The sequence below is a fragment of the Aulonocara stuartgranti genome, assembly GCF_965226115.1.
Source record: "Aulonocara stuartgranti genome assembly, chromosome: 20".
In the NCBI taxonomy this organism is placed as follows: Eukaryota; Metazoa; Chordata; class Actinopteri; order Cichliformes; family Cichlidae; genus Aulonocara; species Aulonocara stuartgranti.
In genome coordinates, this window is record NC_138956.1 from 29,528,449 (window position 1) to 29,651,125 (window position 122,677).

Consider the following 122,677-nt stretch of genomic DNA (forward strand, 5'->3'; position numbering starts at 1 on the left):
TCAAGACTTTGTGGACTGGTGCCAGCTGAACTACCTCCAGATCAACGCCAGTAAAACCAAGGAGCTGGTGGTAGACTTCCGCAGGCACAAGCATTCTCCACTGCAACCACTGAACATCCAGGGTATGGACATTGAGGCTGTGGACAGCTACAGGTACCTTGGTGTTCATCTGAACAACAGACTGGACTGGACTCATAACTCAGACGCCCTCTACAGGAAAGGGCAGAGCAGGTTGTACCTGCTGCGGAGACTCAGGTCGTTTGGGGTGGAGGGCCCACTCCTGAAGACCTTCTATGACTCTGTGGTGGCTTCTGCTATCTTTTATGGTGTGGTCTGCTGGGGCGGCAGCATCTCTGCTGGGGACAGGAAGAGACTGAACAGGGTGATCCGAAGGGCCAGCTCTGTTCTAGGATGCCCTCTGGACCCAGTGGAGGTGGTGAGTGACAGGAGAATGGCGGCTAAGCTGTCATCCCTGTTGGACAACGTCTCCCACCCCATGCAGCAGACTGTGACAGCACTGAGCAGCTCCTTCAGTGGGAGACTGCGGCACCCACGGTGTGGGACGGAGAGATTTCGCAGGTCTTTCCTCCCCACTGCTGTCAGACTCCACAACAAAGACTTTAACTGAACAAACACACACATCCACACATGTGCAATAACACTAAGTGCAATAATCTTTTCTGGCATCGTTGTATTTTTACTCAGTTGTATATAGCATTCGTATTCTATTTTTATCTTATTGTATATTTTTATTCTATTTTATTCTACTGTATATAGTATATTATTTTATTCTATTCTGTACAGCTGTGTACTGTATTTATTCTTATTGTATTCTAATTTTTGCGTCATAACTTTTGCACTGTCCACTTCCTGCTGTGACAAAACAAATTTCCCACGTGTGGGACTAATAAAGGTTATCTTATCTTATCTTATCTTAACCAGATTCTTACTCTGGATGGCATTACCTTGGCCTCCAGTAATGCTGTGAGGAACCTTGGAGTCATTTTTGACCAGGACATGTCCTTCAACGCACATATTAAACAAATATGTAAGACTGCGTTCTTCCATATGCGCAACATCTCTAAAGTTAGAAATATCCTGTCTCAGAGTGACGCTGAAAAACTAGTTCATGCATTTATTACTTCCAGGTTGGACTACTGCAATTCATTATTATCAGGATGTCCTGAAAATTCCCTGAAAAGCCTTCAGTTAATCCAAAATGCTGCAGCAAGAGTACTGACAGGGACTAGAAAGAGAGAGCATATTTTTCTTGTCTTCATTGGCTCCCTGTTAATTTGAATCAAGAAAATCCTACTTATTACATGTGAGTGCTCAAATGATCAGGCCCCATTTTATAATAAAGACCTATTAGTACTGCATAGAGATGGACCGATCCGATATTACGTATCGGTATCGGTCCGATACTGACCTAAATTACTGGATCAGATATCGGAGAAAAATAAAAAATGTAATCCGATCCATTAAATATCACGAAAGCACCTCACAAAACTTGCAACATGCCGTAACTCACCTCAGAACGTTAGCACGTCGGAGCAGTATGCATCACGTGACAGAGCGGCTGTGGCATGTCGGTCTGGATAGCATGTGGAGCTTCGCTAGCAACCCGGCATTTCATCTCCGACAAAGTTACCCCCGAGAGAAGTAAAGCAATTGTGTAAGTCCATCTCTGAATGTTTGTAAAGCATTCCTGCGTTAAGCTTACCAAACGATATATGGAGCGACTGCCTCTTCTGGCTGCTACTTCAATCATGAAACTGCTTAATGATCAGCTGATCGGCTTTTCTGTCGCTAGTCCGTGTCTCTGGTTTGTTTTTGGCCCACTTTGCACCAGAAAGAGGAAACCAGCGGCTGAACAACAGCAGCACGTTTAAGCTTGATCAGCTGTTGTTAGAATGTATTTAATATTACTTTCTACTCAAGGATCTTTTTCTACGTAGCTGACGGCTGGTAACTGTGCAGGGGCGGATCTAGCAAAGTTGAGCCAGGGGGGCCGATAGGGCATTAACAGGGAAAAGGGGGCACAAAGACATACTTTTCTTTCTTATTCTCATTTAAAATGTCTAGCTTTTAATAAATAATTATCCGAATCTTACACCCAAAGTTTTAATTTGATGTAAAATGAATAGAAGTCAATTACTGTATATAGTAACTATTAAGTCTAATATATATACCCTAGTAAGCTATAGTACTTTTTCCTTTGGGAAGGTACCATCTGTGCAGTCTGCAATTTTGTTGAAGAAAGATGTTGAATCTATTTAATATTTCTTGAAAAATAATTGATTTCTGTGCATTTTTTTTCCACACTGCATCAAATTAAGGTTGATTACGTTGATTAAGCATCATGAGGTGGAGCGTGAGGGGTGGTTCCCTATTTTTTATTTATTTATTTTTGTTGTTGCTGGGAGTTGGAACCCTATTAGTTAGGTTGCTTAATATTTACGCTAAGTACTCTTTAAAATACCAGAATAGGGAGGATGGTGTAGGTTTAAGTTTATTAGATTGATCAGTATTGCTGAACTATGAAATATTTTTTTTTTGCATATAGGTATAACAGAATAGCTTTAGTGTAGTTGTTGTTTTATACTTGAGTATGAACTTATACAAAATGCAGCAAGATATTTAAAAAAAAAACAGTTTTGTTGATTAAAAAACACTATATCGGATTCATATCGGTATCGGCAGATATCCAAATTTATGATATCGGTATCGGACATAAAAAAGTGGTATCGTGCCATCTCTAGTACTGCATCAGCCCAACAGAGAACTTTGCTCTCACACTGCTGGATTACTTGTGGTGATAGGGTATTTAGAAGTAGAATGGGAGGCAGAGCCTTCAGCTTTCAGACACCCCTCTACTTTTACAATTGGTCTTAAAATAGTTAGGGCTGGATCAGCTTTCTGGGAATCCTCCTTTACTTATGTTGCATTAGGCTGCTTGGGGCTTCCATGATGCACTGAGTGTTTTTTTTTTTCACTAACCCATTTTACTCGCTATGTGTTTAGATACCATGCTGCATTTAATCATTAGTTATTATTAGTCTCTGTCTCTCTTCCACTGTGTCTTTTGTCCTGTCTTCCTCCCATCACTTCCAACCAGTACCTCCCTGAGACTAGTTCTGCCAGAGATTTCTTCCTGATAAAACAGAGTTTTTCCTTTTTCTCCTTCATCTGATTGTTGGTGTTTTCTCTGTATTATAGTGGAGTCTTTACCTTATAACATAAAGGGTCTTGAGGTGGCAGTTGTTGTGATTTGGAGCTATATGGATAATATAGAATTGAACCAAAATGAACGAGAACTCCAACCATGGTGTGTTGTTCAGCAGTTTGTCCACCAGATGGCTCTCTGCAACCTCCCAGCAGACATCCATACTTTCCAACTCTACAACAGGTTTTTGGGACGCCACAGACATAACAAGCAGCTGATGAGAGCACAACTACATCCAACAAATGTTAGTGGGTGGCTGTAGCTCAGGTGGTGGAGCAGGTCACCTACTAACCAGAAGGTTGGTGGTTTGATCCCAGTCTGCATGTCAAATATCCTTGGGTAACAGAATGAATGTGTGTGAGTGTTAGACAGAAAGCACTTAGTAACAACCTAGAGAAAAGTGCTTTAAATGTGTGAATTAGGCAAGTTGTGTAGAGTGCTCAGAGTACAAATGCACTAAATAAGAACCAGTCCATTTAAGGAAAGTTATTTAATATTTGTTTTTGTATGTAGAAGAAAAGAAAATCAGTTAATATTTCACAGATTGTAGTAAAACATTAACATGTGTTAATAGACCTCTCTGCATTGAATCGTACTTGTTATTAACCTCTGTCTCTCTTCCACAGCATGTCTTTATCCTGTTTTCCTTCTCTCACCCCAACCGGTCACAGCAGATGGCCCCGCCCCTCCCTGAACCTGGTTCTGCCGGAGGTTTCTTCCTGTTAAAAGGGAGTTTTTCCTTCCCACTGTCGCCAAAGTGCTTGCTGATAGGGGGTCATATGGTTGTTGGGTTTTTTCTCAGAATGTATTATAGTAGGATCTTCCTTACAATATAAAGCGCCTTGAGGCGACTGTTGTTGTAATTTGGCACTGTATAAGTAAAATTGAATTGAATTGAATTGATTTTTAGTATATGCACATAATCAGTCAAAAGCCAAGCTGAGGCAGTAAGTTTTAAGTTTGTTTAAACATTTCAGCACTTCTGGCTGCTCTCAGGGCCTCCAGCAGACAGTTCTAGAAGCTCAGGATAAAAGCTTAAAGCTGCCTCTAAGGCTTTTTCTTCTTTATGTTGGAATGTGGAGCAGATTTGTGCTAGAGCCAAACAGGTTCAGATGTGAGCAAAATGTATTTTGGTGATAGACCCCACATAACAGGTTTAACGGTTGATCGGTCAAGTCCAAAACAAAGTTAACGATATGAATTTAAGAAGAAGAATAGAGAGCGACAAACACGTCAGTTGTTTGCTCTCTTTTTTAACCTTGACAGTATGTTGTGTCCAGGTGTGGATGACTTTTGAGGACATCATGGCGATCGGGGCGGGGCGATCGTGGCTCAAGAGTTGGGAGTTCGCCTTGTAATTGGAAGGTTGCCGGTTCGAGCCCCGGCTTGGACAGTCTCGGTCGTTGTGTCCTTGGGCAAGACACTTCACCCATTGCCTACTGGTGGTGGTCAGAGGGCCCGGTGGCGCCAGTGTCCAGCAGCCTCGCCTCTGTCAGTGCGCCCCAGGTTGGCTGTGGCTACAATGTAGCTTACCATCACCAGTGTGTGAATGGGTAGATGACTGGATGTGTAAAGTGCTTTGGGGTCCTTAGGGACTAGTAAAGCACTATACAAATACAGGCCATTTACCATTCAGAGACCCGATCATCTCGGCTCCAAAAGCTGGAGCTGCAGTGAGTTTGAGCGTTATGATGACCCGTGTGACTGTGAGGCTGCTCCTCCAACCCACAGCAGCAGCAAGATAAGTCATTACAAAAAAACTATCAATATGCTTACTCTGAAAACCGCATGTGAAGTCATTTAAAAAGTCTTCACTAAAGAAATAAAGTAGATTTAATATATTTTGGATCACAGAAGGCGCTGTAAAAACAGCATTCATGTTTTATTGTGGTTGGAGTTAAGAATATTTTACAAGTGCAAAATGATGAACTGAAAGAGAGAAACTGCAGAGTTGGTCATAATTCTCTTTATTTTTTTCATTATAGGCAGATTCAACCTTTGTGGAAAAAGTCCAGCAGTGTCAGGATTAGCTTTAAACGATTCATAGTTTTTCAGCCCAAAAATCACTTTGCTAAGGAATAACTACATCTGTTTTAAACTTCTGTGTGAATCAACCCGAGAATGATGAAAAGAGGAAGTGATTTATTTCTGGCAGTCCCTCACCATGTCAGCACTTCTGTCTTCTGCTTTTGTCACCATGTGCTGTAACTTGCTGTTGGACTTTCGCCGCTCAGTGTTTTGAAAAGGGTAAAATGTAACTTGAGTAATTTGACTTGGTTAGTGGGGAGAATTTGTAAAGTTCGGAATATTGAATAAGGAGTTCATCAGCTGGGTCAACACAACACGGAATCTCTTTACTTTGGATAAATAAAGTGGTTTGTGTGAACAGAAGGTAGGTGTCTTAAAACTATATACAAAGGAAATATGAACAATTGCTAGAGACAGATATTATGATTAACTTTCTCTTAGAGAATATATGCAACAATAAATCTTAATGTTATGCTTTTTTATTAGATTTGTCAGTCCATGTTTTAAGATGTTAAAGTTCATGTGTGTCTGTAGTTTCTTGCCAAGCCAAGTTTAGATCTCAGTTTCACATACATTTCCTTCATTGTAAATGTGTTTCTTTAGAGTGATGGCCCTCTACCCTCACATTAAAGTCACTTTCATTTAGTTAGATATAACAGTTTCCCACATGAACCACAGTCATTTATCTGCCAAATGGAAGGTTTGTGATTTGATCCCTAAAACAAAGTGTTGAAAACATACAAAATAATGCATCATCACTGTGTGTGTGATCCATCGACTGTCTGAATGTGGCTTCTAATATTAAAGAAAATCCCAAATAAATTCAAACTTGTACATTCGCTCAGGATGAATGTATGTAAACTTCTGACAACTACTGTATGTGCAGAAGTATTGATCAGATGTGTATAAAACTTTGCAAAAACATCAATATTGTTAAGTTTATTTAACAAAGACCTAGGCAGCGGTTCATTTTCTGGGTATGTGGGAAACCTACTAACATGTGTCTTTAACTGAACTTCTTGTCGTATTGTGTTGTGTTTATTGATATGAGTTGTCAGGCGTGTCAAAGTTAAACTAATGCTGTGTCTCTGCCTCCTGATGTTCAACTGTCAGCTGCCTGCAGATGTGCCGGGGCTCAAAGACCTTTGTGCTGTCACCAGGAGAGAGCTGGCTTTGTGTATCAGTATGCCTCTTTTTGCCCACATCAGACAGACCTGTGACACTAAGGTAGTGCTAGTCACTTCAGCTGTTTGTCTCTTCCATCTTTGAACAAACTACTTTTTACTCTGACTGTTAATCAGATAATCTTAAATGACTTCAGATAGATATGGTTTTATTTTGCTTTTGCCAGAAATGAAATAAACCCCAATAGTATTTTGATACAATACAAGTGGTTTAATTTTTTCAGATTTGAATTTGAAGTAACCATGGTTACACATCTGTTCTTGTATTCCAGGTTCAGTAATTGATGAAAGCAGCAAGAAACGGTACCAAGGAGGGTTTAGGAAGGAGAAAGTTAGCAATGATTCGCAAAGTGTCATTCCTACAGAGAAAAGACTCTACAGGTATAGAATTGGAGCTGGGATTAATCCTTAAATAATTCATTAATAATTAAAAATGAAAATTATAACGTTCTTTAAAAAGTTTTTGGCCTGAGTTGCAAGTTTTCCAAGATTCAAGTCTATGATGTTCATTTTGTAAATAATGGGCCTATTTGAGTCATGATTTAGAGTGTTGCTACCTTGTAACTGATAACTTGCTACCTTATGTACAAACGTCCTCTGTCACAGCCAGCCCATTACCAGTCACTTTTGGATCCAACACCAAGGGTGCCAAACCGAGGGTGCAAACAATAGTTAAAAAAACAGCTGATGTCACCATTACTATTTTTACTTTTGTACAGGGTACGGCAGAAACCTGTCAACATTCTTTTTAACATTTAGCATATAAAATAATAAAAATTATAATTACATGCCTTTGGAAATTCATGTCCGGGGTTCAATTCCCAACCAGGGCTTCTGCATCCGGTAAGGATTCCTAGGCTAGACCCCTCATGCTAATGTACCCTATCTCAGATATGAGTGGGAAAGAGATAGCTGAAGCCAGACAAGAAGCTGACTGCACTCCATGAGCCTCTGACAGCACCAACGAACCAGGTGCTGAAAGGTGAGAGACACCCGGATTGGCTTACTGAAGGTTGGACAGTCCTGATCCCCAGAAGGAACAGCTCCCATCAAATTACCGGCAGAAAACCTGCCTCAATACCACATGGAACCATTGTGGAAGAACAGGCCACTGCACGGTATGTACCCCTGGCAGGAGGTGGCTGACATCCAGAAATCCTACCAGTGGCTGAACAAAGCTGGACTGAAAGACAGCACAGAGGCACTAATCATGGCAGCGCAGGAACAAGCTCTGAGCACAAGATCCATAGAGGTTGGGGTCTATCACACCAGGCAAGACCCCAGGTGCAGGCTGTGTAAAGATGCGCCTGACACAATCCAGCACATAACAGCAGGGTGCAAGATACAAGCAGGCAGGGCTAGTGGCCGGCATACCAAGTGCTAGCAACATCAGAACGGAGGAACATGAAAAGCTGGGGAGGTACCAAGGACTCAGAGAAGAACTTAAGATTTGAAGGATGAAGGCAACAGTGATCCCAGTGGTAATTGGAGCACTTTGTGCAGTGACCAAGTGCAAGTGGCTCCAGCAGATCCCAGGAACAGCATCTGAGATCTCTGTCCAGAGCGCAGTCCTAGGAACAGCTAAGATACTGAGCAGGACCCTCCAGCTTCCAGGCCTCTCGTTAAAGATCCGAGTTTGAAGGATAAAGACCGCCTGCAGGGGCGAGGGGGGAATTTAGAAAAGTGACTACACATGTGTGTATGTAAGTGTGTGAGATTTATAATAATAAAATGCTCTTTATATGAATAACATATTCAGTTACAGTGATGGAAAAGAAGACAGTAGTTAATAAATGAGCCAGGAAAGGCAGTAAATGACTTGTGATGCAAACACTCTCTGGTTGTTTGATTTTGCAGGTGATGGAAAAGATGATGCCGGTTACATAGATGTGTTTTTGTGTGAGGTAAAACACCCTCCACCACAACTCTGCCCCATGCCAGAGGGACTCAGCAGTCAGCAGGTGTGCATGTCAGCATATGTTCACTAATCTGTATTTCTGCTGACTTATTAAAGGCTGCACTGATGAAATTGGATTTTCCTGTGATGCTCTGATGTCAGTTCTCCATATATTGATCACTTTATTAGTTGAATGAACACAACCTAAAATCACCCACATAGGAACATTGTTACTGTTTTCTGTCTTTCACATGAAGTCTGTATTTGATCTTATGGTGGCTGACTATTGTCTACAGCTGAGGACAGAATTAAAACACAACAAGGATTTTTTTGGGGAAAATTCCTATGTATTGTGTAGGGGCATTTCTTCACCAGGAGTGATGTATGTTTTAGGCTGCTGTCCATGACACCAACCTAAAACAACTTGGAAGACAAAGCGATGAAACAGTTTTGCTGCTGACTGGTTGATGTTTTCTCTCAAAATCTTCACGTACCCTTCTTTCTTCACGATTCCTTTCACCTTGATGAGATTCATGTCCAGATGCACCAAAACATCTCCACAAATACCCATCACTGTGCTTCATCTTTCCCCAAACATAAGCAGCATCTTTGTGGCCAAAGAGCTCTAGTTCTGTCTTATCTGACTAAAGGATGCACTTCCAGTATGCATAATCTTTCTCCAGGTTGTCCTTGGCATACTTGAGTCTGGCTTGACAGTGTCTCTTCTGCAGAAGTAGAGTTTTTCTTGGCCTGAAATCATGCAGCCCATGTTTATGCAGAATTTAGTGTTTACCTTCTTTTCTTCTGTAAGAATACGCCTCACGTTCAGGGGTCTTTGGACACATCTCTCACTAGTTTTCTTCCCAGAGTCTTTCAAGTCTTTCGCTTCCTACCTCTACCAGGCTGGTTCTGTACTGTAGGGCTATCTTTGACATTTTTGATACTTCACACTTGGAGACGCTGAGATGATTTTGCATATCCATCTCCTGCTTTGTGAGCATCAACAATTGTTTTTCTCAAGTCTAAGCAGAGTTCTTTTGTTTTTGCCATGAGGCTTTCTCAGGTGACAGCTCAAACCCTGCTGATTTTTTTTTCTAAAATAATTGTTATTGAGTGCAAAAAAACATTTTTTGCTTTAAAAAAAACCTAGTAGATTTAGAAATGCTATGTTGAAAATCCCTTGCTCTCTTTAAACACATAGGGGTCTAGTAATTTAGTCCTCATCCTTTAGTCGTCACCCTGCCAGGTGGGATCAAGACGACGTAGGAGCTCCAAATTAATACCATAGGTGTATCTATTAAAAATCTCAGGCGAGTTTGAATGTCAATGACCTCGATCTTAAGGTCACAATAAGTTTTCTGCTAATCGTATGAATGAAATAATAAGGCATGGTAGATATCATAGATGTGTCATACATGTGTTTAGTTGGAGGCTGAGTTTCAGTGCCAGGTGCTTCTGTGTTATTCCATGACATATTCAACACATAAAAGGAATTCATGCCAAGTAGTGAACTTGTGGTAGCTACTTACAGTAAAACGTTATTATTCTATCAACAACAGATGATTATCCTCAAAAAGACTTTGAAAAAGACCTGATTTCACAACTGTGACCCTAACCTAATGGAGATTTGTGTATGGACTGGTAAATGTATGGCACTTTTCTGCTCTAACTGAGCACTTAAAGTGTTTTTTTTTTACTACAGGTCACATTCATAGTTTTCTAGTTTTCACACACACACACACACAGTTGCACAGTTACTGATTGATGCATCAGTAACTGTCACTTGCCCAAGGACATTGCAATAGTGTATTGAGGCAGCTTGGCATATAGTTACCAACTACTCTATGCTACTGAGCCACAGCCACCTACACTAACTGCAAGGTCAAAGTTATTTAAGCATTCTTAACATGATCATGTTTTCTAGGATGTTTAAAACAAATAATTTAACATGAACTACTTCAAATAAATATCAAACAACTGTGGCTGAAGTTTAAGAAATTTTGTCCTCCCTGTTGTTCCATATTTCTGCATTCGTCTTGACTCATCATCTACAACTTTTCTAAAACTGAAACTGTTTGCGCATGTTTTTATTGTTAATATTTACGGTCATTGGTTTGCTGGATCCATTTCACTTATTGGTGCTTCGTTCAGGTTGTCAGACGTCTCATCCTCAGATCCATTGTGCAAAGTGAGAGCAGCTACTTGGACTCTCTCAAACGTATCCTTCAGGTGAGACACGTTTCTCTTCAGGTGTTGTCAGTGTGGAACTCAGTCACGAATTTTATATTTTTTATATTATATCCAAATTTTGCATTTTAATATAAAGGTTAATTATAAATGTTCAGTGTTCATCTGAGCACTTTGGGGAACTCACTCTAAAACTTTAATTACTTTATACTTAAGCAGAAAAAACTTCAGCCATCAGAAATATGACATCCCAATTTCTAATATTTAACATTGTGGGTCATTATTTAGCAGATGAATTCATCATGGATATCAAAATGCAAAGTATACAGTTTAAGCACTGTTTGGGTAACCTAACAGAACCATAACCACAGATATGCAGTATACCAGACTGGTCTGTCTTTGTCCTTCAGGAGTACCAGAAGCCTTTGCTGGAGACACAGTCTGTGATTTTAAACCCAAAGAAGGTGCGTCAGATCTTTCACCGCCTGCACGAGATCTATCAGTGTCACTGCATGTTCCAGATTGCCCTTGCATCCCGCGTGGCCGAGTGGGATCAAAGTGAAAAGATAGGAGACTTGTTTGTGGCTTCGGTCAGTTGACATTTTCTTCCTAATTTCTCTTTTTAATTTCTGTCATCCTTCACCTTTAAGTGAAGTGTCCATCATCACACTACTAAAGTCTCTTTCAAGTCATTTAAACTCCACACAACCTGCTCATAACATCGTTTTTGTAAAGCTGAAGTCTCTGATTCTAAGCCGAGGTAATCTCAGTGATGTATTAGGCATAGGGGTTGTCAGACCATCATGGCTGTGCTATTTCCTGATTTTAGTGACATAATATTATTATCTGATAGATGCCTCTCTGCCTGACAGGCATACTGAAATATAGAAGGTGAAAGCATTTATGGAGCAAGATTGTGGTCAAAAGTTTAATTAATTTGAAAAAGTTATTTGAAAGTGAAATTCTACGTTTTCATGTTTTAAAAGAAAGTGAAAAAAACATAAACTGTTTTATTTTAAATAAACTATTCGTTTTAATGCAAGTATTTTTTTCCAATTTATTTTTAGCTTTAAATTCACTTTTCTTTGTTTCAAATCTCATTTGATCTCATCCAGTTTCAGACCCTTTTTTCAGTTTCCCTAATTTTGTGTTGTGAGCGTGTATCAAAAGGGAGAAGCAGAATGTAGACTAATGACTGACATCTCCTGTTGTCATGGTTAGCACTGTGTGACAGGCAGAGGTCGGACCCAAATGCAGGACGTGTAACACAAAGTGATGAATGAAAGGAGGCAGCTTTACTGCTGTAAAGTTAGAAAAATTGAACATAATGAACACAAGATGATAGACTGTCAAAATAAAACAGGAAACACTCTGAGACACAGACTAAGACACACAGGCTTGACACTGGCGACCAGGGGAGAAACAGACATGAGAAAATAGTCGACTAGGGAGACAGAAAAGGAAGACCTAACACGGACATAGCAGATAAACGAACATGAAGACAAGGGTAACTAAATGAGAAACATGGAACACAGGGGAAGCACAGTAACATACAACTACACACAAAAAAATAAATATAACACAAGGCGAAAACTAAGAGAACCAGAAATACCAGTGATTAAACTAGTAACCTAAACAATGCCAGATAAAGCCTAAGGAACATAGAAACACTGGGTCACAGACCAGGACCATGACAGCTGTGACACTAAAACTAAAAGTCAGTTTAAGGGGATCACTTTTATGCTGTCCCTGGATGCAGCAGTGAGTTTTATGTTAAGAAACTGAGGCTATGCTGTCCACTTTTACTGTCTGACTCTTTAGCAGTAAGTGGCTGTTTGCCTAACTGCACTCAAATGGGGAAAATCCACCCGTTAGCCGTAATGTTCTGTTTTGTAAAGCACTTTATAAATAAGAACAGTCATTTTCAAATAACTTTTTCAAATGAATAAAACTTTTGACCCTGACTTAGCTCCATAGTGAGTCAGTCTGTTAGAGTGGGAGCTCCGTGTTTCAGAGGGCAGTCAGAATAACCTATGATGGCTAATGGTTTGACAAAAATATTGACTCGTCAACCATTTATTTACTTTGTAGTTCCACATGTTGAATTACTGTGAATCTTATCATACAAATATTGTGGCGAAGCAGAGTCCTTATGTCACAATGTTTCCTTCACAGTTTTCAAAGTCCATGGTTCTGAACGTGTATAGTGACTACATCAATAACTTCACCAGCGCCATGGCTCTTATCAAGAAGGCCTGCTTGTCAAAACCTGCTTTCTTGGACTTTCTTAAGGTGCTCACACTGCACATTTACACCACATTGTCAAATGTGACAAATGACAAACGGAACCGATTACATGTTCCCTCCCTTCAGGGGAGAACTAAGAAGAGTAGGATTGTTAACTGGATTTAAAATCAAATTATACCAAATGATAAACAAGTGTGACCTTTTTAAAAGTGCAGTTTAAATGAAAATAATGTGAAAAGCTGTAAAGTGAAAAGGGTGGCATGGTGGTGGATGGTTGGTGCATTTGTCACCTTGCAGCTAAATGTTTCCTGGTTTGAATTCGAGATGAGGCCTTTCTGTGAGGAGTTTGAAGGTTATCCATGTGCTTGTGTGGGTTTTTGCCAGGTATTCCCATTTCCTTCCGCAGTGCAAAGACATAGACTTAAGGTTAACTGGTGATCATGAATTGGCCATGAGAGTGAGACAGATGAATAAAGTCTTACAGGAATAGCTAAAATGTGACTTGGAGTGGAATCAGCTATGAGTGAGTATAATATCAGAACAGGCTGTGCTGATATGAGGAATTATGGAAATTCTAATGTTTTGTTAAGTTCCCATATCCTGAGAATACATGGTTTATAAGGTTATGAGATTTTTTATGAACTTAGAAGTGTAAAGTTTGAGCTGTGAGCACCTGAAGCCTCTTACTCTCAGCACTGTTCCAGCCTTTTGGCAAGAAGATGGGCTCCCTTACAAGCCAGCAGCAATTTCCCCTTCTTTCTATGTTGAAAGCAAGTAGCTGAAGACCATGACCGCCCACATCCAGAAGTGTAACCCAATATTCATTTTATCCATTGACATTTTAAAAAGTACTTGCATAGTTTTAATATTTGAACCGTCGCCGGGGCTCCAGCACCCTGCCACGGTCCTGGAGGAACATACCACATTCTGGTAAGGTGTCATGCAGACCCTGGTTCTCCCCGTGGCATTGTTGGAGGCAGAGTGGGTGGAGGTTAGATGTGTTCATGGGGATATTCACAATTACCCCACTTGTGCTGCTGCTATTGGAATACAAGGGCAACATGCATAGAGTAAAGGCAGCAGTTTGCTCGCACCTGTCGCATCCCCTAATTCTGGGAACCGATTGGCTGCGATTCACCCCACGGAAGATTTTCCACTGGACTAATCTTGTGATGACACCCTACACTCAACCTTTGACCAAGTGATAGAAATTGATGGTCACTCGGCGCGCCCTGATGATGCGCGGACCGCACTTTGTATTGTTAAATGATAGGCTTTATCGAGTGAGTCGTGACACTTGTACAGAGGAGGAACACACCTAGTTGTTAGTGACTAAGAGCCACCAGGAAATGATTTTCAAGACAGCTCATTATAACTCCATGGCAGGGCATATGAGATATGACAAAACTCTGGAAAGAAGAATGGCCAAATGGCAAAAATAATAAAGGAAGTGAAAAAAGGAAAATGTGCAGATAAATAATAAATGGGAAAGGAACTACTCATTCCAAGATGGCTGCGCACACGGACATGAAAAACATGAAAAACAAACTGGACCAGAAGCTGCAGCTTACCTTTGACTGCTCCTGAGTGGGGAGCATGCTCCCTTACTGCTTGGGTGTTTGATTTGCAAAGGCCACTACTGAGAACAGGAGGGGTAACAAAAGAATCAGTGGCTGCCCTCTGCCGAGGCCATCACCAGCTCCTTCTGTCTCAGGAAATCTAGGGCACTCACAGGTGACCCCAATCCAGGGCACTCACAGGTGACCCCAATCCTGCCCACTGACCCACCAATCTGAGCCATGGTTGGAGTAACCCTCATCACTCAGGCCACACTCACACACAGACTTTACTCAGACCAAGTCCTCTTGCACTACTTCCAAACACTTTGGAACCTGTCCTCTAATGTTTGCCTTTTCTATTGAATGCCTTTCTCTTGTTTTGCATATATTTGCATATGGAGCTTGCAAAGAAAAGCGTCTGGACTTCTTTAAGTTGCTTGAAGACGTTTCACCTCTCATCCGAGAAGCTTCTTCAGTTCTAAGGTCAAATGGTGGAGAGTCCCAGATTTAAACCTAGTGGGAGTATCCCCCCACAGAGGGACAAAAGGACCCCCTGATGATCCTCTAATCGCCTGAGCCAAGGTGTGAAACTGGGTGTGGGTCCCAATCAGCCAGGGTTTCGGGTGAGCTCATTGTGAAACCTGGCCCCACCTTATCATGCGAATTCCTGAGGTCAGCTGGCCCAGGATGTGAGTGGGCATTAAGGCGTCTGGGGAGGGAACTCAAAACTGGATTATAGATGGCAGAGAGTTGGTGTCGTAAACCACCGCCTCTGTTCAAAGATGGTCGCTCACAGTCGCTCACATAGGTGGCTTCTTTCACTCCTCTTTCAAACCATCTGTCCTCTCTGTCCAAAATGTGAACATTGGCATCCTCGAAAGAGTGACCTTTGTCCTTTAGATGCAGATGGACTGCTGAGTCTTGTCCTGTGGAAGTGGCTCTTCTGTGTTGTGCCATGCGCTTGTGAAGTGGCTGTTTGGTCTCTCCAATGTAGAGGTCTGGGCATTCCTCGCTGCACTGCACAGCATACCCCACATTGTTAAGTCTGTGTTTTGGAGTTTTGTCTTTCGGGTGAACCAGTCTTTGTCTGAGCATGTTGCTGGGTCTGAAATGCACCGGGATGTCATGCTTGGAGAAAACTCTCCTGAGTTTTTCTGATACACCGGCTGGGCCATCTGACCTCAGGAATTCGCATGATAAGGTGGGGCCAGGTTTCACAATGAGCTCACCCGAAACCCTGGCTGATTGGGACCCACACCCAGTTTCACACCTTGGCTCAGGCGATTAGAGGATCATCAGGGGGTCCTTTTGTCCCTCTGTGGGGGGATACTCCCACTAGGTTTATATCTGGGACTCCTGACCATTTGAGAGGTGAAACGTCTTCAAGCAACTTAAAGAAGTCCAGACGGTTTTCTTTGCAAGCTCCTTTGACTACAATGACCTGGATGACTGAGAACCTTCACAGATATATTTGCATATATATACCTGTGTGTGTATAATATATATACTCAGGACTAGGGATGGGTATCGTTTAGGTTTTATCCGATACCAGTACCAAACTGGTACTTTTGAAACGGTGCCGGTGCTTAAACGGTGCTCAAACCGGTGCTTAAAGAATGGAGAACACAAAATTTCACGTTCAGCTGTTTTTTTTGTAAAAAGATAACAATGTTAGCCTTTTCTGCAGCTATAGGGCATATATGGTATCACTCTTGGCTGGAAGCAGTGCTTAAACAATGGAAAAAACACAAACTTTGTCCAAAAACCTCTCATGTTTGACTGTTTTACACTTTTTTTTTGTCATTTAAGCCTTTTTGGCCAGGGTGAAGGGAGTATCTGCCATCAAACAAGAAGACAGCCGCATGTAACTACGACGGTGTTTGCTAGTTCACCTTACAGGCGTTAATTTAATAACGTGTTTAGCCTTATTGGGCCGGGTTTAAAAGAGAGACATCATCCACCTGTTCGCCGCTCAGAACTGGTGCCGTTTATGTCAGAACCGGTGCCGTTTATGTCAGAACCGGTGCCATCATGGCACCGGATACCGGTACCCATCCCAACTCAGGACCTTACTGCGAAGTAACAGTGCTAGACACTTCACCACTATGCCACACTGAAAGAAAGAAAAATACATAGAAGTAAAATTCCCGAACATATAATCTGTAGTTATTTAATAGTGTTGTCAGTGTTACAGACTATAGAACACTTATGAACTTCAACTGAAACATTCAACTACAGCATCTGCATGAATACCATGACATCTTTATTGAAACACATATGCACATTATTCTCCGTCTTTTCAGACAAACAATACAAACAGTATAATGTGCCACAGCCACTGTTTGGCCACCTGTGCTATTTAACTTTAATATTTAATATGAAATCATTTTAAAATGCAGCAGCACAAAATGCAGTCAATTTGAGAGAAGAGAATCCTCTATATGCCTAAGAAACAGTCTGCTTTGATGATCAACTTTTTCTGCTTTCCTGAGGAACATCATCTGTGGTTCTTTTACCCACACCTGGAAATCTCAGAATAAGGAAGGGGGAAACTGTGAATCAGCCACTGAGATCAGCAGCAGACTTTCAATATCAAGAGTTAATACATATTTGAAAATGACTCAGCTCTGTAGTGTTGTACAGCAACCGTGGAAGACGAGGAAATCCTCCCCATTCTTCCCAGCATGCTACATACAGGCATAGGGCAATATTCCATGTGGACCATAATCAAGTGGTTGTAGGATCTCTAACTGTTAGTTACAACCATTTACCTCAAGTGATCAAGTGATCTTGGAAAATACAATACTTTGTTTTGAAACATGAAGCACTTCCTATTTTAAGCTCAGTGGAAAAAAAAACTCTTTTCTTTCGACCTTTAGAGGAAGCAGGCATCAAGCCCAGACAGAATCACCCTATATGGCTTGATGGTTAAACCTATTCAGCGCTTCCCACAATTCATTCTGCTGCTACAGGTGAGTGACTGATGACACACCAGTGACTGCATCACTCTGATCCCTTGTTAGCATGTCTCAACCTCTGCACTCGTGGGTCATGACCATGGAACGCAAGCTGAAGGTTCAGGTTACAGTTATTACTTATTTATCCAAATCTTACAAGGCAAGCGAAGCAACCAGTTGATGAAATGCAGTTTAAACAGATGACTTGCATGCTAAATAGGAAATGCTGACTTTTAGAAAAGGTGTGTGGTCAAGTGTACATGTCAATTCATACTGAAACTTACCGACTCTTCTGGAATACTGTAAGGCTGAAAAAGTTACACTGAAACTTTCTGATGAAAGGAAGTGAAAGGCAGTTCTCGCCACTGTCTACTCCAGTGCACTGTGCATTCAGCAAGTAGTACTGTACCAGAAAGCTGGTTTTTCAAAACCCCATTCAAAAAAGTGAAACGAATTGCATGAATATTTAATATTACACTCAGTTAGAGTACACGTCAGTACATAGTTAATCTGCATGACATAAAAAAGTTAGCCTATTGTTTGTGAATATAAGTGACAGTAACAGCTAAATAGGTAACAATGCAACAATTGTTGCTCTAAATAGTCTCCAGCTCCCCTATAAACTGGTCGAAATCCACTATTTTACCACTCTGTATGGATGAGGAGGATGTGGCAGATCTTGTTTCGCCCCATCACCTTCAAACAGACAATATTAGATATTTAGGTATTAAAGTTTCCTCCAAGCTGACAGAATGAATGATGAATTTCACTCCCTTGTTTAAATTTATCCCAGAGGATTTAAACCCCTGGATCAACCTACCTATATCACTTAGTGGAAGGATAGCAACAGTTAAAATCTCAGTCCTTCCAAAATTCTATTATGTATTGTCAGTGATCCCTGTATCTCCTAAAACCTCCTTGTTCAAGTCTATTAAGTCATCTCTGTCAAAATTTTGTTGGAAAAATAAAACTCCCCATATCAAATTGTGCAAAAACAAAAATCTCCAGGAGGTCTAGAAGCAGCAAATATAGAATTATATTATTTAGCTAATCAGCTAAAATATCTTATTAAATGGTTTAATCCTCAATCCAAATTGTTCTGGTTACAAACTGATCGAGCATTATGCCGAGACATACTTTTATTGAATCTCCCATTCATCAGACAAACTTTTCACAGCATATCCATAGAGTCATCTCTGTCAGCCTGGTGGGAAATATTACCAACTCCACAGCCTCACCATCTCCTTACTCTCCTATTTGGAATAACCCAGATAATCAACCAAAAAAAAAAAACCCATTAAACTTCACCTCTTCGAAAATCAGAGGAATTACACATCTTTGTCACTTTACCCAAAATAAGACTTTTATTAATTTTTACAATTTAATTCAGGTCTTTGGCAATGGCAATTCAGTTTCTTGAGTACTTTTAATTAAAATCAGGGTAACTTTAAAAAACAATGGCTTCAAGGAGGAAGTGTTACAAACCCTTGGTTCAGAGAGAGGATGAACTGAGGGGCTGCACTAAACGTGATATAAGACGAACAAAGACTATTTGTCTGTCAGTCATTCTGCTCTAGTCCAAAAATAAAATAAGGACTCAAGAGAATGGGCAGACTTTAAATGATTAAATAATATTTAATCTTTCCTTTTTTTAACCCACTCACTTAAATGTAAGGTTGTATTTGGTAAAATACTATTGTCAAGTGAAAGGTTTTCTATATTTTCTGTCTTTATAATGAGTTCTCTCTATGGACTATTAAATTCTCTGTCACCATAAGATATGTTATATGAACAGTCTCTGCTGTGTTGCATCAGGACATGTTGAAGAACACTCCAAGGTCCCACAGTGACCGGCTGCCCCTGCAGCTGGCTCTGACTGAGCTTGAGACCCTGGCCGAGAAACTCAATGAGCAGAAACGTCTGGCTGATCAGGAGGCTGAGATCCAGCACTTAGCTCACAGCACTGGGGAACGCAATCTCAACAAGGTGACAACTATGCATTTATTTATGCAAACATAAGCTGTTCATGAAACTTGCGGGTAAATTTGAGATAATGGCATGACCACATATATTCAGAAGTCACCAGAAAGTCCATTCACTTTCCTTTGTCCAATCAATCTTTAAAAGCAAAGCTCCAGTTGTATGGATGCAAAGAACAAGCTTCTCTTACATTTTTGAAAATGGTGTAAGGAGATTCCACAATCTGTGGGAGAATCTCATCTGATAGACTTTATTTGCATTACCCAGCATGAATTTGCATAGATGTTTGATTTTTGAGTCCTCTTTCATTTTTCTAGCTGGACGTTGAAAGTACATGGTTGGGTGGGTTCATCCTCCAGCATGTGTTCAGCTAAATTAATTTGTATTGCTCATGGTACCTCTGGGCAGCTGACGGAAGATCACCAAAGTTCTCTATTCAAGCTGAATTTAACACTAGTCTAGTAACCAATGGGTTACCTTAATATGGGATAAAATAAATGAGAAAATTTGTTTCTCAAGGAATTTGATATCTTCAGCTAATCAGCACCATGCCAAACTGTCTGCAGATATGAAGGTGTACTTTGTCAGCTCTTAGCTTGTGACATGAATCTTACCTGGGATAAAACTACTCTGAAACTTGATTTCAGTGAAGACATTTCTTGATTTCTGTAGTTTCAAACATTATGTAAGAATACTTTGTAATCAGTGACCTGCATTGTTTTTAGCTGCTGAACTCAGAACAGAGGCAGCTGATTCATTGTGAACTTCTTACTGAGATAGTTTTTGGGGATAAAGGTCAAGTTATCAAGTCAAAGGAGCGGAAGGTCTTTCTCATCAACGACACCCTCATTTGTGCCAATGTGAACCTGAAGTAAGTACCAAACCTCTTTAATCCCAAACTTTACTCCTAGGTGTTTCTGAATATCCTGACTGGTGCGATACGTATAGTGACCAAAGTCATCTTGTGGTGATTGTTGTTGTGAATTGGCACTATATGAATAAAATAGAATTCAATTAAAATTAACTGAATGGTTGGAGTGAATTTGCAATTACCCAGCTGTTATTATTTGGGATATTATACAAGTTCGTCTCGTAGGGTTCTCAGAGCTTGAACAGGTACTAAAAGAAAGCCATGTCAACTACAAATATTGGTGTTATTATTGGTTTTATCTCCCCATTATTATTATTATTATTAATATTATTATTATTATTATTATTAATTAATTAATTTATTATTTACCAGGGGAAACTGGACTTGTATTCTGCTTTGGCTCTGCTGCCACAGGGACAAATACTTTTTGGCCAAAGTGTATTTAAGATACTAAATATGGAATTTGCCCTGATACATCAATTGGTGTAGGACTGTGTGTGCAATAGTCCTTAGGCATCGATAAACGCTCTTTATGAGAATGCTTGTGACTGGGTGAATGAGATTTGCAGTAGAAAGTGGTTTTAGTGCAGGGTTGAGTGGAAATAATGTATGTATTGGTATCAGTCTGTTTACCTGCATACGTAGATATACTTCCAACACAACCCCTCGGTTGACTTATTGAGTTAATAACCATCTTTACATATGTTACTAAGTGTCAGTGAATCTAGATAAGAAAAACATTTCCTAGACAAGCTGCAGTTACGCCATAGCTGTTGTGTCCTGCTGAGACCCCCAGTCCCTTGTTGTAAATGTTTGCAATGTATTTGTCCACCAGGGGTCCCCCTGACATCAACACCCTGGTTCCTGTTGGTCCTAAGTACACAGTGAAGTGGAGTGCTTCTCTGCTGCAGACTCAGGTGGTGGAGGTGGGGCAAGATAGTCTGCAGGGCAAAGACGGTGTCATCACAGCCAGATGTCACAGCTCTACTGCCAGCATCACTGGTATCATATCCACATCTCATTATCTGAGCTACCACACAGATTGCTGTGCAGTATACTAAAAGCAAGCAAATATTAAGAATTTGATTGGGAATTATTCCAAGCTATCTGTTTTAAAGTACTGTGTAAAGGTCTTGAGCCAGGAGTCATAATTATGACAGAATCACAACAGTGTGCCTTTCTATAGAATACTGATATGAATATATTAGTGCTGTCCGTGTTATGGTGCTATGGTGTTAATGTCATTTTAACAAGATTAACGCTGACAGCACTAATTGAATATATGTTTGCAGAAAATATAAACACAGGCTGTGCACACTGAACAACCACACAGAAAGTGATGCTTGTGTTCTATGATTATTGCTGACTTTTATTTCTGAACATGAACGCATAAAACAATTATTTCACTGCACTGCTAATGTTCTTATATAAAATGGAAAATCGAAATTTATATGCGCTCTGAGTGCAAAGCAATATATACACTACCAGAGTGAGAGGCACCCTGAACCCAAACAACTACCACAGCATTCTGCAGCACTATGCAGTACCCTCTGGTATGAGCTTAGTTGGTCAGGGGTTCATCCTACAGCAAGATAATGACCCAAAACATAGATCCAAGCTGTGCCAGAACTACCTCAGGAACAAAGAACAAGGTGGTGAGCTTGAAAACACGGAGTGTCCAGACTTAAACCCCATCAAGCTGGTTTGGGATGAACTGGACAGAAGAGTGAAGCAAAGCAACCTACAAGGTCCACATTTATGGGAACTTCTGCTACAGATATGGGAGAATATTTGATTTCTATTGTAGAAAGAAGCCACGGCTGTGTTCAGCTGTTATATCAGGTGCTACTTTGATGAGTCAAAAGTTTAGAATACATTTTGGTCTATAAATTGATTCCATGATTTCTTTTACTCCAATTGCGTATTTGTACTATGCTTTCATTTCAGAGTGCAATGAGACATTAAACTGCATAACTTTCATGAGCCACACCCATTTTCACACCTTGGTTCATGTGATTAGGTAGAGGATCATCAGGGGGTCCTTTGTCCCTCCTTGGGGGATACCCCCATGGGGTTTAAATCTGGGACTCTCCACCATTTGACCCTAGAACTGAAGAAGCTTCTCGGATGAGAGGTGAAACGTCTTCAAGCAGCCTAAAGAAGTCCAGATGCTTTTCTTTCCAAGCTCCTTAGACTACGATGCATGTGCTTGTTGGTTCTGGGGCGTGTGGCTAGATGTTCTGGCCTCCCTCGGGGTGGTGCTCTGCAGTGGCTTGGGAATCTTTGGCATTGGAGGGGGACTTCCCCAAGCACCCACCAGAGGTCCCCTCTGATACTGAAGATGCCTGGTACAAAGCTGTCATAGATGCTAAATGTGACCACGTATGTGTTTCAGGTAAAGTATTGCTTGGCCCTCCAAGATTGTATCAGGAATTGGAAGAGCTGCAGCATGACCTGGCTGTAGTGGAGGAGGTCTCACTGTTGGTTGGCACGCTCCACGGAATCTACCAGGTAACAATATTTATTATTATTTTCACTTTGCTTTATGAATTCAATTCAATTCAGTTCAATTCAGTTTTATTTATATAGCGCCAAATCACAACAACAGTCACCTCAAGGCGCTTTATATTATAAGGTAGACCCTACAATAATACATACAGAAAAAACCCAACAATCAAATGACCCCCTATGAGCAAGCACTTTGGCAACAGTGGGAAAGAAAAACTCCCTTTTAACAGTAAGAAACCTCCGGCAGAACCAGGCTGAGGGTGGGGCGGGGCCATCTGCTGCGACCGGTTGGGGTGAGAGAAGGAAGACAGGATAAAGACATGGTGTGGAAGAGAGACAGAGATTAACCCTTTAGAGCCGATTGGAGCGGGAACGCTCTGTTATGCGTAACTATTTTTAAATCCCAGTAGCACTGCAACCACGTAAGCTAGCGCAAAAATTTTTTTTGCATATGAAACCGGAGGAGTTGTACTTACATCTTATGCCATCAGCTTGTCCTAGGTCATGGTTTCCTTCCACATAAAGCTTTGCAAAAACTGCATAAAAAGCGCTTGCAGGAACAAAAACATAATATTCCAGAAACACGCTTTACCGATCCGATCAGCTGTCCATAACACTTCCTACGTTGGAATAGACGTCAGCGCGAACTTTTGCATTTCCGCCATTACCTGCCCGAAACCGGAAGTGACGTCATTTTCGCGGAAATGTAGTCTTTTTTGCGATCAGGGCCTCAGGGCCTATACTGCTCTTTTTAAAAGTTATCTTTGACTTTATGACTTTCTGTGTCTTTTCTGGGATGCTTAGGACTCATATTGCACTGCTGGAAATAGTTTATTTTGATGCACATGCTGTTTTTTTGCAAATTTGATTATAATATTTATTTTCGTTTTTCCTGCAGTGTATAAAAATTGGTGTATTTCAAAAATAAAACTATGAAGACACTCAAAATACATTTCCTGTGGTGGGAAACTATTTTGTGCAACTTTTTTGTATTTACAGTTTTGAGGGATAAGCCTCTTAAATTTCTCTAACTACAAATATATGTTAAAAAATCAAAAACGATTTTAAATTTTTTTGTAGTTTATTGCACTTTTTTGCAATTTATGTAATTACTATGCACTTAATGAATACATATTATTAAAATCTGGGCTATAATGGTTGTATTGATGTATAGCAACTTGAAATGCTCCCAAAAATGGCTCCACAGCATGTAAAAATATAATATAAGCTCTGGCGGACTTGGTTCTATGGTAGGTCTTAAAGGGTTAATAACAAGTGTGATTCAATGCAGAGAGGTCTATTAACACATAGAGAGTGAGAAAGGTGACTGAAAAGGAAAAACTCAATGAATCAGGGGAATCCCCCAGCAGCCTACGTCTATTGCAGCATAACTAAGGGAGGATTCAGGGTCACCTGGTCCAGCCCTAACTATATGCTTTAGGAAAAAGAAAAGTTTTAAGCCTAATCTTGAAAGTAGAGATAGTGTCTGTCTCCCGAATCCAAACTGGAAGCTGGTTCCACAGAAGAGGGGCCTGAAACCTGCTGCTTTATGCAGCAGGTATGTCTTCCTAAAAGTGTTCTGAAAGCATGTGAGATATAGAGATTGGTTGATCACAGCTTTTCTGCTGTTCCATCGATAAATCGACAGATATATTGATGTGTTCCTTCTGAAATTTCACTCTTAAATTTTATGGAAACACTGTCACACTATGTAAAATCACACCTTTTAGTTTTGGTGTCATATTTGGCAAGTGTTAGCACTTTGTAAAAGAGATTTGTTCTGATTTCATTTTACAGTTTTCCTCGATTGCTTACAGATTTTCTCGATTGCTTAAACACATTTCTTGAAACTATGCCTTGTATCCCCAAAACAGTAAGCACAAATCCATAATGTCTCACCCAATTTCCCAAACATCGTATTGTCAGGTCAAAATGAAGCTCTACACTCAAAATCATTCACTCTTGCTGAAAAACCAAACTTTGCCCACAGACATCACACACAAGACCTCAAAAACACACACACGACAACATAGTTGTACACACTGGTGCAATAAATGTAAAACAAGTTACGTTGCTTTTGGTTCTTACCCTCAAAAACCTTTTCACATGATGAACACAAAAGACGCAACCAATGTATATACACGGGCATACGGTTCTCTGTCATACACTTTCCACTGCCATGCCGAAAATAACTCCTCGGGATTAGAAAGGGAGAGTATGCAGGCAGAAAGATGTTAGAAAACCTTGGGTTATTGGTAAACCAGTCTCGAACCAGAGCAGCGTGATGGAAGCTGACAACAAGAACGTAGTGAGGCTGCTCTGGCTGCTGGTTCCCCTCAGTCCCACTGGAACATATGTTGTCTCAGACCACCAAGAAAAGCAAGGAGAAGCATAGTGTTATAGTAGGGTGACCAACCATCCTCTTTTTTTGCACTTGACTTGTAAAAGCCTATGTGATATTTTTTATTTCACCATTCATTAACCGCACATAGAAGGCATCATTTAAATATGTTAACGTTTTCTTTAAGCAACCAGAATACAGTTTTTCTGAATTGCTAAAACACATTTCCTAAAATCTCATCTCTTTGTCTCAAAACACTAAACACAAACTGTAAAATTCAAACTACACACACAAAACCTTTGATTTGTCTTGCAAAACCAAACATTTGACCCCAAACTATTTAAACTTTTCTCAAAATCAAGCACTACTGTCAAAAACCACACAAAACCAGCCAACGTGCAAACACAACTTAGCAACTATTACACACTACAGAAATAAATACAAAACACTGTGAGAAAGCGGGAAAAGAATGTGTATTTATTCATTCATTTATACTTGTACTCACATTTTAACAAAAAAAAGAAAAAAGAACTGCAATAAAAAAAGTTACATATACATAAAAAAAAATATTTTACAGCATATTCAGATAATTTAATCTGCTTGAAGTAGATTTTCCTGTGTTTAAGAATTTCGGTCGTATACTTTCCATCTCCATGCTAAGAAAAACTCCTTGACAGGGTTCAAAAGGGAGAGTATGGTGGAAGAAACACATTGATAAAATGCTGCTCATTGTGAAACCAGTTGCATATTTTTGGACCTCGGTGAAAGCTCACATTGTCCCAAATGATATGGGATGCTCTGCCTGCTCGCGATGTCTCTGCTCAAGCAAAGCATCCTGTAGACCATCCAGGAATGTTGCTAGAAGTTCGGTGTTGTATGGCCCAACAGTAACATGACAGCGGAGAACCCCATAGCTGCTGATGGCAGCACAGTTACATTTCCACCACGCTGGCCAGGCAGTTCAATAATGGTACGTTGACCTATGACATTGCGACCTTTTCTTCTCCTTTTTGCTAGATTCAACATGTATGTTGTTTTCTATAATCCACTGCTGTGTTCCATGCAGTCGAATTCCATTATTCTGATTGACCATATCCACAATAAGTGTCTCCTGGTGTTGTGAGCGCATTCATGTCCTTCCACCCTCATGTGGCCATCCTTCAATTCTAAACAAAAAACAATTTAGTTATAAGTATACTTGTATACACAGCACATGTATACATCATACTATTCATTTACAGAACTAAAATTAGTTTGTTGTGTACTTGACTCAATGGTTAGGCCTCATGAATACATCTTCGTGGATGAAGCTGTATTCAATCTAGCAAAAAACAAAAGAAGAGGTTGCAACATGTGTTTTCCATTTTGAGTGGTAGAGAGTTAATGATGAAAACAGTGTGTTAGTTGTGTTTAACTTCTGTTGCCTGTGTGCACCATTCTGGATACAAGTGCACCACACTGCTAAATGTGTTTTGTGTTTGAGAATGTGTTTAGAGAGTTTTGGTAAACGGGAGATTCAGATTTGCCAACGGTCTCCTAACCACATAAATAGTGTTTAAGATTTTGGCAACTGTGAGATTGATTTGATGAAAGAGTTTTCATAGTTGACAATTTAGTTTTTACAATGGGGTTTAGTGTTTTAGCAATTCAGAAAAACTGTAAATAAAGTTTTTCATGACTGGGCCAAGTGTCCTCCTTTTGGAAATCAAAATATGGTCCCCTTATTTATAGGGTCCTAGAATGGCATGGCAGTGGTGTACCCCTCGTTGGCTGATGCCGGCACAGGGAGCAACATTCCCTCCACGCTGACCAGGGGGCATTTACAATAGCCCAATGGCCAATTATGTTCCTCCACCTCCTCCTCCCTGGTGTCCTAGACCTCCTTCTCCTCCTCCTCCTTGAAATGTCTTTGGATCCATTGTTTCAAACCTGAATGAGCTGACTTTTCCGCTTTTGTCTATCTATCAAAGTTTCTGATTGGTGTGTGATACATTTTGACTTTTAGTGTTTCCACTTCGTTAATTGTGTGCTAATTGAGCTAAAACTGTGCTGATGTGAGTTAGCATTATTGACTGCTAGTGCTTTCTAAGTGACCACATGGTGTCAGCACTGACAAATGTAGGGATTTGTGTGTAGAGTTTTGCAGTAACAGTTCACCACATCTGACTCATGTGGTAAAGCAGGGGCATAGTGTTTATAGCTCAGGGTAATGGGTGTGCTTTTTGGAAAGTGGCATTATGGTTTTGAAATTTGGGTTCACAAGATTGGTTATAGTGATTAAGCAATCAAGAAAAACTGTAATACTTCATTGTCCTCTTGATTAATAATAATTGTTTTGTTTAACCAGTTAAATATAAATATATCATAATAGCAAGCTGTTTTGGACAGACAGCTATAACTGCATTAATGCCTACTATCTCAAACCAGGCATACATATGAAGAAGAATAGTACAGGACAGATTTTTAAGAACATGGGTGATGTGCAGAGTAGTAGGTAGATGATTAAAGCTCTCACTTTCAATTCAATTCACGTTTTACAAAATTCACATCAAGGTGCTATATACTGTAGGACCCTACAGTAGTATTGAGAAAATGGTATGGCTCAACAGCTTTTAATGACCATAAAATTATATGAAAGAATTGTAGGTTAAGAAAAGGTGATCATCAGTGAGCAGCAGTATGTCTAAGCACATTATTGATTAAAACTCTGAATGTGTATGTAAAAGACTGCAACCCAACACACTGTTGTTGCGGTTGTGTTAGGGGTTCTTATTGATTTTGCACTTATATAACTCTTCCCAGTTCGGTACACTCTTCCTCTCCTCTTGTCTCTGATCTTATTATAAAAAGGGAAAAACCTTGTTAGATAAATTATCTCCACCCGTCTCTCCAACCTCCCTGGGACCGACCCTTGAGTTCACTGCAGCACCTGCAGTTGAGCAAGCGACCACACCTCTGCCGTATTTGTTTATAAATAAAAACAAAACAAAACACAACCCCACCCCAAGCAAGTGAGGTCCATCCTTTATTTCCCCCTTTTTTTTAATCTCCCTGCCAGAATCTGAATACCACAGTGTCTCAGGACTGGTGTCTGGCTCTGCAGAGGCTCATCCGTCTAAAGGAGGAGGAGATCCAGAACGCCAACAAGTGTCGCCTACGCCTATCTGTTCCAGGCAAACCTGACAAGTAAGTGTCAAGAGGTCCATATCCAAAGCAGACTTAGAGAAGGGGCAGTGAGGTTTTACCAGGCAGAGGTGTGTGAAAGTGTTTGAATATTATGTGGTCATATCTTCTATGCCTGACAGGTCTGGTCGTCCAGTGAGCATCGTGGTGGTCTTCAACACTCCCAACCCCTTCAGTAAGATCTCCTGGGTGAACCGTCTTCACCTCGCCAAGATAGCCCAGAGTAAGTTTAATTGTGTGTGTGGAGTGTGGAAATGGACTGCTGCGTGCATAGCATTTTGATACTCTGAGCACTCAGATTCACAATCTTTTTAGATTTGTGCTTCACCTAAAAACTACCAACCAGTTAGCAGTGCTGATAAATGCTGTAAAACAATAAAAGCCAATTTTAGGTTAAATTGAAATTTGCAGCCTATTCATGCTGAGACATGAGTTTGACATTAATTCACCAATAAATCATCAAATTAATTTTACATTTAATTTTAATCATAAGTTGTATTTGTCTTCAACTTTAAAGTTACTACATACATGCAACCGTGGTTCAGGGGGTTGGGAAGCTCATCTTGTAACCATAAGGTTGCCGATTCGATCCCCAGCGTTGTCTGTCTCGGTCATTGGGTCCTTGGGCAAGACACTTCATCTACCGCCTACTGGTGTTGGCCAGAGGGGCTGATGGTGCGATATGGCAGCCTCACTTCTGTCAGTCTGCCCCAGGGCAGCTGTGGCTACAACTGTAGCTGCCTCCACCAGTGTGTGAATGTGAGAGTGAATGAATAGTGGAATTGTAAAGTGCTTTGAGGATCTATGAGCGCTATATAAATGCAATCCATCATTATTATTATTATTATTATTATTATCATTATCATCATCATCATCATCATCATCATCATCATTATCATACAGCAAAGTCTGCATTTTGACAGTTTAAGAAAGTTGTTAGTTTTTGTCTTTAATGTTTGTGTGTGCGTGCGTGTCTGTTGTTTGGTCAGGAAAGGAAAACACATCAGGTTGGGAATGTGCTGAAGAAGATGGGAAGACGAAAGCTCTGTTAAGCTGCCCACTGCTTACCTGTAAACTTTCGGTTTTCTCCTCCAGAACACACACTCTGAAGGTGAGAGAGCTGTTGCTGATGACAAATACAGTTGTCCAAAAATGTTTCACTTAGAGTCTGTGTTTGATTAGTCTTTAATTAAATGAAGGAAATTTGTGGTGACTCAATCTCAGCTGGACTATCCTGACCTCCTGCTTTCAGCTTCACCAGCTCTTCCCCTGCGTTGCTGCATGTCCACACATTCCTCATAGCCTGAACAGTTTCCTCCCATGTAGTATTTTCACTGGCCTTCTTACAAGTGGGTAACCGCAGTCCAAAAGACACATAGCAACAAACTACTCATCAATGGTTTGTTGCTATGTGTGGACCAGGGCCGTGCAGAGATGTTTGAAGGGGTGGGTGCTCAAAGTTAAAAAGGGGCACATGCAGGGAGTGCAGAATTATTAGGCAAGTTGTATTTTTGAGGAATAATTTTATTATTGAACAACAACCATGTTCTCAATGAACCCAAAAAACTCATTAATATCAAAGCTGAATGTTTTTGGAAGTAGTTTTTAGTTTGTTTTTAGTTTTAGCTATTTTAGGGGGATATCTGTGTGTGCAGGTGACTATTACTGTGCATAATTATTAGGCAACTTAACAAAAAACAAATATATACCCATTTCAATTATTTATTTTTACCAGTGACACCAATATAACATCTCCACATTCACCAATATACATTTCTGAGATTCAAAAACAAAACAAAAACAAATCAGCGACCAATATAGCCACCTTTCTTTGCAAGGACACTCAAAAGCCTGCCATCCATGGATTCTGTCAGTGTTTTGATCTGTTCACCATCAACATTGCGTGCAGCAGCAACCACAGCCTCCCAGACACTGTTCAGAGAGGTGTACTGTTTTCCTTCCTTGTAAATCTCACATTTGATGATGGACCACAGGTTCTCAATGGGGTTCAGATCAGGTGAACAAGGAGGCCATGTCATTAGTTTTTCTTCTTTTATACCCTTTCTTGCCAGCCACGCTGTGGAGTACTTGGACGCGTGTGATGGAGCATTGTCCTGCATGAAAATCATGTTTTTCTTGAAGGATGCAGACTTCTTCCTGTACCACTGCTTGAAGAAGGTGTCTTCCAGAAACTGGTAGTAGGACTGGGAGTTGAGCTTGACTCCATCCTCAACCCGAAAAGGCCCCACAAGCTCATCTTTGATGATACCAGCCCAAACCAGTACTCCACCTCCACCTTGCTGGTGTCTGAGTCGGACTGGAGCTCTCTGCCCTTTACCAATCCAGCCACGGGCCCATCCATCTGGCCCATCAAGACTCACTCTCATTTCATCAGTCCATAAAACCTTAGAAAAATCAGTCTTGAGATATTTCTTGGCCCAGTCTTGACGTTTCAGCTTGTGTGTCTTGTTCAGTGGTGGTCGTCTTTCAGCCTTTCTTACCTTGGCCATGTCTCTGAGTATTGCACACCTTGTGCTCTTGGGCACTCCAGTGATGTTGCAGCTCTGAAATATGGCCAAACTGGTGGCAAGTGGCATCTTGGCAGCTGCACGCTTGACTTTTCTCAGTTCATGGGCAGTTATTTTGCGCCTTGGTTTTTCCACACGCTTCTTGCGACCCTGTTGACTATTTTGAATGAAACGCTTGATTGTTCAATGATCACGCTTCAGAAGCTTTGCAATTTTGAGACTGCTGCATCCCTCTGCAAGATATCTCACTATTTTTGACTTTTCTGAGCCTGTCAAGTCCTTCTTTTGACCCATTTTGCCAAAGGAAAGGAAGTTGCCTAATAATTATGCACACCTGATATAGGGTGTTGATGTCATTAGACCACACCCCTTCTCATTACAGAGATGCACATCACCTAATATGCTTAATTGGTAGTAGGCTTTCGAGCCTATACAGCTTGGAGTAAGACAACATGCATGAAGAGGATGATGTGGACAAAATACTCATTTGCCTAATAATTCTGCACTCCCTGTAGAACCAGGCTGAATAAAAACAACACACATTCATCAAGAATCTAATGTGGAAGCGCATCATACACTATCACTGTCATTAGGTGGGGACAATGCAAAGCAAACATAGTTTATGTTTTACCTGATAGGTGCAATGTTGCTGTTGAGGGGTTGCTGCTGCTCCTGCTGCTGATAGTGCTGGAGGGCACGGCTGTGTTGATCTGAGACTGTAGACATTAAAGAGTCCATAGGAGAGATTGTAGCTGATTAAACAAGTGTTATGAGATAATAAAATGCACAGATTGGTGATAGCACTTGGAACCGTAGGGCAACAGATAAAAAAAAACTGTAGGAAATAAAGCAGGCTCTGCCTACGACTCTGTCAAGTGAAGGCTGTGTGCAGGCAGGCTAGGAGAAATGATGGACTCGAAACAAACAATTATTACTAAATGAGAAAGATGGATGGATGGATGGATGGATCACACAGCACGGGATGATGAAGATCACGACACAGACAAGGGAAGACACAGGACTTAAATATACAGAGGACGCAATCAGAGAAAGGGAAACAGCAGAGAAACACAGCTGGGACAAATCAGGGCTAACAAGACAAAGGAAGCAAAACTAGACACATTAACATAAGACATGGACCTTCAAAGTAAAACGGGGAACACAGACTGAACTCACAGACACAGACTCACAAGCAGACACTTCAACAGAGTGAGCAGAGACGTGAGATGAGGGCAGACCGACTGGACACAGAACAGAGGGAGTATGGGATTAAACTTAGGAACTACAAAATCACACACAGAAGAACTGGGGAAAAGAGAAATGCAAAATGCAAAACAGAAACCAAAACCTTCACAGTAATAAAACAAAATAAGAACTGAAAACACTGGGTCAATGACCCAGGTACCCTAATAGACTCACTGTGGTAGAACTTGACTTAAGCGGTCAAAGAAGTGCAGGAGACTGATGCTGTCCAGTGTAGCAAGTGATTTATTCACCATTTTGAAAAGGTAGTTTACAAGCAATTAATGTCCTTCCTAGAAGAACAGGGTATTTTAGAAGTTTTCCAATCTGGTTTTAAAGCTTTACATAGTACCGAATCTGCCCTTTTAAGAGTTTTTAATGATGTGTTTTTGGCAAATGACTCAGGTGACTGTGTTATCATTGTGCTGTTAGATTTAACTGCTGCTTTTGATACAGTGGATGATAATATTTTAATTTCCCGTTTAGAGCAGTTGGTGGGTATGCGGAGTACCGCACTGCAGTAGCTCAGATCCTATTTGGCAGAGCGAACTTTCTCTGTGAAACTAGGGGAGTTTGTATCCTCTGCTGCTTCTCTTCAATGTGGGGTCCCACAGGGTTCAGTTTTAGGCCCGCTTCTTTTCTCTCTATATCTCCTACCCCTTGGGTCTATTTTCAGGAAACATGGGATTTCTTTCCACTGCTACGCCGATGACTCCCAGATTTATTTCCCACTTAAAAAGATAAATGGCTTCTCAGTAGACCTGCTGCTCAGATGCCTTGATGAAATAAGGGCCTGGATGGCTTTGAACTTTTTACATTTTAATGAACAGAAAACAGAAGTGATGGTTTTTGGTGGCGCTTCTGAGGCCACTATTATAGATCTTGGTTCACTGGCACAGTATGTTAAACCAGTCATCACTAATCTGGGAGTTAAAATAGAGGCAAATCTTAAACTTGAAAGCCAGGTCAGAGCTGTTGTAAGATGTAGCTTTTTTCATTTGAGGGAATTAGCCAAAATAAAGCCTATCTTATCAAAACAGCATTTTCAGACAGTAATCCATGCCTTTGTTACTTCTAGGCTGGATTATTGTAACGCACTTTATTTTGGGGTTAGTGATGCGTCCATTAGGCGCCTGCAGGTTGTGCAAAATGCTGCAGCACGTCTTTTAACTGGAACAAAAAAGTTTGAGCACATTACCCCAATTTTAATTTCACTCCACTGGCTACATGTACATTCTAGGATTGTTTTTAAAATTCTCTTATTTGCTTTTAAATCTCTTAATGGCCTGCCCCCCCACCCTACCTCTCGGAGCTACTACAACCATATACACCTGCCCGTTCCCTTAGGTCCGCCAATCAGCAGCTCCTTAAGGTACCGAAAACTAAGTATAAATTTAAAGGTGATCGTGCTTTTGCTGTAGTTGCTCCAAAGTTGTGGAATGATCTACCCTTGCATCTTAGGCAGGCCTCTTCTCTCTCTGAATTTAAAAGTCTTCTTAAAACATATTTATTCGCTGAAGCCTTTGGCATTGATTAGAGGGGTTGACTCAATTTGTTTTAACATGTTTCAATTTATTTTAGTTTTTTAGTTATTTATTTTATCTTATCTCATTTTAATTTTCTTTACTTATGCTATTAGCATGTACAGCACTTTGTGAACTCTGGTTTTTATGTTAAAGTGCTTCATAAATAAAGGTGGTATGGTATGGTATGGTATGGTATTTTGTGACCCAAAAAATATTTACAAAGAAACAAACTCAACTCCAAATTAACTCAGTTCAAATAAACATAACTGAACTTAAATCAACGGAAATTAAGGTCAAACTGCACACAGCTACACTGACCTGAACCTTTCTTCCCGAAACACCTGAGTTCTTCTGCTTAAATAGTCCACTTAACCAAACAATTTCTCCTCTGGACTATTCCATTCAGTAAGTAGGTAAGATGAACATTATTATATTCAAACCTCTACTACTCCTCCTTACTGGCAACAAACTCTGTGGTGTAATCAATACATATCACAACAATAAATCTATTTCTTTATAAACCCTCTAAAATCAACTTTATTAAATTATAAGAGTTCTTCCCCTTCTGCACTTGGTCTCTTCCTGTGACCTCAGATGAACTCAGAAGGTATAAAGCAGGAAGTAAAACTACATTTCCTCCTTTTGTTTCTAGAAGACAGGTACGTAAGGAAAGTTCTAAACAATACAAATTAACAGTTGAAATATAGAACATGTTAACTTAACAAACTTGTAGGAATTGATTTAAACCAAGATGTTATATTATATAATCTGTAAAAGTGCAAAACATAAACAAACCCGAGATAGTAGATGTTTGCCTATTGCAGATTACATGTGAAATATGGTTAAATCAAAACAAGAATGTTAACTAAGAATATAGACAAATGGTCTTCTCACCCACTTTGTCACACTCACTCTTTGCCTCTCTTCCTCCTTCCATCTCCTCATCTCATCTATCACTCTCTACTTGCTGTCTATCTAAGTACAAGGCACAATATGATGTTGTATTAAACTATTATTTAATTATTCACACTAAACAACTCTTACACCTAATCTCTAATAAAGTAATGATAGAATAAAGGTTACAGAACCAAAACATTGCAGCTGTGTTTATTATTGTTTTTATACTTGAGTAATAATTTTAAAAAATCTACACACACACACACACACACACACACACACACACACACACACGGGGACCACCGTCACCTTCACCCTCCACATCCTCTCGAGCTCTTCTTTGAGCCCTTGGTATTTCTCCAGCTTCTCGTGTTCTTTCTTCCTGATATTGCTGTCATTCGGAACCGCTACATCGATCACTACGGCCGTCTTCTTATGTTTGTCTACCACCACCACGGTTGGTTAGCCACCACCATTTTGTCCGTCAGTATCTGGAAGTCCCACAGGATCTTAGCTCGGTCATTCTCCACCACCCTTGGGGGCATCTCCCATTTTGACCTTGGGACTTCCAGGTTATACTCAGCATAGATGTTTCTGTACACTATGCCAACCACTTGGTTATGGCGTTCCATGTATGCCTTGCCTGCTAGCATCTTGCACCCTGCTGTTATGTGCTGGATTGTCTCTGGGGCATCTTTACACAGCCTGCACCTGGGGTCTTGCCTGGTGTGATAGACCCCAGCCTCTATGGATCTTGTACTCAGAGCTTGTTCTTGTGCTGCCATGATTAGCGCCTCTGTGCTGTCTTTCAGTCCAGCTTTGTCCAGCCATGTACAGGAGGTGGCTGACAACTGCTCCATTCTGTAGTCGGTATCCGTAGCCAGTCTTGTTAATGATCTCACTGAGGGGGTTCAGGCCTATGCAGAACAGCAGTGGGGACAGAGCATCTCCTTGGTAGATCCCACACTTGATGGTGACTTGTGCTATGGGCTTGGAGTTGGCCTCTAGTGTTGTACGCCACATCCCCCTTGCAGTCTCGGCTGATTGTTCTGTCTACCAGTAGCTGGTATTTTGCGCCTCTGGTATTCTTGCCAATCCCTTTCTGTGCCCCACTCATGTATTGACCCATGTGCCTGTTCATCTTAGCCGATATGATGCCTGACAGGAGCTTCCATGTAGTACTGAGGCAGGTTATTGGTCGATAGTTGGATGGGACCGGTCCCTTCTTGGGGATCAGGACCGTTCGACCTTCGGTTAGCCATTCCAGGTGTCTCTCGTTAACTAGCAGCTGGTTCATATGTGCTGCCAGATGCTCGTGGAGTGCAGTCAGCTTCTTCAGCCAGTAGGCGTGAACCATGTCGGGCCCTGGTGCTGTCCAGTTCTTCATACTGGAGACCCTTTCTTGGATATCTGCCACTGTGATGGTTACTGGACCCTGTTCAGGGAGGTTGCTATGGTCTGCCCTCACATCCACTAGCCACTGAGCATTGCCGTTATGGGTTGCTTCCTTCTCCCATATGCTCTTCCAGTATTGCTCTGTCTCCAGCCTTGGTGGTGTTGTTCTCTTATTGTTCCCTTGCCACTGAGAGTACACCTTTGCTGGTTCCGTGGAGAACAGCTGGTTTATTCTCCTGCCTTCTATCTCTCTGGTGTACCTCCTCAAGTGGCTGGCCAAGGCTGTGAGTCTTTGCTTGGCAGTTTCCAAGGCCTCAGGTAAGGACAGTTTGATGTATTTCTTATGCACCTTCTTTGCCGCACCTTTCTGCAACTCCGTTAGTTGGCTAACCTCCCTCCGTGCTACTTTGATCTTGCTCTCTAGCCTCCTTCTCCATGGAGGGTACTGCCCCTTGTGGCTGTTCAACTTGTAGCCAAGCATCTCACTGATCACTGCTGCCGTATTGTAGATCAGCTTGTTAGTGTCAGTAATCGTGGTTGTAGGTATCGTCCGTAGTGCTGCATTAACATCATCTAGCAGACCTTCTGAGGGTACTTCACGTAATCTTGGTAACCGGCTACGGGGGATCCAGGTTTCAAGCTTGGCCATGATCCTATTTTTCAGGTCAGTTCCTCTCACACTCAACGATCCTTCTCCTATCGCACTTGGGGCTATGTACCCAATCTCGGGTGGGGGTGATGATATCTCCCCCCTGACCTGGAGTCCTGACTCCTCCTTGCCGTAGCATTTATGTTGTACCTCGTCAATCTCTAGTTGTGATAGCAGTCCCTTCTTTCGAATGTTGGAACACATCCCTCATCCTATTCATGTAGCCCCTTCCGCCAGGGTTACTTGCGTAGTAGCATTCCAACAACGCCCTGTTTTCGTCTCTTGCCCACCAATGCCTTCTTGTTCCAGTAGCCCACTTGTCGTCATGGTGCCCTGGTTCCTCAACACCTGACGCGGACCTTGTTGATCCGGGCAACATCCGAGCCGGCATGCCTTCGTATTTATCTGTCTCACTCATGTCTGCGGTAGGCTCACTTAGCATAGGGGGTCTAGCCTTAGGACCCTTACTGGATACAGACGCCCCAGGCAGGAATCGAATAAGGATTGCTAAGGTATATATATATATATATATATATATATATATATATATATATATATATATATATATATATGAGTGATACTGAGTAGTTTTAGCTGTATGAGATGAGAAAGCATTTCACTAATTAAATATGTTAATTTATTAACACATTATTGTTTTAATAACTGAACTGACCTTTGAATAATTTGTTTATCTGTTCTGTTTCATTAATTAATTATTTGTTTAGAGATGATTTATAACGTTATTAATGTTTCAAACATGTCTGCTATGTTTGGCCAGCTGGAGGCAGCTCTTCACAGCCCATCTCAGTCCAGACTGCTTGGTTTCTGCACTGCCAGCACATCCTTGCCACAGGGTTACCTTTGGGTGAGTTTAAGCTTCCACTGTTCAGAAAACATCTTTTTTATTCAGTATTCACCTGCTCCTATGTGGATCTGTATGTTTGAATGCATTATTCAGTGCGGTTTCTGTTTTATGTCTGTATAACCACTACCACGGTGTTAGCTCTGCTGCTGGGGTAAGCTTGTCCCCCTGCTGTAAGAACTTATGTATAAAACCTTGGCTGTTCAAATCTGTGCTTTCGAGACACACTGTTATTGGTACATTACGGATCCATGGCATAATTGCTTTGACTGTTGGTTTTTTTTTTTGTTTTGTTTTGTGATAAGCAAAGCTACTTTTCTCCTGTCATGGTCTTCAGGTTGCTGGTGGAGGTGGCAACTCCAACCATGGGCAAGTAGAGATTTTCTCTCTGAACCGAGCCAGTGCCCGCTTGGTCAAAACCCTCCCACTGAGAGCCCCAGTCCTTTGCCTGGAGTATGTGAAGGAGCCGTGCCCCAGTACAGTGCTCCAGGAGGGGACTGAGAAAGGCCCAAGGGCAGCCAAGACAGGAAACATAATCTGTGTTGGCCTGCAGGACGGCAGGTCAGTCTTTTCCAACACAGGACATTATTTAGTTTTATAGCTGTCGGAACATTAAGTATTGTTTGGACCACAGTTTTGTTATATTTGACTAACGATTGTAAGTTTAGAAAAAAAAAAAGAAGACAATTCCTCAAAATATTGAACCATTTTTTTTAATATCATCAATTTTCTTTCACTTCATCGACCAGTTTTAAGGCCAGGATGAACCCTCTTTTGTCACTGCTGCTAAAAACAATTATTTTTGCTGCTGACATATGTTTTTGTGGGAGTTTACAGTTGCTCATTCATGCCGAGGTTTGCACCAGGCAGTTTTTACGCTGATTATGCCATTATTATTTTTTTCCCCAGAAAAAGGATGTCTAAACCCATTTTGTAATTTTATGTTGCTATAAACTGAAAGAATGTGGTACTCTGCTGTTATTTGATTTGGATTGCACAAAAAAGGCTTAAGAAAACAAGTTGATTGCAAAATACATTATTCTAAAAAATATATATATAAATAAATAATCAAAGACAACCTTAAAACTTACATGAAAAGCATGAAATCAGGTAATGACATTCAATTTTCTTATGTATCTCTTTGAGCAGATTGTACTATGAGATTTTGAAAGACTAATGTAGAGCTATGTTATTTTGTTACAGCAGCAACAGCAACAATCTGGCCCCATGTGTAATATGTGACTTTTCTGTCTGCTTGTCTTTCCAGTATCCATGTTCAGAGCAGTGTGGACACAGCTGTTCAGTGCCTGCTGACCTTGGTAAACCCTGACAACTGTCCAGTGCTCTGCCTCAAACATTTACTGTCGTTCCTTTTTGCTGGACTGGCTAATGGCAAAGTAGCTATATACCACAGAAAAACTGGAGGTGAGCTGTCACAGATACCACTCTCACATGATGCGAGTTTGCATGTCAGACTAATGAGGTCATGCACTAGCGTAGTAGGAGCTAAATCACAGAGCTCAAATTAGGTTCTAAACCACCAACTAATTCTTCCTGTCAGAGCGACTGTGGGATGTGGATTCATGCAAGCTAGTGTCTCTTGGCTCCAAGCCGGTCTACTGTCTGCTGACACTTGAAGACACTATGTGGGCCAGCTGTGAAAACCAAGTCACTGTCATACAAGGAGACAGCCTCTGCATGCAGGTATATTGACTGTTCAGTATGCACACTGAGAACACTTTTACACTTACACTTTACTTTACACTTTACACTTTCCCTTGTGCTCTGCAATGGATGTGTATACTGTTACAGTGGTGGATCCATGTCAAAATGACCCAATAATGAGGCTGGCATTTTTACAAGTGATTCCTGTGAACCAACGGCTCAAGCTTCAGAGTCCTCTAACTATTGCATTTCAGACATTTTTTATATTCTTGGATGTATAATCCACCACAAATGCAAAACTAAATTATCAGACCAGCTCAACAGTCCCACCTACCTGCTGTTCAAAGCTGCTTTTTAAGGCAAATAAGACAAAAGGGCTTGTTTCAGAGAGACAGTGAACTGACAGGCTATGTCAAGGCCCAAAGTAAGCTCAATAAGTATTACCAGTTCTACAAGAGAAGAATAAAACTGTAAGTGTTAAATGTGTTTGATGGGTCAGCATCAACAGTAAACCACATTTAGGAAAATACTGCCTGGATTGGATTCCAACTCTGATTCCCAAAAAGCTGTGATACTCTGTGAAATGTATATAAAACAGAATGAAATGATTTGTTCTCATAAATCCATATTTTATTCACAGTAGAGCATCAAATATCAAATGGTTGTCAAAGGTCTGCCCAATTTTGACCAGGGATATTATTTTTGTTTCTCTGTTTTGAATTGAAATGCAGTTTAAATGCTTCATTTTTTTCCCAAAAAATGAAAAGAGCTCGAGTTTACAATACTCACATCCATGTGTATTATTTGATTCTGTCGCCCGCTAAAACCCTTTTAAATGAAAAAAAAAATTTGCACTTTGAGGCGAGGTTTCTTGTGTGATTAAATGCAATTAATCGTAATTAATTAATTACAAAGCCTCTAATTAATTAGATTATTTTTTAATCGAGTCCCACCCCTAGTAAATATGTATTCTCAGCATACACACTTACCCGAATACTACAGATGACTACAGATGACAGTCACAACTAGGCAAGAGCTTTATTTACTGAACAACCAGCAGATTATTGTTTACATGAATTAAAATATTCTTCAGAACATTCATGTACCGTGTTTTCCTAAAAAAATATTTTCCACAAAATGAGTCATATGACACATTTTGTGAAACCAACTGACATATTTTTTTTGACAGATAAGCCACAGATTAACCCTTTCTCTCTGTGTTTCAGAGCTTCGAAGCCCACTCAGATCCAGACTTCCATGTTAGCCATATGGTCCATTCAGGTGGAGGTGTTTGGATGGCCTTCACCAAAGGATCCTCCATTCATCTGTTCCACACAGAGACCTTGCAACAACTGCAGGAAATCAACATCTCCACCCGTACCAACTATCTGTCACCAGGCAAGGCCAAAAACGATACTGTCACCGAGACAGACGGGCATACCAAGAATACAGCATAGCTGCTTTTAGACCTGTGTTTAGCATTTCTAGAATATTGTTGTCACTGCCTGAATGTTCAGATGTCATGTTGAATGGGTCTCCTTTCTGTCCCTTGCACCAACCTTATTAATACCTTTGGGGACAGAGCCTTCAGTGTGGCAGCCCCCACCCTCTGGAACTCTCTCCCATATGAGACTCACGATGGCACGACACTGGAGTCCTTCAGGAAACTTCTCAAAACTCGCCTCTTCAACAAATCCCACAACCCATAGCTATTTTAAGCTCTAGTTACTGTTGTGTAAAGCAAAGTTGGGTTTCTTGAAAGACACTATACAAATCTAAGTTATTATTATTATTGAACCCAACTGCATGGCAGGGCAACCTTGTTCCTTCAGGGAACAGAAGTTAGCAGAAGTTGTTATTAAATGATGCATTTCTGTTCTATACAACTTGCTCCCATTCTTACGAACAATATGTAATGCTGTCTATCTAACATTCAGACATTCAGTTACATAGTGTCATCACAGGTTATCTGCCTTAAAGGCATGAATAGAGATGTCTTCAGCCAAGACACACAGGGGTGTGATATCCCATACTACAATACGCTTACAGTTTACTGGAAACTTTCCCTTCCTGTTCACTTTTTCCTTAAGATCTCCACGCTGTAAATTGAACTGAGCTGCTCAGTGACAGAGCTCAGCCCGAGTTCAAATTTTGGCAGACTACACACACACACAGTGTTGTCAGGGCTGGGCAGGAATAAAACATGTACAGTTAGACTATGACCAATGTAATGGTTAAATGTTTGTTTTCCAGGTCACGTTTGTGTATCCAGCTTACTGATCTCTCAGGGTATGTTGTGGGTGGGGACTAGCCAGGGCGTCATCATCACTTTCTCTGTACCGACTCTTGAGGGTATCCCGAAGATCACAGGTCAGAACATGCATCAGCGCTCCTGCTCTCTGATGTTTTTGTGACTGAAGTTGAATGTACACACAGCATGTGCTCATTACTGGTTGAACATCTCAAGATCTCTTGTGATATACAATATATCCATGTAGCATGATGGCCTGATAATGCACACGTACTCATGAAGGCTCTGGCACTCACCAAAACAAAGTTAACTCAATAAACTGGAAACTGAACCTTGAAAGCAACAAAGAAACAGGAGATATGCTCTATTTAACAAAAAATGACATTAATTCCCTCAAAAGAAGTGTAGCCATTATTTTTTTTTTATATATAAATCTATGAAAAAATGACTATTTCAATTCTATTTGCTTCCTAATTTATACTATTTGTTCCCCTATTAATTTACTTTATTATTTAGTTTTCTATTTTAGTTTATTGATGTGCAATATATATCAAATAGTCCTGTGCATATGCTTTGCTTTGGAAACACTCTACCTCTGTGGGTCTCAGTGCAAGTTTTTTAAAACTTCTTCCCCTTTTAACTCAAACTCCACTAAAACTGTGGTCCTGAAATGTTGATGATTCTCTGCAGGGTTGCATTTAAAAACACTCTTTTTAGTTCTATTGTATACTTAATGTTTGTTCAGTTTTAGTTTTTTTTTGTCTTTTGGAACACATTTACTTCTTTCATGTGTTACTCTGGTAAAATGAGACAAAGTGAGCAGATGCACAACTTTTATATCCTCAGGTAAAGCGATGACATCTCTGAATGCTCACTGTGGTGCTGTAGATTTCCTGGTGTCAGCCTCCAGCACCCTGGCCTCTGATTTGCTTCGACGGGATTCCATCTTCAACATTAGCAAAGAGAGTGCTAATGGAGAGGGAGGAGGAGGTGGAGGTAATGTTGAAGGAGAAAGAGGAGAGCAGAAGCTGGAAAATAGCCACCATAGGGAGAACTTAGAAACTTCTCCATGGAAGCAGGACAAACCTAAGCATCTCCTATTGCAGTACCACCTCCATTCCACCTCCCAGCTTCCTGGGAAGCTGCTGACAGCTCAGCCAGAACAAGCGAACCCAAGGGCCTCCCCAGATCTCCAGATGGAGGACGGTTCCATCTATGAAGTAAATGAGGACCCCGATGTTTGGTTGAGAGGGCGGCCACTGGAGTTGGGGAAGGAGGGAGAGGCCAAACGTAACAAAGTCACTTCAACAGCCATCTTCTCTGGTGGAAGAGGATACCGCAGGATAGGACTGTCAGCATCAGAAGAAACCTGCTCAGACTCCAGTGAAAACACGCTGCTCGTGTGGCAGCTCCCTCTCACGCTTAGCCAGTGACAGCTTTCTTTGTCCTCAGTTACTCTAGTTCTAGTCACGTGTGATTACTCTTAGACCAGGCACGTTTAAACATTTAAGGTTGATTCTAAAGTCAAGGACATATCACCTTTGACAGTTGACAGTTAAAATAAAAGTAACATTACTTAAGCCTACAGATGACGACCGTCATCACAGTGGATACTAGGTGACAGCTTTATTTACTACAGTGAGCAGTAGTAATGTTGCATATCACAAAGATAGCAGCACCTGGCATCAGCAGGAAGCAATCCCCCAAAGAACCTGGCTTATATAGTATACTAATTTTAAAATCAGCAATGTGTTTCAAATGAAGCTGTACAATGTGATACTTGGTGGAACATTTCTGTATGGAAACAGGTTGTATGTGTATGTCAGATGAGTGTCAAGCCTCAGTGTCTGCATTTGGACCTTAAACGTTTTGATTTGGACACATATCTCAGTGTTAGGCTAAACAAAATAGTGGCATATTATGAAAAGAACTTAATGAAAACCTAAATCTTTACATAATAAAGGAAAAAAATGTAAGAAAATTGCATCACAATGAAAGTTTCAATGGTGTTTGTGTGTGTGTGTGTGTGTGTGTGTGTGTGTGTGTGTGTGTGTGTGTGTGTGTGTGTGAGAGAGAGAGAGAGAGCGCGTGTGTGCAGCTACACCATAAATACAACATAAATACACAGACCCAGACAGTTAATGGAATCAAGTGATGTCTTTACTGTGAGCTGTTAAGATTCACTGCTGGAAATGTTCCACCTCCTAATACTTCTATTACCACTAGGATGACGACTTCCTACATCTGCCACAGCTGTTCCTTCAGTCTCGCCACTTCTCAGATGTCTAATGCTCCATCTGTCTGATGTTACTGTCAGCTGGCATAGCCACGTCTTTCACAGCTGTGGTCTTCTGCTCCTTGTCAACTATATCTGTTTGGTTGGCCAGAGGCTGCTTTTCTATCCGGAACTTGAAAGTCCCACAGGACCTTAATCCACTGTTGTTTCAACCACCTTTAGACGCAATGGGAACTTGGTGATGTCTAATCCATATGCAGCAAAGATGTTCTACAAGAGTCAGAGGCTTTCATGTAGTGAATCCAGGTGGTGCTGAGTTTGGTCTGCCTGTTCCTCGAATCTTCATGAACTGCTCAACCAGGAGCTGGTGCTTTGTAAACTGTTATTTCTAATGTCCTTCTGTGCTGTGCTCAATGGTTGACTCACGTGTCTACTTGTAACTAGCTTGGTTGCTGTGATGCGTTATTTATGGTCGTGCAGAGAGACCGCATCATCTGTCCAGGGATTGTGTGTCTGATTGCACTGAACTCTGTTGTCAGCCAGCTGCAAAGAAGAACAAAGTTGTAACATACAAAGAGTTGAAGTAAAACCAGGTGTTAAAAACAATATCTGTGCTTTACATGCTGTATTTTTTGAGCTCCTGTCCCCAGGGAACTCACGATTACTCACTGCTCTATTCCAGCCCACTTGGACAGTGCGTCTTGTGTGATTGAAAATCCCTTTCCCCTCCTGGTCTGTACATGCACACATTTGCGGGACTATAAATCCAACTTTAGTGGAGCTTCCATGTTGTGGGGATATTTCATGATTGTGGATTTTCTGCCCTGTATTGGCAAGTCCAGACAGGTACCTGCTGTTAGCAGCCCACTTATTTATGCTACCAGGCCTTCAATTAGCTTCTTCAGCCAAATGAAGAGTAGAGCGCCTCTTCAACCTGAGCCTGAGGCTGGGAAGAGTCCCACAGCTCTGGAAAACCTCCTGTGTTGTACCAGTGCCAAAGACTTCACGCCCCAAGGACCTCAACAGCTACAGGCCGGTGGCTCTGACATCCCACCTGATGAAGACCCTGGAGCGGTTGGTCCTGGCTCAGCTTCGGCGCCTAACAAGCTCATCACTGGACCCACTTCAGTTTGCCTACCAGCCTGGCATTGGAGCGGATGATGCCGTCATTCACCTCCTACATTGTTCCCTCGCTCACCTGGAGACCGCTGGAAGCACTGTGAGAATCATGTTCTTTGATTTCTCCAGTGCCTTCAACACTATTCTTCCCTTGGTTCTGAAGGACAAGCTGGAGAACTCTGGAGTGGACCATCACCTCACTACCTGGATTTTGGACTACCTCACCGACCGACCACAGTATGTGAGAACTCAGGGCTGTGTGTCGGACAGGGTCGTCTACAGTACGGGGGCCCCACAGGGAACGGTTCTGGCTCCGTTCCTCTTCACCATCTACACTGCAGACTTCTCCCACAACTCCACCCAGTGCTTCCTGCAGAAGTTCTCTGATGACTCTGCAATAGTCGGCCTCATCACTGATGGGGACGACAAGGAGTACAGAAGACTGACTCAAGACTTTGTGGACTGGTGCCAGCTGAACTACCTCCAGATCAACGCCAGTAAAACCAAGGAGCTGGTGGTAGACTTCCGCAGGCACAAGCATCCTCCACTGCAACCACTGAACATCCAAGGTATGGACATTGAGGCTGTGGACAGCTACAGGTACCTTGGTGTTCATCTGAACAACAGACTGGACTGGACTCATAACTCAGACGCCCTCTACAGGAAAGGGCAGAGCAGGCTGTACCTGCTGCGGAGACTCAGGTCGTTTGGAGTGAAGGGCCCACTCCTGAAGACCTTCTATGACTCTGTGGTGGCTTCTGCTATCTTCTATGGTGTGGTCTGCTGGGGCGGCAGCATCTCTGCCGGGGACAGGAAGAGACCGAACAGGCTGATCCGAAGGGCCAGCTCTGTTCTAGGATGCCCTCTGGACCCAGTGGAGGTGGTGAGTGACAGGAGAATGGTGGCTAAGCTGTCATCCCTGTTGGACAACATATCCCACCCCATGCAGCAGACTGTGACAGCACTGAGCAGCTCCTTCAGTGGGAGACTGCGGCACCCACGGTGTGGGACGGAGAGATTTCGCAGGTCTTTCCTCCCCACTGCTGTCACACTCCACAATAAAGACTTTAACTGATCAAACACACACATCCACACATGTGCAATAACACTAAGTGCAATAATCTTTTCCGGCATCGTTGTATTTTTACTCAGTTGTATATAGCATTTGTATTCTATTTTTATCTTATTGTATATTTTATTCTATTTTATTCTACTGTATATAGTATTTTATTTTATTCTATTCTGTACAGTTGTGTACTATATTTATTCTTATTGTATTCTAATTTTTGATTCATAACTTTTGCACTGTCCACTTCCTGCTGTGACAAAACAAATTTCCCACGTGTGGGACTAATAAAGGTTATCTTATCTTATCTTAGATCTATGTTCACATCTGCAAGCATCTCCTCTGATTGGACTTTGCCAGTTAGCTGGAGGAGTTGTACCCTTGGTTGTGTGGATGCTGTGACAAAGTGGGTGAGAACACCATTTGTCCAGAGTTGAAGTTTGCTATTCTTAGTTAACGTTTGTGTTTTGATTTAGCCATACCTTATTTTAATTCTGTAGTTTGCAAACATTTACTATCCCGGTTTTGTTTATGTTTTGTACTTTTACAGATTATATAATATAGCATCTTGGCTTAAATCAACATTGACAAGTTTGTTAAGTTAACATTTTATTTAATTCAACTGTTAATTTGTCTAGTTTACTTGGTTTGAACTCACCTGACTTACCTGTGTTCCAGGAGCAAAAGGAGGAAGTGATGCCTCACTTCCTGTATTTATAGCTTCTTTTTTGGTTTGGATGTCACAGGAAGAGACCAGGTGAAGAGGGGGAGAATTGGTGTAATTGAATAAAGCCGATTTTAGGATTGTGTTTGTTAGAGAGATATGTATTGATGTAACATGTATTGACTACACCTTTGAGTGTTTTATTGCTAATAAAGAGTAGCATCATACGTTTATTAGAATGGTAATGTTTATTTTACCTATTGAATGGAATAGTCCAGAGGAGGATATCGTTTGGAGTATTTAAGCAGAAGAACTCAGATGTTCAAGGGGAGAGGGCCAGGTCAGTAGTGATGGGCAGATGAAGCTTCATGAAGCACTGAAGCTTTTCATCCAATTGGTTCACCCCAGCGCAAAGCGTCTTGAAGCTTCATTTGCTCTAGTAGGACACCTACTGGACGTAAAAATATTAGTTGGCATGAATTTGAAGAGTGTGGCATTTTGCACACAGCCTGTAAATGTCAACAACAAAAGGAGTGTGTAAAACATGTATATTGTAGTGATGGCAGCATACTGTGTATATTTATATTGGCAGTATGGAACATGATTATTTGGAAATGCTTAAAATGGAAATGATCATTTACTGTGAGGTGAGGTGTGGACAGTGGTTGTGCTTTTGTAATGTTGAGGTATGGACAGCTACAGACTGAGGCCTCAGTCCAGCCTGTTCACATTTTATTCAGTAAAAACTAAATTTTCACTGCTTTTATTGCCTTTTTAGTGGGGAGAACATAGCTAGGATTTAATGATTTAACAAATCTTTTAAATCCTTTGTCCTCCACAATGCTAAATGGCTGGGAGTCCTCAATCACCATGCTGACCAGGTCTTCATCTATTTGAGATTGCTCTCCTGAGGAAAGACAATAAAAGCAAAGCACAAATATAAATATCACACATGTAACTTATTACAGTTGTATAATATTGTTATATCATTTAGTAACATTACTGCATGCTATATTATCATGGCATTTGATGGCTCACCTGGTCTTGCTCCACAAACGGTGTTCTCCTTGTTCTCATGCAAAGCTCTGTAGTGCCTAAGCATGGATGAGGTGTTGTTGTTATATCCCAGCTCCCTGGCACATAGCAAACACTTCACCTTGTACAAAAGTAAAGACAGCTTAACATAAATTGTATTGCACCATCAGTATCATGACAATACATCTTCTGTAGAAATTTACATACCTTGTTGGGAGGAATAAGATCAAATGTTCCCACACAGGGGAGGACATCCTCCTCTTCGTAGCTGGCTTCATTCTCTCCTGTCTTTCTCTCCTCACTCTCATAAACCTCCAAACTCTCACTAACCGCAACTCTCCATCAAACACCCACATTTTGAATGATTATCGATTGTGATTATCGTTTCACAACCAGAGTTGGTTGCTTTAACAGATGATCACAGACGGGTATATGTCAAAGTTAATTTAGGAAGCGGTTTTTAAACTACTTCAAGTAGTGGCAGCAAATACTCACATCTGTTGTCCTTTGGGCTCAAAAATGACCCCGTCTGGTTTGAATATTTATAAAGCAATAAGTATAAAATATCATTCATCTCTGTGTTTCAAGGTTTTATTCATCTTTATTCCAACTCATTACCTGACATTTTTCTATATTTTGGCATGGTAGGACACCAGGGCATGGGTCTGAGTGAAGGCAAACTTTCATGAGGACAAAGCCGTGTCCATATTTCACACAAGTGCAGGAGGAAGCTCAGGTTTATTCCTCTGTACTGGGCCCTATTTCAGGAAGCCGGTTTAGAAAACTCAGAGTGAGAAACGATACTCAGGGTTGAGTAACCCCGAACTGTCCAACTCGGAATATTCGGTTTCAGAAAGGCTGATAACAATTAGTTCAATCAACGCGGAGTTGCTTTAACCCCAAGTTAAACGCGCGCACGAGGATACATAAAGCCCTGATTAGTGGAGCACAGATTAAGCGAGTCACCATGGAGACGGAGGGAAAGAAGGCGCGGTCAATGTATTTTACAGCACTTGAGGCCGAAATTCTGATGGCAGCATATGCCGATAACATGCAAATTTTGCGGAAAAAAAGTAACACAGCCTCAGCTGCAAAAGAAAGGGTGCATGCATGGCAAAACATAGCCGACAGAGTCAATGCGTGAGTGTTAATTTAAACATTGATCTAGGGATTTCCACCCATTTAACACGTTTTTTTATTATATTTTATTTTATTTTTTATTTTATACATTTGATTTTGTGATGTGATGTGAGCGCAGGTGCAACCCAACAGGCCCCAAACGTTCCTGGCAGCAAGTAAAAATGAAATATAAAAATATAGTCCAAACAGGTAAGGTGTAATTGTATTATGAGCCATAGTGCTTGGTCTGTTTGTCCGATGTAAATCAATTGCAGTTAGAGGCTACATTAATTTCCCCTCTGTAAGCACTTATTGAAATTATCTGAGCACATTACAAGTACATATTTGCTTACTCTGTATGCTCAAATGTGGCCCGTTATAGCCAACAGAAAAAAAAGCGGAGGCCCGAAAAACAGGTGGGGGTCCTCCACCACCACCACTCACAGAGGCTGAGCAGTTGGCTTCCATATTTGTGATAATGTTGGCAGCATCACATATGATCTTCACAGTGCAGAGAACACAAATTAGCATCCATTACTATAATGAAATAATTTGTTAGTTTGAAATGCTACAGGGAACTATGTACCTGTACATTAATGCTGTGGAAAGACTTCCTGTTCACATAGTCTCCTTCATTTACTGAAGGAGCAATGATTGGAATGTGAGTGCCATCTATACAGCCAATCACGCCTGGGAACCGTGAGAATAAATGTAAAATTTAAGTAGTAGTTCAAATATCAGCACATCATGAATTAAGTTTCGTTCATCCTGCTACCTGCAATTTTGTGGCATCCCTCTTTGATAAATCTTGTGGGTCTATGACCGGGGAACACCACAAACGAGTACAGGAGACGTTTCAGTGCAACTGTAACATTCCTGACTGCCCGACAGACGGTAGCCTTGGAAACGTGCTCAGCTTCACCAATATTATACAGAAAGCTCCCGTTTGCAAGAAACCGAAGTGCAATACAAATAATATGTACAGAACTGAGAGAATGTCCGCGATGTGTCACATGAGCAATATTAGGCCTGAGGATGTTATTCAAATAAATTATAGATTGTGCTGAGAAACGGTAACGTTCGCACAGAAAATCATCAGGAAATGATAAAATGTCCAAACGCGCTCTAATCACTCTCTCCCGGCGGAGAGCTCTGCGGAGAATTTGGGCTTCAACATCTACTGGCTCTTCAGGGAAGGGACACGCCATGTCTGACACTTCCTACAGTCAGGTTTCTGACAAAGAGGCGGAGAAGGTCAGGGTTAGTTGAAGTAAACCTGCTAGGGGGCAGGTTAGCTTCACGGAGTGTGTCGTCATAGTAACTCACTCAGAATTAATCTAAACTCGCTTTGTGAAACCGAAAACCCAGAGTTTTCGTTAACTCAGGGTATACTTACTCAGAGTTTGCACTAAACCGGCTTCCTGAAATAGGGCCCTGGTCCCATCATGGACAGCCTTCTTTTCTGCAGTTGCAGGCCAAGGGTCATATACAGTAAACAAATTGTTACTGGTGATTGTTTTCTTTTGGAAACCTTCTGCAATGTTAGGGACAACTTGCATGCCCTGACTGCAGGCCAGATGGTTTGCCATCATACACTAGCATGTTCCATGTACAGCTGGACCTGGCATCACATACTGCCCACGTTTTTATCTCAAAGTTCCCCGGTTTACTTGGGATGTTGTGTTGGAATGGACAGAGTCCTCTCCAAGTGCAAAGTCCTCCAGTGCAATGGAGGCTTGTGAGCATACTTTCTGTGTATGTATTATTGTAGGGTCTACCTTGCAATATGAAGCACCGTGATGCAACTGTTGTTGTGATTTGGCGCTGTATAAATACAATTGAACTGGATGTAGAGCACCTGCCTCCTCATTGTGCTGCCTGTTGTTGTTGTTGTTGTTATGGTTATGACCTTTGCTTGACCCCACACATCAGTGATCCAAGATCAAAGATGTTTGAAAGAAGTATGGTGTGAAAATATGTCCCTTTGCAACACTTTGTACTTTGGGGACATTTTTGGCCCCGAGGACAACAGGTGTTATAAAATCCAATAAAAAACCCCATAAATAAATCAGATTACTTAAAACTTCTTCCAATCATACATAGCATAGTACTGAATAACTTTTGTTATTTTCAGACCATTTGATGAAAATAAACACATTTTTGATAGAAAAAAAGATTTCTTTAGAAGACAAAAATGACCCAAGGACAAAACAAGGGTTTTAACAGTGACTGAAGCTGGTGAAGCTAAGCGACCGGCAGCTTTTCTTCAGGTGATTTCCACATATATATATATATTGTGGATAAATCACTGGTCTTAGTTCAGCTAAGAACTGCGCTTTGTGTGGCAACACAGCTAACGTTAGCAAGTAAACAAGTTTTAGTCATTGTAACAGATGTGTTTCATCTTGCTAACCACATCAACCAACATTATTATTGTAGGGTCTACCTTACAATATAAAGCGCCTTGAGGTGACTGTTGTTGTCATTTAGCGCTAGATAAATAAAACTGAATTCAATTGAACTGAATGTGATGTAAAAACAGAGTTTTTAAAAATTGTTAATAGCCCAAGGAAAGCTGATGATGATGGAGATGGGACGGCAACTCTCCCAAAGTTATCTGGCTTTAAAAATGAATGAAACAGGCATAACAGAAAAACTTTACGCAGTTGCCATTGTTTTTGTTCACCCAATCTAGGATGAAAACATTGCTGTTAATTTTATGAGACATTAAACTGCATAATTTTCAATAAATACCTGGAAAAACTGGGATGTTCTGAAATGTTTGACTGGTAGTGGATGATAATCAGAGAAATTTGAGTAACATATAATGCTAAAACACAGAAAATGCTTTCTACATTTTATACATCCCACAGCCAGAGTAGCTCTCTCTCCCGAGCATCCCTGTATGATACTAAACCTTTAGGCTGTTGGAACAGTCAACCATGAACTATTTTTAGTAGCCAACCACACACATACTGCATAAATCACACGTAGTATTAATATATTTTTTGCCCCGCCAAAAACCCTCCATGAGAAATAATATAAAATATATACATGTTTTAATGTTTTAATTGGCATCACATGAAACACACGAAAGCTTAATTACATGGGATTTCTTTTAGCACATTTTTGTGCTTTTTCACATAAACCTATCCAGAGAAAAAAACAAAAACAAATGCTGGATTGTGATAAGCAGCATACATTAAGCCACAGCAGAGAGAGAGCTTGTTCAACTTGAACAAGGAAACAGAAAATAGGACAGAATGTTAAATATTCTGGCAGACAAAACAGGGAAGCAGACATGGAGATGCACTGAGAGTGAGGTGTAGAAACAAAAACAAGAGAGAGAGAGAGAGAGATGCTGTAATCCTCCGAGTTTAAACCCGAGCTGCTGAGCAAAGCTGCCTCAGAGTGAAGTATGGGAGATGAAATGCTGCTGTCATCCTCCGCTCTTATAACAGATGGAGCATCCTCAGCTGTGAGCAGCAGCACCCAGCAGGATGACTGCTTCTCTTGTCCTCTGCCTCCTCCTTCTGCTTCACATTTTCAGTCTTACAACAGGTAAGTACATAGGGGTGTGCTTTGTGATTCCTTGTTGATATTATTGATTTTGCCTTTGTGTGGTCTTTTCAGTAGTCAAAAAAGTCAGTTTCTAAGAGTAGTTATAGGTAGTAGTAGCAGTTATAAGTGTTTTTTAAATCATTTGTTTCAGGGAACATGATGGTTTCACATAAACTTACTTGTGATGAAGTTAATCACCTGAGAGAGAACAATGCACTTTTTATACTGATACTCAAGAGAGTAAGTGTGTGTGTGTGTGTGTGTGTGTGTGTGTGTGTGTGTGTGTGTGTGTGTGTGTGTGTGTGTGTGTGTGTGTGTGCATAGTGAAAGGATCATGCCATCATGCCAGTATTTTTACACATTTGGAACAGTAGTTTGACAGGACACATCACTACATGACAATTGTTTTGTGTTAACTCTGCAATTAATAATTTGCTTAATTAAAGTATTTATTTTCTTCCAAATCCTTAGAAATCCATCTATTTTATTCTGCTTATCCTATTTAGAGTCACCGACAGCGCTGGGTCACAGGGCATGGCTGTCTAAGGTCGATGTCAACAGTCTTGACATCGACCTTAGTCATCAAGCGTCATAGTACTCCTTGAACAAATTGCTAAAAATCTCCATGCAAATAATGATGTTTTCTGTATTGTGAAATGATCTTCATGAGAACTTTAGGACAACATGCCAATGGTCAGCCCAGCCTTACTTTGGACTGTGTACACAGATGACTTTGCATATCATAAGTTATATGTTATATCTATTTTTTTGTATTTTGGCTGAGGTGAATTGACTGGAAACCAGAGGTTGTCTGGAAGCTATTAAATGTTTAAAAACCTCAAAAACTTTATCAGCTTTTTAAAATTTGCAGCTATGTGAGGATTATGTAAACATAGATTTAATGTTACAAATTCAGCAGCTGCAGTCTTTCTCATGGATCTTGTTGAAATCCATTTTTATGAAAGGAAATTTGGATGTTTATTAAGCCTTTTGTTAAAGCTTCAGAGTAGGAAAGCTGTCCTTTAGTAAGTTACTTAATCCTGCTCAGAGATTTTTGCCCTTAGGGATAAAAAAAGCCCATTGTCTAACCATGACCCATATTGCTCAAGGTAATCTGTACTTTAAAATGATTAAATGTTAGCAGCTGCTCAAACCACAGAGTGCATGAATGCTAATCCCAAAGCAGAAGTCAGAGATTTGCGATCTATGATCTTCAAAATGTCCGTCTAGATTTTGGTTCATGAATTATTTTCTCCGGGAGAACGAGCTCCTTCACTAACGTGATGTGGAGCCCAAAGACAACATCATGGAGGTGCAATGGGAATTACACATGACAATTCCATATGAGGGGAAAAAGGAAAGAATTCATTCATGCAATTTGAAACTTACATTTAAAGAAATTATGAAACATGAATAACATAAAATAAAATGCAAAGGAATATTTGATTTCTAATTCATAGTTTAATAGAAACAATTTAGATGCTGTCATTACATCATAGGCTTTGGAGGGGTCCTGCTCATCGCTTTCTCATTTAAACTGCAGTTTAACTCATAAATCTACATTAACCCACTTTACTTGCTCCAGTTAATTTTCAGTTCAGGATTTTAAGTGGACTATTAGGGCAACTGTGCGATGCAGGAGGGGTTTAAAATGTTCTTCTGTGAAAGACTTTTGTGATTAGTTTTTCAATTTGGCATAATTCTTACAGCAGATTGAAATTATAATTATTCCTAACGCAGTTCTCAAAACAGTTGCTAAAAATACTAAAACACACATGTCAAAACACACAAAATCAGTCAATCACTTCATCCCTGACATTACCATTTTGAGACTTAGGCACCAAATGTTTTTTTTACTTTTATCAAAACATTTTTTGATAAAAGTAAGGCCAGACAGTCCTGATCCCCAAAGATCCTCAGCAAGGATCAGCCCCATCAAACTACCAGCCAATAACCTACCTCAGCACCACATGGAAGCTCCATCATAGCAACTAAGATGAACTAGCACATGGCTCAATATCTGAGCGGGACCCAGAAAGGAATGGGCAGAAACACTGGAGGAGCAAATCACCAACTACCTGCAGACAGAGCAGTCACTTGATACTGTAAGACCAGACTGACCAACCTGTGCACTGCCTGGATTGACTACAAGAAAGCCTCATGACTCAATGCCTCACACATGGATACTAGAATGCGTAGAACTGTACAAGATGGTCCTGATTAAGGCTCTACAACTGTAGAGCCTTAATCAGGAATTCAGTGCGGATGTGGCATACAACAGCACAGCACAAGTCACCATCAAATGTGGGATCTACCAAGGAGATGCTCTGTTCCCACTGCTGTTCTGCATAGGCCTGAACCGCCTCAGTGAGATCATTGACAAGACTGGCTACAGATGCCTAATATGGACTGGAGTAAACCTTATTCACCTACTCTTCATAAATGACATCAAGCTGTATTCCAGGACACTACATGTCCACCACCACTATTAATCCCTTACATTTAACCAAATTATATGCTATATTTATAAGAATAAAAAAATATATAAGTAGACCTCATGCCCTTCAATGAGGCCAGGAGAGAGCCCATTTTAATAGCTACTACTTACACTTATTACCTGTTATTTCAACAGCAAGAAGTAAAAACCTGATAAGAGATGGAGATGTGTTACAGTTTTTCTCCATTGGTTTGGCTCATTTCTTGAAACAGAAATTACATTCTCAAAATAACATGGACAAACCTCCAAACCTCTTGGCAAATGTTCATAACAGAATGGCATTTCTCATTCATTTTATCAAATGGCAAATACCTTAGTACATGTCTCAATTGTCTCAGTGCATCTTTGCAAATGATTAAGTACACGTAGCCTACAGTTATACAGTTAGCCCACATTTAGCACATTTTCCAAATGAATAGATCTTGTAGATCTAAACTGATTAGTTGATTCTCAGTCTAATGATCATTCTCTCCAAAACATGTCAGCATGATTTCATTGTATAAGTACTCGCATGCACAACTGTCTGTTCAATTGTCAAAATTGGTCAAGAACATAATACCATGAATACCATATATGAATTTCTTTGAATATTTGATAAATTGATGACAGTCGTTGACAGTCAGGTGAAACTAGACTAACGAAGGGGTAGTGTCACACACAGGTGTGTTCCATGATTGTGTGCTGCCAAACACGGATATATAGAGCTTGACCAGAGCCAGTCTGATCTCTGAACAAGGATAGACAAGGCCAAGCAAACGGACAAGAGGAAGTTCTTCCTCAAGGAAGAGGAGGAAGAAGAAGAAGAAGAGGAGGACTGAGAATGCGTGGTGGAGGAATAAGGGGAAGAGGCCGCAAATAATGCCATCACATTGAGACAGATCCGTGATGCCATCCTTCAGGACAATCATATATTCCAGAATATAAACACATTAAGCATCTCCACAATAGACCGGGTTTTGAAGAAGCATCAGATGACAATGAAACAAATCTACAGGGTACCATTTGAGAGGAACTCTGACAGAGTGAAGGAGCTGCGCTACCAGTATATAAATGTAAGTCAGTTACTGGTTGTCTCTCATTATAACCTTACCCGTAATCACAGTAAGCAGTAGTTCACTTATTTGGTTTCAATACCTCCTTTACCTGATTTCAGAATCAGTATTTGCTTCATCTGACTTCAACAATTTCAACAGAAAACTGCAGTTTACTGTATGATACGATTCTCATTATAATCCTTATTTTATTGTCTCCCAATCAAATCTATCTAATACTGTAGGTTTTACTGTAACATCTCAGTAAGTCATCAGTATTTCCCACTCCCCTTTCTATCAAATACCCCTGCAGTACTTCCACATAGGCCTATCACTAGTTTAGAACCACTGGAGTAGTGGCCTGTAGTATATTGAACCTGTGGGGGAGAACATGTCATTGTCTAACTGTAGTATATGACTCTTCTGTATGACTGATTTTATGTTCTTTACTCTATTTTAGAGAATAATGTCATTGGAAGGACATGAGATCCCTCACATCCTGGTGTTCGTGGATGAAGCTGGCTTCAACCTGGCCAAGGGCCGAAGATGTGGCCGTAATATTATTGGCCACCGGGTCACAGTGGATGTCCCAGGTTTTTTTTTACATATGTATGAAACTTTCTTTGCGTGTGAATAAAAAATGGTTATAATTTCCTTGGTAGTGTGAGTGCAATCTGTGATGTCAAACCTTGGAAGCTACTCTTTTCTGTTGTATATTGTTGGTCCTCTGCCATAGTGACAAAACATCTAAACATTTTGTATGGCAGCACTCACACAATGCCAAAGGGACGATATATTTTGGGGGCACTGACTATTCAGATTAGAAAGAAATGTAGTTTTGACACATGAGGGAACTGTTTTAGGGGAGATATGAGCTTTTGCAGGTGGACCATGTTGTTGTGATCAACCATCCAGGTTTATTTTTGACAAAAGCACCAAGAATGATGAGAATGTCCGATCTGTGTCGAGAAATGAGCCAAAGCTATTGAGAAGGATCTTTGCCATTTTGGAGACACTGACTGTTTAAATGCGAAAGGGATTTAGATTGAAGCCTGAGTGAACAGTTTTGGAAGAGATATGAGCTTTTGCAGGTGAGCTATAGTGTTGTGCTAAACTGTAAGAGTGTTTTGCCAAATGATCTTAGAGTTTTGAGAATGTAATTTCTGTTTCAAGAAATGAGCCAAACCAATGGAGAAAAACTGTAAAAGAAATTAAATACATATTCAACACATATTCACTTAGTCATGGTGCACTTTTCAAAATTTCTGACTGTGAGGACAAGAATGGACAAAATTGTGAGAGAGAAGGCCACCGTGTCACAATCTATCAATCAGTCAAGTATCAATCAAGGACTGATACCAACCTGTTGCAGCAGATGGCTACCCCTCACGGGTTCACCAGTATCCGATATTCATTTTCAGTCTTGTCCTTTTCCAGATTCTTGGAATTTTTTGATGATACTTTCTGATAAAAGTCGTCACAATTTTATATTTAGGAATATCAATCTATTTTCTTCTGCTTATCCAATTCAGGGTGTTCTAAAACATTACTGTGAAATTGTTCCACAATTTGTAGAAATAGTTCTTTGCAGATTGGTGCACCTCTGCTCATCTTTACTTTTTAAAAGCGCTTCCTTTCCAATGCACTCTTTTTTATACCTAATCATGTTACTGATCTTTTGACAGTCAACCCAATTAGTTGCAAAATGTTCCTCCAGGTGTTACATTTCCAGCCTTTCTTGCCCTCTCCCAGCTTTTTTGTGATGAGTTATTGCCATCAAATCAAACTACAACTATTACTATTACTACAACAACAACAATTTTTCTTAAAATGATACACTATCACACTTTAAACCTTTGACAGGTTTTCTATGTTCCATTGTGAATAAAAGATTGGATAATGAGGTTTGTAAATCAGTGTTGTATGATATTAAATGAATGATACTTAGAATGAAACTGCAAGACAGAAGACAACCAGTCCCAATTAAAATCTTCAACCAGTAAAATTTCATTGGTTATTAATGGAGGTAAAATGGCTTACAAGGTACATTTCCAAATAAAGGAACACAGAGAAATAATTAAATGTGTCCATCACAGTGATATGGCCATGGTATTTGCTCTGGAAGGAACTGAACAGCTATTCGAGAAGATGAAAGATATTTCATACACCAGTTCTCTTTTTGTGAGGATTTTGGGCTCAGGTTAAGCAGCTAGATAACAGACGTGGTGGTTTTAAATAAAGATCTGAGCTCTGTGAGCAAAGAAGGGCATTAATGTGAGGTGAGTCTCATTATTTTCCATTTTAAAGCAGCTTTTGTTTTGTCTCATTAAAGTTCACCATTCCTAATGTCTAGAGAAGCAACATGAATTGCAGATTTGTAGTTGTGTTTTTTCAGTTTGGTGTTCATGTGTTTGGATGTTGGAGTCTATTTTCTGACAGGAGGGCAGACTGTCTTGCATCCTATAATGGGAGAATAGAGGGGCTTGTCCTAACTTTATCCCCCAGCAAACACAAGACATGGTCTATGTCTATGTCATGAACTTAGTTTTACAATTCACACACACTGTCCTGACAGGGAAGAATCATATCACTTCTCTATATCTCATTTGACTAACATTAATCTCATTACAAAATATGTTCTCTCTGGCTTTTTTGTTGTCTGTTTTGTTTAGGGTTTTTTTTTTTTGACATTTCAGTATTATTATTCTTTTATGTGTTAATCTCTTTGCCACATTGCGTGTGTGTGTGTGTGTGTGTGTGTGTGTGTGTGTGTGTGTGTGTGTGTGTGTGTGTGTTGGGGGAGACAGAGTTTGGCAAATGGCTGGCTCTGTGGATAAAAAGCTGCAGGGAGGATTAAAAGAGAAAACATGGGGAAAAATAATCTGAGGCAGGATGACATCATGCAGCACAGATCAGCCTCATGAAGGTGAGCCTCACTGTAATGGCAGAGGACATGATGAGTGGTCTTCAGTTCAATTCAAGCTGCCCTCGAATTGAACTGAATGTTAAATTCAAGTAAATACTATTATTATTTATTATATTATGCAGTGCTAAATCACTACAGTGATTTCCTCAATGTGCTTTATATTGTAAATTAAAAACCCTACAATAATACAGACAAAACAGAAAACAAGAACAAATCAATCAGACGAGGGACAGTGGGAGAACTCTTACAGGGAACAAACCTTCAGCAGAAGCAGCCTGTGGGAGGCACAGCAACAGGGAAAGAGAAAGAAAACGGAAAGAGAAGCTGGGAAGGGAGTTAACAGAAGGAGAGGAAAAAAATAGAGGAGAAACAATAGACTGAAAATCTGCTTGATCACCTGCTGAAAAGAAAACAACACAGTGAGGAAACCACAGCAAGAACCAACATAAGCATAAGCATCAGTAAATAATAAATATTCAGTGTTACTGAGCAGCATACAGTATTAATAGTGCATGATATGCTTAGATGTAGCAGCCAACCAAGATACTGTCTGTCTCTGAGTACCTGTTTGCACACCTTTGTGCACATCTGTGTTGTGAGCGCGCTTTTATTCATTAGGTTTCTCCATGTAAGTGTCTAACAGTGGGGGGCCAAAGCCCTCCCCCCAGGACATGAAGCAGGCATGGCAGATAGATCGATATAAATATATATGATCCCCAGAACATGAGAGCACAAGGAGGAATCGCACCACCCACCTAGAAAAGAGCTGGGAGGTTACCCAGTAGCCACAGTGCAGAAGCCACAGAGGGCAGCTGCGACAAGCCCGCAGGCTCCGCTGCCACTCAATCCAAGCCCACCGCAGAGGAGAAACAGCCAGCCCAACAATTAGTCAACTCCCAGACTACATAAGACAATAGACACCCAGGTTGAGTTTATCCTCCACGTCTGTCAGATCCCCTGCCCTCCACATCTTTACGAGCAGAGACCACATGCAAAGGATGGTAACAACCTCTTGCCAGCTAAATAGCTCCCCCCAGTTCCACTGATGCACTAGAGGCCTCCTGCCCCTAGGCAGGGCCCCCGTGCATGCACCCACTCACAATCCTGTCGACACACTAATCAGGACCCAGGCCCAACCAGAACCCCAGCCTAGAGGCAGAGCACCCCCAGAACTCCAAGTCCATAAGCCTGCCCCAGACCCACCTAGGAGCAGCATGGCTACTGGTAGATTAATATGATCTATCAGACGGTCTCTATATTGGTTAGAATTATCATTATTTTAATTTTTCCAGTTCATGAGGACGGTCTTCTTGGCAAGCATAGGGCAGTGAGAGCCTTGTGGGCTGTATTCATCTCTGTAGTGACATCATCTAAGTCGACCAACAAGCAAACTGAAGTGGAGACTGGAATGTTACATTTCAAACACTTTGATAAGTCTTCACATATCCAGCACCAGAACCTCTGAACAGGTGGACAGAACCCAAGAGCTTGGACAAAACTGGGTGTTTTCCCTTGACAGTGTGAGCAGTCCTTAGAAGACATAAAACCCATACTGAACATCCATTGACCTGTATACTGTACATTATGTAGTATTTTGCATTGTATTAACTGTAGACTGAGATTTCTAATCAATTTCAAGTCTAAGGAGCCTGGAAAGAAAAACATCTGGACTTCTTTAAGTTGCTTGAAGATGTTTCACGTCTCATCCGAGAAGCTTCTTCAGTTCTAGGGTCAAATGATGATCATTTGACCCTTCCAAGGGCCCAAAGGCTCATCCTGTCACTAGCAGCAGTAAGCTCTACTGCTGCTGCTGTTGTGGCCCACAAGCCACAATACTCACTTAAGCAGCTACTCTCCCCACTGCTTCCACATCACAGCCCGGACAATCTCGCAATGGGACCTTTCTATCACCCAAAACACATTGTAGAGCCACAGAAACATCACCCCACATCATACAATTCTTCCCCAGCATATATAACCTCAGAGAGGGGATTGCTGACTGGGTCCAGATGCCAAACGAGGCCAATGAACAGCAGGTGCGTCCTGGAGAGAGGGCAGATTGAAAGCAAGAGAGAGGGGTGGGAGGAACAAGAGAGGAGGAGGCAAAGAGAGAACACCACACCCACACAAGGGCAATTTCAAGAGGAGGCCCTGCTAGGGCTGTAACAAGCATTAATTAATGGCAGGACTTCTTTGAGCAGTTTTGTAGGAATGGGGTCTAAAAGACACGTTGATAGTTTGGAGGAAGTAATTGTTGAAGTTAACTCAGCTGCAGAGAAAGATTCTAAATGAATATCACTGGTACTTAAAGTATCTGTAGATAATGTTATGTCTGTGAGATGATTATGAGTAATTTTTTCTGTAATGGTTAAAATTTCATTTGTGAAGAAATTGATTAACTGATTGCTAGTTAACGTTAAAGGAATAGTTGGGTCAACAGAGCTCTGACTTTTTGTCAGCCTGGCTACAGTGCTGAAGAGAAACCTAGGGTTGTTCTTATTTTCTTCAGTTTTCTTCTGTTTTAGCTTTACGGTGGGCAGCAAACTATTTTCCAGCCATGGTAAAGAATGATGTTCCAAATTAATGAGCCATTTCCTCCCTAGCTTACATGTTATCTGCTTTAAGGTGCGCTCATTTAAATAAACACTTAAGTGAGCATCGAGGGAAACAGGCAAATCCTTTGTAGCTAATTATTTTTGGCTAAATTCATTATTAATATTCTGCAATAACACTCCCCGAAATGTCTTTTCAATAAAGATGGCGTCAGTGTGCACAGCAAGCTGGGTTCTATCTGCAGGATGTTGTTATTTTTCTTTTTTCATATTGCCCTGATGGCTCTGCTCCACTCATCTATGAAAGCCAAACACTTTGAGCTTTTAGCCAGTTAAACTGCCAACATTTGATCTGAGAAATCAGCCAGGAAGCCTTCCTCCACTACTGGCGGACATACTTGATTGACTATGCTGCCTACCATTCACTTTTCCTCCTTGGAAGCACTAAAAAAGATGAGTCATGTAAGTATCCAGATGTCATCGCTGGATAAATCCTTTTTGTCTTCCTGTTCCTTCAGACCTGCCAGCGAAGCCTCCAGTGGCAGTGGTTGTCGTCCTACAGAAGTGGCCCAAATTATAGACACCTTCGCCTTCTGAGATGCACTTCGGTTAGCACCAGTTTGATCATGTTTTGGATAGCGCTGTTATACACTGGCCGTGATTTATGAAAGCATTTGTTGGCCCAACTTGGCAGAAAGTTTCTGTTGGCGCAACTTGGGCCAACAGAAACTTGGCTTCAACCTGGTGAAATGGTAAATGGCCTGCATTTGTATAGCGCTTTTCTAGTCCCTAAGGACCCCAAAGCGCTTTACACTACATTCAGTCATTCACCCATTCACACACACATTCACACACTGGCAATGGCAAGCTACATTGTAGCCACAGCTGCCCTGGGGCACACTGACAGAGGCGAGGCTGCTGGACACTGGTGCCACCAGGCCCTCTGACCACCACCAGTAGGCAAACATGGGGTTAGTATCTTGCCCAGGGATATTTGGCATGCAGCCAGGAGGGATCGAACCACCGACCTTCTGATTAGTGGATGACCCGCGCTGCCACCTGAGCTACAGCCACCCACAAAGGAGTTCTTGCTTGGAATTTCTTCCCCCCCAATGTTCATTTCTCAGCTCTCCCCGGACCACTGGTAAAGGTAGAGGGCTAGCTTCTGTATTTAAATCCAAAATTCACTGTCGACAACTGTTACCCGTTTTCTACCCCAGCTTTAAAGTGCAGCTTCTGGAACTGAACTCCTTCAATTGTCTACACTGTGGTGTATGGTCCACTGAAATGGGTTAAGGATTTTTGTGTTAATTCTTTTGACTTACTTGTGCTAGGTTATGATCATGTTTTAATTGTTGATTATTTTAACATATATGTTTTTTCTGAGACTGGACCACTAGTAAAGGAACCTTATCAACTCTTATTTTCACTCAGTGGGTGAGTGATCCAACTCATGGAAATGGTCACACACTTGATCTGGTGCTGTCATGTAATGAACTTTTGTATATAAATAAATAAATACAATTTTATTTATATAGCACTTTTCTAGACAGAATCACAAAGTGCTGCACATAAGATAACAAATAATAAAAGGGTAAAACAGACAAAATAAAACGGGCAAAAAATTAACCAAAAACAGTTTTAAAAAGGTGAGTTTTGAGTTGTTTTTTAAAAACAACTACCGAGTCCACAATTCTTAATGTATGAGGGAGAGAGTTCCACAATCTTGGAGTCACAGTGGCAAAAGCTCTGTCACCCTTTGTTCTCATCTTAGTCTGTTTTATAGCAAGTAAGCCCCGATCAGATGACCTCAGGGACCTGCTGGGGACATAGGGCTGTAGCAGGTCGGAGATGTAGGATGGTTCCAGCCTATGCAAGGCTCTAAATGTCAAGACCAGGATCTTAAAATGTACTCTAAATTCAACAGGAAGCCAGTGTAGCTGAAATAGCAATGGTGTCACATGTGAATACCTGGAGAATTTTGTCAACAGCCTAGCTGCAGCATTTAGCACAACCTGCAGACAATCCAGAGAACCTTTGCTTAGACACATAAACAAAGAGTTGCAATAGTCCAAGCGTGAGGAAATAAATGCAAGTATAGCTATCTCTGTCACGGTTTGGCATGGCAGACTGTGGGGATGTGGGGAAGGAGGACTCAGGCGCGGTGCTCTGTGTATAAACAGTGCGTTTATTTACAGTGTGTGGAAACAATAACAGTAAATCCCCGTGCTCTCCCGTGTCATGTTCTCCACTCTCGTGTGTCCACACACACCCTGTGCCTGCTGCCCTCCGATGTTCCTCCTGAGGGGAAAATAACAGAGGCAGCCATCAAGACACTTAATTCCAGTAAGCATACACTCACAGACTTAACTAAGCAGAAGACTAACATGAAATCTCAAGGAATGATCCCACGTCAGTGGGAGCTCCAAGACTCTCCTAAGTAACTCCCCTGACGAGCCCTGATCAGCGGCAGCTGTGTAGCTTCGGGTGTGGCCAGTCCCCTAGCAGGGCCACACCCACCAGGCCTGAAGGCACCTGTAAACCAGTGTACATACACACCTGCACCCATACACACACACACACACACACACACACACACACAGGATTTATCTAAGCTGAAGCTTAGATAAATCCTGGAGCTTAAAAGAAATGTACAACTGAATATCATCAGCATAACAGTGATAAGAAATGTCCTAAAAGAGCCCATTATATGCTGGAGGGGGAGAAGATATATTAAGAACAATAAAGGCCCCAAAACCGAACCCTGAGGGACACCACAAGTAAGGGAGGTAGAGGATGACCTAAAATCAGAGACCACCACAGAAAAAGATTGGTTATGTAGATTAGAGATGGACCGATCCGATATTACGTATCGGTATCGGTCTGATACTGACGTAAATTACTGGATCGGATATCGGAGAGAAATAAAAAATGTAATCAGATCCATTAAATATCAAAAGAGCACCTCACAAAACTTGCGACACGGTGTAACTCGGCTCATAACCGTAGCACGTCGGAGCAGTATGCATCATGTGATAGAGCGGCTGTGTGTATTTATAGCCTCGCTACCAAACCAGCATTTCATCTCCGAGGAAGTGATCCCAGAGAGAAGTAAAGCAAGTGTGTAAGTTCATCTCTGAATGTTTGTAAAGCATTCCATCGTTAAGTTTAACAACCGATATATGGAGCAACTGCCTCTTCTCTCCCCCTCCCTCTCCTGCTGCTTCTTCAATCATGAAACTGATCAATGATCAGCTGATCGGCTTTTCTGTTGCGAGTCCGTCTCTCTTGTTTGTTTTTGGCCCACTTTGCACCAGAAAGAGGAAACCAGTGGCTGAATAACAGCAGCACGTTTAACCTCGATAAGCTGTTGTTAGAATTTATTTAATATTACTTTCTACACCAGGATCCTTTTCTACGCAGCTAACGGCTGGTAACTGTGCAGGGGCGGATCTAGCAAAGTTTAGCCAGGGGGGAGGATAGGGCATTAACAGGGAAAAGGGGGGCACAAAGACATACTTTTCTTTCTTATTCTCATTTAAAATGTCTAGCTTTTAATAAATAATTATCTGAATCTTACACCCAAAGTTTTAATCTGACATAAAATATATAGAAGTCCATTACTGTATATAGTAACTATTAAGTCTAATATACCCTAGTAAACTATAGTACTTTTTCCTTTGGGAAGATACCATCTGTGCAGTCTACAGTTCTGTTGAAGAAAGATGTTGAATGTATTTAATTATTCTTGAAAAATAATTTATTTCTGTGCATTTTTTTTCCAACCTGCATCAAATTAAAGTTGATTACGTCGATTAAGAATCATGAGGTGGAGGGTGGGTGGTTCCCTATTTTTTTTTTGCTTGCTATTAGTTAGGTTGTTTAATATTTCTGCTAAGTACTCTTTAAAATACCAGAATAGGGAGGATGGTGCAGGTTTAAGTTTATTAGATTGATCAGTATTGCTGAACTATGAACTATTTTGGGTGCAGTGTATTTTTTACATACAGGTATAACAGAATAGCTTTAGTGTTGTTGTTTATTTAAACTTGACTATGAACTTATACAAAATGCAGCAAGATATAAAAAAAAAACAGTGTTATTGATTTAAAAAAAACACTGTATCGGATTCATATCGTTATCGGCAGCTATCCAAATTTATGATATCGGTATCGGACATAAAAAAGTGGTATCGTGCCATCTCTAATGTAGATATGAGGAGAACCACTTCAAGGCAGTACCAGATACACCAACCCAATGTTTAAGCCTTTCAAGGAGGATGTGGTGGTCAACAGTGTCAAAAGCTGATGTTAGGTCCAACATAAGTAGGACCAAACATTTTCCTGCATCATTACTCATCAAAATGTCACTTGAGACCCTAAGAAGGGCTGATTCTGTGGAGTGAGCTCTGCGAAAGCCGGACTGAAACTTATCGCAAATGCTATGTTTGTCCAGAGCCGCTATAAGTTGCTTAGCCACAACCTTTTCTAGAAGCTTAGCAATTAACGGTAATTTAGAGATAGGTCTGTAGCTGCTCCAAAGAGAGGGGGTCTAACTGAGGTTTTTTTTAAAAGTGAGAGAATAGTAGAATTTTTTAAAATAAACCAGAACTATACCAGACACCAGTTCAGGGTTGATTAGAGTGAGCACAGATGGACCAATAACCTGGAAGACATTTTTTCATAATGATGCAGGTACAATGCCAAGTGGACAAGAGGATGCTTTCACTGAATTCACTAGTTTTGCTAGCTCAGGTAGTGAAACAGGAGAGAAAGTGTCCAAAATGACAGGGTGTGATGAGGTGGAGATAGACATAACAGGTGCTGAATGAGAAAAGTTCATTCTTACATTCTTCATCTTTGCAAGCATAAAAGAAAGAAAACGGGGCCTCGGGAAGAGCAGGAGTAACAAAGCCACTAATGGTGTTAAATAGCACCTTAGGATTACCTCTGCTATTTGCAACCAAGTGTAAGAAATAGGCAGCCCTCGCACCTCTGATAGCATTATTAAAAGAAGCTAAAAGGTCCTTTAGGTAGAGGAGATGAACATTTAGGTGAGTTTTCCTCCACCTGGGTTCCACTTTGCGACAATCACATTTTAGACAAATACTGTATTACTAAAGTCAAATCATGTAGAAAAAGTTTAAGCAACTTCAGACCATTTTGGATGTTGATTGTGTTTGTGAAGTGGTCTGGTTTTAAATCCCATGACAGTACTGAGAGTTTTTAATTATCTTTTAACTGTTGACTCAGGATGTTCTGCTGTTTTAGCTCTTATAGATTTAGCCGCTGCCTTTGACACGGTCCATCACTACATGTTGGTCGGAAAGACACCATTTTATGGTAATTTAAATAATATTTGTGAAAGAGGTCTTTTTCTGTTGCCAGTAGTGAATATTCTTCTTGTTCTGCCCTGTGTGGTATACCACAGGGGCCTGTTTTGGGTTCTGCTCTGTTCTCATTATACATGCTACCTTTGGGATTCATTATCAAGAAATATAATATTTTCTTACACTTTTGTATTGATGACATCCCAGTTTACTTCCCATTGAAATTGGATGTCTCTGTCCCACTGCAGCCTCTTGCTGTCAAAGACTGGTTAACACTCAATTTTCGTATTTATTTTATTATCACCTCTTGATGGGACTACTGCAATTTTCCCTATTTGCGTTGCTGTGTTCCTCTCATAGTCCATGAGTTTGAATAATTCACTACTCAGTCTTTGTTCTCCTCATTTTAGACAATGCATGATCAACCACACAATCTGGAGAGGTCCAGATTTATTGTAAATATCAGAATTATCTAGAAATTAAATGTTGCATTTGAGATTTTAGCATAAACTTTTAGCATAAACCTAAGCATGATATAAACAAACTGATTAAAACTGTTTTACATCCATCTACAGAAAAATTAGCAGCCTGGTAACATGGTGAGAGAAAACTGTACATGAAATGTTAGATTTTAAAAAATACACCAGTAAAAGGTTTTACAGAAGTGTAATTTGTTCTTTTCAGAGTCCAGGGCACTGGCTCTGCCCAGGCAGTGACAGCAGGGTGCAGTCCTCAGCTGGCCGAATGAGCTCACTCGAGCTTCCAGCAGAGGACTGAGGCAGCTGAGTTAACTCACCCATGCTCTCAGCAGAGAGTGATTGCTGAGACGGCCCAGTAGAGCTCCGAGGTGAAACAGGTTGCGCTGTCTCCAGGGGTCCAGAGTAAGCTGATTCAACACACGAATGGCCTGAGGATAAAAACTCCTCTTGAGCCTCTCTGTTTTTGTTCAGATGGTGCGGAACCTTCTGCCTGATTTCAGAAGCTGGAACAGTTCGTTGCTGGGATGGGACAGGTCCTTCAAAATCTGAGTTGCTCTAGTCCAGTATCTCCTGACGTAAATGTCCTGAAGGGAAGGGAGAGCTGTCCTGCAGCAGTGTTCTGCTATACAGATCACTCTCTGAAGAGCTTTTTTATCCTTGACACAGCTGTTTCCATACAATGATGTGATGTTCTGTGTGAGGATGCTCTCCACAGTGTCTGTATATAAGAGAGACCCTGAACTTCCTCAGTTGTCGGAGGTAATACAGGCGCTGCCTAGCCTTTTTGGTCTGGACCTGAATGTGGGCAGACCATGTCAGGTCTGAGGAGATGTGGACACCGAGATACTGAGGACTGCACACTCTCCACTGGAGCTCTATTAATGATAATGGGCTTGTAGTCTCTTTGCTGACTCCTTCTGAAGTCCACCACCCCCTCCTTGGTCTTGCCGGCGCTCAGCTGGAGGTGGTTGTCCCGGCACTACGATGCCAGATTCTTCACTTCATCCATGTAGGCCGCCTCATCGTTGTTGGAGATGGCGTCCAACACCAGCCTTGGGTGACCACACAGACTGAAGTGTAGAGGGAGTAGAGAGGAGAGGACACACTCCTGTGGCGCTCACGTGCTGATGTTGATGCTGTTGGAAATGCAGCTACCCACCCTCACCACCTGAGTACCGCCAGTGAGGAAGTCCAACACCCATAGGGTCAGTGCAACTGGACGGTAGTCATTCAGGCATGAGGGCTGCTTGTTCTTTGGGACAGGGATGATGGTAGATCTCTTGAAGCATGTGGGGACCACAGACTTAGCCAGGGACACGTTGAAAATTGAAGTGAACACACCTGCTAGCTGGTTAGCACAGCACCGCAGCAGAGGGTCGGTGATGCCGTCTGGCCCCGCCGCTTACCTTGTGCTCAGAGCTGAGGAGCCTGAGCTGGCGACAGAACTGGTGACCAGAGATGGGCAGTAACGCGTTCTGATTACTTTTTTCAAGTAACGAGTAAAGTAAGGGATTACTATTGCAAAAACGGTAATTAGATTACCGTTACTTTCCCGTAGGAACGCTGCGTTACTGCGTTACTAAAACCGTGATTTTTTTGCGAGAATGTCTCACAACAGTGACGTAAGCGAGTGCGCCGTTAGTGACAACAGCTGTGTGCAGGTCAACAATGGATCACATATCGATTGTGGGAGAGAGTATGAGCGTGCAGCGTTTAAAGCGTGGAAGTACTGACCTTACTTTGAGTTTGATTCCATAAAAAGTGACAAAAACATTAGTGTCCGTTGTGCGTGGGAAGAAAACTTCTTTTGACAGCGAAAAAAAACCCCTAAACTTCCAAGCAAGCACCGAGTGCGCTACCACGTAATGGGAAATTCACAGAGAAACTCGCGGATTCTTCAACTGACCGCGGCACACCTGCACCAGGGTAAACCCCCGCCTACTGCAGTCCTGCTTTACAGGTAAAAATAGAGCAACAGGACCGCTGAGTCTTTGACTTTATTTATTTTCTGCTGTGTTTTACTTGCATCTATTTGAAAGAGTGAGTGTAAACACAAAAAATATTTTATTTTATGTGCTGGAATGTGTAGAAAATAGGTTTAAATGTTAAACTAATTTCTTCAAGTCAGAGAATGGTGCATATAATTACATTTTTTGCTTGATGCATAAAGTTAAAAGATTAAAACTAATAAAACAAGTTTTAAAAAGGGACCTTTCCATTTGATTACATTTTGTATGATGGATTATGTAGAAAAAGTAGAATTGGGCTGAAAGATCTATCGCTTTATCACCTCTTCAGGTTGTAAATCGTGTTTTTAAAAAGTAACTAAGTAACTAAGTAACTAAGTAATTAATTACTTTTGAAAATAAGTAATCAGTAAAGTAACAGGATTACTTTTTTGGGGAAGTAATCAGTAATTAGTTACTGATTACTTTTTTCAAGTAACTTGACCAACACTGCTGGTGACAACACTGGAAACTGAGCTGGTGACCAAAGTGATGGTTGTGGTGGGAGTGGAGCGGGTAGTGGAGTAGATGACTGAGCTGACGGCTGGGCAGCTGACAATAGTAGTGGTGGTTGTAGTGGAAGTTGAGTGGGCTCACCGTCTTTCAAACTGTTTAGTCACAGGACGGCCAGTCTTTAATATTCCACTCACAGGTTAAATACGGAAACTACTCTTGTAGTTTCTAAACTGGGGAAAACTAAGAACTAAACAACAATCCTGAACACGAGGCGACAGCGAGAACATGAAGAAGGATAATCAGGGAGAACTGTCGGAGGAACACAGACGGACCAGTAACAATCAGGAGAAAACACAGGGCTTATATACACACAGGAGCAACCAGGGAATGAGAAACAGGAGGGAGACACAGCTGGGGTTAATTATACATAACGAGACAAGGGGAAGCAAAACTAGACTCACTGCACGTAGGACTGGGAGAATCAAAATAAAACAGGAAACAAGACACAATTCACAAATACGCGGACAACAAACAACAAATGAATAACCAATAATCAGGAAATAGAAATCAAACATAAAACACTGGGAAACACCCAGGACCATGACAAAAAACATCCGAGTTTTTTTCAAACCGCAATCAAGGTCTGAACAGAACTTGAAACTCAGCCTTAAGGCTGATGGACAGTTCTCTGTACAGCACTGCCAAAGCCAACATGAGGAAGCATGTCAAGGAAGGTAGTGTGCTTCTTGGCAGATGACTACCCCCACCAGGTGTGGAGAGACATCCAAGCCCTCTCCAACATCAAAGGCCAGAGCCACCCAGCCCCTGACGGCAGCCTCACACTTGGAGAGGAGCTTAACACCTTCTTTGCCCAGTTTGAGATGACCCCTCTCCCACACCCCTGCCCTCCTTCTCTCCCGCACCAGGCACACACCCCTGTCCCTCCAGGAACATGAGGTTAAGAGGAGACTGAGAGTGGTGAACCCCAGGAGAGCTGCTGGCCCAGACAGCATCCCAGGGGCTGCGAGGACCAACTGGTAGGGGATCATCACCAGGCTGTTCAACCTCTCCCTGACTTATGCCAGGTGGGAACGGTGTCATTCCCATCCCCACAAACCTGGAATAGACAGCCTTAATGACTACAAACCTATAACCCTCACATCTGTAGTCATGAAGTGTTTTGAACAGATAGTGTTTTCGCACCTTAGAGACTGCATACGGCCCTGTCCTGACTCCTACCATTTTGCTTACAAATCAAATCAGAATCAGAATCAGAATCAAAGTACTTTATTGTGATCCCAAGGGGAAATTATGTATTGGGGATATGAATTGGGAGGAGACCTTCACCATCACACTTCAGAGAGCACTGAGCCATCTGGAGAACAGTAAGAGTTATGTGAGGATGCTCTTTGTGGACTACAGCTCAGCATTCAACACTACAATCCCAGACATCCTTGCCACCAAAGTGGACCACCTTCAGATGTCAAGTATGCCGATGACACCACCATAAGCTGCTGCTGGCCTTCTACTGTGAGGAGTGGTAGAAGTGGAGCAGCTCTCCTACTGCCTGGGTATTTGAAATGCAGAGGCCACGACTGACAACAGGAAGGCTGCACAAAGGGTAAATAACACTGCCCAAAAAATCATTGGCTCCCCTCTGCCATCCCTGGAGGCCATCACCAGCACCTCCTGTTTCAGGAAAACCAGGGCCATCACAGGTAACCCCTTGCATACTGCCCACTACCTGTTTCACCTGTTTGGCCTGGTTCTCCTGGAATTTCTTCCTGTTAAAAGCGAGTTTTTTCTTCCCACTGTCATTAATTTTATCTTGTGCTTTTGTTTTATTGTCCTTCATTGTGTCATTGTTCTATTATGTGTTTTATCCTATTGTACAGTGTCCTTGGGTGTCTTGAAAGGCGCTTTATAAATAAAATTTATTATTATTATTATATGATTTTTGGGGTTTTCTCTTCTTTCTCTTTCTCTTCTTTCTTCTTAATTGTACTTAATTTTCTATCTGTGTACTCTTTTCAATGAACTCTCACTTCTTCCAATTTTCTTTTCAGCAGAAAAGAAAAATAACCAGCTGTTCTCCACAGAACCAGCAAAGGTGTACTCTCAGTGGCAAGGGAACAATAAGAGAACAGCACCACCAAGGCTGGAGACGGAGCAATACTGGAAGAGCATATGGGAGAAGGACCCATAACGGCAATGCTCAGTGACTAGTGGATCTGAGGGCAGACCATAGCAACCTCCATGAACAGGGTCCAGTAACCATCACGGTGGCAGACATCCAAGCAAGGGTCTCTAGTATGAAGAGTTGGACAGCACCAGGCCCCGACATGGTTCACGCCTACTGGCTGAAGCTGACTACACTCCACGAGCGTCTGGCAGCACAAATGAACCAGCTGCTAGTGGACGAGAGACACCTGGAATGGCTAACCGAAGGTCGGACGGCCCTGATCCCCAAGGACCCCAAGAAGGGACCGGTCCCATCCAACTACCGACCAGTAACCTGCCTCAGTACTACATGGAAGCTCCTGTCAGGCATCATATCGGCTAAGATGAAAAGGCACATGGGTCAATACATGAGCGGGGCACAGAAAGGGATTGGCAAGAATACCAGAGGTGCAAAACACCAGCTACTGGTAGACAGAACAGTCAGCCGAGACTGCAAGACCAGGCTGACCAACCAGTGCACTGCCTGGATTGATTACAAGAAGGCCTATGACTCAATGCCCCACAGCTGGATACTGGAATGCCTAGAATTGTACAAGATCAACAGGACCCTAAGAGCCTTCATCAGGAATTCAATGGGGATGTGACGTACAACACTAGAGGCCAACTCCAAGCCCATAGCACAAGTCACCATCAAGTGTGGGATCTACCAAGGAGATGCTCTGTCCCCACTGCTGTTCTGCATAGGCCTGAACCCCCTCAGTGAGATCATTGACAAGACTGGCTACAGATACCGACTACGGAACGGAGCAGTTGTCAGCCACCTCCTGTACATGGATGACATCAAGCTGTATGCCAAGAGTGAACGAGACATCGATTCACTGATCCACACTACGCAATGACATCGGGATGTCATTCGGGCTGGAGAAGTGTAGTCGGATGATAACAAAGAGAGGGAAGGTAGTCAGAACTGAGGGGATCGAGCTACCAGAAGGCAACATTGCAGACATAGAGGACAGTTACAAGTACTTGGGGTTCCTGCAGGCGAATGGGAACCATGAAGAGGCAGCTAGGAAAGCTGGCTTTCCTGGAAGATGGCCCCAACTGACCGAGTGCTCGGTGAATACCTCAGGCAGCAGAAACCCAAGAAAGAGGAGGGATACAAGGAACCATGATGGAAGGACAGGCCCCTGCATGGTATGTACCACCGGCAGATAGAGGAGGTGGCTGATATCCAGAAATCCTACCAGTGGCTGGACAAAGCTGGACTGAAAGACAGCACAGAGGCACTAATCATGGCAGCACAAGATGCTAGCAGGCAGGGCATACATGGAACGCAATAACCAAGTGGCCGGCATAGTATACAGAAACATCTGTGCCGAATATGGCCTGGAAGTTCCGAGGTCAAAATGGGAGACACCCCCAAGGGTGGTGGAGAATGACCGAGCTAAGATCCTGTGGGACTTCCAGATACAGACGGACTCTGTATCAAAGTGCAAAGCCTCACAGATGATGTGCAGCAGTGGGTCCCTCAGTCTGTCCTCACTCTGGACACTTGCAGTTGTCACACATGGAAATCAAATGTGTGATAAGCTGCAGGATTCAAACACAAGTGTAACTTATAAACACATGTTCATACTTTTATTCCACAATCAGAGAGAAAGAAAGAGAGAAAGAATGCAGGACAGACAGACAGGTGACAGTCTCAGGTGTATACACTGCTACAAAACAGCACAAGAGAAGGAGGATTTAGTATTTGTGTTATTACGAGTGCTAAACAAGAAGAGTTTCCAGATGGTACAGTGGACACATGTGTGACTCCTGTGATCAAAGCATCTTTCTTTCAGCTTAACGAGTGAACCGTCAGCTCGTTCAAACACACGTTAAAATCCGTTTGGCTCGACACCACCGAACAGAGGCAGCAATATAACATAGCTAACATTAACAGTGCAGTGAATCCTGCTTGTGCCGTGATATTCAGGACTACAAACCGAGCAGCATCACTGAGTTTCAGCTTGTTGTGTTTGTGGATATATGACTGACTTTAATTATCCATAAAATCATCACATTCTCTGTAAGATTATGGTCAACTATTGAACGGTGTATATTTTAAAGTAAAGGCTCTAAAACCAAGTTAGTACAAACATCACTAATGTCACATAACTCTGCCGACATGTGGCCAACAGGAATGTCTTCATTATTAAACATTCGCACATAAATAAGTGACATAATATTCAGTACTTTTGACAGTTCACTCTTCGGCCGCTCTGCTTCTGCCGTATTTTGCGGCAAAATTATCCACACCCACCGCCGCGCTATGAATTCTGGGATATATGGGACCACGAAGCGTGCACCGGACGACGCTTGACATTTGGGAAATCGACAGCATATTTGGAGTATGCATTTGAAGTACCCTTCGGATTGGGACAGCCGTCATTGCGTCGCGGTGACGTAATAATTCAATTCAATTCAATTTTATTTATATAGCACCAAATCACAACATAAGTCGCCTCAAGGCGCTTCATAGATACAGAGAAAAACCCAACAATCATATGACCCCCTATGAGCAAGCACTTTGGCAACAGTGGGAAGGAAAAACTCCCTTTTAACAGGAAGAAACCTCCGGCAGAACCAGGCTCAGGGAGGGGCGGCCATCTGCTGCGACCGGTTGGGGTGAGAGAAGGAAGACAGGATAAAAGACATGCTGTGGAAGAGAGACAGAGGTTAATAACAGATGTGATTCAATGCAGAGAGGTCTGTTAATACATAGTGAGTGAGAAAGGTGACTGGAAAGGAAAAACTCAATGCATCATGGGAATCCCCCGGCAGCCTATGTCTATTGCAGCATAACTAAGGGAGGATTCAGGGTCACCTGGTCCAGCCCTAACTATATGCTTTAGCAAAAAGGAAAGTTTTAAGCCTAATCTTGAAAGTAGAGATAGTGTCTGTCTCCTGAATCCAAACTGGAAGCTGGTTCCACAGAAGAGGGGCCTGAAAACTGAAGGCTCTCCCTGTCACGGCTCCCGAGGCAAGCCGTGTGGAATAAATGAGGATCCAATCGCAGGCAGTCGTGGAGAAGTGAAGGTGATTTATTGAACACAAAAAGAATGTGGACAAACAGCAAAACGGGGCTCGAACTAAACTAAACTGGGAAACAACTAAACTACAGAGCACAAACCTGAATGAAAACGAGCAGAGGAGGATGACGATGAACAGCAGGGAGAAGACACGGTGGATACACAGACTGACACTGAGTAATACAGACGAACCGGCAACAGGCAGGAGAACACACAGGGCTTAAATACACACACCAGTAATCAGGGGATGAGAGACAGGAGGGCAACACAGCTGGGAAGAATCTGGGCTGACGGGACAGGGGAAACGTAAACTGATCACACTCACATACGACACGGACCTTCACAATAAAACAGGAAACTCAGACACATGGAACCAGACAAGACATTGAACTAAACAGACAGATTCACAAACAGATGGGGTGACACCATAGACAGACAGATACAGACGCAGACTCAGAGGCAGACCGAATATAACACAGAACTTAAACAATCATCATCTAGAAAATGATAACAAACTAAAAGCGCAGGGTCACCGACCCAGGACCATGACAGTACCCCCCCCCCCCCCCCCCCCTCAAGGGCTGGCTCCAGACAGCCCAGCAGAAACACAAAAACCGACCAAAACAAAACAGAAAAGGACCCGACCAGGGCGGGCGGAGGGGGCCCAGGACGGAGGGACAGAGTCCAAAAAGGCCCAGATGGCCAAGTTCAGGAGGCCGACCATGCGAATGGCAGCGGGTCAGGTCCGGATGCCGGCCACGCAGTAGGCAGTGGCGCGGAAACAGTTCTGGGGGCCGACCGTGCGGACGGCAACAGCGGCGTGGAAACAAGTCCGGAGGCCGGCCACGCGGAAGGCAGTGGCGACGTTCAGGAGGGCGTCCACGGTGGCGGAGATGCCCAACAAGCGGCCTGGCAGATGACCGACGATGTGGAGGTGGTAGTAGGGGACCTGAAGGCTGCGTGGCCCCTGCAGCCCCAGGCGAAGCAGAAGCTGGACCAGACGAGGCGGAAGCGGAGGCTGGACCAGACGAGGCGGAAGCGGAGGCTGGACCAGACGAAGCTGATGAGGACGCTGAAGCAGAAGCTGGACCAGGCGATGCTGATGCTGAAGCTGAAGTTGGACCAGGCGATGCTGATGAGGATGATGAGGATGCGGAGGCTGGACCAGGCGAGGCTGAAGCAGAAGCAGAGGCTGGACCAGGCGAGGCTGAAGCAGAAGCAGAGGCTGGACCAGGGGAGGCTGAAGCAGAAGCAGAAGCTGGACCAGGCGTGGGTGATGCTGAAGCCGGAGCCGGACCAGGCGTGGGTGATGCTGAAGCCGGAGCCGGACCAGGCAACGGCGAGGATGATGCTGATTCTGGACCAGGCGAGGATGCAGCAGAGGCCGAGCCAGGCGACGGCATGGGTGAAGACACGGAGGCTGCAGCTGGCGTGGATGAAGACACGGAGGCTGCAGCTGGCGTGGAAGCTGGAGACGGAGGCGCTGCAGCAGGCGGCGGCATGGATGAAACTGCTGCTGCAAGCGAGGATGAGGCTGCTGGTGGAGCAGCTGGTGGCTGGACGGGCTCCTCGGGCCCCCCAGCTGACGAGGAAGGAGGCTGGACGGGCTCCTCGAGCCCCTCAGCTGACGAGGAAGGAGGCTGGACGGGCTCCTCGGGCCCCCCAGCTGACGAGGAAGGAGGCTGGACGGGCTCCTCGGGCCCTCCAGCGAGAACAGTCTCAGGACCAGTGGGCACAGGGGCACCCTGGAACACACAGGACAAAACCAGCAGGTGCGAGGACCTCTGGCAGGAATAGATCAGAACCAGCAGGCGCACGGGCCTCTGGCAAGGATAGATCAGAACCAGCAGGCGCACGGGCCTCTGGCAGGGACAGAACAGAACCAGCAGACGCACGGGCCTCTGGCAAACACATAGCAGACTTCAGCCGCCCAGAGCATTGACTCTGCTCAGGCAGTGACAGCCGGGTGCAGTCCTCAGCTGGGTTCCTAGCCTCCAGGGGTCCAGAGTGGGCTGAGGGCTGAAACTCAGCCTCTGGGGAGGCCCTGGAGCGCGTCACAGTCTCCAAACTGGCCAGCTTTTTAGGAATGATTACATTATCATTAGGTTTGACGTTCTGCTTAGAACAAACGGATGAAACACAGTTCCTTTTAGATTGATTTGACTGAGCTTGTTGTACCGGAGTAGCAAGTGACACAGGGTGCAGGGCTAGTGGCTGCTGAACAGGAGGCTGAACTGAGGGTGACTGAAACAATGGTTGGGATGACGACGGTGGTGGAATTGGAGACTGAGCTTGAGGCCGGGCGGCTAACTGAGCTTGAGGCCGGGCGGCTAACTGAGCTTGAGGCCGGGCGGCTAACTGAGCTTCCGGTTGCAGTTCAAAAGAATAAACAGTCCTGGTATTATCAGAGCTGGTGTTAATTGTCTCTGGGATATATGCCACAGTTTCAGCAGACCCTGGGTTAGCTGACATGGGTTTAACAGGTTCAGAAGAACAACAGCCCTTTGCTTTCACTGAAGTCTTAAAAATGCCAACCTGGGAGAGATCGGTTATCACGAAGGTAGGTAAGCTTTGTGAATTAGCTCCCACTGACACACCCCGAACAACCCCAGAAGAAAAAGTCTCAAAGTTCAGATTGGAGCTGTTATCCTTTTTACTCACCACAGTCAGCCGCTCTGATATCCTGGGGTCCGACTGTGGCGAGGGGCGTCGACGGCGTGAGTGCCGTTTCCCATTTGAAGGCTGGACCGACGGGCCGGGCAGGACACTCTCCGTCGGGTCAGGGAGTGAAGCATGAGTTGCAGGGTGGGTGGTAGCAGGGGGGATAAGATGAAGCTCGTTCAGAACGAAATTCTGTGTGAGCGGGTGAAGTGAGCTGAGCAACCAGGGGAGACCAGAAACTAAGCGCTGTAGCCGAACAGCTATGCCTTGGCGGAATTCTCTCCCCTCATGCTCGAGCCATAAGTTAATTAATTTGTCCACAGAGTAAACAATATCCTCCCGGAGCTCCTCGGGCGGGTTGACTGCTGCTGGGTCCATAGTGGCCGGTTCGTACTGTCACGGCTCCCGAGGCAAGCCGTGTGGAATAAATGAGGATCCAATCGCAGGCAGTCGTGGAGAAGTGAAGGTGATTCATTGAACACAAAAAGAATGTGGACAAACAGCAAAACGGGGCTCGAACTAAACTAAACTGGGAAACAACTAAACTACAGAGCACAAACCTGAATGAAAACGAGCAGTGGATACATAGACTGACACTGAGTAATACAGACGAACCGGCAACAGGCAGGAGAACACACAGGGCTTAAATACACACACCAGTAATCAGGGGATGAGAGACAGGAGGGCAACACAGCTGGGAGGAATCTGGGCTGACGGGACAGGGGAAACGTAAACTGATCACACTCACATACGACACGGACCTTCACAATAAAACAGGAAACTCAGACACATGGAACCAGACAAGACATTGAACTAAACAGACAGATTCACAAACAGATGGGGTGACACCATAGACAGACAGATACAGACGCAGACTCAGAGGCAGACCGAATATAACACAGAACTTAAACAATCATCATCTAGAAAATGATAACAAACTAAAAGCGCTGGGTCACCGACCCAGGACCATGACACTCCCTCCCATTCTACTTTTAAATACTCTAGGAACAACAAGTAGGCCTGCAGAGCGAGAGCGAAGTGCTCTAATGGGGTGATATGGTACTACAAGGTCATTAAGATAAGATGGGCCTGATTATTTAAGACCTTGTATGTGAGGAGCAGGATTTTGAATTCAATTCTGGATTCAACAGGAAGCCAATGAAGGGAAGCCAAAACAGGAGAAATATGCTCTCTCTTTCTAGTCCCTGTCAGTACTCTTGCTGCAGCATTTTGGATTAGCTGAAGGCTTTTCAGTGAGTTTTTAGGACATCCTGATAATAATGAATTACAGTAGTCCAGCCTGGAAGTAATAAATGCATGAACTAGTTTTTCAGCGTCACTCTGAGACAGGATATTTCTAATTTTAGAGATGTTGCGCAAATGGAAGAACGCAGTCTTACATATTTGTTTAATATGTGCATTGAAGGACATGTCCTGGTCAAAAATGACTCCAAGGTTCCTCACAGCGTTACTGGAGGCCAAGGTAATGCCATCCAGAGTAAGAATATATATATTATATTATATATTTATGTATTTTATTTTATTGTTTACACTATTTAATTTGTAAAATATGTGTACACACACACACACACACACACACACACACACACACGTAGAAAAATATTTAGTATACAAATCCAGAAATGAATATACTATTATATATTGTACATATTGTACATATTAGTTTCAGATGTAGCCATTCTTGTATTTTGCTTGTTTACGTTATTGTATTTTGCACAACTCTGTTGCTTGTGAAGCTCGCACACAAGAATTTCACTCACATGTACTGTACCAGTGTACCTGCACATGTGATGTGACAATAAAAGTGATTTGATTTGATTTGAATCTGGTTAGATACCATATTTCTAGGCTTTTCAGGGCCGAGTACAATAACCTCAGTTTTATCTGAATTAAGAAGCAGAAAGTTAGCGGCCATCCAGGTCTTTATGTCTTTAAGACATTCCTGCAGTTTAACTAATTGGTGTGTGTTATCTGGCGTCATGGACAGATAGAGCTGGGTGTCATCTGCATAGCAGTGAAAATGTATGCTATGTCTTCTAATGATACTGCCTAAGGGAAGCATGTATAATGTAAACAGAATTGGTCCTAGCACTGAACCCTGTGGAACTCCATAATTAACCTCAGTGTGTGAAGAGGACTCTCCATTTACATGCACAAATTGGAGTCTATTAGATAGATATGATACAAACCACTGAAGTGCAGTACCTGTAATACCTACAGCATGTTCTAATCGCTCTAATAGGATATTATGGTCGACAGTATCGAATGCTGCACTAAGGTCTAGCAGGACAAGCACAGAGATGAGTCCACTGTCAGAGGCCATAAGAAGATCATTTGTAACCTTCACTAAAGCTGTTTCTGTGCTGTGATGAGCTCTGAAACCTGACTGAAACTCTTCAAATAAGTCATTCCTCTGCAGATGATCTTTTAGCTGTTTGACAACTACTCTTTCAAGGATTTTTGATATGAAAGGAAGGTTGGAGATTGGCCTATAATTAGCTAAGACTGCTGGGTCTAGAGATGGCTTTTTGAGTAAAGGTTTAACTACAGCTAGCTTGAAGGCCTGTGGTACATAGCTGATTATTAGAGATAGGTTGATCATATTTAAGATCGAAGAATTAATTAATGGCAGGACTTCTTTGAGCAGTTTTGTAGGAATGGGGTCTAAAAGACACGTTGATGGTTTGGAGGAAGTAATTATTGAAGTTAACTCAGAAAGATCAATTAGAGAAAAAGAGTCTAACTTAACATCAATGGTACTAAGAGTAGCTGTAGATAATATTACATCTGTGGGATGATTATTGGTAATTTTTTCTCTAATGATAAAAAATGTTATTTGTGAAGAAGTTCATGAAGTCATTACTAGTTAACGTTAAAGGGATTGTTGGCTCAAAAGAGCTCTGACTTTTTGTCAGCCTGGCTACAGTGCTGAAGAGAAACCTGGGGTTGTTCTTATTTTCTTCAATCAGTGATGAATAGTAAGATGTTCTGGCTTTGCGGAGGGCTTTCTTATAAAGCAGCAAACTATTTCTCCAGGCTAAATGATGATCCTCTAATAGGTCTCAAAATGCGTACTTCAAGCATGCGGTCTCTTAATGGACACAGCCATAGACATGCCACACAAGCTTGACAACATGGACACAACACAGACGTGAAACACATGACAGACTGGACAGGAAACATGACACATGATCTATGTGTCATAATCCAATCTATTTTTAAACCAAAATTGGTATTGTGAGAATGTTGGTGATACCATGCTTTAAGATGTAAATGCCTATAAAATTGACATAAAATCACTTTTCTTTGAAAACTTTTTGCTTAGTTTGTTGGAGAAAAAGCAAAATCTTGAAATCTTGTGACAATAATGGAATGCATTGTTCTGGAAGAGGCATACCTGAAGTATTTATCACAAAAACTTGTCTGGTAATATACCTGGGCTTTTCCTTCCCTGTCTTGTCTTCCTTTTGTGGTGTGCAACTGATGAGGGTGAGGGGATACTAAAATATAAGGCAAAAATATAAGTGGTAGGCAGACTAGCGATGAGAAGCGATCCGTGACCTCAACTGCATGATCATGAAATCCACTGAGTGGAGCAAGTGTGCTGGCAAAATTTGGAAGAAATGGTGGGAGAAGACATCAGAAGAAATTCTGGACAATGAGAGACCTTGGTAGGGGAATGAGAGGAACCTCAGTCAGGTAGTGACGTGCTCGCAACAGAAGCTCTGATGGTGAAGCATGCTGGGAATTTTTGACGCTCTAGGTAAAGTTGTCACGGTCCCCGTGCCTGCCCAGCCGGCCTCATAAGGCTACACTTGTGTTTTTGCTTTCTCTCTCTCTCTCCCCTACCTCTCTGCCTGGGCGGAGCTCACTGCTGGCTCCTGCCCTTGGCTTACACACCTGTTGGCGATCAGCTGATTTCCCGACTACTATTTGAGGCTGGGCCACAGATTTTCTCATCGCTGGATAATTGTGCTACTAACTTTACCTTCCCGGACCTGTGACCTCCCAGCTGTACGAACGTGTGTGAGTTGGATGTGAGGACGTGAGCGAACGTGAGAGAGAGAGCCTTCCCCTAATCCCTTGGAACCCTGGATTTTTCCCCGTCACTGTATATATTATCGCACTGGTGTGTAAATAAACGGTGCTCTGAGACGTCAACCTGTTCTGCGCTTGAGTCCCTGCTTTCAGATTGTGACAAAAGTAAAGAAAAATTGTTCATAGAGTCGTTGGGGCCATATACATTTACGAAATGTATTTTTTGTTCCATGATAATATCTTAAACAGTGATGTACCTCCCCCTATGGATCTTTGATGAGCTTTAGACTTTGAAATGGTATTGGTTTGTGTATAGGGATGGCCTATACTATACAGTGGGGCAAAAAAGTATTTAGTCAGCCACCGATTGTGCAAGTTCCCCCACCTAAAATGATGACAGAGGTCAGTAATTTGCACCAGAGGTACACTTCAACTGTGAGAGACAGAATGTGAAAAAAAAAATCCATGAATTCACATGGAAGGATTTGTAAAGAATTTATTCGTAAATCAGGGTGGAAAATAAGTATTTGGTCAATTACAAAAATACAACTCAATACTTTGTAACATAACCTTTGTTGGCAATAACAGAGGTCAAACGTTTACGATAGGTCTTTACCAGGTTTGCACACACAGTAGCTGGTATTTTGGCCCATTCCTCCATGCAGATCTTCTCGAGAGCAGTGATGTTTTGGGGCTGTTGCCGAGCAACACGGACTTTCAACTCCCGCCACAGATTTTCTATGGGGTTGAGGTCTGGAGACTGGCTAGGCCACTCCAGGACTTTCAAATGCTTCTTACGGAGCCACTCCTTTGTTGCCCGGGCGGTGTGTTTTGGATCATTGTCATGTTGGAAGACCCAGCCTCGTTTCATCTTCAAAGTTCTCACTGATGGAAGGAGGTTTTGGCTCAAAATCTCACGATACATGGCCCCATTCATTCTGTCCTTAACACGGATCAGTCGTCCTGTCCCCTTGGCAGAAAAACAGCCCCATAGCATGATGTTTCCACCCCCATGCTTCACAGTAGGTATGGTGTTCTTGGGATGCAACTCAGTATTCTTCGTCCTCCAAACACGACGAGTTGAGTTTATACCAAAAAGTTCTACTTTGGTTTCATCTGACCACATGACATTCTCCCAATCCTCTGCTGTATCATCCATGTGCTCTCTGGCAAACTTCAGACGGGCCTGCGCGTATGAAGTTGACAAGTTTCACCACAGGATTCACAACATGATTCAGCTGTAACACCGATTTACATAGAGATTCCTGGTGGATGATGCAGTGGAGGAAAATCACATCCTGGTCAGAGTTTTCATCTTTCACTTTATTCTGGATTCTCCTCAGCAGGCCAACGTTTTTTCCCGTTAAATTTGGAGATCCATCTGTGGTGACGTTAACAAGCTTACTCCAGGGAAGCTTCATGTTTTCGATGGCAGCAGACACTCGTTCAAACAAGTCCTCTCCCCGTGTTTGTCCTTTCAGAGACTCCATTGTCAAAAACTCCTCCGTTATTTCAAAGGTTTCGTTGATTCCTCGGATAAAAATGAGGAGCTGAGCAGTGTCTTTGACATCGTTGCTTTCATCCAGTGCTAAAGAATAAAAAGTGAATGACTTCGCCTTTTTGTTTAATATGCTGGTGATATCTTCATCTATTAGTTCTACACGGCGAGTCACTGTCCACCGTGATAAACTGATTTTCTCAAATTTGTCTTTGGTCTCCGGGCACAAAATACCTGCTGTCTCTACCATACATTCTTTTAAAAACTCGCCCTCTGACAGTGGTTTGCTGGCCTTTGCTATTTTGAATGAAAGCATAAAACTGGCCTTGGTACTTGACTCTTGAATGGCAGTTTGACGGTGAAAAAAACTTTGCTGAGCCTTCAAATTAGCTGCCAACTTCTCAGCAGCAGATTCCCGTTCTTTTGTTGAGAGCTTGCTAGCATAATTTGCGTGCTTTGTGGCAAAGTGACGGCTAATATTATACTCTTTAAAAACCGCCACAGTTTCTTGGCATATCAGGCAAACAGCAGATGATCGGTGTTCAGTGAAAAAATATTTAGTTGTCCACTCCTTTTTGAACACTCGACATTCTCTGTCCACTTTCCTTTTCTTGGGTCCGCTCATCTTCATAGAGGGGCGGTAGGTCACAGGGTAAAGTGCAAACGTGGAGTAATAGGCCTACGCCGCTTCACCTCAACAAAGCCAATATATCTAGAGTGCGCCATCTAGTGAGGAAACATCAGAATTGCAGGGGAAATAAAACATTAACAAGGTTAATTTATTAAATTTTTTTCAAGTTTGGCGGGCCGGATCAAAACGTTTAACGGGCCGCACGTGGCCCCCGGGCCGTAGTTCGCCCATGCCTGAACTAGAGTTATTCAATATTCCAGCGACGAGTAGCTCAGCGCCCCTGCCTTAAGAAGTGTCAGTAACCAAATGCAGAATCACTGGTGATCAGCTGCAGGTGCGTGGGCCAAGGGTGGGAGCTCAATCTGAGCTCCGCCCAGGCAGAGAGACAGGAGAGAGAGAGAGAGCAAGGCGAGCAAGAGAGGGGAGAGCAAAGGCAGAGCAAAGAAAAACAAAAACATTTGTGGCCACACTGGGCTGGCCGGGCAGGCACAGGGACCATGACAACGTGTTCATTTAGTTGGTTGCTTTCATGAGGTCCACCACAGCAGGTCCTTTGTTTGTCCCCCGTTTCCCCAGTCATGGTCTGTGTGTCTGTCTGGTTTCTCTTGCCTTTCTGTCCCTTGCTCTCCTTGTTCTTATGCCCTTTCTCGTCCCTCCCTCTCTCGCCCCTCCCTCTGTTCCCTGGGTTTCATCAGTCTGCATCTTGGTGTGTATGTTTCACGTACTTCCTGTTTTTGTTTGAAACTAGACAAGAGTCCTGTGTGTTCCATACTCGGTTGTTCTTCCCCTGTCTCGTCAGTTGATTTTGTTCACCTGTGTTCCCCAGGTGTTTCATCTCTGCTCTGACCCCCTCTGATGTATTTACTGTCTGTGTCTCCCTCCGTCCAGTGTGGTGATCTCCCTCATCCTCTGGCTGTGTGTTCCGGCTGGTATCTCAGTTTAGGTTTCTTGGTTTATGTACATAGTCATTCAGCAATAAAGCTGTGTTTAAGTTTAATTTTCCCAATTAGTCTGCATTTTGGGTCCTATATCAAGCCTTCACTGCTACATGACAACAGACCATTGAAAAGATAAATCAAATCAATTTATTTATATAGCACTTTTCACAGGATAAAAACCACAAAGTGCTTCACAATAATATAAAACAGAAATACATAAAATACATCAATGATCAAACATACAGCACAAATTAAAAGCCAATTTAAATAAATGAGTCTTAAGCTGCTTTTTAAAAGAATAAATAAAATCAAGGCAACGCAATGATGGAGGGAGAGCATTCCACAACCTGGGGGCCACCGCTCTAAAAGATCGATCTCCTCTGGTCTTAAAACAAGTTTGTGGGACTACCAACAGCCTTTGATTAGATGATCTCAGGCTGGAAGCCAGTGTAATGAACGTAACCACTGGTGTAATGTGCTCTCTTTTTCGTATCTTAGTTAAAAGCTTTGCAGCAGCATTCTGGACTAACTGGAGATGGTCAAGATTCATTTTGCTCAGACAAAGAAAAAGACTGTTACAATAATCTAAGCGAGATGAAATAAAAGCATGAATAACCATTTCTAACTCAGATTTAGACAGCAAAATTCACAGTTTGGAGATGTTTCTTAGCTGAAAAAGGCAATTCCTAATTAACTGACGAGACTGTTGTTCTAGGGACATGGCAGAATCAAAGATCACACCAAGGTACCTGAGGCTAGGGTGAACAGATGAGCGAGAGAACCAAGATGCTGTTTGATATCTGGTTGTCGGGGGCAATAATTAATGTTTCTGACTTCTCAGAGTTCAGCTGTAAGTAGTTGTGACCAAGCCGCTATTCAATGGAAGCTAAACATTTAATTAAACAGGACAGTTTATGGACTTCCATTGGCTTAAAAGAGCAATAGAGCTGAATATCATCAGCATAGAAGTGATAAGACACCTCAGGGAACTGCCTAATTAGAAGTCCTAGAAGTAACATGTACAAAAGAAAAAGAATAGGACCCAGAACTGAACCCTGCGGTACCCCACATGTCAGATCTTTAGAATGTGACATAAGTCTGACTGATTTGGGCTGGTTGGTGAGGAGATCAGTGATACAGGATCAGATGGTATCCTCTGTGGACTGATTTGCTCTGTAAGCAAAGTGGTAGGGGTCCAGAGAGGGCAGTAGGCAGTCTCTGATATGCTGAGACACTCGAAACACTTCATGACTGAAGATTTAGGGGGTATAGGTCTGTAGTCATTGAGGAAGTCTATTACAGGCTTTTAGGGAATGGGAATCATTATGTAGGCCTTCAGACAGGTGGTAATGGTGGCATGAGTCAGGCAGAGGTTAAACAACCTGATGAAGATCCCCTCCCAGTTGGTCCGCACAGGCTTTGACCACAGCCCCATGCCATCATGGCCACAAAGCTCTCTTGGAGTTCACCACTCTCAGTTGCCTCCTTACCTCATGCTCCTAAAGGGAGAGTGCTGGGTGAGAAGGAGGGGGAGGTGAGGTGACGCTGAGCAAAGAAGTTGTTGAGCTGCTCTGCTAAGTGTGAAACTGAAGGCCTCATCCTCCTCCTGTGAGCCTCCTTAGCTTGTTTGACACCCCTCCTAGAGTTGGCTCTGGCAGTGCTGTACAGAAAACTTTCCCTCAGCTGGAAGGCAGAGTTACCAGTTCTGATCAGAGCCTGTACTTCTCTCGTGATCCAAGGTTTCCAGTTAGGAAAAACTGTTATATTCTCAACACAGCACTTAATGTAGAAAAGGACAGACTAGGTGAAGCTCTCCAGGTCCTGCTGTTCAAAGATGAATCAGTCTGTCAGATCAACACCTGTAGCTGGATGAGAGCACCATCTGGCCATGTTTTAGTGACCTGGGTGCTTGGAGGGGTTTGTTTCCTGAGGATGGTTTAAAAACAGATGAAGAGCAGAGACGAGTGGTCATATTGTCAGAGGTGGGGGAGGGGTGTCGCTTGATGTTACTGTGCACATGGTCCAGTGTCCTGTTGCCCCTGGTAGAGCACTTTGGGGAGTACAGCTTTCAAATAAATAAAGTCCTCAGCAACAACATGCCTCAGCCTTGATGTATATACAGGGAGTGCAGAATTATTAGGCAAGTTGTATTTTTGAGGAATGATTTCATTATTGAACAACAACCATGTTCTCAATGAACCCAAAAAACTCATTAATATCAAAGCTGAATGTTTTTGGAAGTAGTTTTTAGTTTGTTTTTAGTTTTAGCTATTTTAGGGGGATATCTGTGTGTGCAGGTGACTATTACTGTGCATAATTATTAGGCAACTTAACAAAAAACAAATATATACCCATTTCAATTATTTATTTTTACCAGTGAAACCAATATAACATCTGCACATTCACAAATATACATTTCTGACATTCAAAAACAAAACAAAAACCAATCAGCGACCAATATAGCCACCTTTCTTTGCAAGGACACTCAAAAGCCTGCCATCCATGGATTCTGTCAGTGTTTTGATCTGTTCACCATCAACATTGCGTGCAGCAGCAACCACAGCCTCCCAGACACTGTTCAGAGAGGTGTACTGTTTTCCCTCCTTGTAAATCTCACATTTGATGATGGACCACAGGTTCTCAATGGGGTTCAGATCAGATGAACAAGGTGGCCATGTCATTAGTTTTTCTTCTTTTATACCCTTTCTTGCCAGCCACGCTGTGGAGTACTTAGATGCGTGTGATGGAGCATTGTCCTGCATGAAAATCATGTTTTACTTGAAGGATGCAGACTTCTTCCTGTACCACTGCTTGAAGAAGGTGTCTTCCAGAAACTGGCAGTAGGACTGGGAGTTGAGCTTGACTCCATCCTCAACCCGAAAAGGCCCCACAAGCTCATCTTTGATGATACCAGCCCAAACCAGTACTCCACCTCCACCTTGCTGGCGTCTGAGTCGGACTGGAGCTCTCTGCCCTTTACCAATCCAGCCACGGGCCCATCCATCTGGCCCATCAAGACTCACTCTCATTTCATCAGTCCATAAAACCTTAGAAAAACCAGTCTTGAGATATTTCTTGGCCCAGTCTTGACGTTTCAGCTTGTGTGTCTTGTTCAGTGGTGGTCGTCTTTCAGCCTTTCTTACCTTGGCCATGTCTCTGAGTATTGCACACCTTGTGCTTTTGGGCACTCCAGTGATGTTGCAGCTCTGAAATATGGCCAAACTGGTGGCAAGTGGCATCTTGGCAGCTGCACGCTTGACTTTTCTCAGTTCACGGGCAGTTATTTTGCACCTTGGTTTTTCCACACGCTTCTTGCGACCCTGTTGACTATTTTGAATGAAACGCTTGATTGTTCGATGATCACGCTTCAGAAGCTTTGCAATTTTGAGACTGCTGCATCCCTCTGCAAGATATCTCACTATTTTTGACTTTTCTGAGCCTGTCAAGTCCTTCTTTTGACCCATTTTGCCAAAGGAAAGGACGTTGCCTAATAATTATGCGCACCTGATATAGGGTGTTGATGTCATTAGACCACACCCCTTCTCATTACAGAGATGCACATCACCTAATATGCTTAATTGGTAGTAGGCTTTCGAGCCTATACAGCTTGGAGCACGACAACATGCATGAAGAGGATGATGTGGACAAAATACTCATTTGCCTAATAATTCTGCACTCCCTGTACAACAGACCAGCAGTGAATAGTATAAGAAACTACAGGACTATTGACTGTGCAGAACCTTTCTATTCACTGCAGGAGTCTTATCTTCCTCTGTTTTCTTCTTGGCAGGTTATTTAACCATTACTAGTGAATCTCTTCCTCCTGTCGTCATTGGAGATACAGTCACACTCAAGTGCAACTTCCAAACAGATGGCAGCCTGAAAGAGATTGTGTGGTTTCGGGAAAGCGAACAGGTAAAGTTAGTTAGCTTTGAGCTGAATGATGATCTTGCGTGTGTAATGCTGCAACAAGAGTACTGAGAGGGACTAGAAAGAGAGAGCAGATTTCTCCAGTACTGGCTTCTCTTCATTGGCTCCCTGTTAAATCCAGAATCAAAATCCTTGTCATCACATTACAAGGTCTTAAATAATAAGGCCCCATCTTATCTTGAAGACCTAATAGTACCGCATCACCCCAACCAAACACTTGGCTCTCAGACTGAATCAGAGTCAAAATGACTTTTATTTCCAAGTTTGTGCGTGGATCTTGCTGTGGTGTTATGGTGAAAAGTATTTACAGTATATGTAATATATACATCACTGTATAAATATTAACAATAAATACACATAAAAGAAATATATAATACCTAGTACCTACAGTTATAGAATACAAATGATAAATTAACAAATATGTAAGATTATGAGTGAGGGGAGTGCAAAATGTAGATAGGAAATGATGTGCAAAGTCTTTATAGCCTGAGTATATTGTATTTCCGTTGTTTTTTCCTATCAGCCTACCTCTCTGACATGTCTTCCCAATGTGATGTTTGTGTAAAGTTTGGTCAGAAGGTTCCTTAGTAAGTGCGCATGCACCATTAGCGTGCTGCCTGATGTAACCTATAATTTCCTTCGGGATTAATAAAGTATTCTGATTCTGATTCTGATTTACAACAAAGTGCAAACACCGGTTACACTCAGCAGAAGGGCCAGATTACACTTTTCCAAAAAACAGAGCCTGCATAGTTAAGGGGGAAAATTTTTTTTTGGGCAGATATGAAATAGACAAGACAAATTTATACCAGAATCATGGGAAGAGAAAAATATGATAATGGAAAAGCAACAGCCCATGATGTGCCAGCATGTGCCAGTGTGTTTATCTAATTTTACAGATGGATTTATTGATGTGGCTGCTATGTCAGTCTGACTTCTGAAGTGCACAGGGCTATATTTAATGCTTAGATTCAGTCAAATGATGCAAAACTGATCGGACAGTACTTCAAACTACTGATGGACAATGACCCAAAGCCAGCTGCAAAATACACCTAAGAGTTTCTCATGGCAAAGAAATGGGATATTCTTCAACCGCTGCGTTAGTCAACTAATCTCAACACAAAAACTGGAAATACATTTTTTACTTTTTTATGTTGGGGTTGGCAAATTGCACATGTCAAGGCTGATATAGGACTTTCAAATTGATACCATAGGCGTGTCTACTAAAACTCTCAGGCGATTTTGAATCTCAGTGACCTCAACTTGAAGGTTAGAGGTCAGAGGTCAAGCTTTCTGAAATGGTAAATGGTAAAATGGTAAATGGCCTGTATTTATATAGTGCTTTACTAGTCCCTAAGGACCCCAAAGCGCTTTACATATCCAGTTATCCACCCATTCACGCACACATTCACACAATGTTGTAAAGCGATAACTCGAGACGGAAATCACATAAGATTTTGAAACTGATACCATAGGTGTATCTGCTTGGAAGCTGAGGCGTGCATAAATTCATACAGTGGGGCAAAAAAGTATTTAGTCAGCCACCGATTGTGCAAGTTCCCCCACTTAAAATGATGACAGAGGTCAGTAATTTGCACCAGAGGTACACTTCAACTGTGAGAGACAGAATGTGAAAAAAAAAATCCATGAATCCACATGGTAGGATTTGTAAAGAATTTATTCGTAAATCAGGGTGGAAAATAAGTATTTGGTCAATAACAAAAATACAACTCAATACTTTGTAACATAACCTTTGTTGGCAATAACAGAGGTCAAACGTTTACTATAGGTCTTTACCAGGTTTGCACACACAGTAGCTGGTATTTTGGCCCATTCCTCCATGCAGATCTTCTCGAGAGCAGTGATGTTTTGGGGCTGTCGCCGAGCAACACGGACTTTCAACTCCCGCCACAGATTTTCTATGGGGTTGAGGTCTGGAGACTGGCTAGGCCACTCCAGGACTTTCAAATGCTTCTTGCTTCTACACTCCTTTGTTGCCCGGGCGGTGTGTTTTGGATCATTGTCATGTTGGAAGACCCAGCCTCGTTTCATCTTCAAAGTTCTCACTGATGGAAGGAGGTTTTGGCTCAAAATCTCACGATACATGGCCCCATTCATTCTGTCCTTAACACGGATCAGTCGTCCTGTCCCCTTGGCAGAAAAACAGCCCCATAGCATGATGTTTCCACCCCCATGCTTCACAGTAGGTATGGTGTTCTTGGGATGCAACTCAGTATTCTTCTTCCTCCAAACACGACGAGTTGAGTTTATACCAAAAAGTTCTACTTTGGTTTCATCTGACCACATGACATTCTCCCAATCCTCTGCTGTATCATCCATGTGCTCTCTGGCAAACTTCAGACGGGCCTGGACATGCACTGGCTTCAGCAGCGGAACACGTCTGGCACTGCGGGATTTGATTCCCTGCCGTTGTAGTGTGTTACTGATGGTGACCTTTGTTACTTTGGTCCCAGCTCTCTGCAGGTCATTCACCAGGTCCCCCCGTGTGGTTCTGGGATCTTTGCTCACCGTTCTCATGATCATTTTGACCCCACGGGATGAGATCTTGTGTGGAGCCCCAGATCGAGGGAGATTATCAGTGGTCTTGTATGTCTTCCATTTTCTGATGATTGCTCCCACAGTTGATTTTTTCACACCAAGCTGCTTGCCTATTGTAGATTCACTCTTCCCAGTCTGGTGCAGGTCTACAATACTTTTCCTGGTGTCCTTCGAAAGCTCTTTGGTCTTGGCCATGGCGGAGTTTGGAGTCTGACTGTTTGAGGCTGTGGACAGGTGTCTTTTATACAGATGATGAGTTCATACAGGTAACGAGTGGGGGACAGAAAAGCTTCTTACAGAAGACGTTACAGGTCTGTGAGAGCCAGAAATTTTCCATGTTTGAGGTGACCAAATACTTATTTTCCACCCTAATTTATGAATAAATTCTTTACAAATCCTACCATGTGGATTCATGGATTTTTTTTTTTCACATTCTGTCTCTCACAGTTGAAGTGTACCTCTGGTGCAAATTACTGACCTCTGTCATCATTTTAAGTGGGGGAACTTGCACAATCGGTGGCTGACTAAATACTTTTTTGCCCCACTGTATCTATATGGTCCGCCTCCTCTAGTTCAATTGATTCTAATTCTAATGTACTTCTCCCTGGCAGATTATTGAAGGAGCCAGTGGCAAGCAAAAGATTTTCAGCTATAATGCCATGTACAACACTAGCTACTCCAACATGGAGGACAACCGCAAACGGGAGGACCTAGTATACCAGTCAACAGTTCGGTGAGACTAGTACACTGAAATAGTGTTTTTGTTATGCTCTATGATAATTTTCCACAGAAAATCTGAGTTGTTAATAAAAATCATTCTTTGCATGAACAGACTTCCAGAAGTTCACATGGAGGATGATGGCCTGTATGAGTGCCATGTAGGGATTTATGACAGAAATTCCAAAGACAAAGTTATTCTAGCCTCTAGCAGTATCACCCTCACTGTCATAGGTATGTATTCATACTCATGTTGTCCCATGAACATCTCTGGCTGTATCAGTGGTTTTCTCTTGGCACCATGTATATCTTTTACTAAATTCTGTAGTAATTTATGGAAGTATTGTAAAGTATTTCATTATAGCTATAGTTTGGTTATAATTTGCCATTGGTGTATATTTTACAGGAAGAATTCATTACACTGGGGTAATAAGTTGTAAAAATAGTAAAAAAAAACATTATTGTAATGTTTTGAAATTTTTGCTCTTTGCACTCCAGTGTCAGCTCAGCTTCATTAAACACACCTTCAATGAAATGAAAGCACCTTCCTCTTTGACTGCCTTGGTCATTGTATTTTCTCTCCAGTACCTCCAAAGTCTATCTCTGTGGTGGTGGCCAACAGCCCAGCTCCATTCAGCCGCTACGAGGCTCAAAACTTCACTCTGGTTTGCATTGTTACAGGAGCAAAACCAGCTCCCATGGTGAGATGGAGAATTTTTATGTCTTTATCTCTCTTGAAAGATTTGGTATTTACATCACTGCTAAGTATGTGAGGAAGGATAACTTAATTGTTGATCATCAGCCTATTTATGAATATGGAAACAACTCAAATATTTTCCAGATAGAGTTGAAAACTGTGTTCTTTCTTTCACTGCAGAATTAATTTAGTGTGCACTGCTGGATTTGGTTGGTGCTCACATAAAAAGAGCAATAACCCCTACTTGATGCACCCTACAGCAGTTGGAAATTTGGAAGCAAAAAAGCTATTTAAAACTGTGTTCTGTACCCTGGATGACCTCTTTTGAACATTGGAATTGGGAATTTATTGCATTGGGAATTAATATTGGAGAATATTATGTGGCTGTAAGCAGGAAAACTCCAACAATCAGCAGTGCAGTGACAGCTCCTTTATTTACAGTATGCTTTCGTGTTTTCCACTTATGAAGCCAACAGAATTAGAGGCAATGTCATTTTAGAAACATAATTCTGGCTACCCTCCCTCCCTCCTCCCTCTTGCCCTCAGCAGAGATAGTTTCAGCCCTATCCCAGGCAGTGACCCTGAACTAGATAAGCAGAATTAAATAGATGGATACAATTCTTGCTGAAAATGCCACTACAAAATAAAAAAGCAATAGAGCAAGAACAATGCAGACCCATCTTATAGCAAAATGCAAAAGCTCTTATGTACACTGAAAGGATGGTTAGATTTTGTTATTCACCCTGTTCCTATTTCATTTCCCCCTTCTGCACTGTAAGCCTGTTTGGATGCCTAAACCTAAATGACTAAAAACAAAGATAAATCTAAACATGTTGCCACACGGGGAACAAATCCTGTATGTAAAGTTGTCTTAGCACTACCAACCCCTGAGAAGTGTCTGCTATCAGTGAAGACAACAGGAGCAAGTGCAACTGCCAATAACCTTGATAATGTCCAAGTTGGTGTCTATATCATAGACTTGTAAAAATTACAACCTGACGATTATTTGATTTTCCTGGTTGCTGCTTAGCCGTAAAAGGCTGAGTTATTATTATCTACTGGGCGGGTGGGAAAACAGGCGGCATGGACTTCCAAATGAATTAATAGCACAGGTGCAAATACTAAAAATCTCAGTGACCTCAACTTCAAGGTCAAGGTCAAAGGTCAACTTTTCTGAAAATCACCTGGAAGATTTCAGATTTAAACCATAGATCTATGGAGGAGGAGCCTGAGGGGTAGCACTGGTGGCTGCCAGCATTTTTAAAAATTTTACAGCTGTGGATGAGACTCACATTTCTGCACTATCCTACTAACTTTAACACACACAATGGAGTTCTCCAGCTGAACTTGACTTATGATTAAATGTCTTCAAAATGCCTAGTGAGCTAAGTTTTTCTCTCTCTGCTGTTTAGGTATACTTCAAGAGAGATGGTGAGCTTATTGATGTTGTGCCAACAGCCCAGCCTTTTTCTTCAGTAGGAGTTCAAAGTAAGAGCCCAGGTCACAAAAAGAGCTGGACTATGAACCAGGCAGGGCTTTGGAGTACCCAGGTGTTGACCAGTCGAGATGTTGATGACACCAAACCCCAGAGGACCCTGCTGGAGCAAGAGGAGAAGCAGGCCAGGCTAGACCATAATGGACCTGTTGACTCTCAGGGCCAAGAAGAAGAGTCCGAACTGAATCCTGAGGAAACCACTGAGATTATCCCTGAGACAATAGTGAGCAGGGAATTTCCCCGCTGGGTTCAGACTACTGACCCTCTCTATTACTTCTATCACCGGCAGCAGGCAGCAGGCGATGGCACCATGGAGGTTAGAGCCATGCTAACCTGGAGCCTCAACCCCCAGCTGGACAATGAGGCTCTATTCAGCTGTGAGGTCAACCACCCAGCTCTATCCATGCCCATGCAAGCTGAGGTCACATTGGGTGAGTCATTCACTAACTGGCTGAGCTAACATGCAAACAGAGTTGTTTTTAAATCCAGTCACATGTGTTCAGTGTCCAGTGTGTTATTTTTACATTTTTCCTCTTAGCTGCTCCCAGAGGACCTAAGCTGTCCATGAGTCCCAGTAAAGCCAAAGTGGGAGATACAGTGCGGATCACTGTCCAGGGCTTCCAGCTGGGACCTTCTGCAGTGAGTATTCAACACAGAGACTCTAAAAATCATTGTGAAGTTTAAAAATCTGAACTTGTAGTACTTCTGTTGGATAGCTGTGACAGTTTCAATGGCATAAAATTTAAAATGCTTCTCATGCTCACACACCTGTGTGTCCACAGAGTGAAGTCTTCCCTGAGCCAATGTTCACTTGGACCAAGGTTGGTGGGGATCTGCTCGATGGCAGAGCAGTCCATAACGGAAGGGAACTCATCCTGGAGAGAGTCCCTGCTGAGCTCAATGGCTCCATGTTTCGCTGCACAGCCCAGAATCCTCTGGGCTCCACGGATACCCACACCCGCCTGATCGTGTTTGGTGAGTTGTTTGTGTAGGGATTAGTTCTGATCAGTCAATGCTTTCGGTCTTTTCAAAGCGAATCTTGTGTTTTTACAGACAACCCAAGACTGAAGAGAGGAAAAGAACATTACATTGGTACGTCAGTTTCAGTACAGCTACAACTGTGACGGTGGCAACTTTGCACGAGTCTAAAAGAAAAACAAGAAGTATAAAAAGAGAGTGACCTCAAGGTGTGGGCTTTTTGGGAGTTCCCAGCACATTTTAATAACTACACATAATCTGATTACCTCCAGGAGGTAGGGCAGGTCATCTGCTACTCAAAGGTCGGTGGCTCAGTCGCTGGCTCTTCCAGTCCACAGTGCCCTGAGTGAAGATACTGAATCCCAAATTGCAAATTCATGATAGAAAACAGTTAAAGGCATTGAATTAAGTGATGAATCAATGTGTCAAAAGTATTTACAGTACAAGGTTTATTTTTGAAACTGTTTGCAGTTTTTATTTATTTATATAGTATTTATGCACCAGGTGTGTAGTTAGAAGAAAGGACAGTGTGTTTGTCAGTGTGACACTGATGTATTTGTGATCATTTTCAAACTTTGGAGTTTTGCGCGCACACACACACACACACACACACACACACACACACACACACACACACACACACACACACACACACACGTACTGGATTGATAGATAACAGGACAAACTGGCTGGTTGACAGTACAAATACCACATGCTTGGATAGGAGGTTGTTACATCAGCATTTGAATTTTGTCTTGTTTGTGTGCAGCCATCAACACAGCAGTCGGTCGGCACTCCTTCACATTATCCACCATTCTACTGCTGAGATTCACCTGTGAGCTGACGTGACCCGAAGCTCTGCTCTGCTGCTAAACACACTACCCAACTTCCTGAGGCACCATCAGTGACCATCAAGTAGTTAAACCTCCAACCAGTCCTTCTGCTTGAGCACCTAGGAGGAAGGACTCATTCTGATTCTGCATTAGACACAGAATGAAGTTTCAGAGGCAATTTACATGTAATCTTGGGAATACTTGAGATTTACCACTACCATAGGGATAATAGTAGATAGATTGTAAGTCAGCATTATCAGCTGCCGGGATTTTGATTCATAGCATCACTCCGACTGCCAGATTTATGTTATATAAACAAAAACAAAAACAAAAACCCACAACCCAGGCCAACTCAAAGACACATCAAATATTGATTAGTTAGGGCTATTATTCAAAAAGATCTGGTGAACAAGTTCTCTAGAAATCATCAAATCTGGACAGCTTTCACGTTCTTACATAAAATAGCTGATGTTTTGGGGGTCTGATTGTTCCTTCTAGTGATGGGATTTCCAGCTCTTTTTAGAGAACCGGATCTTTAGGCTCGGCTCACTAAAAAGAGCCGGCTCTTTCAGCTCCGAACCGGCTCTTCAGGTTGTTTTGTTGCTTTTATTTATTTATTTTAAACAATAATATAAAATTATGCACAAAAGGAGTTACCGTACTAATGTAAAAAAAATGTGGTTTTATTTATATATGTTTATATATAAATATATGTGGTGGCCCCTAGAGACAAAGCACGTACAAACTCCAAAAAGCACATACAACTTCCAAAACAGAGCTACCTAGATCACTTAAATTACACAATTGAAAGCATATGTGTATGGTTTGTGTATTTATACACAAGCACTCATATATATTCAAATAATTAAACAAAAAATGTTCATTTACCTGTTACTACCACACACCAAATGCGGTCGTTGGTACTTGCTGGCTTGTGTAGCCACTAGGTAACAAAAGCTCAACACTGCACCTAGCATTCTGGAGCACTTCTGTTGTGTTTTGTACGTGTTTTGGAGATTTACGTGCTTCAGGGTTTGTACGTGTTTTGAAGTTTGTATGTGCTCTGTCTCTAGGGGCCACCGTAAATATACTTTTATTTATTCACTCCACATAAAATGTAATAAATAAATCATATAATACAAAAACCAACTAGTCACATTTCAACTTTTAACTATTTACATTTTCAGCTTTTTCCTTTTAAACAAATTTAAAATGAAACAACATAAAACACTACAAACCACAACACAATTAAATATAAATTAAAATATGAAAACAAAAAGAACATGCATATTCTCTGTCATATGGGCCTGCATGAATAAACTTTCTGAATCCTTTATCATCCGCAACTGAAAATAGTTGTGGATGATTACTATACCTTTCTACAACACGTTCTCACTCCCAAAGCGTAACATTCTACGCTAGGTGACAAATCGTCAACATATTACGTTTTCGGGCACCCAACACATTCCTACATGATGACATCGGAAAACTGAGGACATGTGAGAACCGTTTGGACTCAATCTACACATGTTTGCTCTTTTCCTTAAAATCGCTTGGGAAAACACTATTTCATGTCATTAAAGTGCTGGTTACAGTTAGAAATAAGGTTATGGTTAGGCTTAGGGATAAGGTTATGGTTTAGGGCTGCAATACAGGGCTGGAACGTCTATTACTGCGGGAGCGTAATTCCACTGGATTTAATCCATAACCCGGCGCGTGCCATAACAACGCGGAAGGTCACCTTTCGCGTTCCTCATTGTCCTGGTTCTGTTATTTTTCAATACTTGCTTGGTTAAGATTCATATTCAAAACATCATAAATTTATTTCAGTTAGTGCAACAAAAACTGAAATAAATGACTAAAAATAAAATAAGATACTGTGCTGTGATACAGTGATTCAGACTTCCTCGAGTCTCTAAATTGGACGGCAGTTTACCAAACTAGTGAATGAATAGATTATATAGAAGATAAAGATTTATTGAACAAACTAAAACAATGTTTTTTAAACATAAATATGAATAAAAATGGACAGGAATATTATTCCAGATTAAATAAACTTTAAAAAAAAACTTTAACTTTAAATATTCTGTCAAAATCAGGCAAGTTAGAAATATGAACACATGGCCAAAAACCCCAGAAAAAATACACAAGGTTCGAGCCGCATGTAGATGGAGCTGGGGCATTGCTTCAGGAATGGAACTAATAAACTGTGTGGGCCATTCAGTGTCATACTTTCCCTTGAGTCTATCACTACACTGCAGCTCCATCTGAATCTGCACAGGTGCAGTTCAGCAAAGTCCGCTGACTTGGTTCAACATTGCTTGGCAACAGGGAAGGTAAGGCAGGTTGCACTGGTGCGTTTGTGACAGCTTCACTTGAAATGCCTTCACCACATCATACATGTCCATGAACTGACAGATTTCCTTGCTGAGCTTAAAAACTCTATTGAGAATTTTTATCCCAACTCAGCCAACGGACGTCAGTATGATAAGGAATGTCGGCAAATTCTGAATCTATTTCCCACATAAAAGACTGAAATTGACGGTGATTTAAACTTTTAGCTCAGATAAAATTTACGGTTTACGTTACGGAGATCATTACATGCTCCATTTTTAGGACTTTACCACACAGCCTTTCCTGGTGTGTGATGCAGTATGCTGTTAACTCACGGTACAGTTCTCCTCCTGCATCTTTACTCGCATCCTGCTGACTAGTCCGCTTTTTTCATCGCACAACACCGGCGCTCCATCTGTTGTAAGTCCAACAAGTTTGTCCCATGGTAGTTTCATGTCGGTTACACTTTGACATATGTTTTCAAAAATGTCTTTTCCTGTTGTTGTCCCATGCATCGATTTAATGTTCAATATTTCCTCTCCACGGATGAAGATGGTCAGCTGTGCAATGTCCATCATGTATGTACTTTCATCCACAGCAAGAGAGTATGCAATAAAGCTTTTGCTTCTTTCACACAACTGTGTTCTTAAATCAGTGGCCATCTCACAAACCCGATCAGCAATCGTATTTCTCCTCAGGCTCACATTTGCCAAAATCTGCATTTTGTCTGGACACAAGACGTCGCACAGCTTCATCATGCAGCTCTTCAGAGTGGTACCGGGCTGATTTGGCTCCTCTGCTACAATAAAACTTGCTTTCACAACAGCTTCACTTTGTGATTTTGCTCTGGTGAAAAACATCTGCTGAAATGTCAGATTTTTCTTTAGCTCTTCTACTTTCTGTAGTTTCTGCTCTGCATATCCTGACGTTTTGTCTCGTAGTGCTGTCTTAAATTAAATTCCTTAATTACAGCCACATTAGCTCCACTAATAAGTAGAGATGGACCGATCCGATATTACATATCGTATCGGTCCGATACTGACGTAAATTGCTGGATCTGATGTTGGAGAGAAATAAAAAATGTAATCGATCCATTATATATCAAAAAAGCACCTCACAAAACTTGCGACACGGCGTAACTCGGCTCATAACCGTAGCACATTGGAGCAGTGTGCCCACGTGATAGAGCGGCTGTGTGTATTTATAGCCTCTACCAAACCTGCATTTCATCCATAGCTGGACTGGCCATCGGGCATACCGGGCATTCGCCCGGTGGGCCGATGGTGAATTTTCGTTTTTATGGGCCGATGATTTTTTTTTTTTTATAACAGTATAAACAATGAAAGGTGATGGATTGGCCAGATGCTGGCAGATGTGTAAAAATAACTCAGTTGTTTGGTGGTGGCTATGGCAGAGCTGCCACAAGAGGCCAGGTGGATGAGGGAAAGGGGAGGCAGGAGGAGCAGAGACCCGAGGCGGCCGCCGGTCCATGTGTCAGGTGAACTGAACTTCAGGTAAGAAGTTATGACCAGCAATCTATCTGGGTCAGATATAAACCAAGTTTAGGTGTAGTTTATTTTCGTTGTGCTGAGTTTTTACCGTCAGTTACAATAACTTGTACTGCGTACTAGCTAGCATGACGGAGTTTCTACAGCTGGGTGGGTGCTATGTTACTGATAGTGAACTTTATTTTATTCATAAGGTTAGTTAGTAGAGTTGCCAACGGTCCCGTAAAAAACGGAATTGTCCCGTATTCATAGAAAATGTTACGCGTTTTGCATTGAGGTGAAAAGGAACACAGTTTGTCCCATACTTCAGCTAGAATGGAAAAAGACACAAAGCTGGAGTTTTTCTCTGTCTTTACGCTGTCAGCTGTTTCTTCTTCTCTCATTCAGTCATGAAACTGATCAATGATCAGCTGATCGGCTTTTCTCTCTTGCTTGTTTATCGCCCACTTTGCGCCAGAAAGAGGAAACCAGCGGTTGTCGTGCTAAACAACAAACAGCAGCACGTTTAAGCTTGATCAGCTGATGTTTGCTGGAGCCACAGCTGTAAAAGCTGCTGGTCATTATGTCGGTTTGGTTATCTGGGGAGAGGAAAACATGAAGATGAAACCAGGAGATGTCCTTACTGAATCATCAGAGCTGAACAGGTGATGGAGAAACAGGTTTACTTTTTAGGTGATATGAATGAGTTGAAGGGAAGTTATGAACTGTTTTTGAGAGACAAATAACACCAGGATCCTTTTATAAATAGCTGACAGCTGGTAACTGTGCAGGGGCGGGTCTAGCAAAGCTTTGCCAGAGGGCCAGGAAGGGCATTAACAGGGAGAGGGGGGCACAAAGAAATACTTTTCTTTCTTATTCTCATTTAAAATGTCTCGCTTTTATTAAATAATTATCTGAATCTTACAACCAAAGTTTTTATCTGATGTACAACGTATAGAAATCATACATATACCAACAAGACAGTGTACATCACTGTACATTAGTTGTACATTAGTTCTCGCAGCTAGCTGCGTTCTTCATCGACGCACGAGCCGAGTGATCCACCACTAAGAGTCGTATTGTTTTTTTTGTTTCACTGTGGGTTGCCACATTCGTAGACGGGGAAAAGGGTTTGAAGGTATAACCCCCGGGCGCTCCTTCCCCCGCCGAAGCAGGGGAGAGGAAATATTGAACCCCCCGTGCTCCCTCCGCAGGAGGGAGGAGAGTTGGGTACCCAGAGGCACGCGGGCAGCGGCCAGGGCGAGACCGCCAGCCAGCGCTTTCGGTCGAGGTTCTCGTGGCGGGCCCTTACCGGTAGTTGCCGGACAGGGACCCCGGCGCCCGCCTCCAACGAGCCACAGTCCCGACTCTCCTCGGTCGGCCCTCAAAGGAAGCGGTCAGGGCTGTGGGCTCGCTTTGGCGTAGAGGCGGGGCGGGGCCGTCGGGTCGTCCGGCCAGTGACCAGGCCCAGATTAAGGCTCGAGCTCCGGTGGGGGACGCGCAAGCTGACAAACTCGGGAGATCCGCGACGGTGGCGGGAGACCCTCGGCGGCAAAAGGGAGACAACCGGGTGGACTGCAGGTGGGCCGCTCGGTATAGCCAGTAATGATCCTTCCGCAGGTTCACCTACGGAAACCTTGTTACAACTTTTACTTCCTCTCGATAGTCAAGTTTGATCGTCTTCTCGGCGTACCGCCGGGGTCGGTCACGGCCGATCCGAAGAACTCACTAAACCATCCAATCGGTTGTAGCGACGGGTTGTGTGTACAAAGGGCAGGGACTTAATCAACGCGAGCTTATGACCCGTGCTTACTGGAAATTCCTCGTTCATGGGAAATAATTGCAATCCCCAATCCCTATCACGAGCGGGGTTCAACGGGTTACCCACGCCTCTCGGCGAAGGGTAGACACACGCTGATCCACTCAGTGTGGCGCACGTGCAGCCCCGGACATCTAAGGGCATCACAGACCTGTTATTGCTTAATCTCGTGTGGCTGAACGCCACTTGTCCCTCTAAGAAGTTGGACTCAGACCGCACGGGGTCGAGTAACTAGTTAGCATGTCGGAGTCTCGTTCGTTATCGGAATTAACCAGACAACTCGCTCCACCAACTAAGAACGGCCATGCACCACCACCCACAGAATCGAGGAAGAGCTATCAATCTGTCAATCCTTTCCGTGTCCGGGGCGGGTGAGGTTTCCCGTGTTGAGTCAAATTAAGCCGCAGGCTCCACTCCTGGTGGTGCCCTTCCGTCAATTCCTTTAAGTTTCAGCTTTGCAACCATACTCCTCCCGGAACCCAAAGACTTTGGTTTCCCGGACGCTGCCCGGCGGGTCATGGGAATAACGCCGCCGGATCGCTAGTTGGCATCGTTTATGGTTGGAACTACGACGGTATCTGATCGTCTTCGAACCTCCGACTTTCGTTCTTGATTAATACCTAAATATTTAATATTTCCAGATTGTAGTGGGGCAGAAGAAGAATTATGGAAGGAGCAGTTAATTGGAAGAATTGTAGATTTTGACCAGTTAATTGAATAATCTGAAACTCTTGAAAACCAGTTTATTAGAGTAATTACCTCCGAAAGGTCTGTTTGTGAGTTTTGGAGAAAAAGCAACACATCATCCGCATAGAGACTGATTTTATGTTCTATGTTCTTACATTTTATGCCCTTAATTGTTGTAGCCTGTCTCAATGCTGCTGCCAGTGGTTTGATAAAAATTGAAAAAAGTGAGGGGGAGAGTGGGCATCCCAGTCTGGTGCCCCTCAGGAGACAGAAGCTGAAGGATGTCTGGTCATTTGTTCTGAAACAAGCTGTTGGGGAATTATATAATATTCTTAGCCAGTTTATGAAAGAGTTTCCAAAACCAAATTTGTGTAAAGTTGCAAATAAAAATTTCCAGTTAACTCTGTCAAACGCTTTTTCTGCATCTAGAGATAATATTGTGGTTTCAGTGTTTTTACTGTATGAGTAGTCTATTAAATTAAGTAATCTACGTGCGTTTGTTGATGAGTGCCTACCTTTTATGAAACCAGTTTGGTCAGGATGAATAAAAAGGGGGTTATGTTTATCAGGGCTTCCTGGAGTTCACCTGGCGTCAGTGGCGAATCCAGTGCCATTGCTTGACTGTCTAGTAATTTTGGAAGAGTTACGTTGTCAAGAAACTGATTAATTTCATTTTTAGACGGGTTTATTTGTGGTGAATATTAGAGATGGACCGATCCGATATTACGTATCGGTATCTGTCCGATACTGACCTAAATTACTGGATCGGATATCGGAGAAAAATAAAAAATGTAATCCGATCCATTAAATATCACGAAAGCACCTCGCAAAACTTGCAACACGCCGTAACTCGCCTCAGAACGTTAGCACGTCGGAGCAGTATGCATCACGTGATAGAGCGGCTGCCGCATGCGGGACCTGTCGTGGTCTGGATAGCATGTGGAGCTTCGCTAGCAACCCGGCATTTCATCTCCGACAAAGTTATCCCCGAGAGAAGTAAAGCAAGTGTGTAAGTCCATCTCTGAATGTTTGTAAAGCATTCCTGCGTTAAGCTTAACAAACGATATATGGAGCGACTGCCTCTTCCTGCTGCTACTTCAATCATGAAACTGCTCAATGATCAGCTGATCGGCTTTTCTGTCACGAGTCCGTCTCTCTTGTTTGTTTTTGGCCCACTTTGCACCAGAAAGAGGAAACCAGCGGCTAAACAACAGCAGCACGTTTAAGCTTGATCAGCTGTTGTTAGAATGTATTTAATATTAGTTTCTACACCAGGATCTTTTTCTAGTAGCTGACGCTGGTAACTGTGCAGGGGCGGATCTAGCAAAGTTTAGCCAGGGGGGCCGATAGGGCATTAACAGGGAAAAGGGGAGCAGAAAGACATACTTTTCTTTCTTATTCTCATTAAAAATGTCTAGCTTTTAATAAATAATTATCTGACACCCAAAGTTTTAATTTGATGCAAAATGAATAGAAGTCCATTACTGTATATAGTAACTATTAAGTCTAATATATATACCCTAGTAAGCTATAGTACTTTTTCCTTTGGGAAGGTACCATCTGTGCAGTCTGCAATTTTGTTGAGGAAAGATGTTGAATCTATTTAATATTTTAATATATTGAAAAATAATTGATTTCTGTGCATTTTTTTTTCACACTGCATCAAATTAAGGTTGATTACGTCGATTGAGCATCATGAGGTGGAGCGTGAGGGGTGGTTCCCTATTTTTTATTTATTTATTTTTGTTGTTGCTGGGAGTTTGAACCCTATTAGTTAGGTTGCTTAATATTTACGCTAAGTACTCTTTAAAATACCAGAATAGGGAGGATGGTGTAGGTTTAAGTTTATTAGATTGATCAGTATTGCTGAACTATGAAATATATTTTTTTGCATACAGGTATAACAGAATAGCTTTAGTGTAGTTGTTGTTTTAAACTTGAGTATGAACTTATACAAAATGCAGCAAGATATTTAAAAAAAACAGTTTTGTTGAAACACACTATATCGGATTCATATCGGTATCGGCAGATATCCAAATTTATGATATCGGTATCGGACATAAAAAAGTGGTATCGTGCCATCTCTAGTGAATATAGAGTTTCATAGAAATCCCTAAAAATGTTGTTTATTCTTCCAGGGTCATATATTGTGTTTCCAGATAAATCTTTAACAGCACATATAGTTGTTTTTTCTTTATTTATTTTTAACTGGTTAGCTAGAAATTGACCTGATTTGTTACTGTGTTCAAAATTCTGCAAGCGAAGTCTTTGTACTAGGAATTGTGTTTTTTTTATTAATAATTTCATTTAATTCTAGTTTTGTTTTGCATATTTTGTTCATTATTTCTTTAACTTGGTCGCACACGTAGGCTTCTTCTAAGGATTTGATGGTTTTTTTGGGGTTCCTGAATGTTTTTGTTTTCTTCTTTCTTTTTGTGTGATGAGAAAGAAATTATTTTACCTCTCATCACATCTTTCCCTGTTCCCATAGAACAGAAGCTGATGTTCCAGGAGTGTCATTAAAGTCTAAATATGCAGTCCACTCTTTTTAAAAATATTTAATAAAGTCTTCATCTTTGAGCAGCGATGTAGCGTTTTTCTTATGTATTAGTGTTAAAGATGCAGGAGCATGATCGCTGACAGCTATAGGGTGAATCTCAGTGTCTGAAATATCATTCAGCAGTGAGAGTAGGAGTGATGAACATGTGAGAAGAAAGAATATTCCTTACTGTTGGGGTGAAGGGAGCACCATGCATTGCAAAGGCCATAGTCGCTCATATACTGTTTGATTATATTTGTGGACTGCCAATTGCGCTGAGTTCCTGTGTTGAGTTGAGCCTATCCATTTCTTCATTTAATCCAAGGTTGAGGTCGCCTCCAAGAATAAGTGTGCAATCAAGGTGTTCAGAGAGTGCACTAAAAAATTCGTGGAAGAATGAGGGTTCATCAACATTTGGACCATATATACTTACAATACATAGCTTTTTGTTAAATACTGATAATTTAATAATAAGGAATCTACCCTCTGGATCTATAACTGTATCGAGTACTGTAAAATTAACATTTTTATGTATTAAAATTGCCCCTTTGTTTAGAATTATAACAGGCTGCAAACACATTAAGAAACTCAGTTGTTTTAAGTTTGTTTAAACCTGTGACAGGCCGGTCTCTTGTAATAAAACAACATCTGCCTGTAGTTTTTTAAGCTGGTTAAATATCTTTAACCTTTTTTTCTCTGGTGCCAGCTCCATTTACATTCCATGTGACAAACCTTAGTATGCCCATAATTGTGTGTGTATGTCTAATGATGTACGCTGGGTGTTTCGTTTAAATGGGGGAAGAGAATGTGGAAACATCACTTGTTTGTAAATAGAAAGAGAAAAAAAATGGGTGGTGAGAGGCTCCATAAGTCTGATTATGTGTGTGTATATTCACTAATATGAACAAGCGTGGCTTGCGTGTGTGTCCTATAAGTCTGTGTGTGCTGTGAGGCTGTTGTAAATGTGCTACCGTTGAGTGGATGTGTTTGCGTGATCGTGGTGTGTAAATATGCAGAAATATTGTTTGTAGGTGAGTAGGGAAGTAGGTGATCACAGCAGTGAAAGAAAAGAGAAAGAAAAAAAAACCCGAGAACGGTGAGTAACAACAACAAAAAGAAAAGAAACGGAAACATTCCAATTACAGCAATGACGGAGGGTGACGGTGTTATATCAGCTATGACATCATACTGATATTACTGTCACGGTTCTGGGTCCGTTGGACCCAGTATTTTGAGTTTATTATGTTTTGGTTCACTTTTGCATCATGGATTATTCTTTGTTTCTCTGGTACTTTGTGTTTCAGTTATCTTGGTGTTTTGGATTGTTTCTCATTCTCTTGTTGTGATGTTTATTATTATTATTATTATTATTATTAGAGTTTCATGTTTCTATTATCCATGTTTTAGGAATGGTGGTTTCATGTATAGTTCAGTTCCATGTTTCATTTTCTGTCTCTGTGTTGAGATTCATGTTTCCTGTTTTATTGTGAAAGTCTTTGTCTTATGTTAGTGTGTGCAGCTTTGTTCCCCATGTCTCGTTAGCCCTGATCTCTCCCAGCTGTGTCCCCCTCCTGTGGCCCATTTCCTCATTACTACCCTGTGTATTTAAGCCCTGTGTTTTCCCATGCCCAGTGTCGTGTCGTACCCTCAGATTATGCCTGTGTGTCCTTGGTCTCAGTGTTCCATCCTCACTTCATGTTTGTTTTCCTGCCAGCAATAAAGCTGAGGTTTTTGAGTTACAATTCTGTGTTCGAGTCCTGCATTTGGATCCTCATCTCTGCCTGCCCGCACACAGAGCCCTGACAATTACAAGGTTAGACTCATGTTAAAGGAGAGAGTGTGAATGAATAAGAAAAGAGTGTAGTGGGTTTTTATCTGGAGTGCAGTCAATATAACCACGGAGTGGTGCCGGGGTTGCGGTAGAGCTGTCCGTCCACATAGAGCCGGTCCACGGTGATGACAGCGCGGGAGCCTCTCTGGGTGAAGCTACGTCGAACTGGGAACAGGACCTTGCGTCGTTCCAGGATCTCTTTGGGGAACTGGTCGTTCACGCTGAAGTCCATTACTTTCAGCTCCCTGCCGCGACTCTTCACCTGTTCCTTCTTTTTGAATTGGCCGAATTTGGCCACAATTGGACGTGGTCTCCCAGTCGGCGACCTTACAGCCCCCAAGCGATGCACTGTTTCGAAGGCGATGTTCCTCCGGCAGCTTCAGGTGGGTTTTAATGAAGCGTTTCACCATTGCTTCCGCGTCCTCTCCGGCAGATTCTGGAATACCAGAAAACACAAGATTGTCTCGCAGCTACGGGCTTGTAGATCGATAACGGACTCTTTTATTTTCTATGTTTAACTGGGTCACGTTATCGGTGAGAGATTTGACCAATTCCCATAGCGTGGCATTTTCAGTGGCAAGCGTTTCCACCTGCTGCTGGCTGAATTCCAGGGATTCTCTCCGAGATTTAAATTCCCAGTGTAAAATCTCCACCAGGGACAGCCTCACATCAAAACTGGACAATCGCTTGTCGATTGACACCAGGATGTCTGCAATGTCTTTGCCGACAGGTGATGTTGTGCCGGAGGAGTGTGCCGGGCGACATCTCCTCGATGACGGTGTCTCAATTTTGGCCGGGGAAGATGCACTCTGAGCCTTCTTCATTACTAAATCTTGGAAGCACCGGTCGATGTAATCTTGGAGAGCGTCTAAACTCTCCCAGCTGTCCTCCAGGGTGTTAGAGATGACAGGAGAGATGTTGTTAGTTATATGACAATTGATTAGTTTATTTGGTAATACTGAAGCTTAAAGAAACTTTGTTAAATTCTACGCTACAATTCCCTTTTTTCCACCAAATCTCCGGCGTCTGATGTCACCTACAACATGGGTCGCTTACCTTTTCCCATCACTTCCGTCACGTCCATCAGTCCCTCTGGAGTCATCCCTGTTAGGTGCATAGAGGCACTTAACCTGCTTGAAAACCTGTCATTTATCCTAGATAAAATATTACTGAGATATAGAGCACATCTATAATAACAACTAATAAGCCAAACTACGGTGGCTGGGAAGTGCAAAGCGCAACAAATTAAAAATCTACAACAAATTAAAAATCCGCAACAAATTTAAAAACCGCAACAAATTAAAAAAACGCAACAAATTAAAAATCTACAACAAATTAAAAAACCGCAACAAATTAAAAATCCACAACAAATTAAAAAACCGCAACAAATTAAAAATCCACAACAAATTAAAAAAACGCAACAAATTAAAAATCCACAACAAATTAAAAAACCGCAACAAATTAAAAAACCGCAACAAATTAAAAATCCACAACAAATTAAAAATCCACAACAAATTAAAAAACCACAACAAATTAAAAATCCGCAACAAATTGAAAAACCGCAACAAATTAAAAAACCGCAACAAATTAAAAAACCGCAACAAATTAAAAATCCACAACAAATTAAAAAACCGCAACAAATTAAAAATCCTTGACGGAAAGGGATTGTCTGAAATACCGGAAGTCGAGAGTGATGTCACGAGAGGGGGCGTGGCCAGGATTTTTGGTTGAGGCGCCATGTTTCTGGGCCGAACAAAGCGCTAGCGAAAGTACACGGATAACACCAGCTATGGTTCGTACTTGCTGTGCGGTCGGTTGTAAAGTTAGATCGCACGACCGGCAAGGGAATAAGGTTGAAAATGGTTTATCTTTTCATTCTTTCCCCACCTGGAAGCAACATGAGGCAGCTCATGTATCGGATGTTACCAAAAGAAGGCGTCTAGTCTGGATAGCAGCTGTGAGACCAGCTGATATCCAGTTCTCTTCCATCTCCAAATATCTGTTGGTGTGCTCCAGACATTTTCATTCCGGTAAGTTATAGATATGTTCATATCACTCTTTATCGGTCTTTTAAGTCTGACATCACTAGCCGTGTCTTGGCTCAAACTCCCAAGAGCACCTGCAGGTCCATAAATCACACGATCACTGTGGCATCACTGAGTGTTGAAAAACTATCTAAAGTCTTTCATCTGTAATAAAATGATCAGCGTTCTGCTCTACCATGTGTAACAATTGAGTTTATCATCCAGGCATCCATGAAAACGAAATTAGCAGGAAGTTAGCTCGCTAGATTCCATCTAAATACAATATAGCATGTCCTAACTGAGGGATTTTGGAAACAAAGTCAAACGTACAGCTCTGCTATCACTTCCAACATAAATGAAGACAGAAAACTAAACAGCAGTGACGTTTGTAGGGTACTGAAGTTTGGCTAGCTGGTGTAAAACGATGTGCTACGTGACCGTTAGCGACACAGCTATGTTAGCATAATATAAACACTAACTTTTTCCACTTGATAAAAGTTATCGTGAGGATTCTCGGTGGTCAGGAACAAATGTAATCGCATGGCAGGATGCTGTAAACGGACCAAACTTCAGCCAGGAGAACAACTGAGATAATCCATCCACAAGGATGAATAGGATTAGTCATTCATATACTGCTGCATGGGCTGGGCTGTAGCTACATCGTAAGGTTTTAAAAACTGAGCTTTCAAATGATTAGTGGTGATAGAAGCAGTGGGAGGCCAACAGTGGTCACTTACTGTTTTTAGGAGTTTTTTGAGATTAAATAGAAGACAATACAAAACATTAAACATGTTAACAACACAAAACCCATATTAAACGCAGACTACTTCAGGCCTGGAAGCAGGATTTGTCACGCCATCACTTAAAGACCAGATAGCCTATTAGTTTTCTTTTCAATGCACTCTGAGGTCATAGCAAATTAGAAAAAAAAAAAACATCCTAATGAGTGATTTTGCAGAACTACGTGCTATTTATAGACTTGCTAATTATTTGGCATTATTGCAGCAGACCAGCCAATGAAATGGATGAAACATCGTGACTGGGTTCCAGCGCTACACAAGGGACCTGCTTCAAACATACCACCATGCCAATCAGATTACTTCTTCCATGTGAGGGTGAAGAGGTGACCCTTCTGGATAAGATGGTGAAGGTTTGCTGCCGTTTTGATGAACAGTGTGGTAGTAAAACCAGGGGAAAATGAAACTTGCTCCTGTTAAATATTCTTAAGTCTTGTGCTGTATAAATAGCGGTAATTTTTCAGAAGATAAATTGAAGTAATTGATAGTAAATTAAGTAGTGTTAGTAGTGGGTGATATCGTGTAAATGCTGTCATGATTTTGTGTAAACATTTTGTCTTTTATAAACTATAAATGACATGGATTCTACATTGTAACTGATGTGATGTTCTATAATAAAAAAGAGGCAAAAATTAGTTTGTTTCTTTATTGAACTTTTGAACAGTGGTACTCAGTCAGTACATATTCAGTAAATGCAAATTATTTACATGGCAGTGCACTTCAGGCATAAATCTAGACCCTTATATAAAACATTATGGGTCATTCCCACAACCCACAGCTTTACTGTGCTCCAGCAAAGTATCCAATAGCAGTGACAACTCCTCCACAGTAGCAGGTGGGATTTTTCTTTTTTGAGGACGACTCCTTTTACCTGTCAATACGGATGGTCTGTTTATGTTTTGATCCAGAGCCGTTTTTGGGCAGCTGAAGAGGAGAAGTCTATCTTATGGCCAACCTCTGGCTGTATCTTGGTCATATTACCCAGCAAAACCCAGTATGCAGGTTCATCTGTAACAGCCCTTGTGCCACAGATCCGCATTGTTGCTTCTACTTTAAAAAGAAGAACAGCGACATGGCTGCAGGTCTCCACGACTCCGGCCATACAGGTGCAGTGGGCGGCTTCAACCTTCCCTGTGATGCTCACAATGACCCATGGCTGCAATGCTGGTTCATTCAGTCTTTGAGAGTGCAGTACCTGAAACATACAAGTTACTAGTTAATTTAAAGACAAAGACTCTAATGAGCTAAGGCCAACATAAATGTGTTTTATCTACTTTCAAATCCATTTATCATAAATGTAACAAAGTGTTTAGAAAGTTAGCACATACATGTAATTTTCCATTTTTTTATGTATCCATCTATAGAACGCTGCATGTTATATTCCAAATCTGCCTGTTCTCTTTCAGAAACCTGACTTCAGAAAATGAAACTAAAGTATGTAATCACTTTATGGAGAAAGCATAAAGTTTGACTTTAGGTGACAATTATGGACACGTAATATGATAAGGAGATTCTGCAGGTCATTAATCAATGTATTATAGTAAAAAATGTATTTTTGTGACAAAGGACACAAACACGGAAGCAAGATATGTAATTAGGATTATTTCTAATAAATATGAATAAATAATTGCAATTTCTTTAACCACTGAGAATAACTAAATCCTTCAGGACAATGTCACATCAATGCACTGAACTCACTATGGCTACGTTCACACTGCAAATCTTAATGCTCAATTCCGATTTTTTTGTCTGCTTGTTCACACTACAAATAAAATGTGACAGCAAACGCGCTCCTTTGTGAACCCTCAAAGTGGCCCACATATGCAAAAGCAGATGTCACACACAACACGCTCTGTTTAGACCCAGACCAAACAGTATTGTTTGACTGATGGCCCTTAAATATAAAGACTTGTTTCAGACTTTGCTTTAAGTTATTTTGTTATTTACATATGGCCTAATAATTATCCTTATTGCCATTTTAGAGAGGAGCGGTGCTTCAAAGGATATGCAGATTTCTGTCAGAATCTGCAGATTATACAGTATAAATAAAATGTTCATGTTGTCTTCCCAACAGTTTCACTAACATCTACACGGGATGGACACGAAGCGCCGTTGTTCCTGACCACCGAGAATCCTCACGATAACTTTTATCAAGTGGAAAAAGTTAGTGTTTATATTATGCTAACATAGCTGTGTCGCTAACGGTCACGTAGCACATCGTTTTACACCAGCTAGCCAAACTTCAGTACCCTACAAACGTCACTGCTGTTTAGTTTTCTGTCTTCATTTATGTTGGAAGTGATAGCAGAGCTGTACGTTTGACTTTGTTTCCAAAATCCCTCAGTTAGGACATGCTATATTGTATTTAGATGGAATCTAGCGAGCTAACTTCCTGCTAATTTCGTTTTCATGGATGCCTGGATGATAAACTCAATTGTTACACATGGTAGAGCAGAACGCTGATCATTTTATTACAGATGAAAGACTTTAGATAGTTTTTCAACACTCAGTGATGCCACAGTGATCGTGTGATTTATGGACCTGCAGGTGCTCTTGGGAGTTTGAGCCAAGACACGGCTAGTGATGTCAGACTTAAAAGACCGATAAAGAGTGATATGAACATACCTATAACTTACCGGAATGAAAATGTCTGGAGCACACCAACAGATATTTGGAGATGGAAGAGAACTGGATATCAGCTGGTCTCACAGCTGCTATCCAGACTAGACGCCTTCTTTTGGTAACATCCGATACATGAGCTGCCTCATGTTGCTTCCAGGTGGGGAAAGAATGAAAAGATAAACCATTTTCAACCTTATTCCCTTGCCGGTCGTGCGATCTAACTTTACAACCGACCGCACAGCAAGTACGAACCATAGCTGGTGTTATCCGTGTACTTTCGCTCCTCTTTCGCTAGCGCTTTGTTCGGCCCAGAAACATGGCGCCTCAACCAAAAATCCTGGCCACGCCCCCTCTCGTGACATCACTCTCGACTTCCGGTATTTTAGACAATCCCTTTCCGTCAAGGATTTTTAATTTGTTGCGGTTTTTTAATTTGTTGTGGATTTTTAATTTGTTGCGGTTTTTTAATTTGTTGCGGATTTTTTAATTTGTTGCGTTTTTTTAATTTGTTGTGGATTTTTAATTTGTTGTGGATTTTTAATTTGTTGCGGTTTTTTAATTTGTTGTGGATTTTTAATTTGTTGTGGTTTTTTAATTTGTTGTGGATTTTTAATTTGTTGTAGATTTTTAATTTGTTGTGGATTTTTAATTTGTTGTGGTTTTTTAATTTGTTGTGGATTTTTAATTTGTTGCGTTTTTTAATTTGTTGTGGATTTTTAATTTGTTGTGGATTTTTAATTTGTTGTGGTTTTTTAATTTGTTGCGGTTTTTTAATTTGTTGCGTTTTTTTAATTTGTTGTGGATTTTTAATTTGTTGTGGATTTTTAATTTGTTGCGGTTTTTTAATTTGTTGTGGATTTTTAATTTGTTGTGGTTTTTTAATTTGTTGTGGATTTTTAATTTGTTGTAGATTTTTAATTTGTTGTGGATTTTTAATTTGTTGTGGTTTTTTAATTTGTTGCGTTTTTTAATTTGTTGTGGATTTTTAATTTGTTGTGGATTTTTAATTTGTTGCCGTTTTTTAATTTGTTGTGGATTTTTAATTTGTTGCCGTTTTTTAATTTGTTGCGGATTTTTAATTTGTTGCCGTTTTTTAATTTGTTGCGCTTTGCACTTCCCAGCCACCGTAGCTCTGCTTCAGTAGCAGCATTTTTCTTTTTGTGTCCTGACTCATGTATGTTTTCTGTTTTGGTTGATTATTTTATTTTGTTGGTTTGGAAGCGAATTTGTGACCATACTTGTGGATCACAGTGACACATAGTGATTAGGCATATGATTTACAAATGCCCAGTTTTAGAACTGTGAGCAATTCAAAGTTTAAATATATATATATATATATATATATATATATATATATATATATATATATATATATATATATATATTAGTGCTGTCAATAGATTAAAAAAAAACAACTAACTAATCTCACAATTTTCTGTTATTAATTGCGATTAATCTCAATTACTTTATTAATAGCCTGGCTCCAATTACATTTTTTTATTCTTTATATTTTAAGATTGTAACAGACATTTATGCAACACAATGAAGTAAATGCAGAATAAACACAAAGAATGTATGCTGAAATTCAAAGAGAATTTTAATGGTTTTCATCAATCTTTAACACAGTGAAAACTTACAAAAAACCTTTAAGGCCATCAACAGTGACTGAACCCAGGCCTACAGGTTAAAGTGAATATCATAACAATAAAGGGTGCACAAAACTCAGTATTTAAAACACAAAAAGACACGGCTGAAAACCCAGAATGTTGAACATTTTTCACTTCAAAGGAGCAATCTGGATTAGTCCTTCTTTGCACTCAGCCAGTTACTGAGGCAGACTATTCTGTTTACATTGTCTGATGACAAAGAAGCACGCTTCTTTTGAATGATGTGACCTGAGAGTGAGAATAATCTCTCACAAGGCACTGTGGTTGCAGGGGTTGACAGGTACTTGCGTGCAATAGGTGCCAGCCTGGCATGTGCTCCTTCTCTCTTTAACCACCACTGTAGTGGACACTCTCCTATGTCAATTTTGGGCTCTGCTTTGTACAGATTCAGACAGCAGTCTATAGCATCTTCCTCTTCCTCTGTATCTGAATCAGGAGAACCCAGCAAGCAGATGGACATCTTGCTCTTCTTTGGTGAGGGTTCCTCTGTTGTCTGAGCAGATGGTTGGTGTGCATCCGTCTCTGACATCAGAAGGTCATGTACTGATGCCCACACCTCTCTTCTTTCATCTTTGGAAAGGCATTTAAGGTCTTTAAACCTGGGATCAAGGGCAGTAGCGATCTTCAGCCATGTGAGATTGCTGCTGTCCCTCCGCTGAGCTAGGTCTGTGGTAAAAATCTTCTTAAACCTCAAAACGTAGACTGGGTCATCATCTGAGGGCTCCATAATCCTGAACAAATGACACAAGGCTGGCAACACCATGGAACAAGAGACATACCGCTCTCCTCCCAGCAGTTCGGTAACATATCTGCAATAGAAAGATCAAGTCTGTATTTTTCTATTAATCACACAGAGACAAACATAAATACCACATATGAAAATACACAGAGAGGTGGAGGTGGAGAACATACTTGAAAACAAAGCTAGAATGCAAAGATAGACACACAATCATGAGAAACAAAATGATTTACCTGCAAGGTTCCAGTAGTTCCTCCAGCTTTTGCAGTCTGTCAAGCTCCTGGTCAGTCAACATAGTCACCTTGCTGTTTTGTTGAGTCAGGATGGTGGTCAGCCCAAATTTGTTTCTCTGGATCCGCTTGATCATCTCTAGGGTGGAGTTCCATCTTGTTGGAACGTCCTGAACAAGCGGTTCTGTTTGATGTCCATGTGCAGCTTGCTGTGCCTTTAATTCCTGAGCGTTTGCTGGACTATGCTTAAAATGTCCAACAATCTTGCGACATTTGGCCAGAGCCCTTTCAAATGCGCTGTCATTAAGAGAAACTGTGACCGTTCTTTGCAGAATGTGGGCCATGCAGGGCATGTGTTCAAATGGAAGTAGTCTGGCGGCTGCAACCATGTTACGAGCACTGTAGGTGCCAAGCGTGGTTACCTTGTCCTTGATTTTCCATTCGTTTGCAACATTCAGAAAATGGTCAGCACACGCCTCAGCATAGTGTCTCTCTTCAGTTTTACTCACTGTTAGTGCAAACGATTGCATAGTCCAGTCGTTATCAATAAAATGCGCCATGACCCCCAAGTAATTATCGTTGTTCACCGAAGTCCAGTGGTCTCCGGTGAGAGCGACATTCCTTACTTGCACAAGCTTGCTGGACTGCTGAGCCCTCTGGTCCCCATACAAAGTGTGCAGTCTCGACACAATGGTTCCTCTCGAGGGCAGATTGTAACACACATCTCCTGATGCAGCACGAATGACTTCTCTCAGTCCATCATCTTCTACTATGCTAACTGGTCGGCAGTTTTTAGCTATCCAAACAACCAAGGAATTGGTTACCTTTTCTCTCACATTTTTTGTTATTCGTCCACAAGCACCATACTCCTGAAGCGTAGACTGGCGAGGTCCCGTAGAGGTGGATTCAGTTGGGTGTTTTGCTCTCAGGTGATACGCCAGTGATGAACTGCTTCTGTGGTACTTGAATTCAGCTTTGCAAATTGTGCATATTACTCTCGTTTTGTCCAACAAGCCATCAGGCAACTTCTTAAAGAGAAACTTTCCACCCAAAAGTCCGCCCTCGTCCATGCTTGCGTGTGTTAGCTAGTGTTAGCTAGATAGTAGCATGGTGTCACTTCTTCTTCTAATCATTTCTGTCAGGCCAAACGCCAGCATAGCACACTGTTGCCCCCTCCTCCAGAGGTGCTCATGAATTTAAAGGTCTTAGATTACAGGAAATTAATAAAAAAACAAAATCAGCGTTAAATTTTTTTAATGCATTAAACATTTCGCGTTGATCTTAACAATTAACGCGATAATTTTGACAGCACTAATATATATATATAAAAACTCTAACTTCAAAGTTTGAAATATGTAAGATGTGTGAGAGGATGAATTCTTTGAAAAACTAGAAATTATCTAAAAATGCATTAAGTGAAAATGTAATGTTGCATCTATAGAGAAGAAAGAAGAAGCATTCAGTTGTTTAAAAATAGGCATTACAGACAGATACAGTTTTAGCATTGCCTGACTATGATAAGCCTTTCTACTTACGTGTAGATAGAGGAGCAGGTTATATGAAAGCTGTGATAACACAGGCATTTGGAGAAAAATAACGCCTGTTAACATTCCTGGTGAAACTTAGACTTGTGTAAATTAGACTCTGTTGCGTCAGGCCTGCCTGCATGTGCAAGTCTGTGTAGCCGCAGCAGAGGCAGTAAAAGAGTCAGCTGCACGTATGCAGTCATACGTGCATATGAATTGCACACAGGCCAAAATATAAATATATACACTGACAGCCAGTTTGTTTTTCAGCAGTGCACAACTTTGCAAAAATTTTGCATAATAGAGATATGGTCACCTCTACGGGTAACCCAGTGAAACACGGCAGCTTATTAAAAATCTTATTGGAAGTGATCACCTTGCCAAAACAATTGGCACTTTGCAAATGTGCAGCACATCAAAAAGACAATTTTATTGTCACAAAAGGAAATAATTTTGCAGATCAAGCAGCAAAACAGGCTGCACAACAATCGGCAGAACTACTAGTATCCGACTACTGCCCAGAAATACCACTTGACGTACTAAAAACCGAACAAAAAGCTGCAACAATCACTGAACAAAACAAGTGGCTGAAATGTGGAGCACAACTGAAAGATGACTTAATGGTCTGTGATGGAAAACCAATATTACCAGAGTCGTTACACAGGACAGCGGCTGTAGTGACACATGAAGTAACACATGTGTCAACAGGAGGGAAATATAGTATAGATAAACAATACACACTTTTACACTATAAATTTTTACACTATAAATTTTGAAACTTCAGCGAAAAAATTTGTAAGAACATGCCTATTCTGTCAAAAACACAACTCACAAGGAAACTTAAGACCTAAGAGAGGCCAGTTCTCCACACAATCCACATGGATTTTATCAAATTGAAAGAATGTCAAGGATCAAAATATGCCTTAGTGATCACAGATGTGTTTTCAAACTGACCAGAGATACAGTGGGGCAAAAAAGTATTTAGTCAGCCACCGATTGTGCAAGTTCCCCCACTTAAAATGATGACAGAGGTCAGTAATTTGCACCAGAGGTACACTTCAACTGTGAGAGACAGAATGTGAAAAAAAATCCATGAATTCACATGGTAGGATTTGTAAAGAATTTATTCGTAAATCAGGGTGGAAAATAAGTATTTGGTCAATAACAAAAATACAACTCAATACTTTGTAACATAACCTTTGTTGGCAATAACAGAGGTCAAACGTTTACTATAGGTCTTTACCAGGTTTGCACACACAGTAGCTGGTATTTTGGCCCATTCCTCCATGCAGATCTTCTCGAGAGCAGTGATGTTTTGGGGCTGTCGCCGAGCAACACGGACTTTCAACTCCCGCCACAGATTTTCTATGGGGTTGAGGTCTGGAGACTGGCTAGGCCACTCCAGGACTTTCAAATGCTTCTTGCTTCTACACTCCTTTGTTGCCCGGGCGGTGTGTTTTGGATCATTGTCATGTTGGAAGACCCAGCCTCGTTTCATCTTCAAAGTTCTCACTGATGGAAGGAGGTTTTGGCTCAAAATCTCACGATACATGGCCCCATTCATTCTGTCCTTAACACGGATCAGTCGTCCTGTCCCCTTGGCAGAAAAACAGCCCCATAGCATGATGTTTCCACCCCCATGCTTCACAGTAGGTATGGTGTTCTTGGGATGCAACTCAGTATTCTTCTTCCTCCAAACACGACGAGTTGAGTTTATACCAAAAAGTTCTACTTTGGTTTCATCTGACCACATGACATTCTCCCAATCCTCTGCTGTATCATCCATGTGCTCTCTGGCAAACTTCAGACGGGCCTGGACATGCACTGGCTTCAGCAGCGGAACACGTCTGGCACTGCGGGATTTGATTCCCTGCCGTTGTAGTGTGTTACTGATGGTGACCTTTGTTACTTTGGTCCCAGCTCTCTGCAGGTCATTCACCAGGTCCCCCCGTGTGGTTCTGGGATCTTTGCTCACCGTTCTCATGATCATTTTGACCCCACGGGATGAGATCTTGCGTGGAGCCCCAGATCGAGGGAGATTATCAGTGGTCTTGTATGTCTTCCATTTTCTGATGATTGCTCCCACAGTTGATTTTTTCACACCAAGCTGCTTGCCTATTGTAGATTCACTCTTCCCAGTCTGGTGCAGGTCTACAATACTTTTCCTGGTGTCCTTCGAAAGCTCTTTGGTCTTGGCCATGGCGGAGTTTGGAGTCTGACTGTTTGAGGCTGTGGACAGGTGTCTTTTATACAGATGATGAGTTCAAACAGGTGCCATTCATACAGGTAACGAGTGGTGGACAGAAAAGCTTCTTACAGAAGACATTACAGGTCTGTGAGAGCCAGAGATTTTCCTTGTTTGAGGTGACCAAATACTTATTTTCCACCCTGATTTACGAATAAATTCTTTACAAATCCTACCATGTGGATTCATGGATTTTTTTTTCACATTCTGTCTCTCACAGTTGAAGTGTACCTCTGGTGCAAATTACTGACCTCTGTCATCATTTTAAGTGGGGGAACTTGCACAATCGGTGGCTGACTAAATACTTTTTTGCCCCACTGTATATCCAGTAAAAAGCAGAGGCAATCTCCATTGCAAAATGTTTATGTAATCATTTTATTCCAACATATGGTATCCCTTCTCTGATAAGATCAGACAATGGGACACATTTTGTCAATGATGTGATCAGTAAGGTCTCTGAAGCACTAGGATTCAGCATAAGAAATCAATGTGCTTATCATCTATGGAGTGCAGGGTTAGTAGAGAGAACTAACGGCACCATAAAACAGAGACCCAGAAAATGCCTGAAATAGATAAAAATGCAAAGAGTTTAGTTTATTTAAAAGGCAGTGTGTGTGAGAGGATTATGAAATTATTGTGTGAATGATGCTACATTTTAGATTAAAAGTTAGTAGAATTACAGAGGGTTTGTAGATTGTAAATACAAAATGAGTTTGATTAGCCTGTAGAAACACAAAAGAGAGTAACAGGAAGTGTGTGTGTGACAGGACCTTTGCATGCCCATAAAAGGAGTGAGCACCCAGAGAGAAAAACAGAAGAGACAGACTCTAGCCAGATGAAGCAAATGGAGGCTTTAAGAAAAGAAATGAAAATGATATTAATGTTATGGTTTAGTGTGTCAATATAGGTCACAAATAAATAAAGGTGGACTTTTCTCAACCTAGAATTTTGAGCATAGCAGCAAAACCATAGATTAACATAATTGGGAGAAAACAGGCCAAAGTTTGGCTTAAATTTTTACAGCTTGACCTCCCACTTGTCCCGATCCTGAGAAGAAGCTCAAAGGACAGTCAATCTCCTGATGAAGACCAACAGAACATCGTGGACTTGAAGAATTAACAGCAGGCTGGTAAGAACAGTGTGACATAACTGTTTAAAGGCACTGAATGTGATATTTTGCCTGGCTGGGACTTAATCTAAAAGGAAAATACTGAAAAGAAACAGAGAAGAAACAGATTATGTTTGCTGGAGATTTAAGACAACGAAGGATACTTTGAGAAGGGTACAGGGGCCAGTGAACGTGAAGCCCAGAGGAGTATAATTGGGTTGAAATTGAAGCCTGAACTCATGATGGTGTTTAGAGATGTCCACCAGATCACAACAAAGAGGTAAACAAAAATAGAAAACACACATATATACAGTAAATTGTTACATGTGAAATTATTTTTGGAAAGAATCAGAAGTAAGATAGTTTGAATCAGACCTCAGTGAAAAGATGCATGATTTGATGCAAGTGAACCAATAGATAAATCTGTTAGAGAGGCAACTTTAGTAGAAAATAGAGATATTGTTTTGAACTGCTGTGCGACGCTTCTCAAGTCTCTTGCAGATTAAAACCAGGCGATTGGGTCCTTATACGAGTACTCCAGAGAAAGAATTGGAACTCACCTCGGTGGGAAGGTCCATACCAAGTACTCCTAACGACACCAACAGCTTGCAAAATCGCTGAGAGGCCCTCTTGGGTCCACCAGAGCCATTGCAAAAAAGTGGAAGTGAGTGACAGCACAACCTAAAGACACCACCACCCCGACTCTTTGGTGATCTACAGGTGAAGGGAGGGCTGATTGGGTATATCCCGCCTTCTACTTCTCGCCTGTAGTCCACTCACCAGAGTAAATCGGTGTGTCTGGTCATCATGAAGATTATTCTGTTTACCACCTTGGCCCTGCTGCTTACAGCATGGACTCTGATGCACTTAAAGGATCAAGAAGCCAACTTGCATAGAAGGGCATGGACATATGACAACTCACACCTGGCTGAAGTGACACAGGACCACATCCATCCCTGGATGAACAAGGCCTGGTATAGATACATATATAATCGCACAGAAGGCAAAGATTGTTATATATACTCACACATGCCTGCTACAACACAGCATGCTACATTATATGGCAGACCTATGAACATGACTCAAGTGACATGCGCAGCAAGCTTTGCCAGTCTAGGTTATCAATATTCAGGAATTGTCCTAAACCACAGCGACCCCCTGACTATTGGATTATCGTTTTGGGCTGTTTTTAAATGCATCGACCAGCATCAACAAAGAGCAAAATCAGGAAATTGATGCCATAAGAATAACTGTTATGCAACACCGAGTTGCCCTGGACATGATCTTGGCAGAAAAGGGTGGACTGTGTGTTTTGTTTAATACAACTTGTTGTACATATATTCCAGACAATGTGCATTCTGGTAATATGACAAATAATCTACAATTACTTCGAAACGTTCAACAGGCACAGGTAACCGATTGGGCAAATTCACAAAGTAATTGGTGGGATTGGCTTATGAGCGGCTCATGGAGAACATTGATGTTTAAGGTTTTGATGTTTATTGGCCTAATACTTATCATGTTTTATATCTTTACTACATGCATTATCCCCTGTGTAAGAGGAATGGTATCAAGAATGATATCTCAATCTCTTGTTGCATATGTCACTGTGCCAGACGAGGAAGAAGGAGAAGACGATGAGTATGAAACTAATGTGATGAATGATTATGTTTGAATGATACACATTTTATGACGACCAGACCGAAAGCACTCACAATGTAGGGTCTGTGTCTGAAACACGTTGATGTATCTGTTTAAATTCGCTACAACAGGAGGGAATGATGAAAGATTTTTTAGTTTTGTGATTATGTTTAGTTGTAGCTTCATTTAAAGGAAGGAGAGCTTGTGAATTGGAACCACCACAGGAAAAGAGAGTGAAGCCATATGTGTAGAAGAATGCTGTGACATATGATACTACCTCCTGTGTTAACAGACAAGTTAACGGTCTCTGAGTTGTGAGTTTCTTTGCCTTCTAACAATTTTCTCCTCACAAGGGGTGAAAGGTCTTCAAGAAACTTAGAGAATTCCAGCTGCTTTCTTTCAAAGCTCCTCAGACTACCATGACCTGGATGACTGGGAACCCTTTTTTTTCTCATTCATTGTGTGCAGTCCCTCTGGAGTCATCCCTGTTGGAGCTTGTTAGTAGCAAAGGCCTGAAACTACAAAAATGGCTACTGAGGAGCGCTTAAGTGCATTTGATAATCAGCACCTGGCTGGACAGCTAACGTTGGCTGTAGGTCAGGAGGTATAGTCCATCTACTAATTGGAAGGTTGGTGGTTTGATCTGTGGCTGCTCCAGTCTGCACGCTGTCAGATTCATTTCATGAGATGAAAGACAAATATGCCCAAAGTACATTTTCTTAAATTTATTAAGCAGTTAAAAGGTTCAAGTTAAAAACACCATGCCTCTTAGGTTGTTCAGGAGACCCAGAGTTGTTTTCTTGTAGGTATCACAACCCAACACCCACACTGGAAAGATAACATTTGAATGTGTGAGATTAGATAAAACATAAATGTGTTATGAGTTTATTTGAAATATAAAGTAATGAGGTTTATAAGCATTAAACATAAAAAGTATATTCTAACAATGCCCAAGCATCTGTGGAAAAGACACTGATACCCATAGTTGCTCTCTGATCATTGGAATGTGTAGAAAAGTAGAATAGAAAAGTGATATATAAGAACCAGTCCATTTTCCATTTATTTGCCTAAATAAGGCTTTACTTAATTGTTTCACACTACTTCTACATTTGGATTTACTATACCTGTTAAGGACCAGATGATTTTTAAACATTTTTTGCCACTTTGGGAGCATCCATATAGTGTTTGTTGATTTTTCATCGTTTTCATATTCTGAGGAGCTTTGGGCTGCTTTCACTGAGCATATTTATCTATATCGGTTTTGTTTTTTGTTCAAGTAGCTGGTGGATACTGAGGTCTTGCTTTGGATTATTTACTGGTTGACTGGCATCTCCTTCCAGTACCGTGTTGGAGGGCCCAGTCTTTTTTCACTTTGATGGTTGACAGCTGCACATTTTCACTCGTAATAACTGCCACTCCACGTTTCCGGTCCTTTCACTGTTGGAAGTAAGGATCGACTCTATAATATTGAACCACCACTTTCTCAGCATCAGTTACATGCTCCTGCAGCTCTTCTCCAGTAACATTGCCTGTTTTACTTTTTTGCCCAGCAAAAGTCATCACTGAAAAAGTTACAAATAATCACATCCCGTCCTATTAAGAGTTCTTCATTCCCACTGTCACAGAGTGCTCCCCATTGGAAGGTCATCTGATTGTTGCGGTTTCCTCTCTAATATTGTAGGGGTAAAGTGCTGTAAATTGGTGCTATATAAATGAAGCACAAGTTTCACAAAGTTTGAGCTTGACAGTGGAGGAATAGAGCATCAATTAGAGTTTTCAGAAGAAAGAAAATGAATAAACTGCTGTCCAGTGATATAATGTATAAGGTTTAAATGTTAAACTACAAAAATACCTTAAATGTACATTAACTG

General features: G+C 41.7%; 3 protein-coding genes and 2 long non-coding RNA genes across 17 annotated transcripts; 3 read left to right on the plus strand and 2 right to left on the minus strand.

Moving 5' to 3' along the window:
- Positions 1-1,276: 1,276 nt before the first annotated feature.
- arhgef10lb (Rho guanine nucleotide exchange factor (GEF) 10-like b) lies at positions 1,277-44,025 on the plus strand. 8 transcript variants are annotated; one of them, XM_082518895.1, is made up of 23 exons: positions 1,277-1,675; positions 3,345-5,618; positions 6,368-6,481; positions 6,711-6,819; positions 8,296-8,399; positions 10,487-10,564; positions 10,933-11,112; positions 12,698-12,814; positions 17,208-17,300; positions 19,101-19,271; positions 19,991-20,136; positions 20,972-21,138; positions 22,532-22,647; positions 28,044-28,171; positions 28,291-28,391; positions 29,158-29,279; positions 37,184-37,270; positions 37,605-37,828; positions 38,535-38,692; positions 38,829-38,971; positions 40,159-40,330; positions 41,186-41,302; positions 42,030-43,398. In XM_082518895.1, the coding sequence occupies exons 4-23, from the start codon at positions 6,723-6,725 to the stop codon at positions 42,614-42,616; spliced, it is 3,108 nt and encodes a 1,035-aa protein (XP_082375021.1). In that variant the 5' UTR covers positions 1,277-1,675; positions 3,345-5,618; positions 6,368-6,481; positions 6,711-6,722; the 3' UTR covers positions 42,617-43,398. The 8 variants fall into 8 exon arrangements, with proteins under 8 accessions (XP_082375021.1, XP_082375020.1, XP_082375022.1 ...); XM_082518894.1 differs by having other exon boundaries at positions 3,345-3,524; positions 3,853-6,481; XM_082518896.1 differs by having other exon boundaries at positions 3,342-6,481.
- A 7,797-nt stretch (positions 44,026-51,822) lies between these two features.
- igsf21b (immunoglobin superfamily, member 21b) lies at positions 51,823-96,279 on the plus strand. Of its 6 annotated transcripts, none has more exons than XM_082518905.1 (11): positions 51,875-51,983; positions 67,003-68,002; positions 88,092-88,216; positions 91,402-91,523; positions 91,623-91,741; positions 92,093-92,208; positions 93,617-94,130; positions 94,238-94,338; positions 94,482-94,674; positions 94,753-94,791; positions 95,447-96,279. In XM_082518905.1, exons 4-11 carry the CDS (start codon positions 91,450-91,452, stop codon positions 95,524-95,526), a joined length of 1,236 nt encoding a protein of 411 aa, XP_082375031.1. In that variant the 5' UTR covers positions 51,875-51,983; positions 67,003-68,002; positions 88,092-88,216; positions 91,402-91,449; the 3' UTR covers positions 95,527-96,279. The 6 variants fall into 6 exon arrangements, with proteins under 6 accessions (XP_082375029.1, XP_082375031.1, XP_082375033.1 ...); XM_082518904.1 differs by lacking the exon at positions 67,003-68,002 and adding an exon at positions 61,508-61,597 and having other exon boundaries at positions 51,883-51,983; XM_082518903.1 differs by lacking the exon at positions 67,003-68,002 and having other exon boundaries at positions 51,823-51,983.
- An 11,172-nt stretch (positions 96,280-107,451) lies between these two features.
- On the plus strand, positions 107,452-111,643 carry LOC309697189. The gene is made up of 3 exons (XR_014273764.1): positions 107,452-108,237; positions 109,237-110,134; positions 111,103-111,643. It is a non-coding gene; the product is annotated as an uncharacterized lncRNA (long non-coding RNA).
- On the minus strand, positions 109,661-112,551 carry LOC309697191. The gene is made up of 2 exons (XR_014273765.1): positions 111,665-112,551; positions 109,661-110,223 (listed from the first exon to the last, which is right to left on the minus strand). It is a non-coding gene; the product is annotated as an uncharacterized lncRNA (long non-coding RNA).
- A 720-nt stretch (positions 112,552-113,271) lies between these two features.
- LOC309697764 (E3 SUMO-protein ligase ZBED1-like) lies at positions 113,272-115,590 on the minus strand. Its single transcript, XM_082519877.1, has 2 exons — positions 114,290-115,590; positions 113,272-114,126 (listed from the first exon to the last, which is right to left on the minus strand). The coding sequence occupies exons 1-2, from the start codon at positions 115,354-115,356 to the stop codon at positions 113,451-113,453; spliced, it is 1,743 nt and encodes a 580-aa protein (XP_082376003.1). The 5' UTR covers positions 115,357-115,590; the 3' UTR covers positions 113,272-113,450.
- Between the last annotated feature and the right edge of the window lie 7,087 nt (positions 115,591-122,677).

What these genes read in the sequence shown, in the direction of transcription:
- arhgef10lb (XM_082518896.1), top strand. Translation starts at nt 6,723, where the DNA reads ATGAAAGCAGCAAGAAACGGTACCAAGGAGGGTTTAGGAAGGAGAAAG. An exon ending in CTCTCAAACGTATCCTTCAG is followed by an intron (nt 10,565 to 10,932) that starts GTGAGACACGTT and finishes TTTGTCCTTCAG; the next exon opens with GAGTACCAGAAGCCTTTGCT. An exon ending in GAGACTTGTTTGTGGCTTCG is followed by an intron (nt 11,113 to 12,697) that starts GTCAGTTGACAT and finishes TTTCCTTCACAG; the next exon opens with TTTTCAAAGTCCATGGTTCT.
- igsf21b (XM_082518903.1), top strand. Translation starts at nt 51,923, where the DNA reads ATGACTGCTTCTCTTGTCCTCTGCCTCCTCCTTCTGCTTCACATTTTC. An exon ending in CATTTTCAGTCTTACAACAG is followed by an intron (nt 51,984 to 88,091) that starts GTAAGTACATAG and finishes TCTTCTTGGCAG; the next exon opens with GTTATTTAACCATTACTAGT. An exon ending in TATCACCCTCACTGTCATAG is followed by an intron (nt 91,742 to 92,092) that starts GTATGTATTCAT and finishes TTTTCTCTCCAG; the next exon opens with TACCTCCAAAGTCTATCTCT.
- LOC309697764 (XM_082519877.1), bottom strand. Translation starts at nt 115,356, where the DNA reads ATGGACGAGGGCGGACTTTTGGGTGGAAAGTTTCTCTTTAAGAAGTTG. An exon ending in GAACTACTGGAACCTTGCAG is followed by an intron (nt 114,127 to 114,289) that starts GTAAATCATTTT and finishes TTTCTATTGCAG; the next exon opens with ATATGTTACCGAACTGCTGG.